The sequence below is a fragment of the Corvus moneduloides genome, chromosome 15 (assembly GCF_009650955.1).
Source record: "Corvus moneduloides isolate bCorMon1 chromosome 15, bCorMon1.pri, whole genome shotgun sequence".
NCBI classification, from domain to species: Eukaryota; Metazoa; Chordata; class Aves; order Passeriformes; family Corvidae; genus Corvus; species Corvus moneduloides.
The window spans coordinates 1,100,004-1,239,820 of NC_045490.1; the positions used below are offsets into that span (position 1 = coordinate 1,100,004).

Sequence of the window (139,817 nt, forward strand, 5' to 3'; positions counted from 1 at the left end):
AATGAATTATAACTAAAACACTGTTTTACCAATTTTCCTCAGAATCTGGACAGGTTTTCCCCAATACCAAAAAAATCATATTTTCTTCTAGCCAAACAACCTAAGAAAGAGCTTGGGAAGGGCATCCACGAGGATTGCAGATGTTTTGCGTCCAAAGGAAAAGGCACACGGACGCCGTGCTTTGGCTGTAGCTCCAACACCGCGAGGAAACCCTCGGCCCAGCTCAACCCACACTGCTGTGCTGGGTAACTCAGCTGCTTCACACGTCAGGCTTTACCTTCTGTGTGCACCGTGCAGTTTACATTGTGTTAAGCCCACCTAGACACAGAACCATTTCCTCCTGTTAACAGCCCCGCTGTTCCTCGCCGGCACCGCGCACGCCGCTAAGCCCCGGCGATTAACGCTGTCTCCACCGAAGAGCAGAGAGGCCCCCACGGCTCCTGAATGCCCTCTGCTCCCCCAGCCTGCTCTGGGCTGGGGTTCTGGAACAGACCTTCCTCCCTCCTGACGCTTGTGACACATTAATTCATTCTGTGCCCATGGGATGGGTCCCAGCGTGCGCAGAGCAGCTCCATGGACCAGCCTGCTCCCCCAGCCAGGAGCAAACCCTTTAAAACCACCACCTCTCCTTCCTCATTGAACTGCAGGCTTTAACCTCATTTTTTTTAGTAAAATCTTTTCTCTGATGTCCCTCACTGCTCTCTCAGCTGCTGCCCACATTCCCAGGTCCTGCTGTGTGGCACTGCCCTGCTGCTGCCCACCCCATCTCCCAGCTCACCTGCCCCTGTAACCCGCCAGAACTTACACCCCACAGAAGAGTTAAACCAGCCTGGAAGTTGCTTCTGCCCCACTTTGCTGCCTGAACACCGTCCAAAAGCAATTCCACAGCACAATAACCCTGGTCAGGAGCAGTGAGGTTCTGCAGGGACAGATGACGCGACAGCAGCAGCACCGGCCACCCTGTTCTCTCCAGGATTTTCCCCCAAGGCCATTTCCATTCACAAACACAAATCAGTTTTCTTTCCCAAAGCTGCCAGCGCTGAACCCCCAGTCTGGGCTCTCCCCCCTCCCAGGCTGTGCTGCCTGGCCCTGTCCCCACACTTGTCCCCTCAGGACACAGGGACCCCAAGGAGGCCAACACAAACTGCACTGGGACGCCACACATAGCACTGACAAATCTGCAAATAAGTGTTGAAAATAAGAAGAAAAGAAGAAATAAAAGGACCCAGAGGAAGGAATCTTCTCGGGGAACAGCTCCATCTGGGCTCGGCACCAGGGCGCACTCACCACATCACTGCTGAAGGGACGATGGGTTCTGGCCAGCGACAGAGCTGCTGGCCCCGGCCCCGCAGGGATTCGGCCAGTTCAAACGCTGAGGCTGCAGGAATTCTCTGCTGAAACGGGGGCCACACAGCCAGGGATTCCTGAAAAAAGAAAATAGGTGGGTGCTTCCCTCGCTTCCCTGCCCTGGCCAGGCTGGGAAGGGTCCCCAGCAGCAGGAGCTGGGGGCTGTGAGCAGCATCACCTCAGGTCTCTGTCCCACAGAGTCACCGCTTCCTTCCTGTGCTTTATTTATCCCACGTGTTTGTTTTCTATACAGTTTGTCCTGAAATATGGCAGTTTGGACTTTCGAGGCTTTCCTATTCACTGGGGTAAACCCCACATGTGGGATGGCAAAGAGATGGAATCAGCCAGCGCTGATTCTGTGCTCTGGCTTCTGCCGGCTCCACAGAGGCTCTGTGGGCTTTGGGGGGTTTTGTTTCTTGGCATTTTTTTCCTTTTTTTTTTTTCCAACTGAACTGGTGCTTTTAACACTTCCTAGCTTAAATCTTTTCAAAAGTTAGAAATAAAAATTAAAAGCTCTGCGGAGATCTACTTTTCCAGGTTGTCATGAAAATAAGAGAATCTCTCAGGATGCCCTGGGTGATTGCTGGGATGTGCCAATAGAACAGCAACCACAGGTCCTGTTCTGGGGGTGTAACAATGCTCCCCCACCTCACCAGGACCTTAATTCTGGGTATTTTGGGACAGAGCTTCTCTGTGATGATGACAGCAGGATGCTCAGCCCCAGCTGAAGCAGTGCCATGACCATCCCCCAGCCCAAGGATAAAGAACAAGAATTTAAAAAAAGGGAAAAAAAACCTCTTTGAAATCGGTTTTAAGTAAACAAAAAATTGATCTCACAAGCTTCAGTAACCACAAGCATAAATTTGGGGTTGGCTGGGCTCTGTTTTGCTTGGGTTCCTCTGCATCACATATGAAGCCTATTTTAGGATGATTTGCTTGAGCGGTTCAGCACATCACCAGGGCCAGCAAGCGCTGCACAGTCACCCAGGAGCCACTGCTGTCCCCATGGCCACAGGGAGAGGCACAGGCACAGCAGGTCTGCAGGGCAAACAAAGTCCCTCATCCCTTGGGCTCCTACTACCATGGGCAAGCTCTGGCACGAGCTCTCCCACTCAGCTTCTCCTGCTGCTGGCCACGCTCTCGACTACACTGAGCCTGCTGCCTGTTTTTATCCACAGCCTGGAAGAAGGCCCTGGACGCCTGTCCTTGCCCCAAGGCAGGCAGCGGTGGCAGCTGTCACCTCCCCAAGTGCGGGGACAGAGGCAGAGCTCGGCCAGAGATCTCCACACTCCCACAGCTGCGACCGTGCGAGCTCGGCTCCAGGGGAGGGAAAGCAGAGCCCTGCCCGGGGAGTGGCAGGAGAACTGCAAAGCTGCAGGGAACAGCATCTCATCACGGCCTTCCGGAGAGATAAGGGCCCGGGGGCTGCGGTCCTTGGCCGGAGGGAAGGCAGGGGACTGCTGACAGCCTGGCCCTGGACACTCCTCTGCTTCCCAGCCTTCCATCGGCTCCAACAGCAGCTTCTGCCTGCCCCGAGTTCCCTCAGCGCTCCCAGGCTCAGGACACACTGCCATGGTCAAAAGTCCCTCCTTCCCTACCTGCTGGCAAAGTGGGAGCAGGCAGGCAGAGCTGTTCCCTCATCCTCACAGGAGAGGGGAGGTCCGGCTTGGCTGGGAGCAGGACCCCCAGGGAATGGGGCTGAGGGCAGCAGGACCCCCAGGGAATGGGGCACGAGCTCAGAGCTCGTGGGGATGGATGGAACCCAGTGCAGAAGCACGAGTCCAGCACAGAGCAGTGCAGGCTGTTGTGAAATCCAGGTATGAATTGCCAGGGCTGACACATCACTGCTGAGGCTGGAGGCCACGTGCAGCTGGAGCTTTACCTGCCCTGACAAAACCAGCAAATCAAACTCACACCTATAAAACACCAGCAGCTCATCCCCAAGTATTTTGCATTCAAAGAATGGCTGCTGTTATCTTCCAAAACTCTCTGATTAAAATCTCTGTCTGACTGGCACGACTGCAGGTTGGCTGCATTTATTCATTCACCATGAGTGAATTGTTCAGTTTCCCAGAATCCCAACGCAGAAACCCTCCCCACTGAGATGAACAGGACGTGCTTTTCGTGGTTTAGCAACTGTGCATCCTGTGTGTCCTTCGTGACAGCCACGAGCCCCACCACAGCTCCCTCACTGCTTTAAGCACATCTGCACTTTTGTAGTAATTCAATATAAATATATATTTATATCAGGTCCAGGAGTTGGACTCAACGATCCCTGTGGGTCCCTTCCAACACAGGATATTCTGTGGTTCTGTGATATATTTGTCATACGTTCAGGAAGGCTGACTTTTCAAAGTCTTGCAGGGCTTGGAACAATAATCAGGGAAAGAGCAGAGAGAGACATCTCCCATCTTTTTATGGAATAAAAGTCCCATTTCTATAATTATAGGGATAGGTCTGATATTAAACTAAAGCTACCTGAATACAGGAAAAAAAAATCAGGATTCTACAAAGAAAATTCCATGCTATTGCTGTCAGATTTTCACATTTCAAGACAGATAGGAAAAGTATTTCTCAGCTATCACAGGAAATCATCTGGAACTGGCTCAGGTGTGAGCATCACCTTGCACAGAACCTGGATCTCTTCCCCTCAAAACAGCAGCTCCAACCCTTGTGTGTTCTTTGTGCATCCCTGGATGGAAAGAATAATTCCAATTATCGATTAGCTGTGATTATTTGGAATTAGTGAGGTTCTGTATTTTGCTGCTGGTTCTTAAAACCTTGCATGGTTGGCTGAGGAAGCCTGGGGATGGCCCAGGAGGTTTCTTAAGTTCAGTTTATATCAAGATATTTAACTTTTTAATAAATTTTTTACGCTTCTGCCAATTTTGCTCAAATCTAATAGATCTCATCTCTCTACCAGCAGCATCTGGACTGCTGTGGAAGAGCAGCATCTCCATGGACAGACGTGAGGGGGCACAAGGAACAAACCCCCTGTCCCCTGGGCTTGTCCTCCCACATGGCAGCCTGCAATGTCCTACTCCAGAGCACAGGGGCTTTAGCCACCTGCTGCCAGCGGGAAATGACAGTGACAGGGAGAAAAGGCAGATTTTATTGTGTCTGGAGAACTGCAGCTCCGTGAAGCTGAAGTATTTAAATAGACAAGAATCTTTTGTCCAGGAAACTGAGCACTAATAATAACATTTCCTCCTGCAAAGAAGGCTTCTTCCCAGCTGCTTTCCACGGTCTCTGCCTCCTCCTGTTCTCTGGCACTGTCCCAGACCTTGTCACCCCCCTTTCCCCTCTCAGGCTACAGAACACCCCACGGTTTTCCAGGCTGCCTTCACTCCACTCCCCAGCTTTCCCTCCTCCACCAAACATCCGGAGTTTCTATTTGATTCCCTGCTCTGTTTTCTCCTCCAGGCTGTCTTGGCAAGCACACACCAAGAAGAGGAAGCCTCTCCTCTGGCTCTGGTGCCCAGAATCATGGCACACCCCAGTTCCCCCGTCCTTACTGGGAGAGTCTGGTGCTGCTCATACAGACATCCCACTCAGAGAGCACAGGACACCAGCACAGAGCCACCACCAGCATCTTTTCCCAAATGCCCACAGCTTCCCAAAGCTATAGGGAATTTTAAGAGGGATGAAAGAGGACACAGCCCAAAATTCCATCTGCTCATCAACTTTCCAAACCCTGGCCAGAGCATGGAGGTTCTCCAGCTCTCCAACCAGCTACAAATTATTGAATTATTCATTCATTTCCTATGGGCACTCTTCCCAAGCCATCCCTAAAGAAAATCCACCCCAGGACACCAGTGCAGTGTGTGGGTCTTGGGATCCACTGCTGTGGCAGCAGAAACACACTTGGGGTAGCTGGGTACCTCATCGAGAGAAGACAGGGAATTTCCTGGAGCAGGGACCAAGCCCTAATTGGTTCCTGCCAGCACAGAACAATGTGCTGGAGGAGCAGCAGCCATCCTCTGGGAGAGCAGTTGTGGTTCCCATCCTCTCCTCTGCAATGACATCCCTGTCCCCATGGCTGGTGTCAGAGACCAGTGGGTCCCAAGGGCTGGGGGTCCCCTGGGCCCATCCCATGGGAAAGGAGCCGGCCTTGCAGCCCCTCACTGGGACAAAACAACGAGAAGAAAAGATTGAGTGGTCAGAAATGAGATCTTTTGGAAATCAGGTCTTACCTGGAGGAAATGTAGGGCTGAGGGAGCTGTGTCTGGGGTGGAAATGAGGGGTTAGAGCAGGGGGTTGTGGCTGCTCAGAGATCTCAGCTCAAATCCTTCCATATCCTGCTGCTGTCAGGGGAGCAGAGGGTCTCAGCAGAACCACGGCTTTGCAAGGTGACAAATCTGAAAACCAAAGTTCTGGGTGACAAGAGGAAAGAAAGAAATGAACAAAAATAAAGGGGTTTAATGAAAATGTATCTTGTTTTGATCTTAAAGAAGTTGAAGAGGCAGGACAGTTCTTACCCATAACTCAACAGATTTACTGGAATTAATTTAAGAACAGAAAATTCACAAATAGAAAAAATATCGTTCAGTCAAGACTGAAGTGTCCTGACAGTGTTGGTGCAAAATCTTGGTTGGTTCTACTAAAATAAATTGGATTTAATGTTGGTTTGATCTCGAGTTCCACAGGACCACAATCCTACCCTGCCCTCAAGCCAACCTTGGAGCAGAGGATGGCAGTGGAGTCAGGAAAGCTGCAAGATACTAACAAAAATATGGAAATTGGGGTCCAGGTTTCCATACACAAAACCCTGAAGAAACTGGATCCCAAGTGCCAGTTTTAATTAAATACCAGCTTGAAATATTATAAAAATCCAGGAAGTAACATGTAATTATGCATCTACCAAGCTGATGACTCAAGTTATTTTATTGATTTGAAATACAGTGTGTCCAAATGCATTTTACATATGTAATAAACTTGTTAGCTTAACAAACATGTGGAGACAACACTGAAATCTGTGTCTGATTTTAGAAACAAGTGGCTAAATCCCTGACCCATTCATCTGCATGAGAAAAGGGAAACAAAGGCTTCGCTCCTTTTATTTTATTTTATTCTTACACAAGTAATGATTTAGAAAATGTACATTATCATCAACACTATAATCACCATCCCGAGCCTGTAATTCCACGAGGGAAGCCTGCACTGCACATAAACTAAATCTACTGGGGGCTGTTGAAGCTTAAGTTCCTTAAGAATTATTTTTAAGTTCCTCTCCATCAAGGATGTTGTAAGTAATGAGAGCAGCTGCAATTGTGCCTTTTTAGAAAGTGTTCTCCCAGCTTGTTCTCGAAAAGCTGCTTTAAAGGTCGTGATGCTGAGCCTGTGGTGCCTGGGCTGGCTGGTATAAAGGAACTGCATTTTAGCTGGCATCTGGCTGAGCTTATATTTTCATTTGTAAAAACTGAAAAACTCTTAGAAGAACTCCACAGCCTACCAAAATAAAATGTTCTTCTTGAAAACTAGTTACGAGTTAATGATAATTCCACTTTGGGCAGGAAGGAAGGGTTTAGGCTGGACATCCCCGGGTGAGTGGGGAGGATGTTAAACCACAGCCTGCTCAGGTCCCACTCCCAGCCCAGGCTCTGCTCAACGGGACAAAACCCCCCATTTCCAGGAGATTCATTAAACATCTTCCACGGAACCAAATCACTTTTATAAGCACTAAGTAATTCTGGATATGGGAAAACTTTCTGAATGGAGTTCAAATCCAGCTTTTCCTTTGATACATTCCTAGAAGGAAACTCAAATATTAAACCCTGAGAAATGTAGACCAAACCATGTAAAAGCTGAGACATCCTTGGTAAGTACAACGGGATCCCTTATGCCAGAGATACAGGGAAACAATCACAGACATCACAGCGAAACTCAAATTCTGATTTATCCCCACATTTACCTACAGCCAGGGTACAGTTCTGGTTAGAGTGTCTATGTGTGTAAAATACAGATATTTACCAACTTTAATGAGCTTTGGAGTGATCCTGTGTTGGGAAAAGAAAAGGTCATTATTTGGAAGGACCTGCTGTAGCTCCCACACGAGAAACAGGCTGCACAATAACCAAAAGGGAGCTGTACAAGGACAGAGTACAACCTCTCCTCTGCATGGAAGGAAAACCCACAGCGCTATTCATCTCTTCCCAGTAAATGTCCAGATTTAAGATGGTTAACATGGATTAGCAAAGGTTTAGAATCTTGGAATCCTAGAATCCAACTTTACTTTGCCTGTTTCTTCACTGACATAAATCATAGAATCCCATAGAATCAGGGAATGGTTAAGGTTGGAAAAGACCTCTAAGATCAGGTCCAACCATCCATCCGTCACCATCACCATGTTCACCACCAAACCATGTCCTTGAGTGCCAGACCTGCGTATTTTTTGAACACCTCCACAAGTGGTGACTCCACCACTGCCCCGGGCAGACTGTTCCAATGCTTGACAAACCTTTCCAGGAAAAATTTTCCTAATATCCAACCTAAACCTTCCCAGGGGCAATTTGAGGCCGTTTCATCTTGGCCTCAGGGACCCCAGGGCAGGCACAGGACTTCTGCAGCTCCACAGCTTTATACCAGGACTTATGTACCAGACAGAAACAAAGAGCTCATGAGAGCCAGGCAAAGCTGGAGAGCAGAGCAGTGCAGCACCTCACCAGCTCCTGCCCTGGAGCTGGGATGTGTCCAGCTCTGCTGGCCCTCAGTCAGGGTACCTGAGGGATCACCACCTTGGAAGAGGGGAATGAAAATGAGATAAATGTGTCCTGCTAACTCCTTTGCCAACAGCCCACATTAGCTGGGACGTGCACATGAAAATCCCCGACTGTCCCTCGTCCCCTGCAGAGCTCCGGAGCTCCACCACGTCCTGTACTCATAAATGTTTCATTGCACTTCTGGAAAACAGGCACTGCTTTTGAGCAGTCTATGAGACAATATTGTAAACAGCTCAGCTATTCTCCCCTCTGGCCTTGGCAGAGCCCAGAACAATGCGCATTCAGGGATGAAAACCCTCCACCTTGGGCATCCCGATCCAGGGATGCTCAGCGTTGCCTTCCCACCGCGCCAGGGAGAGGTGATGGGGCTGGATGGAGGGTCATGGTACAAAATGAGCCAGGCAAGGGAGAGGGCTTCAACTGAGCAAGCCCACGGCCAGCAGGGATTGCATGATTTAAGCTGGAGCCAGTGAACACCCTGGGCTGGATGCGCCCGCCTGGAAAACAAAAAAAAATCCAATAAAATGGGCAGATGGTCCTGGAGATGTGGGGGGAAGGGGACCTGGAAACAAGGAAACCAGATATTAAAAAATGTAAATGAGAGGGAAATTATAAAAAGCATAAAGCTCCTGTCCCTGAGGGAACAGCTGTGTATGCTAATCCCTCCTGGGCTGCTCCTTTTGGATCTCCCTTCCTTCCTTCCTTCCTCCGTCCCTCTCTAATAGCTCCCTTGTTCCTGCTGGACAAAACCGGCCCTTTGTGGCTGCTCTCAGAACAACATTAAAAACAGGAATAGGGAAATTGTAAACAGGAGGCTTTTGGCCTACAGGCCAAGGCACACACCGGCCTCTGAGGTCTACTTCATGCTAAGCAAAGAAACAGATCTTTGTTGCTAAAGGGATTAGGGCTGCGGGATTTCGGAGGCTCGGCAGAGGCATTCAGCTGGCCTGAAGTGGGGGCTTTGTAAAGAGATACCTCCATTATGGCCCCGCCAGCGGAAACGGCTCCCACTCTTTATGCACCGGGGTAATGCGATATTGTTGGGGGCTGAAGGGCTCTCCTGAACCGGCCCTATCTGCTCAATGGCAAATTCTTTCCCTGCTAAATGGATGGGGGGTAATTACCTTTACTGGGGGGCAGGGAAACTGCCCATCTTTAACCCTTAGGTGCTTTAGTAAGAGCCACCACAGCCAGAGCCCGCGGTCGCGATGATGAGCATCTACCACCCGCCCGACTTCTATCTCCAATTCCTCCTCAAGCAAGCAAGCACACACCATAAAATATCCACCACCTGCATTATTCCAAGGCTCCCTTAGCCCACCTTGGCTCCAGGGTGCCAATAACCCACACCACAAACCCCAGCACAGCCCTTGAGCAGAACCATCCATAGTATCACATTTTCCCACTGCCCAGGGTTAGTGCCCTGCGTGGGGTTTGTGGTTGGGGTTTTGGCTGGGGGTGGCCTTTTTCTCTTTTTTTTTGGCTTTAGAAATATCAACCAACTCCTTCCTGCTGAACAATAACCTACATTCAGGTTTGCATTAAGATTATCCCTCAGCTGCACACAGCCCACACCACCTCTATGTGAGTATTATGGATTTTTCCATAGTTGACTTCTAATTAAATTCCCCAGCTGAGCTCAAGAGCCATGGGAAGATAGGCATGCTCACAAACAGCATGGTGCTGCCAGCCCCTGTGCTTCCAGTGGGAATCTCTCCTGGAAAAGAAAGCAGGGAGCACTGAGCCTGCCACAGCTGAACCGTCTCCATCGGCACAAACGAACTGCTTTCATGTTTGTAGGGCATGGGACATCTGGGCATGGGTGGTCACACTTCTCTTAATGGTGACTAAGAATTACTCCTTCTTTTCCCCCAAAACCAAGAGCATTTGCAACTGGAATGTGGCTCTGGTCTGGAAATAGAACAGAAGTTCGCTGCAGAATTTAGAAAGGAGAATAAACACAAAATAATTTTCATCGGGGGCTGTTGAAGATGAGATTTTGCTCAGGCTGTACCAGCGTTGCCAGTGACCTGCTGCCAGCTGTCACCTCTGCCACCCACCCTTCTCCAGTGCCACCAGGGCATCCTGGGACCATGTGGGGGGAGGGAAGAGCTGGCTTTGATGGCACTATTCTAAGCCATTCCAATTTTCAGAGACACAAACTGGTCATATTGGAATGAAGTTCCTTAAAACCCATTAATGTGAGGTTTACAGGTTTGCCTGACAATAAAAGCTGACTAGCATGCAATCCATCTTTGATTTTTTGTTCAGGCGCTGCCTGAATTTCAGTCTTCTCTTTTTTGGCTCTAGTTTCAGACTCTCTTCCCAGGAAAATGTTTGTAAAAATAATTTGCTATAATTAGAAAAACATTTCATTGGAAATTCATTACTGGAAGCCTGTCCTGCCAGTGGGAGCAAAGCAGGCTCCAGGACACCTCTTCTGGTAACATGTTCCTGCTGAACTGACAACCCAAGTGACGCCCATGTTTGTGGTACAAGAGCTGGCCTTGGAGTTCCAGCTCCCAGAATCAAAGGATTATGTGTGGTTTGCTACATCTATTAAAAAGATCTGTTGACTCCAGTCCCTGTGCCTGGTGAGAGTCCTGACTCCCAACGAGAGTGGGAATAACAAGAGCAGGATATCTGTTATTTTGAGGGTATTTCGTGTGGTACCTGCTCAGGTGTGGCAGTGCCACTGAGATCTGGGGTTGTACCTGTCTCTAGAACTCAGTGTTTGGCCTCAGAAACACAGACAGAGCCTCTGCATCCTGCCCTGGGTAACCTGGGAGCTACCTGCCCTTGGGAGAAGGGGGAACATCATGGCAAGGACCAAGTGAATTTGGATGATGTCACTTAGCCCAATTGATGCCTGAGTTTTTTGTGCCAGAGCTCTGAGTGAGGAGCTCTGTTATCCCATGCTCCCCCTGGGGTCACCACAAAGACTCCCCACAACTGGGGAAACCAGAACTCCAGCCAGGGATCAGCGTTCCCTTCACCATCCCTCTCTCCACCCCTTTGCTCCGATGCAGAGCCCTCCAGATCCAGCATCCCACCCACGCTGCTGCAGCACAAATCCCTCTGCTCTCCCCAGCCCAGAGCTTCACTCCCAGCAAGGAAAAGGACAGCTCGCTCATGTTTGTTAAAAAGGGAGATGGCACAAAAAGGCAACTCCTGATCACATCCCTCTGATCTGGGACTCGGAGCTTGGAATATCCCTTCAGGTCTGGGACTTTCCAAAGGCAGAGAGCAGGCTGAGGGCTGAGGGATGGTAACTCTCTGACCAATTACACAGTAATTAAAAGACCCACCAAGAAAGCTTTGCATATGGACTTTAATTATTACACCACAGTCCTGCCAGAAACACACAAAAGAGGATCTTGGGCAGCTCGGAGGATGCATATGGCTTGTGTAGGTGGAGAGACCTAAGAGACTGTTACTTTGGGTAGGAAGTGGATTTTCCCTCTCCTATAATCTTGTTAAATTACCCTGGTTTTAAATCAATGATTTATATCTCCCTCTTCAGATCCAGAGGGGGAAAAAAACCCCAAACCCTCTCTAAACAGCCAGTGTGTGACAAGCAATACATTTTCACTTTCATTTACCCTCACACTGCAAAGTTCACTCAGCAAACCAGAAGTGTTAAAGGAAAATACTGGGAAGGACTGGTTAAAAAGAAAACCTTGGCTGAAGTGAGATGGAAAACAGATTTCCCGGGTGAGGTAAGTATCAGAAAATAATACATAATGTTAGACATCCGAAAAGGGAAGTAGGAAAATATTTAGGAATTTGCATAACCATTTGCAGCCTAAGAAAAGCACAAAAACCCAGTTTCATTAGGAAAGGACACTGCAAACAGTGCCAGGAGGTGCCATGCTCCAGGATCTTCCTGGGAAATGGCCATATCCTGTGCCCAGCACTGGTTTTCTGGGAGTGCCTGTGTGGAGCTGGCTGAGGATTCCCAAACAGATTTTCATTTGCCCTTTGGGTTTCAGGGAGCCTCCCTCCCTCCTCAGCCAGTTTGCATCTGTGCAGGTCCTGCAGCTTCCAGGGGAAATCATCTCTTAGCAACACCCACAAAAATAAAGTAAAGTAAGACCCGGCACAGACCTGGAGCTGAGGCCACGCTGCAGCCCACCTGCAACAGGGAGCACTCCGAGTCTATCCAATTAACTTCTCTTCAACCCTCCAGCTTTGTGGAAGCCCCACTGTGCTGCCATGGAGCACCAAGCCTTCGTTATTTGAAAGCCAACCCGGGCTGCACTAAAAGAAGGGTGGGCACAGGTCGAGGGAGGTGATTCCCCCCTCTCTTCCACGCTAGCGAGGCCCCACCTGGAGCACTGTGTCCAGCTCTGGGGTCCCCAGCAAGGGAAGGACCTGGACCTGCACCAGTGAGTCCAGAGGAGGCCACAGAGATGCTCCAGGGGCTACTGCTCCAGGAGCAAACAGCCCCATGCTACAGCCCGAATGCCCCGGGTGAGGTGTCACCAGCGGTGACAGCGGGGAGGAACCGCGTGTCCCAGCGCCACGAGGAAGCACCGACATCACCCACAGATGTCTCCAGCTCTGCTGACTCACTGCTCTTCCCCCCAGCAGGAACATCATCCCAGCCCCGGGAGCTGTGTCCCTGGGGCTGCATCCGGGGCTGAGCAAGAGGGGAACTCAAAAAAGCCCCTTTCTATTTCTGGTGGAGGTGGATGGAAATCACCAGGCTCCCAGTTCCCATGGGAAGGCACTAATAACCTCCTGGACACTGCCACATCCTTTAACAACCGTGCTATTATGGGGTGCTGAGCGAGCAGCCGTGGGGCTCCTTCCCCACCAGGCACTGCCAGCACGGTCCCACCGTGCCCTGGCACGGCGCAGGATGGGACTTTGTGTGCCTGTCCCCACTGCCCACGGCGTGTTTGGAAAGGAAATCCCCCCACGTGGCCTGGAGCACCGTGAGGGAAATAAAGCCATCTGTTCCCTGAGACAGGCCAGCTTCAAACCAATTAATGTAAAGAGCCTGTATTAAAGGGTCTCTCCTCGATGCAAATCCCCTCTTGTAAACAAACCTTACCGGTCCCAGCCCCAGTCTCCAAGCCAAGTTCCAATCTGATTAGTTACTCCACATGCCTTAAATTCCCCCTTACTGTTACCAGTGAATAAAACTATCTTTTTGCTGAGATGCATTAAACACGGACTGAATTTCACCTTGAGGTGTCCTTTGCAGCGATAATTAGTGAAACTGGGACTTCTCTGGGTGAAAAACAAGCAATTTAATTTGTTTCTTGGCAGTAGTTGTCCTCCAGTCCACCACCCACACAGCTCATCACACACTGAGTTTTATCTCCCATATTTGCACCATTCTGGACTATTTTTGGGTGCCTGCCTAAAGCAGAGCACAGAGGGCAAGGTGTGTAGTTCAGTATATTAAAAACAGGAGAATGAATTAATGAGAAGGGAGTTCAGCAACAGTTTTGTGCCATTCTCTGAGCAGCAGCCCTGGAAAGCACCTGTGGGGAAAGCACTTGGTGCGGGTGAGCTCACCTGGGCAGGACAAGGGCTGAGAGTTCCTGCAGGAACACACACTATGGATTCTGGAAAAGCACTGGGATGAGGAAACAGCCCCCCTATGGAGGAAATGCATTTGTTAACTGATGGTTTAAACGTGGGAGCACCAAACTGGAGCCACAGGCTGCTCCTGCACAGCTCAAGGAACCCCAAGGAAACTTCACAGCTCCTCTGAGCAGGAGCCTTTCCTCCCTCCACCAATACCCACTTTCTTTTCTCAGGTAATTAATTTGTCTTCTCAGTCTTTCCATTTAAAGACACGAGTCTGAAAGCTCCTCAAATTGTATCAGAACCTGGGAAAAGCATAATGTGCATCCCAGTCCTTCCCAGCTTCATCCCTGCCCCACTCTGCTCCCCACAGCAGGGATGTGGTTCCAGCTCACCTCCATCCAGCATTATAAAGGGTTTGATCCTGAGTTGCAACCAGCCTGATTTCTTTCCCTTGCTTTGTACACTTTTCTTCCTATACTGTTTAAAAATAGACAGGAAACTGATAAAATCATGAGAGCTACCTAAATATGAAGCTGTTTATACCTCACTGATTTGCGTTTCTTCCCTGTAAAGCAGAGTCTGTAGATGTTACCTGCGACGTTCACACAGAGGCTTTGCTTCTCTTGTCTTGCTTCGAGTCAGGTCCCACAGTCTTCACTCAGGAGAAGTCCCTTTCTCCCAGCAGTAATGGAAATTTCCCAAACATGGACAAAATGATGGTGCTGCAGTAGAAGACAGTAAGAGAAGAGAGGGAGATGCATTTCCTGAAAGCAAAAAAAATAAGCTTTTCATTAAAGGTGAGCTCTGCTGCCAGCCCCAGGACTTCGAACCAGTTCAGAACAAACATCTCCCCATCGGTCTGGAGGAGCAAAATGGGAAGTTTTGGTCTTAGAAAAAAATTCATGAAAAAGTGAAATTGTGGATGCCCTGTGTCTGTATGTGGGGCTGAAGCTCCCGGGAGCTGCTGAGCTGCCCTGAAAGCAGTGCAGGTAACCAGGGAATCTGACAGCCAGGGAAGAGTCAGTGCTGGGAACACTTGTGATTTTGGCATTGAAAGTGTTACGGAAAACTCGCCATAAAGTTCCTCTGAGGCTTTAATTTCCTCCCCCCCAATCTTCCTTTGATTTTGATCCCCTCCTTTCCTCATGGCCTTTGAACTCTTAAAAAGGCACTTTGAAGAGATGTCATAAAGCGGGGGTTTATTCAGGAGCTCCCCTTTGATGCTCCTGCTCCGCGTGTGAAGTGCGGCCCCGCAGGATGCGGAGCCAGAGGAGCCAAAAGCCGACACAGGAAAGGGCACAAAAGTAAAAGTGTGGATGTGATGTTTGGGAACAGCTCACGGACACAGGCACAACCCCACCCTGGATTCTGGGCTACAGGGACCTGGTGTGGTCACACCCAACCTGCTCCTGCAAGGGGGAAGCGATGGGGATGAGGGAAAGGGGCAGTGGGCTGGGAGTCCCTCATCCCAAAGGCCATCCCGATCTCCCCACAAGGTTACAGGTGTGTGGCAATCCCCCCATGCCCGTGTGATGTCCCCAGCTGTGTCAGTGTCACTTGGAGCATCTCTGGCACCCAACCCCCAGGGCTCAGCTCAGCCCAGCAGCTCCAGGAGTCGGTGCTGGGATCACCCTGCAGCCCTTCCCATCTACAGCTGTCCCAGCCATGAAAGGTCCTTCTGTCAAACACACAGAACAGTATTAAATAATCAAAAATGTAAATAGTCCTGTGCACACAAGCTACCAAGAACAGGCCTGCAGCTTCCAAGCCCAGCCCACGGGAAGCTGATGGCACCGCCAAGGCAGAAGGCAGGGTGCAGAGCTCACCACCAGCACCAGCTCTTCAGACCCAGGGAACATGAGCACTCCAAACACCCTTTCCATACTGGACTAGCTCAGAATCACAGGAGCATTAAGGCTGGAAAAGCCCTCTAAGACCATCGAGCCCAACCCTGCTGCAGGCCAGGCTTAGGCTGGGTGACTTTCTTCCCGTCCTGAGCTTCTTTCTGAATTACAATGGGACATTTCCAGAGTGCAGCTGTTTGTGCAGCACAGGCCCCGTGGCACGAGGCCACCGGTCGGAGCCTCTCAACTTTGTTTAACCTTTGCATAGGGAATTGCATTAACTCGTCCAAGGGAACCTCTCAGCAAGGGAGAAACAGATGTTCAGGCATTAGATAAGCTACGAGCAAGTCCAGGGTGTTTATCAGCAGGGACGTGGGGTTGAGTTTGGGTTTGTTATTTTTAATGGGTGACCAGTGGTAGGAATTATTCAGGAATAAGTGAAAACTATCCTGAAAACTGCTTGAAGGGCTTCTGAAAGGATTTTTTCCTCAGTTGCTCCTTCTTACCTGCAATATCAATTTCTGTTCTTTTTTTTTTTTTAAATTACAGCCAAGTATCTGCTTCCAGGACTGAATGCAGATGCAGCTGGAACAGGAAATTTTAACTTGCTTCCAACCTGGGAATTTTGCACTTTAAACTTGAGATAAGGAGGGAACTTGGTTTTAAAGACACACGTCCCCTAACAAAAGACAACTGTAGTTCCAGAGAGGCCACCCCACAGCCCTCCTGAGAAACCAGTACTGCAGAAAATGGCAACATCTAAAGAGCTAAGCATCCCTAGTGTGCGTTTATTAAATTATCCCCAATTAATACACTCCTAGAATCACAGAGACACAGAACAGTTTGGCTTGGAGGAGACCTTCAAGATCACCCAGTGCCAACCCTGCCATGGGCAGGGACACTTCCCACTATCCCAGGCTGCTCCAGCCTGGCCTTGGACACTGCCAGGGATCCAGAGGCAGCTACAGCTGCCCTGGGCACCCTGTGCCAGGGCCTCCCCACCCTCACAGGAATTAATTTCCTCTCAATATCCCATCTAATCCTGGCCTCTGGCAGTGGGAAGCCATTCCCTGTGTCCTGTCACTGCTTGTCCAAAGTCCCTCTCCAGCTCTCCTTGAGCCCCTTTAGGCTGCAATATTATATGCCCATATATACACACACTCAAAGGAGAAGGAGATTTGGGGACTGACAAATTCTCTACACTTAGAATTTTCCTCCCAAAGCATTTGGAAGAAGGACCAGCCCCTCTGTGGTGCCATGTGTTATCACCACCCAGGCAAAGCCACAGCTGCACTGGCACTGCCCAGAAGTTCTGACAGAGGACAAGAGAGACAAAGCAACCACAGCTTTTCCTGGTGCAGCCAAGGAGCCTTGGGAAGGACCACGGCAGCCTGGCTCCTCCTGCAGCTGCTCCCTTCACACGACCAGCCTTGAGGAAAGCAAGCAGAGAGAAAAAAATGAGGTAGTGAATGAAAAATGAGTATTTTGTGACGGGCATTTTGTGTTACCAACCTGTGGCAGATTTTTTTAAAGGCACAATCAAACATCTAAAGCTGCAAATATAAAAGCTGGCACTATGGAGAAAGCCAGCACCCAGCTACCCAAACATCACCCCAAACTCAGGGCCTGAGGTTTCCATCCTCCTTAAGCCCTGCTCTCTCACTCACATGGAGCATCTCCCCAAGGACCTTCCCCAAGAGGAGGGCAGGGAGCAGAGAGCTGCCCTGCCACAGCCAAACCCACTCTGCAGCAAAGTAGGTCAAACTGAAATGCTTTGCTCTCAGCTGAAGGTCACCACTGTCTCCCCAGCCTGCTCTGGGAAGTTAAGTGTATTTACATTGAGAAGATGTGGAGAGGTTTTGGAGCTGGAAGTGGTTAGAGGAAAAACAGGCCATTAAAGAGAGCAGGAGCATGAGCCTGCATCCGAAATGGTGAACGCCAAGGGAGGAAAGAATGAAAAATCCCAAATAACAGACATTTCCCTCAAAGGGCAGGAGTGTTAGAGCTGCCTTCCCCACTCGTGGGCAGGCACTGGGAGGTGTTCCTGTACAAACTACAGCACTGATGAGAGGTCTCGGGTAGCATTTGCAGAGGGCTTTGACATGGAAAGCCCAAATTCCCCTTTACGGAGGCAAAGTCTGACAAAAGCATAATGGAAAGAGGCTTCACACAAACCCACGCAAACTTTCCAGCCTGCCCTCCAAGTGGGAGCACTGGTGTTTCCATTAAGTGCCTGGAAGCTCAGAAAGCTTCCGGAGGAAAAGTAAACTCATGATTAGACTGAGCGCGACTTTTTCCTTGGATTTCTGCAGAATTTTTACGAGGAGTTTTGCAACAGTAGCAGGGATTGCCCCAGTGCACTTGTGGGTGTCTCTTCTGACTGCCCCACAAGAGGAACACAGATGTAGCCATTTCAGAGTATTTGTCTGAAATCATTGTTGGGGAGATCTGTCAGATGAGACTCCATGTAGAGGCAGAATCATAGACAAAGTCACAGAACTATTCAGGTTGGAAAAGCCCTCCAAGTTCATCGAGTCCAGCCATTCCCCAGCATTGCCAATGCCACCTCATGTCCCCAAGTGCCACATCCACATGGCTGTTAAATCCCTCCAGGGATGAGGACTCCACTCTTCTTTCAGGGAAGAAATTTTCCCCAGTATCCAACCTAAACCTCCCCTGGTGCAACTTGAGGCCGTTTCCTTTTGTCCTGTCACCTGTTCTCGGGAGAGGAGACCGACCCCCACCTGGCTACAGCCTCCTGCACAAAACAGGTAGGAAACAACCCTGGATCTGAAGCCACACTGAACTTTGGGAAAGCCCAAACCTAAAGCAGGCTGCCTCCTCTGCCCCGGTCTCCCCAGCACGATCCCACCGCCCAGGGGGACTCCTGGAAGCATCAGGCAGGGGACACATCTTGACACAGAGGTTGCATCATGGCCATCATTCACACATTGTACAGACCATCTCCTCTGCTCCTGTGAAAGCCACAGCACTGCCTGCACAGGAGAGTTATGTTAGAAGACTAATTAATGTATTTTGGCTGTCTCCTAATGAAACTCGGCAGCTGGAAGCAGGCACGGTGCCAGCACCACGTGACCGCTCCGTTCTCCCTTGGACTCGGTTCAGGAATCTCTCTGCTGAAGTATCCAGTTGTCCTGCACGACTCTTTTTCCCCCCAAACTGAACTAATCAATGTCTGGCTGCGAGTTACCATGGAGGGAGAGGGAGAAACATGCCTGGAAAAGCTGTTGTACATCACCCACGGTATTCCAGCCCCGCTGCCATGCGGCCATACACAGGATTCCACTCCTCCATTTATCTTCCCGCGAGCAGAACGGCTGGAAGCGGATGAGTGCCTGCCATGGAGGGCAGTTTTGAGTGAGGTTATTGCATTCTTGACTTAAGCCCATTTTTCTGGTTTCCGTGCAAACGTCAATGAATTTTAAAAGGCGGCATTCAGCCCGGACGTTCCGATTCAGACCAAATTCAGCATCTCTCTGCAGGGGGATTATGCTCCTGCCTGGCAGAGGGGAATCCATTGGACTTCTTCTCTCACCATTACAACCCCTGACTGTCCCACACATCCCAGTTACCTCCATTGGTTGCTGCATCATTCCCATGACTCCAGGCAGGAACACGGACTCTAAAAGCACAGGAGTATAAATGCTTGCACCTCATACATGAACACACACACGCGCACAGGTGTGTGCCGGCACCGAGCACGGCAGGAATGTAAATACATTTTACTCCTAATTATGGAAAGTACTTTGGCAGGAGGCGGCCAGGGTCACAAAGAGCTACTATTGAGGTTCCTCAGGCTGTGGCCTCCGTTCAGCACACAATTGACAATATTTAGACAGCATGGGCTGGTTCCTTCCTTCGCAAGGTAACTTCCTCGTCTGGCAGCCCCGGGCGGGCTTTAAATGACCTTGTGTTTGAGGACAGTGTCAAATCAAATAAGTGGGCGAAGGCAGCGGCGCCTGCTCGCTGCTGCTGCTCCACCACCATCCCCTGCTCCCTCCTCTCCACCCGCAGCCCCTCGGGCTGAACGGAGCTGGAAGCTCTGGCAGGAGATGCTCCCATGCTGCCCAGCAGGGAGGCAGCAGCCAGGGAGCACCAGGCGATCCCACTGCACAAAGCAGGGACAAAAATTAATATAAAGACTTACTTATTAATCCCAAAGGAATTTCATCTGGGGGGTTGTCTGTCTCATCTCTCCCCTCCCATTTCCAGCCTTCCCCTGGCAAACTCTCGCCTCCAAGATGCTCAAAGATTTGCTGGTCTTTCACTGGGCAGCTTCACTCCCAATCCCCTCCGCCCTGTCCGTGCCCTGTTCCAGTCTGGCTCCCGTAACACAGAGGTCCAGACCACAAGGCACACTGACTTCTGCAAGTCTGGCTCTAAAACCAAATAAAAAGCTTTTCATTGACACTCAAGTGTAGGTGCAGCAAGTCAAAAGCCTTATTTTCATGTTTTACAGAGCTCCCACCTGAATAAATTCATTTTAAGTGCCACTTTTCCATTTGTGGATTATGAAAGGTTGGGAGGTCTGGATGCCATCACCAGGGACCAAAAGGCAATATATCAACTACTGCAGGAGCCTGTCAGTGCTGCTGTACCCCACGGCCACGGGCACTGCAGAGCCTTGCCAAGCACTGCCCCTGGTGACTCCAAGCATGACCAGAGCCCTGCCTCAGACACACGGACGGACACACGGACAGATGGACAGCAGCAGGTCTGCTGCTCACAGGGTAGGACAGGCACGTGGCCATAAAGCAATAGTGGGACTTGAATGTGACATGGCTCAGTGGAAGAAAAATCCCTACTATAAAATATTTCCTAATCCACCCACCTTCCTGCTCCCGTTTGGAGCAGAACGGCTCCATTGTGCTCTGGGGTTTGCTCAAGGCAGAGCCTGCACAGGGAAAGGAGGGGCTGCACATCCCTCAGCATGAACACACCCCCCAACCCAACTGGGGCTCTTGCAAACACCCAGTTTGGATCCAGGTGTAGCCCATTTCCAGCTATAATGCACAGCATCACCTTAAATTACAAATCACATGTACCTGTGGGTGTAAGTGCCTGAGGCAGATTTGGCACACCAACAGCTATGGGAGAAATCTGGAGAAATAAAGTGGCATGAGATTGTTGGCTTTGCATATATTTAATTTTCCAGCCATTTTTAATCATATGGAACCACAGCTTAGGGGTATTGGAGCATCACTGCTGCCAGCCCAGAGGACAGAGTGGCTCTGTGTGTCCAGCCATGAGATTTGAAGCTCTGTCCACAGTGGGAACATACACCATCCTATCGAACTCACAAAACATCAGCAAGCTCAGCATCTTCCAGGGAGAAGGATCACCAGGTTTAAAATCAGACCAGAAGCAAGAGGTGCTCCCTGTTTTCTCCCACTCAGCACACAGAAAGTTTTCCACAGCCCTTGGTGGGTCTCGAGCAAACCAGGGAAGGTTTGAGTTTATTCCACTCATGCAAGAAAACTCCTCTGACAAACCAAACAGGGGTTTGGCAGAGGAGCTGCAGCACCATATGGTTCCTCACTCCTCACACACACAACCCTCCACAGTAATGCAGGGACAGAAGCACTAGGTGGCAAAAAAAGCCAACAGGTCCTTATTTGTTACAATCTGGAAATGAGCATTAATGTCTCCATGAAATTCTGGGAGTTTAGTAACAACCATGATGGGTCTCAGCCCAGGACCAGTGTGTTTTCTTGTTCCCAGTGAAGGATGGAAGTGAGTGCTCACAATCAGACAAAGAAAAGGGGGAGAAAGGGGTTAAACCCCAAATTGTTACTAAATAAATAGTACCAAAGTAGAAAAAACATCTTGCTGGATTTCTGAGCACCATTTCCTTCCTGGCAATGGCCATGTAATAAAGCATCAAAATAAACAGTAATCGAAAAAATAAATATCTGGAAATGGTCTGTATTCCAGATGAGAAACATCTGCAGGGGTAGATCAGCAGATCTTTTCTCTTTTTCCTGGGCAATTAGTTGGACAATTCTGCACTCTTATAGGTAAAATTATTCTCCCAGCCTCTTCTATCACCTCATAAATTAAATCAGCATTTTTGCAAAGGAAGGTAAAATCAATAAATACCTCTGGATAAATAAGAGCATAAGACTCCCTCAGATGTAGCTGAGCCATTCTCCTTGGGACCGTTTCCTGTGCAGCTCTGCTCATTTCCAACTGCGCTTTCTCAAAAGGATGGGGGGAAAACAACAACCCTCAAATGCTTTAAAATTTAAAAGTAAGATTATAATTTTTCCTGTGCTAAAACGAACATGAGGTTAAGGGCTGGATTAGACCAATGGATCGACTGTGTGACTTGTTACAGACCATAAACAGGGACAGTCCCATTAATTTTGGAACCACCACTGCCAATTATGAAAGCATTGTGCTTGCCATACACATCGATTAGAAAAGCTGTTTATTTGAACTAATAAAGCAGTAAATGAGCTGAAATTGTCTTTTCTTTATTTTTAATATGATAAATGGAATAAACTATGAGTACATCTGTTCCAAGCTCCTTCTCCACAACATGTTATGTCTGAAAAGCCTGAAAAATGTTCTTTTCTATTCCAACATTTCAAAGTAATGATTTTCTGCAAAGCATCACCTACAAAACATCCATCAGGCTTACACAGTTTAATCCTCATTCTGCATTTAGCTCCCTTTCTGAGCTAAACCACATTACATGGGGAGGAGAAAATGGGCATTAGCCTCCAGATAAATCATGGGCAGCTCTGGCTCAGCACCCCAGGGTGCAGCTCTCTGAGATGCCACAGAATCATGGAATCATTTAGGTTGGAAAAGGCCTCCAAGATCAAGTCCAACCATTAAGCCACCACTAAATAAAGTCCCCAAGTGCCACATGTACATATTCAAAGTGCCAGGGTGATCTCTTTCAGACAAATCTGTATTACAACAGTAGGAAGGAGCCAGAGGGCCAGACACAAAACTGTCTCTCTTTTAGCCACAAAACTCTTTTCCCTCTCCCATTATCACTATTTTTTTAAACCTTGCTGCTCTGAGCCTCTCCCAGCAGGATAAACCCCTGGTCACCTTGAGCAGGCAAATGCACACAAACCTCTCGGATTTTAAAAACATTCCCACCAAATAGCAAGGAAAAGTCCCTCCAGCATCTGTGCAGCACTGCAGCAGTCCCTGCTCCCCTGAGACACCACACCATTATTCAATAGAGTAAATGCTGAACTTTTTTTGGCCAGGCACTGAGATGACACAGCACATCAAGGCAAATCCATATTCCAGTTTTGGGATCTCCCAGGATCAGTCCAGCTGGAGCTGGGAATGCAAACCTGCTCCCTGCACTGCCTCAGAATGGGAGCTTAGTAAAATAGCAGAGAGAGGAAAAAAGTGTCACCAGATAATGAACACCTTATTTTAGGCTGTGGTTAAGTAATTTGCTTTTCTGAGAAGGGAGGTTTTTTATTGTATTTAGTGGGGTTTTTAGGGCAGCCATGGTGAAGTTTCTACATAAAGGAAAAGCAAACAGCTGAAGAGTCCTCGCTGGGCTTTGATCCTCCCTGCAGTGAGCAAACCATGAAGTGATTGTTAAATCCTAATCCGATTTAAAACTGCTTTTGAATGCTTTAGGGGAGGAAGTGCTGGCTCTCACCATCCTGTCCAGCCCAGGGGTTTAAAGCTGTGTCACTGTGCCTGTGCAAAGCCAGGATCCCCCTCCCAGGCAGCTGCTGCTTCGGCCCAAAACACCCACCCTGAGATAAAGCACATTAAACTAGTTATATTTTTAATTCCAGAAATACCATTCAAAAGGAGTCAGGATTAAGCAACCTGCAAAAATGTAACACAGCAACTGCCAACCAAACTTCAGCTGCAGCATCTTCCCCGTGAGAGTCTCTCATGACATGGTGGCAGAGGAGTTTTATGCCACCTATTGTTTGTGCCACTACCTTGTTATTCTCTGGAGCCCTCTGGTTTGTAGCCAACAAGGAGATTATCTCGAAATGCAGCTGGGCACAGGTACACCTGTAGCCCAATGACCCCATTATTACAGAGTCAGAGAGGTGTAGGACCCTGCCAGACCAGGGGCTGCACAGCCAGAGTGACAGCCCTGGTTTCAAAGGGTTCATGAAGGAGAAAACCGGGAACACTGAAGATTTAGGATGCTCACATCTGGATTCTGTCACTGTAGCAGGATAAAACAAAGCCATGATCCAACCGTCTTTGGTCAAGTGTGGATCAGAAGATGAGCAAACACATCCCAGCTCAGCACGTCGTTATTTTCTGTGTGTTCAGTTCACCAAGAGCCTGGTAGGAGCAGAGATTTCAACATGAAAACCAAGGCCCCAGGACACCAGGATTAGAAATGTGCTGGCAACTGGCAAGATATCAGAACACTTTCCTTGGCTGGAGCCAAAAAGCAGCAATTTTGCCTGGAACTGGTTATAAATCCCAGCTCCAGAAAAGCTTAAGAGACTGAGTGTGATCACTGACACAGGAGAACCAGGACACGGGTGTTGGCTCCGGGGACAAGGGATAGCATGGATCTTCAGGGGAAAAACGAGCTTCCATGTGCCAGTGCAGGATGGCTGCAGCTCTCCTGGTACTGGATCCCAGCTTGAACATGGCCTGAGAGCTGCTTCAGCCCCACAGTGAAAGACTTCATGTTCTCCAGGACGTTTCAAAAGGTAGGAACAAGGAAAGGCAAGAGCAGGACCCTCCCCTCCCTTCCAAAAGCAACTTCTAAAGAGCAAAATGACCTTTACTTCAGGGGAATGTGCTTATGTAGCAAGACTGTTACATTTTTTGAAATGATCTCTTTTCAAACAATTAAAATCCACGCCCACACCATGTGCAAGGCCGCGAGTCAAATCCCTGCTTTACATCACACACGGCACTTTTAAATGACATCTCCTTTTTCCGGGGTGGAAAATCACAGTCAGCATTTGTATATAAATATTATTACACAGCTTGAATGTGGAAGCCAGGAAACAGAGAGTGCTGCATGACAACGTGCTAAAAATTCCTTGCTGCATTTTTTTTGCGTGGAGAAGCCAGCACTGTTTGTACAGGGATCCCATTGTCACCCACGGCGCTGCGCTCGCGGCAGCTCGCCCAGGACCAACACGTCCTCCTGCAAGCAGAGCGAGCAGCATGTAGGAAATTGTCTCCTGGGCTCCTGATACTCATTCACTGCTCTCCCAAAAATTACAGATCCATTTAACCTGTGCATACATTAAATGCCAGGCTGTTGTCATGCTCTGACTACTCACCTGCCTAAGAACAGGAACACAATAATTAGGAGGGTGAGCTTGTCCTCCAAAGAGGAGCAGATGAAGAAACTGCTGGCACACATTCTTTAAAGTAATAATAGCATTACTTATCTTATTAATATTGCTGTATTCTAATGAAAGTACATTTTATTAGACAGATTTTCAACCTCAACAGTCCCCTTTCATAGCTCACAAGTGGCTGACAGGGCCAAAGGCTAGGACTGGACTTTGTTTTGGGCTAAGATTAAGCTTAGGGTCAGCTTGCCATGCAGTAGCTTGAGCCTGTCTGAGTGGCACCAGATCCTAATTTCTCCTGGGACACTTTAACTTGTTATTCCAGGGCTAGAGAGACAGCAGTTAAATAGCCCAGGGCTTTTCCATCTCCAAGGAACAAATGACAACACCTGAAACTGAAATCGCCAGCCTCCAGATCATCAAACCTTAATCCCTCCATATCAAATGGTCAAGTCCTTGCTGCTAAAAATACCCCAAACTGGCCAACGCCGGCTCTTCAAGCATCCAGAAATAGTGGTTGGTTTTCTGAAAGCCACACACTTCCATGTGTGCACAATGTGCTGCTTGCCTTTGAAAACAAAAACACTTCCACAGGACATACACACTGTTCCATTAGAGCAGTCGATCCAACCCTGAGGCACAAAAACTTCCAACAGGGAGAAGCCACGTCTGGCACATGCCGATCACAAACAGCCAACAAAACACGGGGCACTTTGGGGCTCCTGAGCACTGACATCAAACTATTCCTGTCGGGAAGCACCAAGATAATGAAACACGAGCCAGGAAAGACACGTGGCACGAACACAGACACCACGGCACGGGCAGAGCGTGCAGCCCCTCGCCAAGGCTGTCCTTAAATCATCTCTTCACTTTCCTGCTGGACAAAGCAAAACCGACTTGTCAAAGGTGCTGAAGCTACTTCAGGCTTCCTAAGAGAGCCTGGGACAGAAAAGGGACACCTGACACTCCCTGGAGAATATTTTAAAGAAAAAAAAGTGGTTTGAACTGTAAAGTGCCTGGGATGGGGAATACAGGAAAAGTGGACTAAGGTGGGGGGTTCCATTCAACCTGTTGTTTCACTGCTCTGCAAATCTCCCTAAAATTCCTAAAGACGGCAAAACCTTTCCCTTTGGAGCTTCCAACCTCAGAGCCCGTCAGAAGAGCCCACAGAGCTGGACCAGGGCCTCTGGCCCAAAATACCCCCAGGGTCAGATCAGTAGGACAAATCCACATAATTTCATTATTCATATCACTGAATTTGTTGAGATAGGACAAAAAATTTTGAAGGTTCCCTGCCTCTTTGGCTGCCAAGTTCCTGTCAGGGATATCAATTCACAGATCAGCTATCAGAATTTAACATTCCTGGCAATTCTGGGGGCCAAGATTTGATTTGATTATGAAAATTCAGGGTCATTTCCAAACTTTATCCATTCTGGTTCTAATTACTTCAATAACTGAGACAAGTTTTGAGGTGAAAACTCAAGTCTCTTTCAACACATGGTTTAATGAAAAAAAATTCACAAAATCAAAGGTCAAACAGGTCAAAATTAGTACAAATAACTTTTCCCTTCTAACATTAACCCTTACAAAGGGTACTGGACATAACTCGATGGACGTGGGAAGTGCTCCCATCCATTAGATGGACAGAGGACTTTGCTTTAGAACGGAAAGAGTGGGGGTTTAGACTGGACTGAAAGATAAGTCTCGAAATTCCCAAAATTTCAGACCAGTAAGGCATAAGGCTTATTTTCACACCAGTTTCTCCTCCCTAGTTCTCTGTTTCCCAAGCATTGTCCGTTTGTCCCCCAGATAAGCAAAGGCCCTACACGGCTCTGCACCAAACGCCAGCGAAGACGTGCCCAAGGACTCGGGAGTGTTTTCCCTCGGAGGAACTCGGCCGTCACATCCCATTCCATTTGGAGCTTGGGCTATTTTTGCCCTGTGCATCATCCAGTGCTTGTCCTCGCTGGCTCTCGCCTGCCAGGACGATGACTAACTTTCTCCCTCCCCTTGTTCCCTCCACCCCTGAGAACGTTCACATCCATCTGGTGTTTCTCACAACAAAATATTTTTCAGAGAACCAAAACACCGTAAAAGAGGATCAGCCAGCCCCCCACACCCGGCCCGGCGCCCTCCTGGCTCCTGGCAGAGCTGGTGCCCTTCACCCCGGGCTGGGGAGGCTCCCCCCGACCCCAGCAGGGCTCTGTAGGGTGCCCAGGTGAGGAACCCTCCTGCACTGCACAGGCCTTTCCTTCATCAATTCGATCCTCTTTGTTGTTTATGGTTTAATTTACTTCCCATTTCAAAAGAAATGCAAGAGAATTCAAGGACAGTTTGGGTTGGAGGGGACTTTAAAACTCATCCATTCTGACCCCCTGCCAAGGGCAGGGACACCTCCCACTGTCCCAGGCTGCTCCAAGCCCCAGTGTCCAGCCTGGCCTTGGGCACTGCCAGGGATCCAGCGGCAGCCCCAGCTGCTCTGGGCACCCTGTGCCAGGGCCTGCCCACCCTCCCAGGGAACATTCCTTCCTATCCATCTAACCCTGCCCTCTGGCAGTGGGAGCCATTCCCTGTGTCCTGTCATTCCATGCCCACCTTTCCACCTGTTCCAACCACACAGCCTCCCTTTCCCTCCCCACCCCGACAGGAAAACGAGACTGTGGAGATGCTTTAACCAAACTACCTGGATCCTATTTGAAGATCTGAAAGCTAAGGAGAGACAGAAACAACAGGATGCTATCGAGTGAATTTGAATTAGTCACATTCATTTCAAATACTATCTGCTTTTGTTCTCCAGCAGCCAGGGCTAATCACTGTGCTAAGGAAATGCATCCCCTTCCAGGTGTTGAGCTGGTGTCCTTTGTGCTGCAAGTCCCTGACACTGGTGAGCCCCCCACTTGTAGGAAGGAAGAAAACTGAAGGGAACCAGGAACAGCAGAGAGGACGAAGGTGCCTGAAAAACAGCTCATGAGGAAGAAAGAAAAAAAAAAAGGCAAAAAAGAGATGCTTTTGAGATCCATTAAAGGCAAATCATTTAACATTTACTTTTCCTTCTGGTGCTGTTCTAAGTTTCCACATTACTGCACCATTAATTAGGCAAAACTACAGGAAATGATGGGTATTTTGACAGAGCATCGACTGCTGGACTCAGCCCAGCAGAGCTGTCATAACATCCTGATATACAGCAGGAGGGGCTGTGGGCTGGTGGGGCTTTTAAAGAAAAAACTAAACCACAACAGAACACTAAACCCCAGCAATTCTGTCAGAGGCAACAGGTTAAGGCCACAAAGAAAAGTGGGGTTTAAGTGCAAAAAAAAATTTCCTTTGAAATTGCGTATTTTCCAGTCTGTAAGTTTTTAATGGATATAATCTGGGTATTTTCAAAGCAGAGACAGGAGGAAATTAGTCAGGAAAATATTTAAGTGTTAGAATATGGTAATTACAGACAATTATGTGACTCTGTAATACCCAGTGATACTTCAAAGAGGGAAGGGTCGGGTAGATTTTGTTCTACTGCTGTACCCTGTGGAGGAGTAAACACATGAGGGACGGAAAACCAGGGGAATCAGAGCTGATCTTGCAGGGAGAGACAGATTCCCCCTCGTCCGTGTGGGGCTGGGGTGAGGTGCAAGCCCCCCATAAGCTCCATCAGGGCCCCACAACCACCATCAGCCCCCTGGACCATTCACACCAAACCTTAATCTGGGACAAACTCACACCAGTTCCTCAAGGAATGGCACTTCCCTAAAGGAACTTTAACTTGGAGGAATATTTTCGCTTGCAATTTATTTTAGCAGTTATAAATCATGAACGAAATGTTACATTCCAGCCTTTTCCATTGTGATGTGTGTTACAGATCCACCAAAAACCAAACCCAGTTAAAAACGACGGCATGGGGCTGGAGACAGGAGCCCCACAAACCAAATCAGTGTCACAGGGCCCAGAGGAGCTCTGCTTAAAATATGCAGTTAATTAATCCTCACCCATCCAGCGAAGAGCTACAACCCAGAATGATTTTATAGCATAAAAACCCCGACCCAATTGTTTCCCACCAGCACAGCCCCTGCCACCACAGCACACAGACATCATCTCAGTGAAGTCTTGACATTTTAAACCTTAACCTCAGAAAAAACAGAAATTACTCCACAGGAATACCTTTAACTACTGCAGCAGCTACACTGGGATTAAATATGTGCCTTTTGGTTCCAAGTTTCATAAACTTCAGGCCAGAAATGCAAGAGGAAAAAGACATTGGTGGTGCCTCGGTGATCAAACCACTGTCAGCCCCAGGGATTTATCCACTGGCACTGCAGGACTTCAGCTTTTCTTAAAGAAACAGCCCCAACATCTTCCCCAGCAAATCAAAACTAATTGGACACAAAAAACGTTTGAAGGCTGACAACAGATTATTTACCTGAAGAGACCTCAGAGATCGTTTGGACATAGTTTGGTTTTGGGGAAAGCTCAATTCTACAGAAGGAGGAAAAACAAGAATGTAACAGTAATTTATTTGATCTTTTATGCTGATACATTAATTCAGCATGGCTGTTACTCATCAGCATCCCTATCTATCTCAGGTGGGAGATACAGACCTTATTCCTGCCAAAATAAAGATGGATTTGCTGTCTGCTTTTGATCACTTCAGTATACGTTCAAAAAACCGGTTGATATTTGTTTGCTTTGCTGTTCATTAATTACAGCATGAAGCCATGCAGTGAAAAGTTATGTGGCTTTTGAGGAAGGAATTAGAGGGTTTTCTGACCAAAATGTAGCTGGGTATCAGCTGGGGGTTTCAGGGATGGATGCAGCATTTCTTCAGGCTGCTGTCAATAATTTGTAGCTCGGTCCATGGACTGGAGAAGCGAGAACAATCCCAGTACCCGGATTTTTCAGGCTCAGACTGGCCTGCCACAGCAACACAGACACCAAAAGACCTGTAAAGCTCTGCTGCGTGGTCAGCATGACTTTTAAGGTCAGGACTTTTCCACAATGCTGCTTTGTTTGCCAGGGAACACCATTTCCTCCCTGTGAAATTTCATTTCTCAGTCCCAGGTGAAGTGATGGCTGCTGAGAGCCCTGAGCCTGCAGGTGCTGCCTGCTGGCATCAGTTCTTCCCTGGCATTGGAAAAACAGATATCCACCTATCTTGGGCCCAGAAATCCACAGGAAAGACAATTCCCAGCTGTGTCAGACCGGCAGAGAGGGGCTGTGCCCTGCCAGGGTACCACCTGGGGCACTGGCCACACCTGGGGACACAGGACAGAGCATGGGGCCTTTCCATTGGCATTATTAAGCTGCAGATGGCCAAAGTCGCTGTGCCTGCCCTGGCACACCTGCCAGGGGCCCCAGACAGCGATGCCCCACAGAAGGGACCTCTGCCTGGTCACACCCAGGGGTCCCAGGCACTCGGAGGGAATGTGGATAGCAGCACTTCCCCTGCCCTGAAAATACGTTTGCATTTGTTCACTTAGTTGCTAAAAATGCTCGAGTCACATGGGAATGCCTGGGAATGCAGCCCAGGAATTTCGTTTGTAAGCAGAATTGTGTTTCTGGAGACTATTGACCTGAACCGTAAATAAATATTCAGGAAAAAAAATATGGGCATATTCACAATTTATGGTCCTTGAGATGATCGAGTCGATCAGAAACAGGTGAAATATTTCCCTCCCTCATCTACTATCAAGTGGCTGAGTCCTGCAGGTTGGAAAACAACCCACAGCCCTTCCAAGAAGATTGAGCAGCAGGTCCAGTCTCAGACCTGGAGCCCACGATGGGAAAATCCATATCTCAGACTGAGAGCCTTGGCCTGATAGCGAGCGTTGCTGCTCTGCCAGCTGGGCAGCAGGAAGGATCCCAGCAGCCTCAGAACCCTGCTCATCCATCACAACCAGGCTGGACCTGCTCTCTCCCTGAGGAGTTCTACCTGTGCAAAGCACAGTTCTGCAGAGCAGCCAGTCCAAAATCCCAGCCCTGGTCAGGTCCCAGCTTCAGAATTCGCATTTATCTCAGTGGAATTTTTTATGCCAGGGAAAGGCAAATTGCTCTGATATACTGAGTTCAGCTTTTGAGGTGATGACACAGCCAGCACACGGCAAACATTAACCAGGAAACATCTTCAAAGCAGCAAAACTCCAAAAAGCAAGAGCAAAAGATGGGACATTCAGGTGGAATTAAAGTTGCCAGATAAGCCAGATATATTGCAAAAAATTAACAACTATAACACCCTAACCCTCAAAAAACCCTTATATAATCTATATGCCCAAGGCCAGGCTGGACGGGGCTGGGAGCACCCTGGGACAGTGGGAGGTGTCCCTGCCCATGGCAGGGGTGGAACAAGATGGGCTTTAAGGTTCCTCCCAACCCAAACCATTCCAGGATTCTATGATTTGCCATTTTCCGAGTCCAAATTTGCTGCACAGACCTTTGTTCAGGTTTGCTTCAGGTTCTTTTATACCACTCACAAGGAATTGGTGCAGAATTCCCACCACAGGCCGTGGCTGCAGCACTAGTTCAAGACTAAAGAGCATGCCTTCCACCTGACTAAAATCTTCCCAAGCTGGTGCTCCCAAATTTCCATCGCTTGTGTTAAAACCCAAAATAACCCTGAAGGCTGTTCAGCCAGGTAAGGCCACAGAGCAGAACTGCAAGGGGAGGAAGGAAACAAAGCAGTTGGTGTTAATTATGCAAAACAAGATGTGACTCCAAGGATGTGAGTAATGTCTGGATACAACAACAGGTGCCTGATAAGAGAGGAGGAAGCCCAGACCTTTCATGTGTGCCGCAGAAGCGGCGGCTGCGAGAGCTCCATCGGGAACAGAGATAACGATTCTTAGCCACCCCCGGGGCAGCTGGCAGAGTTTATGAGGTGATTTCATAACAGGAGTGGACGTGCTGCCCGTGCCAGGGGCCTGGCTGCCAGGGAGAGGCCCCTGCTGCGTGCCAGGGCACTTCAAGGCAGCAAGATAAAGCTCGGGAACACTTCCATGGAGCAGCCCCACATGGATGAGCCCAGCAGTGCCCTCCACCCACACGAGCTACAGCGAGGTGACATCCAGCCATGACCACCCCTTTCTGGGTTACAGCACTGGGCTTCTCTCTTACTTCCCACAGAGGCTGCGATCTAGAGGGAAGCTCCTGAGAGGTGGTGCTTCCCACAGGCTCCATCAGTTCCCATCCTCCCGGATTCTGCCAATCTCACACACTCAGCCCTGTGAGAGTTGCACCCAGTACCTCCACAGCTCAGCAGGCACTGCTGGTTTCTGTCTGGCACCTCTTTTGTGGCACCTGACTTCTGTTTGGCATCTCAGCACGCTCCCATTTCAGGCTGTGCCCGAGAGCCCACGATCCCACTGTTTTCCCAACACTTTTGTGAATCCACAGCAACCCCCTCTCACTCATCTCCATGACAGAGCAGCACAGTAACTGCTGGTTGCAATGCACAAGGGGAGGAGAATTCCTATAGCAACATCCAAACAGTTTCTCTGACTTACGTATGACAAGTATTTGGCACAATCCCCCAGCATTTATCAGTAGGAATGATCCTTCCTACTCTGCCTATGGCTGGAGGCATCACAAGCCTCAAACACATCGGGAATATGGGATGCTGCCCCAGATGGGTTTTGCAACAATGCATTTCCACGCAAGGAGCATATTGTGTCAGTGGATTAAAAGAGAAACATTCAGTTTTCCAGGTTTTATCAATTATTTCTAAGAGGTGATAAAACCTGAAATTCTCTTTTTTCATTTTTAATAGGAAAATTTAATCTACAGCTTCCATCCTTATAACATCCACAGGAATGGTCAAGTAAATAATGAGAAGGAAAAGGCTCTTCTCCTTCTATCACCCCAGATAGCAAAACCACCCATGTGGGCATCCTTTGGTTCCGAGAGGCCAGGCCAAGGTTACAAACCACCTCCTCCACAACAACCTGCACCCTCATATATGCCAGCAAATCAGAAAATTCCACAGGCAGGATCAGCTGGGACAGGGAATCAGCTCCTTCCTCGCGCCGCAGCGCTGCTTCCACGCCGAGCTACCGTGAGGCTCCGACACCAGCCAGAAAGGATTTGGAGGAACACGAAAACCTCAGCAGATAAAGTCTACACATCTGCTCCTGATCCAGCTTAAAGATAGCAGAATGCCGAGCGGCCCAAGATGTAAGACAGAACATGGCTCCACGTTCCGAGCGCCTCTGAAGCCCGAGTTACGCGTTCCCCAGGGGGTTGCACTTTCACTTTCCTAAATTGCCTGCATATTTGCTTTTTTCTGATGGCAGATTAGGAACCATGCATTTCCTTAAACCGCCAGCTTTGGGCCAAGACACACACGCCCTGCCTGGAGCTCTGCCAGCCCACACAGCAGAGGCAGAGCTGGAGAACCACGTTCCAGTGCGAGCCGCTCCGAGGGGAGCCCGGCAGCTGGTGACTGCCGGGCACTCACACAGACCCAGCTCTCCCGGGCCAGGCAGGCTGTTCCCAGGATGTACAAGAACTAAATCAAAGAACTTTAAAGGCAATGCAAGTGTGGCAGCGCCACAATTCATCCCAGGGAAGAAATCACTATCAAAAATCTGCAGCCGTTTCAGGGTTTAAACGGGCATGAAATGAGCGAGCAATTAATTTCCTGCACGAGGAAGGAGTGCAGAGTTCAGTATCAGCAGCACTGCCAACATGTATAAACTTATTACATGTCCTGGGATAAGTGGTACTTCCCTTAAAGCCTCAGCTTCCAGAATCCCACGGTGATAGCACAGTGCTCCTCCCTGGCACTGCAGCAGCCCCAGAGCCCTCACAAGAAGCCTCCTCCCCACAGGCACGACCTGCTTTTTACAGCGGCATGAGGAGATTTGGGAAGCAGACAGAGCACCAGCAGAGGTGGGGAGACACCATCCCTCATCCCTCCCCTGCTCATCCCAGCGCAGCAGCACAGGCATCATCGGCTCCTCCTGTTTGCAGAGGGACTCCACAGGAGCCAGGAAGCCCCAGAGTGCCGAGCATCCACCACCCTCACGCTGGGCTTTTGCCTCAGTGACCCCCAGCTCAGCTTCTGGATCCTGACCCAGAGCCAGAGCAGAGCCCGCTGGTACAGACAGGAACGGCAGCTTGGAGGAATCCACACACAGTTCCAAATCCACACACAATTCCAAACGCAAAGCCTTGCATGCCTGAGCACAGCAGCCAGGCTAAGATCTAGCAAGAAACACCTTTGTTCATAGGGGAGAATTAGTCAAATAATGTTTACAATACATCTTAAGGAAGAGGAGAATTAGCTCCAAGATTTACAGTCTTGTAATTCTCTGCCTGAAAAGGTTTCATCAATCCACAGCCATACCAGCAATATTCCCAGTTTTCTCTCCCTAGAACTACACAGCCAGACCCCATTTCCGCCTCGCCCCTTCACGCATGGATAATAATTTTTGTTTCCTCTTTTCAGTTTTATTGCTGGGGGGTTTCAGGAGGGCAGGGGCTGGCAGGGCTGAGCCTGGGGCTGCTGTGGGATTCCAGCCTCGGCCAGCACAGAGCAGCTCTGCCGTCACCTGCCGGGGGCTCCTGGGGAGATGCTCAGCGCACTGCAACAAAGGACTTCCCCCGAGTATTGTGCCCGTGGCCCTGGAACACAGAACTCGGCATTCAGAGATAAAAGCCTTGAATTCAGAAGCGCTTGACTCTCCCACTGCTGCAACGTTACAGAAACTGGCAGCACTCAAATCAAGGTGCAGAATTTATCCCCTGCCAATGGTGTAAAATGATGGGATCAGAGATTTTTGTGCTCAGGAATTTGAGTCTCTCAGCTTCAGGCTGGTTTCCAGCACTAAATACAGCACGATGATTTTTTTTTTTTTCATTTTTTCTTCTATACAAGCTTTTTTAAAATCTCATTTTCTTCCATTATCTCTTTATTTGCCAATTTCCAAAATCACAGACATCAAATTTCTCTGCCTGCCTGTCTTTCCAGCAGCATTTCACTGCAAAGAACACAACCACTAACAAAGCAACACTTTCACCAACCACCTTCTCTTTATTTTCAAAAACACCCATCTGATAGGTCTGAAGACCAGTAATATTTTATGCAACCCCCTGGAAAAGCTGTTTTTTAGGGCGTCCCCATCTTCTGTCCCTTCCTTGTTAAATTGCATTTGCCCGTGACCCATAACACGGCTCCCACTCGGAAACGTCTCTGTCCTCAGAGACAAACACAAGTAAGTAAATGATCAGCCTCAGAGCACAGCTCTTGGGGGGAGAAATCTTCTCTGGAGAAAGAAATCTCCCTTGTTTTGTATCTGCGGCAACATACGTTGTTTGTATTAGCACTAAATAAATAAATAACGGGGGATTTTTCAGTGTTGTGCAAGCTTTGAAATATACACGCCATAAATACGGCAGGAAATGAGCAGGGCCTTGGTTTGTACTCTGCAGATGACTCTTCACAGATATTAAAATACATCATTAATGCATTTTCAGGAAAGCAACCTGTCTGGGAGGCTCCTGGGGGACCGCACGCCCCGAGGCTCCACCTGCAGCCGCTTCCGCGCCAGCTGGGAGCGGATTCTGCCTTTGCCGAACGGAACTGAAGCACGGAAGGACATTTCAGAGCTCTCGGCACACGCTTCGGGCAGGGCTTTCAGGGAAGCCCGACACGGAGCTGGAGAACAGCAGCGCTTTGCTACGGATGGTTGGAAAGTCCGGCTCCGAGGAGCTGCGGAGCGCGGGGAGAGGTTCCCCAGGACGCCCCAAAAGCTGAACAGGGGCAGAACTGCAGAGCTGAGAGCAGCACATCAATGGCCTCACGTCCATGGAACGGGAGCAGCTGCTGGCGCTCGGTGGGTGCGGGTAACCTGCGCAGCTCTGTCCCACCTCCTCTCCTCCTCAGGAGAGAAGAGCCATAGAATAAACCCACAGGTTGCACATACAACACGCAGTGGGGTTTGTGCTCGCATTTCCACCCAGATACTGCCACGAGCCGCCAGGCACAGGGGACGGACACGGGTGTGTGACGATGCTGCAGTGAAAGGAACGAGCCACAGCTCTCAGCACCGGGAAACGAAGCCGGGCGCTAAAGGAGAACCATCCTTTCATTCATGCTCACACACCCCAAAACCGGGGATCGCCGGAACCTCCAGCCGAACGTGCCCCTGTCCCCCGCCCCCCACTCCCGGCGAGAAGCGCTCCCCGCGCTGCTGCCCCTCGCCCCGCTCCCGGCGGGATGCGGCCGCCCGGGGGGGCGGCTGGGGATGCCCGAGGGGCCGGGGGCACCCTCCCGGCTGCTCCCCGGGATCGGGCCCGCAAAGGAGGGGCTCGGCGGTGCCCCCCCGGCGGTCGGGAGCGCGGTGCCCCCCACCCCCGCCGTTACCTCCAGCCCCGGGCGGGGGGCGCGGTGCATGCGCAGCTGCCGCTGCCCTTCATTCATAAAAAAAAAAAAGAAAGGGAGGGGGGAAAAAAAACCCCGGGAGCCGCATCCGCGCTCCCCTCCAGCCCCCATTCATAAAAGGCAGCAGAGCATGCGCGGTACCGCCGCGGTGCCCACCCATTCATAGAGTCGGGCGGCCGCGCATGCGCAGGAGCGGCCGCTGCCCTCCCATTCATAAAATAGCCATTTTCCCAGGCAGGCGGGTGCAGCGCCGCGGCCGCCGCTGACAGCGCCGCGCTCGCAGGTCCCTGCCCGCAGCTCCAGCCGCTCCTGCCAGGATTCTCCCAGGTCCGGCCCCCTCGTCCGCCTCGCATTTGGGATTAACTCGCCTATGGAGAGATGGTCTTAGCTGAATTATTTAAAGTAAGTACGAGATCGGCGCTTGCGAGCAATTGTTAAATGTTTTAAGTAGAAAAAGCCAAGCCTGCTCCCCGAGGGAAAATCCTGCGCTCGTTCTAGATGTGTTCGGCTGCTCCTTACAGATCACTGATCATGAGCATATTTCTGGCTATGACTTTTCTAACAGTGATTAGCTATAATTATATACAGGGGAGAGCTGCCTGGTGCTTCCCAGCCTGAAGGAGACTTGGCATTCTGGACAAATATCCTGTTTCTTGCAGAATTTCCATTTGTGTCCCTGCGTCTCTGATTTATACCTCTTTTCTGCGTTCTCCCATCAACATCTGCATTTGCTGTACATATATGGCAGGCAGGTTTCAGCACACTTGGGTCGGGTTTGTTTGCAGGCTTTTACAGCAGAATAAGGCGCTTTTTTCTGCTGATGGGATGTCTTCTCCTCCATCCCTTCTTCCATCCCCAAAAAGGAGCATAAATACATGGTCACCTGGGCTGACAAGTCAGAATTGGGTATTTCTTGCTTGGGAATGGATTATCCTCGTTTCCTCTCTTTTCCAAAGCCCTGTCTTGTGAGTGTCAAGTAGTTTTTAGCTGTCTCCATAATAGGACACTTCAGAAATCAGCCACTCGTGTGTCAGACCCTTCCTGCATGACCCTTGCTCTTCAGCATTTTATTTCATACAAGTCTTTTTTTCATTTTTTTGGCCTCAGTGCCTTATTCCATCAGTGTTCTCTTCTCTGTCTTGCTGTACACTTGTTTTAAATCCGGATGGATGATGTATTTTAAAGGCTAGATGAGTAATAAAAATGTGTACCTGGAATAACTTCATCTGATATATGAAATATTTTATATATGGAGGAAAAACCTGTGCTGGCTGCTCCTCTCTACCAACTGCGTAGCAAAGATAAGCCAGGATTTTATTTTCTGGTACCAGTCCTGGCGTCACAGGAGAAAGACAAGCCTGGAGACGACATGTTCTGAAAATTCATTATCAGGAGGGGAATGGAAAAAGCAGAAAGGGGCACATAAAAGACACAAAGGTCTTAGAGGAAAGCAGGACTGGGAATGCAGAGCTTGGAAATGGCAGTGCAAAGGAATATCACGGGGGGAAAAGGCTTCCCTCTTTTACCTCCAGTTACCAAGGGTCTGATTTCTTCATTTAAACCTTTTCTAGCCCCAAGTTTTTCTTTTAAAAATGAAGGGGAGAAAGAAAGAGAAAAGGAAAAGCACCCCTGCATTATCCAGAGTGGAAAAGGCACGTTCTAGATTCTTTAAAACTTCTCCAGCTGATGCCTTTTCTCCATACCATGCCAAGGGGACAGCATGGCAAGGAATTGCTGTTTAATTGGCTAAAGAGAAGCGCAGCTTTCCCAATATTAAAGCTTCCCCTCTCTGCCTTTATTTTGGGTTAAAGAATAAAGCTCCAATTTGTGCACGGAATCACAATGATCTTGATGACTGGCTTCCCCCTTGTCCATATAAAAATGAATGATAGCAGGAGGAGGGGTTGCTCTCAGTTATTGGAACCCCACTGGGGATGTCTCGTTGATAAATGTGCCCTTTTCCATGGGCTACTGTGTTTTCCCTTGCTGGAAGGGACTCTATATTGGGATTATAAAATTAAAAGGACCATTTCTGAATACTGCAGTCCTTTTGAAATTCTCCATGAGGTATGTGCAGGGGAGAAATTATTTGTTCTCCTGAAACAGCAAAACAAAAGCTGTTTTCTTGGAATCATGACTAATTCCCAAACCATACTGGGAAGTGCAACATCTCAAAAAGCAATTCCTACCCCCCCCCCCCCCCCCCCCCCCCAAAAAAAAGAAATTCTGCTATCAGACTTCGGTGAAATAAAATTCACATCCCTTACAACACTACAGCAATAATTAATAACCAGTTCTGACAGTTTTCGTAAAATTAAATGTGAAAGAAAGGAATTCATTCATCATATTGCTATACAACTTTCCAGCTTCAGCCCAGTAGTAAAAACTGTGTTTTTATAGGCAAACAGTTGCACAAATGTTGTTTTTTATCCTTTTTAAATGCAATACATTTCCTCAAGAAAAATCTAAAACCCTTCTAAATAGGTTATCATTTAGTACCATTAGCTTAATAGATCATATCTGAGCTTAGTTTTCTTCCCTTAAAATAAATGTTTTTGTCCAGTAAAAGGCTTTGACTGAGAAATTCGAGTCCCCAGAGATCTGAATGCTAGTGGGCCAAAATGTGCTTTATTCACTCGCACCATAGGAACAGACTTTAGCTGGACAGAGACAGCTTCTTGGAAGTCTACAGGTCTCATTTCCCAGCTCCTGAATTTCCACACTCTGGCAAGAATTTAGTGTCTCGTTTTAAAAATGGCAGGTTTCCCTAATAAGCTTTCTAATTTTTTTCCTCCCTTATTACTTGTAGAGAAGATTCTAGCTGCCCTTAGCTAGGTAAGGCTGCTAAGGAGGGGAACAAAAAGAATGAACAATGAATGAATCAGTATTTTGTCAATATTAATACACACTTCAGGGAAAAAAGGCATTTTTTTCCTTTTTTTGAGCATTTACAGCTCAACTCAAAATCCAAACAGCCTAACTCAGTCTTAATGAACTCCAACCTTATGAATTATTCTTAATCCCACATTAAAAACATGTGCTTGCTGCAAGGTCTCCTTTAACCACCTCTGAGAGTAGTCTTCCTCATTAAAAGCTTTAATTGAACCCTTTGGCTTGCAGCAAGGGTGTCCCTTGTCACCGCTGGCAGGCCTGGACAAGAGGATGTCCTTAATCCCAGACAAAGGCAGGGGCAGAATTTGTTCCCTTATCTCCAGCTCCTCCTCTGCTGGGCTCCAGGGAGCAAATCCTTTATTGATCACTTGGGTGGGAGTGACCCCTGCCCTGTCCCCTGAGCGTCCCTGCCCTGTCCCTCAGCCCCCTGCCCTGTCCCCTGAGCATCCCTGCCCTGTCCCCTGAGCGTCCCTGCCCTGTCCCTCAGCCCCCTGCCCTGTCCCTCAGCCCCCTGTCCTGTCCTCTGAGCATCCCTGCCCTGTCCCCTGAGCGTCCCTGCCCTGTCCCTCAGCCCCCTGCCCTGTCCCCTGAGCATCCCTGCCCTGTCCCTCAGCCCCCTGCCCTGTCCCCTCAGCCCCCTGCCCTGTCCCCTGAGCATCCCTGCCCTGTCCCCTCAGCCCCCTGCCCTGTCCCCTGAGCATCCCTGCCCTGTCCCTCAGCCCCCTGCCCTGTCCCCTGAGCATCCCTGCCCTGTCCCTCAGCCCCCTGCCCTGTCCCCTCAGCCCCCTGCCCTGCCCAAGGCTCAGGTGCAGCTCTGCCCAACGCTTTTAGAGGAGCTCTTTAACCAAGCCACCAGAGGAGACAGACTGGCCGTGACAGATCGGATTTTGCACTGGTTACCATCGATTCTGAGCTGTGTTGCCTTGCACAGGCCTTGAAATGTATCTGCCCACCCTGGCATGATACTGCTTCGAAGTGTATTGCTTTCCATTATGATCATTTCTTGTATTAAGACTAAATATTCTAGTGCTTTTCTCGTTTTCTGCCTCCTGCACTGTATTTTCAGAAATTCGTGTGTCCTATACAGCAAAGAAAATAAACCAATTTCTGCAGTGCATTTACTGCAACTATTGCTGCCTCTGTGTCAGTGTTAATGAGTGACTGTCACAACTCTTACAGAGACTAATTCAGCTTTTGCATTGATAATGGACTCATAGAATGGTTTGGGATGGAAGGGACCTTAAAGCCCATCCAGTGCCACCCCTGCCATGGGCAGGGACACCTCCCACTGTCCCAGGACACCTCCACTGCTCCAGCCCCAATGTCCAGCCTGGCCTTGGGCACTGCCAGGGATCCAGGGGCAGCCCCAGCTGCTCTGGGCACCCTGTGCCAGGGCCTCCCCACCCTCACGGGGAACAATTCCTTCCTAAAGTTTAATCCAGGTCCAATCTCAGTAATAAAGAGAAGGTGTGATCCTTCTGTAGGTGCCAAGATTCAGAGCTGTCTGGTCTGACCCAAAGCAGATCCCCAGAGGAGCAGCTCAGGTCTTACCCCATCCCAGTGCAGGGCTCAGCCTTTCATCAATCCATGACAATTTCTCCATCCTTTCTTCACAAAAGCTTGTGATGCTTCAGTAGTTGGAAAATTCTTGGAAACCTGTGATTGAAAATTCATGTTGAAATACCAAATTCACTTTATTCTGTTTATGGTTGGACTTGATGATCTTAAAGATCTTTTCCAACCTTAACAATTCTGTGCTAAGAAGGTACCTTTTGTGCACCAGTGCTCTCCATGCCCTCAGCACCACTATAATTTATATATAACCTATAACCACTTTAATTTATGAGATATATTATATATATAATGGTCCTAGAGCTGGCCAGCAGCCCCTGGCAAAGGGCAGCACAGTACCACTGGCAGGTCCAGCAGCTCCCTGATGTTACAGGGCACAGTCCAGGATGCAGAAAGGAGCCACCAGTGATGTCACAGGACATGGAGAGGACAATCCAGTGCCACCAGCCCCAGGAGAAATCTTGATTTGCTGAGGCAAACAGCTTTTCCTGCCGCTGGTGCTGTCAGACACAACAGAAGGGACAGGCTGCTCATGAGGTGTAATTAAGGTGTAATTAATTAGAAAGAGACGAAGTGGCCCCTGATCTGGTGCACGCAGCTGACAAAGCACAGAAGGGTTTGGTGGCTGCGTCACCTCCCTGCCCGCCCCAGGGGTCTCTCTCAGCAAACACACCCCAAGGGCACATCTGGGGCTTTTTGGTGTTCTGTGACATTGGAGGTTCCCTTTAGACATTTCCATGGCAGCATCTTGTGTCCACAAAGGGTTGGGCAAAACTGTGGGACCTTGTGCCTGGTGCAGGCTGCAGAGGAGGAGCTCGTGGAAGCTTTTCCCATTTTCCTGCTGACTGCACTGGGGATGTGTCAGTCCCAGGTTGCCCAGGATTGCTTCCACATGGGACCCACCTCTGGACTTAAGTTCCTTATTCACATTATTCTTTTATTACCACAAACATCTTGGATGTTGTTAAACACGTGAGAAAGAACTTATTAAGGTTATTAACCAATGGGTGACTCTGACAGTTATGGACATTATGTATTTCTGCACTCGCTGCGTGTTTAAGTCAAGATCCATTTTGTTTTTCAGTAACTGGAAGATTTTTGTCCAACTGAACTCTGAAAATAAAGATACTGGAACCTTATTATTTCAAAACTTGCTCTGAAGACATTAATGAGAATGAGCTTTCCTGAGGGTTTATGTGACTTTCGCATGGAATTGCCTACAAGAATGTAGCTTTCTCTAAAATCATGTAGGCAAGTCCAAAATCCTATTAAAACATAAAGTGCCTTTTGTTTTAATTTCATCTGATTTCAAAATCCTACAAAACTTCTGGGTCAGCAATAATGCCAAAACTCTACAATAACAGTTGGTTTCCTACAACTCTAGGACTTGCAATTACCCAGTACAACAGTAATTTTAAATTGGCCATATCTTGATGAAGAGAAGGAACAAACACTGCAACACGTGTATGAACTTGACTTTTGAGTCCAATTTTACTCCCTTGGAAGGAAGTATATTTTGCCTTGAAAATTGTATGTGGTGAGTGACTGTACAGTCATGGGGGAAGAGAAATTTTTCTCTACATGGGAGTTTGCTGACACGTCTGCCTTGAAAAGAACTTCATTGTTTGCCTCTAAAGAATGAAAAATTCCCTATGTAAGAACATGGTTGTGAATTTTTCTTCCTGTTGTCTACTTCAAGAAAATTATCTGTACAGTTGCAACCAGTGCATTTATGCCTGTGTTAATGCTGTAATATATCTGTAATTACCTATGATCAAAAATTAATTAATTTTGTGTGCTGTATGGTTTTTTTTCCTCAACTGAAATGCCATTTACAGTCAGGATCAGTGCAGTGGACAACAAAGGTTACATCCCTCAGCTCTTGTCGTCTTTCAAGGTCTAAAGTTTTGCCAGGTTACCCCAAACATTCATTTTGGTTTGGGATCTGGTTGGGATAAGCTTTATAAATGCAGTTTATAGGATACCAGTGTTGGTGCTCAAGGCAATGTTATCCTTGCCAGCAAACAGCCCACGTGTGTGGTGGGTTTTGGGGGGGGAGGTGAAGGAAATGCTGCCCTGCCTCTGGGTACACATCAACCAGCAAAGGTCAGGTTGTCGTGTCTTGGAGGATGACCCAGGGAAGTCACAAGGACCCATCAGGTATCCAGGCAGGCGCATCTCAGCCTGTGACACTCCACAGGAGCACTCTGCCTTCTTGATATCCTTCTGCTCCTGCACAAATCCTTAACCTGAGGACTCGACTGGATTCCTCTGTGCCAGCACAGGTGGGGCACTCTGTGCCCACAGAGCTGCCCAGGGCCCTTCCCTGAAACCTCCCCTGTCCTGGGATACAGACATGGAGCACAAGCAGCTGAGGGAAAGGTGCTCACAGCACAATGACAAAAACTGGAGCAACTCCACCATGAAATACTGCCATGGTTGTGATCCATGGGGAGAGGAGCCTCCTGGCAGGATGAACAGCACCCAGCTCACTCTGAGTTCAGCACTCAAGGTGTTTGACCTGGATCTGTCACCAGCGCTCTCGCTGCACTGCTGGAACTTCTGGTGACAAGGCCAGCAGCAGCAGTGTGGTCATGGGCCTTGGAAAATTCCATAAGTATCAGAAATATTTGTCTGTCAAGAGTGGCAAGAAAGGGAAGAGCAGTCAACTGTGGAAACCCTCTGCTCAGGAGAGAGAGGGCAGGGCAGAAGGTGAAGGACCATATGTCCAAGCACCAAAACCTGTCAGGCTGCACATCTTTGGTGGTTTAAAGGTGATCTTCAGCCAGAGAGATATTGTGTCCAGAACAGGGGTCTGGGAACTGGGAGAGCTGGGTCTTACTTGGCTGTTTTCCCTCCAGAGGTTTTATCCAAGTAGATCCTGTGCCCAGATATCTGCAGGGTCTGAGTTCACCTTGTCAGGCTTCCCTTCCCCTTGTCTTGCAGAAATAGTTTGTCTATTAAAAAGACAATTTGAAACTGTATTACAGGGAAAAAAGAGGATGAAAAACTTCCATCATTAACTCTCCTGAAGTGTGGTGTTTAGCCCAGGGTCCATCTCCTTTCTGTGGTAATTAACTGAAATCTTGATTAGCATTATCTCAGATAAGCCATCTTTAACACCTGCCTGCATGAGGCCCCGTCTGTGCACAGGAGGTTGGGTGTTTTAGGGGCAGCCTGGCTCTAATCCTTCCCCAAACTGATCTGCTGACACCACTTCCGTGCCATGGCATCACTGGCCCTGCACCGTGGCAGACGGGGCCACTGCAGAGTTAAAGCCCAAGTGCCGCCTCCAGGGGCTCTCACACGGTGCCACCAGCGATGCAGAAGCCCCTGGATGTGCCACCCTGGGGCAGAGGTGCTGTCCTGGGGACAAGCAGCACCAGGGCACTGCCCGGGCTGAGCAGCTCTGTTCCACAACCGTGCTGGCACCTTAAAATAAATGGTGCTCCATGGATCCAGTGGAAATCCGGTAAATGAAGCAGATTCCTGAGAGCTGGTAACAAGTGGGAGTGAGCAGAGCCCTGGAGAGGCCACGAGGGCAGTGCTGGCAGGGCTGAGGAGGAGCAGCCAGGCTGCTCTGCCACCTGCAGCGCTGCCACCATTTCCTCCAGCTACCTTCCATCTAAGATCAGCTCTGCTGCACTTACTCTTGGCAACCAAAACAGCTGCATCTCTCTCATTAAAAAAAAACAACCCCAAAAAAACCCAGTGGAATCAAAGTCTCCTTGCAAATGTAACACACAGCCGATACAGAACTGATGATTTTGCTAAACTCTGACTTGAAGCAAATACTTTTTATATCATGACACTGGATTCTGATGCACAAAAGAAAATCAAGTTCTTTTCCCTCTGCATGCCCCACAGTTGTCAGAATCATTGCTTCTCTTTGTTTTTTACATACAGTAACTAGGAATAGATGCTTTATAAACTCTCTTGTTCCTCCAGTCAGGATGTCAACGAGCTATGAATAATGAAATAAAAAAAAATTCCAAATGAATGGCTAAGGCCCAGCAGAGGATTTTAGCTGGGGAAGAGAAGCAGCATAAGGGCTGCATGACAATAATCATCATTACTGCTAATAAAGCATTTCTTCCTGCTGGTGGGGTGCAGGGGACAAAGGGGGCCCGGCAGGCCAGACGCGGTGCCGGACCTGGCATGTGCCATCCTGCCCACGCCCGCCCTCCCTCCTCCTGATCCCGGGGGAGCTGGCACATTTCCAACCCCAAATGCCAAATGATCCATCAAAGCAACGATTTACAAATATAAGAGTGGACTCTGGTGGCATTTTTCAGGGGGTAAAAATGGGCTTCCCCTTCTCCTTCCAAAAGTGCGGAATCCGTTCATGTTCTGATTTTTGAGGTGCTGTGTTAATTTTAGGGGAGTTGTGCTCTTGCAGAAGTGCACACACATTTACACACACACTTCTCGTGCATTATTTGGTTGTAGTTGGCTGCAGTTTTTTCCTGACTTTTTCCCACTGCTGTGATATTAAAGTCATAGAATCACAGAATCATTTAGGTTGGAAAAGACCTTTAGGATCATCGAGTCCAGCTGTTAAACCAGCGCTGCCAAGTCCAAATCTTTCACGCCGTTGGAGAAGGTTAATTTGTTTGTTGAACACAAACAACTGGCAATGCCTTAAGCTGTTCACTACTTCCTTTTTCTTGATACCAGCAGCTTTTCCCCTCCTGGACCGAAGCTTTACTCACCCCTTCTTTCAACTGATCTCCAGCATTATATTATTTATGAATAAAGGTCACCCCGTGAGGAAATGGCACATCTACTAGAAAACAATGTGCACTTTCTAAATTTGAACTGAGTCGTTTCCGTTCTTTGATTTAAGTTTAGTTACTTCCTGTGGTTTCTTGTCCTACGCCACTGCTGAATCTTTGGATTGACTCCAGGATAAATTGCACTCTTTCAATGAAATTAGAAACTGCGGCAATGACGGCTCAGCCAGAGCGGCTGGTAAACAGCACTTCAGCTAAATATTAGTGCACTTAGTGGGCTGCACGACTGTCTCATTACCTGTGTGAGGTGATGGATCCAGCCTGAGCCACGTGGGTGCTCTCCTGGGAGCTGCACCCTTGGCTCCCACCCTGGTGTGGCACCAGACAAGGTGCTGAGCGAGCACTTCCAGCTCCCACGGGAGGATAAAGGAGCCTTTGGAACCTGCGGCTCCCCATGGAGAGGGGATGCTTCCACACAAAAATCAAGGCATCCTCCCACAGGCAGATCCTTTGTTAGCAAGGACAGGTGCTCAGCCCCACGCTCAGAAGCACCTTTGTACCAGGCCAGTGCTTCCATGAGCTACAATCCTGCATCAGGTTTTGTAGGGATTGGGATCAATTGGGAAAAGCCTCCAGAGTTTAGATGGGTCATTTCAGGCAGTTTGCTGACAAAACCACATGTGAATATGCACCACAGCCGCAAGATGTACCTTCCCTCAGTAAAACCATGAGTGGCTCTTCAGGAGCCTGCAGTGACCGCAGCCCCCCCACGACTGGAGGAGCTGTAGATGGCCAAGGTCAGGGAGAGGGACACGGTAGGCACTTTGTACCTGAGTGTTCTGCCACCCTTGGACAGAAGTTTACCTTATAAGACCTTCAGCATAATAGCCAGCCTCAGTAAGGAGGCCTGTTGGGCTGGGCTTGCAGGATACCTCAATAATGATGCCCTCTCTCTCTCTCCCCCACCCCTGTTCTTTCTCCTTCCCTTCCCCCAGGACACTTAAGCACAGATTTTGCCCCAGTAGTCAGACTGCTTTCTCAATGGAGCCCCGGATTCCCCACAACATCACCGTTGTCCCCAACTCTGTGATGGTGCAGCCCTTGCTGGACAGTCGGATCCCCTACGGGCGGCTGCAGCACCCGCTCACCATCCTGCCCATCGACCAGATGAAGACCACCCACATCGAGAACGACTACACCGACAACCCCAGCGCCTCCCAGCCACCAGCCCAGAAGCGTCCCCGAGCCCCCCACGAACTGGGCTTGAGCAGCCAGCAGCACCCACAGCGCTGCGAGCAGGATGTCACCCACCCCTGGATCTCCTTCAGCGGGCGCCCCAGCTCCATCAGCAGCAGCAGCAGCACATCCTCAGACCAAAGGCTCCTGGACCACATGGCCCCGGTGCCCGTGGCAGAGCAATCCTCCCCCCGCGCCGTTCGCATCCAGCCCAAGGTGATCAACTGCAAGCCCCTGGACCTGAAGGGCACCGTGTCTCAGGAGCTGGACAAGCACTTCCTGCTGTGCGAGGCCTGTGGGAAATGCAAGTGCAAGGAGTGTGCCCTGCCCCGGACTCTGCCGTCGTGCTGGGTGTGCAACCAGGAGTGTCTCTGCTCGGCGCAGAACCTGGTCAACTACTCCACCTGCATGTGCCTGGTCAAGGGCGTCTTCTACCACTGCACCAACGAGGACGACGAGGGCACGTGTGCCGACCACCCCTGCTCCTGCTCCCACTCCAACTGCTGCGCCCGCTGGTCCTTCATGAGCGCCCTGTCTCTGGTGCTGCCCTGCCTGCTCTGCTACCTGCCAGCCACCGGCTGCGTCAAGCTGTCCCAGAGATGCTACGACCAAGTGAGCCGGCCCGGATGCAGATGCAAAAACACAAACAGTGTCATTTGCAAGGCATTGCCTGAGAGCAAAGGGGCAGAAAAGCCCTTCTAATAGTTTGGGAGGACGGAGTGGGAGGATGCTCTGCGGAGCAGGGTGGTGTTGGCTCTTTTTAATAACCTGTGTTCTGAAGAGAGCGTTAGCCTCTTGCCTTCGGAGAAAGCAGAAGCAACTATTTCCACAAACTGAAGCACTTTGGGTTATTCAGGGATTTTGGAACTGGTCACAGTTTAAATAAATGGGGCCAAAGGAGGAACGTTAATAATGCAGAGTGAAGGCTACAAACCCACATACATCATGAAGTACAGCTGCTGAAAAACTCCCGCCTTGGACGGACAGCTGCTCACCAGGCCTGCACACCACAGGAACCATTAACTGCTCGCTTGGCAGGCACCGCCTCACAACCAATCCCCATTCCCAGCTGCAAAAAGCTGCTCTCAATTCGGATTTGGGGCAGGCTTCTTGTTTCCTCTCTCCTTCCAAACCCCAGCTCGCTCCCAGCAGCCTGTTGAAGGTGATGGGGGAACTCCCTCCGCCCTCCTTCCCTCCTGCACACCACTCCAAGGGCTGGTTGCACACAAAGTACGTGTTTCTCAAAAGCTTTCTGTGTCCCTCAAAGATTTTTGAACCAGAAGTGAAGCTACATTTCATTCGTTGAAGGGTCTTTTGCCTTTTGGGTGTATCCCACCCCGGCCCCACTGGTTTGGACTCTCTTTCTAAAGCAAGATGGTAGCAGGGCTGCCCCTCCCTGGAGGAATTGCAGCAGGATGCGTTCAGGCCGTTGTATCAACACCGGGTCCTCCTGCCTGTAAGGTGATCCACAGCATCAGGTTTCACTCAATGGAATATGAGTTTTCCATCACCAGGACAGCCCTGCTCCAGGAGGATGGTGGCCGATCCCATTTCCCCCAGGCCCGCGCTCGCTCCCCCGAGGCCGGAGCAAAAGGGGTTTAACTCACGCCACAAAGCGAAGACAGGCGGGGTCTGTTTCCCTAAACCTCTTGAGCTCTGCTAAGAAGTCACACAAACCTAAGTGTACGATGCACATAGGTGTATTTTTCTAGGGATCTCAACCCAGCACCTCCTCTCCTGGAACAAGCTCTTCTTTGCTCATTGAATATTAAGATTTGGTTTTGTCTTGGGGGTGAATGGCATTTGCTCGAAGTACAGCCCGTTCCCCCACCCCTATTGCTGCTGTTTGACTTTTGCCTCTTCTGTACAAAAGTGTCTTCTCAAATGTAAAGAATGCTTTTAATGTTTATTTTAGTGTTAACACACACTAGGGAAAGCCAGGGGAAGGAAGAGAGTGCAGTTAACAAATGTGCCCGTGGTTTTCAGCACACAAATATTGGCTCTGTCCGTGCACTCATCCTAGGGCTGGTTCTACCTTCCCCAAGGATGCTGTAACCCCTCTCGACAACTACAAGGTGCTAAACAAGAATCTTGGTCCAAACGTGCAACACTCTAATGAGTAGGTAGGTACTTGTTGCATGCAGGAAACTGACCTAGTCTCTCTTGGTGTTTTTAATTAGAGGAGATTTCCTCAGTAAATGCACAGCAGTGACAGTGAAATGTCATCTCTAATTAGATAAGCAATAGGCAGAGCTCGTGTAGCATTTCCAGGAATCCCGTTGGCCTGGCTGCGACACAGCCACGGGTAGGGGTTGGCAGGAGCATCCTGATGGGAACTCTGGTGGCTTTGGGTTTCAGAATTCAGCTCAGCTGGATGACTCGGGGTTTAGCTCAATTGAATTGTAGATATTTATTGAATGGGGGAGTTAAAAAATTAAAACAAAAAAACCAACAAACTTTTATATTTATAACATTTGCTAGCTTGTACATGCTGAATCATAGAAAAAAGGGTAAAATGTTTGTTACCAGATACCAATTCCTGTAGGGTAGCCTCATGTTAACTGTATGTGGGCACCAGGAAGCAGGTGGGGATCCAGAGCTATATTTATTACCTTGCACAAATTGGAGGGGAAAAGATAAAAGGAAAACCAACCCCAAACTAGCTGAACTGTTGGTTGAATGTATAAGATATTGTATTTAATAAGAAACCATTTTCCTAAGATACAAGCAAGCTAGAAAAGGCAGCAGGAGAGGTATTTACCTGCTGCCCTCCTCTGTTGGGACCACACGTGTCCAAATGGCCTCCACCCACGGCTGCTTTGCCTTTTTGACCCTCTGTTCCTGGGGAACCTGTGCTGAAATCTGCACTGGCAGAGCTCAAGGCTTGGCTGCATGGTCCTCGTGAGCAAAGACCCCGCTGGAGTGGTCGCCACTGTGCCAATCTACACTCATGTACATACTCCCAGCAATCCCAGACGGATTTCCTCTCATTGTACATAGCTGTAAACTATTTCTCCATTGGTTTGTTTTAATATCTAAGCCCTGTAAGCCGATGATGCCGTGCTGGAGCCTGTCAAGCATTGTGGATGTGTTAGAGCAGTGGTCAGTGTAGCAGAGTGATCCTCCCTCCCCCCGGCTCTCGGCACGGCCACTGGACTCTGCTCCAGCAGCTCCCGGCCCTGGCCTGGCAGGAAGGTGCTGAGCCCTGTCTGGAGCTGGGAAAGGGCCGGGCTTGGCCCGAGCCAGGGCTGTGCCAGAGGGAACAGCTCCCGTCAGTAACGTTGTTATTCCCACTCTTCCCCATCCCAACAACTCCATCCCCCCCTTCCCTTTGAAGGTACTTGGGTCTCCTGCCACTCCGGAGATGTACCACGGGCACAGTGCTGTGTCACCACGTCCCAACCCACAGCTCTGCCATCCTCCCGCGGGTCAGGTGCCTCTGCTAACGAAGGGACAGCTGCTAACGAGCACAAACCCCGCTGGCTCTCCAGCCACGGCACTGCTGTGGGATGGCCCTGGAGGCAGCAGGGCAGGTACCCCCTGGGACAGGTGCCATGCTTGGAGGAGGAGGAGGATGGCAGGGCACCTGCACTGCTAATTGCTGCAGCTCTGCTAATTGCTGCAGCTCTGCTAATTGCTGCAGCAGGTTCACACCGGGGTTTGCCCTCTGCCCCACACAACAGCGCAGACATCGAGAAGGGGACCTGAGGGTGCTGGCAATGCCACACCACATTCCCAGCGGGAGCAGAGCAGCCCCAAGAGACAAACACACCGTCACCACAGCCCTGTGCCAGTGCCCGCCGGGTGCCAGGAGCAGATCCCAGATTTGGTGCTCCCTGGGCACTGGCTTTGCCACACCGATGAGCCCTCGCCCTTCCCAGCCCTGGGTATTCCCTTCCCCTCCCATGCTCAGACACCCTGAGAAATATTTGTCCCTTCTCCTCTTACCACCCCCTCACATGTACACCCTGAAAAGTTACCACAGAAGGTTTTTCTTTGTATAGAATATTTATTTTGAAGCTCTATTTTAATAGTATTTATTTTAGAAAGTCTACTATTGTAAGAGTTCTTCTGTTTGTGAAGAAAAGCAAGTACTGATGAATGTACTGATCTAGAAATTATATATATATAAATATATATTGTTAAATATATAAATGGCTGTTGTGGTTCTTAAAAAAAAAAAAAAAAAAAGCAAGAATGTTTATAGCAATTATTCTAAAAATACAAGCAAGCAGAGAGGAGCCCAAAATTGGTTATTTGGTGCTCCCCAGCCCTGCCAAGGAGCTCAGGGTGACTCTGCCCCATGGCCTGGCACATCAGGGGCTCATCAATTAATTATCCCTCAAATCACCTGCAGTGGGAAGGGGCAGCTCCTCAGTGAGCAGGAATACCCTGCTCTGTGAACTTGTAGGACCAATCCTTCCCTGCACCTCTAGAACATGCCAGCCTGGAAGTCAGGCTGCTCCTTCCACGGGGCTCAGCCCTCAGTGTGACAATGGGATTGACATTAAAGAGAACCAACCCCACCACACAGAGGGGCTGTGCCGACCCCATCCCACAGAGCCTCCCTCGGCATTTCAGACCCACTTCCAGCTCTCCTGCTTCTCCTGTCCACGAGCAGAGCTGTGCTGCCCGCACCAGAACAGCCCCACCGGAGCCATGTGTGGGTGCAGAGCATCCCCCAGCCCCAGCCAGACCACCCCAAGGTCCCCTTCCAACATCAGGGCAGCCAGAACTCTCCCAGCTCCTTGGAAAAGGGCAAAAAGCTGTCAAGGACCAACTCCCTGGGTCCTTGCTCACCCTGCCCAGCCCCTGAGCCACATCCTGGGGCTCCCACCCACCACCCTTCCTGCCCCCAGCTCCTTGTGTGTCACCAGCATCACACTGGACTGCTAAAAATACAGGATCCGGGTTATTTTTCACCATTCCTGTTATTTATTTGCACACGCTGTGGAGCTGTGACTCACTGGAAGCCGTGCCATGTTTTGTGTCATCACAGAGGTAACCGAAGTGTGTTACCTGGCCTGAAATAATATTATTGAAACAATAATGTTGAATTAGTCACTGGATCAGATAAAGAGACAATAACTACTCTGTGCAGATCACAACATCTGATGCCAAAAAATTTGCAATAAGGAAGAGATACTGAATTTGTTGTGCTGGTGGCAGTTCTTCTTTTTTTTTAACAAACAGGCTGAGCCAGGATGTATAAATTTAAATCAGAGTTTGGCAACAGCAACTGATGTCTTGCACATAAAGCTTTAAAAATACCAACACGATGCTCATGCCTCTCTGCTGGAAGCGAACCAGAGCACTTGGCTTGATTTGAGTAGTAGATGTTAAAGCAATATTTTTGAAATTGATCAGAATTATCAGCTTTTTTTTTTTTTAATCCTTTTTTACACCATTTTCAATAATTGATCATCAAAGGAAACCAAGTCCAACTCCCCAAGCACAGGTTACAGAATGGCAAAGAGATGCACAGAGCTCAGAGTACAACAGACTTCCCAGGCCCCAAGGCAAGCCCAGCTCTTGGATATCAGACCTGAAAGGGAATTTCTAGTGAATCGAAACACCCCAAAAATACCCTAAATCACTGTATTAATTGTGAGAGAACGGGCTGAAACATACAGAAATTACAAACGTACAGATATGAGAGATGTGATCGAGCAGGTTGCATCCCTTGGTCCCTTTCAACCCAAATCATTCTGGGATTCTACAAAATGAGATTAAAACATTTTTTTAAATGCCATTTAAAAGTCCTTTTCTAAAATATATACTTAATAAACACGATGAGATTTTCCAAAAGGTGTAGGAAACACCCTGGACGAGATGTGAGGTTTGTCAGCACTGCCAGCAATGGGAGGAGGGGATGGGGAGAGCAAACAACAGGGCAGAAGCTGCACCCACCCTCGAAGGCAAACACTGTGATAATACAGCTTCACATGAGAAATAAATTTTAAACCCATTCAAATAAAATACCCCTACCTTCTCCTCCCCTGGCAGCCCGAGGTGGGTGTTCTGGCCGGGGAGCAGGACACATTCCTCTCTGGTGAGCCGCCCCTGCCGGAGCCAGGGGAACAATAGACCTGGAGTGACCTAGGGAGCAGTGCCCCGCTCCAGAGCCGGGGTTCTGCCAGCATAGGGAGACTCCAGCTCCTCGCCATGGGGGCCAGCAGGGTGGGACCCCCAGGCCACCTGCACAGCCCCCCTGGCTCTCAGCCCTGCAGGGCGTCCCCAGCACACAGCTCAGTGGCGCCCAGAACACCAACCTGCCCAAGCTTCTCCAGGAAAGGGAATTTTTTTAATTCTCTGCCATTATACACACTTTCCTACCGTGTGCACAAAGAGAGCCAGAGTGGGATTATTTGGTGTCCCTCAGCGAGCACCTCTGCTGTGTTTACATGGGAACTGGGTAAGGGATTCAAGGGCTCATCTATCTTTAACCAAAAACCGGGGTTATTAAAAGTTATCAAATCATGCTGGCACTCAAGCTTTTCTTTTATCTCTTGGGTTTCCAGGGGTGCTGCAGGGGTGAGCATGGCAAGGGGGCTGCACTGCTCCCAGCAGGCACCACCTCCCACAGTGCCATTCCCAGAAATGGATCATTTCTCTCACTGGGATTAGTGGTGTGTGGACGGGGTGATGGTGGCTGAACCGGGAGGGAGAGCCCCATTCCCCAGGCAGCCAGAGCTGGCTCCTCACAGAGCTCCACACCAGCACATGGCACCCAGGGATGAAGTTTGGCCTCTTTGTGGGTGGCAGACAAATGGCCAGGACAGAGATAAATTGCCTTTGCACTTTGTTTTACTTCCTCCCCGTAATAACCTCCTGTGGGAGCACTGAATCCCTGGGCTCCCGCTCCGGCCCCTGCTGAGCACCGTAAAACTTTAGGGATGTCCTCAAGGAGCTGGGAATGGCCCCAGCCCTTCAGAGAGGGCTCCCACATGGAGCAAACTTTCCTTTTCAGGGGAAGGAGGAAATGGCTACAGAGGTCAAGGCAAAGCCTTTCAGCAGGGTCTCAGCCCCCCTCATGCACCCACACAGCCTCGACAGGCTTTGGGACAGAGCCACCCCAAACAGACACAGGGTCCAAGCTGGACACCAGGTTTTGAGGCACAAAAGGGGCTGAAGGGGCTTCACAGAAGTTTCTGATTGTGCCCAGGCCACCAGTGCCCATCACAGCCCTGGACACCCAACAAGGACACAACAGGGCTTCTGCTGCTGCAGAGAGAAAGAAACAGCCAGCAAGTTGAGAAACAGCAGCCAAAGGTGGGACTGGAGGAGATATTCTTCAAAAGATGTTAAAAAAAAAAAATAATAAAACTCCAAGCCTCAGACCTCTGGGTCTCCCCAGTGTAAACAGCTGCATTTATTTCCTGTGGGCTCAGCAGCCCCCCAGCAGCAGCCTGGGCTGGATGAGGCCTCAGGACCCAGAGCTCAACCCCACCACAGCCTGTTAAACCCAGAAAAGAGCCAAGAACCAGCCAAGATTTTAAGGTTCTAAGGTTTCTGATCACTCTGCCAAACTCTTGCCACATCAACCCCCACCAGCAGCGAGGGACTGGGCAGGGCAAGCATCGCCCCAGCACCTCCTGCTCCCTTCCAAGGCCAGCTGGGCTCTGCAAACCCAAGCAAGGTTTGTGCTCCCAAGCACAAAGGCACAGGAATTTCTCCATAAAAAGCCTAAAAAGTTTACTCTTCAGTATTCCTGAAGAGAGGGAAGAGCGAACCACGGCTTCCCATTAGCACCACACCACTGCAGCTTCCATTGACTTTTTCCTGCCCTTACAACAGGGAATAAATAGAAGTTTCTGCATGAAGAAACTCTTATGAATAAACCATTCAGCCCCGTTCTGCTCAGAGCCAGGTAGGTCTGTGATTATGATGTGATGCCATTATGTAACTGGGTGCTCCTAATCACAAACACAATATTCTCAGAGCACGAAACTGGGACGTGCTGCACCGCATCCCTTCGCTCCAGGTATGGCTCTGGAGCCTCCAGCCACACGTGGAACAGCAAAATCCTCCACCCAGAAATGCCCTGCTCGGAGCTGGCAAGGAAATGGTTCACATCCCTTCAGGGAAGTCACTGTGTCCAAAGAGACACTAAAGAATGAATGAATTAATTAAAACTCTATCCTTGTTGGTACAGTATTTAATTGCTTTTCATGTGGAGGGTGAGCCATTAGCACAGATCCTCCACTTCCAGCCCTACAGGGTCTATAGTCTAACAGGTCTAGAGTCCCACGAAAGCCGGGTTTTCATCATCTTTCATGTCTGAGGATGAGGAGTTACAGTTCTGTTTTCCTCAGCAGCAGCCTCATCCCGCTGCTGCACCATCACAAATTGCTTCAAGGCTGGCACAAACCCGATCTCCTGATACTCCTGTAAATGGTCCTTAGGAATACAACTAAATTTATCTTTTTCTTTGCAGCAGTCTCTGCATCCCCCACTAAGAAACCTCCAGCTCTGTTGGGGCTTAGAACCAGATAATCTTCAGAGTCCTTTCCAATCCAAACCATTCTGTTTGACTTGGGAATTTCACAGTGACCGAAGCACAGGACTGGTGCAAGGCCAGTGGCATTGGGTTAGTGAGAGTTATGGACAGGACAAATCCCAGCTCCCTGAGGAGCCTCTGCAGCCACGGTGCCCCTGTGCCTGCAGCTCCCCCTCCGCAGTGCCAAGGAAGCATCAGGAAGCAGCTCCCACCTGCTTTCAGCAGGAGAGAGTTTTGGACACACAGCTTTGGAGTGAAGGGAAGGTGGGGGTGGAAAATAAGACCAGAGATGGCTCGATGAAGTGTGGAGTTTAAAAAAATGGCTTGGGAGGACCCCATGCTGGTGGGAAGCAATGGGATTTCCTGCTGGTCCCTAAGACGGGAGCAGAAAGTGGGGTTTAGGGCTTCAAGGAGGCAGCAATATATCCTAACAATCCCTCCTCCACAGGGTGAGCCTGGCTGAATGCTGCAAAGGAAACCCAGAATGACAAACAATTGTAGGAACCTGAAAACCCCAGTTCCTCTGGATTTCACGGGAAGTGCGATTTTCAATCCTCTGACCTGTCTGTCTGAGGGGAAGTGGGCAATAAATAGCAGCCTGGTTGTTATCAAGAGGATGTGAGCTATTTATAAAAAATTCTTGGGCTTTTTGAACTCTGTTTAAAGAGGCAATATCCTTGGCTTGGGTAATTGGGGGACTAAAATGCTAAAGCAAACACGATTACTCAGTCACCTTGGGAAAGTTTAGTGCTTACTTGTGTTTCTGAATTTTTGAGCATATTTAAACAGCTGCACTGGTATTGTCCCCACATCCAGAGGGGAGCAGGAAAAGGGCTTGTGCACAGCCCAGGGCTGCCCCTGGCTCATTCAACCATCACTGGCTCAGCAATCCCAACAGCTGATGGTTACATGGCTTAACTAAACTGAAAGTCCAGGCTGAACAGGGCTGGGAGAGTGGAAGGTGTCCCTGCCCATGACAGGGGTGTTGGAAATGGATGATCTTGGAGGTCCCTTCCAATCCAAACCATTCCATGATTAATTAAAAGTACCCTACATGAATGAGCTGCCTTGTCTGAAGAGGTCTCTATGTGCCTTACAACATGTTGGCTTCCCAGCAGGATTTAACCATCTCCAGCTCTGAGGCAAGGAGTGGGTGTCAGCTCATGCCCACTGCAATAGCAAGGGGAAGGTTGTGGTGGGATGGCAAGGGGAAAACAAAGGCAAGATGAACCCAGTGTCCACACAAAGCACTAAACACCTCCTTGCTCAAGGAAACTCATCCCGGCCCTCTGACAAAGGATTGGTTTTAACTACATCAGGAAAAACTGCTGGGACAATCACCACGCAGAGATGCACCCAGCTTTCAGAGAACCATGGCTGGGAGCACCGAGAGCCAGGATGGGGCACAGCCACCCTCAGAAGGGCAGTTCACTGCCCAGGTCACACTGGCCATGGTGGCCTGACCCTCCCAGCACCTCATGAGTGGTGCATTTGGGGTCATTGGACTGAGGAGCTTTGAGCACAACCCTCGGAGCTGCTCCCGTGCTGGAGGTCCTGACCCTGTTCCATGCAAAGCACCGACTGACAAGCACCAGGGAAGGGTCCCTCCCACCCAGCCTTGCTGTCCCAGGGTCCACATGTCAGGATGTGGCACCAAACAGAGCCCTCAAGGGTTTCCACTGGCTGCTGTCTTATTTTTGTGAGCCCAGCCATCAGGCAGAAAACATTGCTCCTGTGTGGGAACCACACACAAAGTGTCCTGACAAAATGATGGCATCGCCTAAAATACACAAACACGCTCAAAAGAAGGAAAGCCATGAAATTAAGGATAACAAACAACAAAGAGAAGCTCATACACAGAATCTGTTAGTGTTTATGAGTCACTGAGGCCTTCCTGTCTCCTCTTATAAATTGTGGGAATGCACTGTGGTCCATCCTCTCCTTGAAAACCACCGAGGTGCTATTTTCCTCAGAGCCCAGGGCCGGGGGAAGACACTGCACAAATGAAAGATTTTTTTTGGGGTTTTTTTCCCTTCTTATTTTTTTTCTTCAAAGTAGGAAACCAAATCTGAGGAGCAAATGCTGTGGGGTGGGTAAACAGAGGCAAGTGCAGAAGCCTAGGGGATGAGATCATCGAGCGCCTTGGCCCAGCACTGTTTTCCTACAGTGAGGGGCTTAACAATGGAATGGATGGGAAATGCCAGGAAATGTTAAAGAGCTTTGGACACAAGGTCTTTGTAAGAGCTCGTTCTTTATTATTAATAAAGAACTTCTCCCCATCTTCCTTCATTGCACCCTTCAGCAAATGAGGATTTTCTCTCTTAAATATAATTCTTCTCCATCTTAGCATTTTAAAGCTCTCCCATCATGTCTGTTCTGCTGCACCCAGGCTGCCCCACCATGCCAGGACACTGGGACACCAACCACTGCATCACACCTTCATGGCCACCACCATCATCCAGTGGAAGGTGCCCCTGCCCATGGCAGAGGGTAGCACTGGATGAGCTTTAAGGTCCCTCCCAACCCCAGCCAATCTCATCCTGTGATAACCCTGAGCTGTAATCACCTCAGAGCCAAGGTTTCCCTCCAGGCTGCTGGGGCTTTGCAGGAAGGCCAGTCCCACCCTCGGACAGGGCAGGAGCTCAAGCCCCAGGTGCTCCCAGGAGGAAGGGCCATCACCCTTTGTGAGACAGAGCCTGTGCAAACCCTGCTGTGTCCTGAGGGAAGGATGCTCAGCCCATGCATCCCAGCTAAAACTGGAATGCACAAACTGGAACCAGGAATAGAGAGCTTTGAGGGATTTTTATGTGAAAACCTCACACAACAAGATCCCAGACGGCTTCAAGAGAAGCCACCGAGGCTCACTCCAACCAGGGGCAGCCCTGAACAGCTCATCCAAGCTGCAAGTAGAGCACTGGCTACACATGGGTACATTTAGGGACTCTCAGCACCAGCTTCACATGTGGAGATAAAAATACAAACAGGATTGCAGGATAATAAATAAAAATCCTTCCCTGTGAGAGTGGGCAGGCCCTGGCACAGGGTGCCCAGAGCAGCTGTGGCTGCCCCTGGATCCCTGGCAGTGCCCAAGGCCAGGCTGGACATTGGGGCTTGGAGCAGCCTGGGACAGTGGAAGTTGTCCCTGCCCATGGCAGGGGGTGGAATGGGATGATCCTTAAGGTCTGTTCAACACAAACCAGTCTGGGAATCTGTGCTCTAAAATGGTGCTTGATACTAAATCCCAACACCCACCCTTGGGAGGGCAGCTCAGAACCCTACCCGGCACCTCGGCATGACAAACACTGCCCAAAGCTCAGGGGAGACAAAATCTTGTCCTTTACTGTCAAAGCTCCTTCCTTGCCCTTTTCCTGAGGGAACACCACCAGCCACTGATGGGTTGTGTGGTTTCTCAAGCATTAATGGAAGGACAGAGTGGAGCAGGAGCTTCCTCAGCCTGGAGCAATTCCATGAGTTGGAAGTGCTCAGCAACACCTCCGCTGCCATTTCTGCTCAGAGCACATGATCCCATCTGTCAGCTCAGAAAACGCTGCTCCTGCTCCCTCTGGACTCCTTGGTTTCTGCACCACAAGCACTGGAAATGAAATTATTATAGTAATGATAATGCTACAACAAAAAGGCTACCCCCAAAATTGCATCCTTTGGAAGGAACAAGGGAGTTAAAAACCCTGAAATGCCGGCTGTGAGTGTTATAATTTGATGTTTGCACCAACTAAAGGACACGTCTCAGCAGCCCCTTTCAGCACTAATAACATATCCCTGCCAGGGCAGCCCCAGGCCAGGGGACAGGCAGGGACCCTCCTGCCAACAGGGCTACAAACACCAAAAAGAAAGGATTCCGAACTACAAAAGAGGGAGAGTGGAACAAAAACAGGGGTTTACAGCTTTTTTGTAGCACTGCAAGTGGCTGCAGAAGGAGCAGAGCATCTCGTGGGCACCACGATGCACCCAAAGAGAGGACGGTGCCTCTGTGAGATGGGGGCCTGGAGTCAGATTTTCTGTTCAGATTTAATCAGTCATTACTGACATAAAGGGAACAACTTTCTGAAAGTCTCTTTCACTCCTGTCTGCACTGCCAAGCTCCTCAGGGGATACCTGTGACTGCAGAGGCAGCCCCAGCACCCAGACTGGGCAGCGCTGCAGCCACGGACACTCATCCAGCCAGGAGCCACCGGCCCCTGAGCCTCAGATTTATATAAAATCCAGTGGAAAAACACTGGTGTGGGATGTGCTGGTGTCCCAAAGCCCCTGTCACACACAGCATCTGCTCATCCCCACGGCAGAACCTCCAGCCCATGTGGCAGGGCCGGGAAGGCAGCGCTGACAGAGACCATGAATAAAACAATAGGTACCACTCATCGCCCCGAGGGCTTCCTCATACCGGGACCCGGCTTCCCTGGAAAACAAAGAACAATTCCCTGCATCATGTGTGATGGGTCTTGGGTTTGGTCCCCAGTACAAACACACACACACAATTTCTTCTTTTACATTTTTGCCTGATGACGTGCATGACAAGCCTAATAAAAGCCGAGACAAATAACCCAAAACACGCAAAAATGTGATACTGTTTCCTATTAACATCCAAAGCACTTCAGTGACTGTAGAGAGAAAAACTGCATTAAAACATCAGGGGGGAAAAAAAAAAAAAAAAAGAAAAATCAACCACATATGGAAAAAATATATATGTAGAAGCAGAACATATGCATGTACACGGGGAAGATAGTGGGGCACTGCCCAGGGCTGCTCCATGTGGGCATCCCCATGGGCAGCTGCCAGATGCTGCAGCTTCAGCCCCAGCTACCTCAGCACGTCCAGAATCTATCCCTGCCTTTGAAACCACCACAGCAGGACCCTGGAAAGCCACTGGGTCCCCACCATGGGGCTCGGGACATCCCTCTCCATCCCGAGGTGCCCGCAAGGCGCTGGGCAGTGAGGGCAGCATGGTGAGATGGGCCCTGGCACCACAGCCCCGCACATCCCACTGCACCCCGTGGCCGGGTCCGTCACCCCCCTCCTGCCCCACAGAGGTCACTTTTTGGGAGCAGTTGGCAGCAGCAAGAGGCACCAGGGAGCTGCCACAGCACCGAGCAGCAGCCTGGTCCTGGGGCAGGAGCCGGCCCCGTGCCCAGCCTGGGGCCAGCCCTCGCTGAAAAATAACCCCAGTGCCGTGAGGGAGAGCGGAGGGAAAACCATCCGGGCTCAGCAGCGCCGGGAGGACGCTCTGGAGAGGTTTTTCTTGGCAGGAGCCGATGGGGCTCTCGCTTCCTGCCCGACGGGGGGACATCCCCCCCAGGGACGGCACAGCCCGTTCGTGTCCTGCTCCCGGCTGGACAGCAGGCTCTCCCCTCCAGCTGTGCCGGCCAAACAAACAAGGAAAACCCAAAAACTACCAAAAACCACCAACAAAACCTCTCTACTGCAGCCGGAACACGAGCAGCACACGCTTTAAACCTGGAGTGCTCCTCTCTCCTCTCAGTACATTGATGATCTGCCTGTGGGTCTTGAAAGCCTTTTTGTCATCAAATGACCCCAGTGGCTGCGGGAAACAGCCATCAAAACTTAGAATCATGATTTATACATGAACAGCTTTGTACAGAAACGGGAACAGCTCTCCGAGAAGCTGATAGTGGACTGAAAACAATCTTTTCCGACTCCAATTGTGCCAAGCAGCTGCAAGAAAGAAATACCAGCAGGAACGGAAAAATGTTTCCATGTATTTTCCTGGGCTGGCTGCCCTGGCAGAGCCCGGGGCGGGGGCACAGGGAGCCCCCCCAGGTGCCTGCAGTGGCCAGGGGTGAATGTTTAAGGATCATCTTGCTGCAAGGAGCAGCCGCCGGCCGGGCTGGGACAACGGGAGTCGGGCGAGTGGAAACTGGCCCCGCTCCGCGAGGCACAATCCAGGAGCTCAACTTGAAACCACTTCCTCTACCTCCCAACAATGCACAGAGGAATTTCCACAAATCCCAAGGCTGCCCTGACTTCCATTTCTAAACTTGGAAAAAGAAATACCAGGACATTCCTTTGTTGTTCCAGCTCACTCGCTGTTTGATCTGGGGCTTTTGCTCCAGCTGAGCCAATTAAAGAATCCCAATTTCCCCTGGAAAAAAAAAAAAAATAAAGAAAAAAAAAAAAGAAAAAAGAAAAAAAAAAAGCACAAACCAGTAACAAACAATGTGTTTGCTTCTTTGATTTTTAACTAATTGTTTTCAAGTTGAACCGAAACCTGCCACCTCATTTGGGTCCATGTGGTTTGATGCTTAAATAGCATTTTGGCCAGAAAGATGAGTGTGATAGAGGCATTTCCAACTGCATTCCTGCCCTCTGGAAGGAAACGCTCCACTGCTGCATTTATTGGATGTGGCTACTTGGGATCACATAAACAGCTTGAAATACAAACACCCCCAGCCCAAGCCCAATACAAGCACCCCCCAGAGCCAGCCCAGGCTGACGGTGCCCTGCCAGGGCAGAAACTCCTCAGCACTCACACACTCCTTGGAAACATTTCTGTTCTTATTTCCTATACATTCTATCTACTTTTCTACATTTATAGGAATTTCTATTTCTTTTTAATTTTACTTTAGGTGGATTTGCCCTTTCCATGTGCTGTGCCACCCTATCCTGATCCCTGCTGCCTCAGTCCTCCCTTCCTGTCTCCCCCCTTGAGAACCTCAAGGGAGCTTCAGCAGCACTGAGGGTCAGATCCAGGTGCCGAAGCTGAGCAGGGATGAACACCTAAAGTGTCCAAAAAGCCATGTGGATGTGGCACCTGGGGACACAGACAGTGGTGGCCTTGGCAGCGCTGGGGGAATGGCTGGACTTGATATCTCAGAGGTTTCCAAACTAAGTGATTCCATGGCTTTGTTCTGACTCGCAGAGAGTTCAACTGCTAATCCCAAACCCTGCCACCAAAAACCATCCCACAGCCACCAAACCACAAGCAAACTGCAAAGCTGGTAGGTGACTCTGGCCTCAAGAGCAAGGAAGCATCTCTCCTTCTGCCAGGAAGGAGGAGACACAAACCTTGAACCTGAGGAGGAAGGAGCCAGTTCCTGTTGTTCAGCTGGAGCAATTAATCACACGAGTAACGAGAGAGATGGGAAACACACACAGGAGCTGGGCATGGAGAGGCAGCACGGAGCCAGTGCCACAGACTGCGGGGACAGAGGCAGGGAGAGGCAGTGCCTCCATCCCCTCACAGAGCTGGGGGCTGCAGAGCATGGCCATGGCCCAAACCCCTGGGCTGAACCTGCAGGGGTGGCTCTAGAGTGGACACAGACCTTCGTGTCCCCAGCAGCCCATAAAGGAGATGCTGCAGTGCAGCATCAAAGTGATGCTGGGCATCATTAGGGAAATTTTCTTCTCATGCTACAACAGAAGCAAAGCTCAGACTCCTTTTGCCTTTTTTTTTTTTTTTTTGTAGTATCTTATCATCCAAGAGCTCATTAGCCAGGAATTCCTCATGCTGTTTATTTTCCATCTGTCCATATGTTCCCCACAAGCTCAGCCTCATCTCTGTTTTAAGTTTATACTTAGCAGCAGTAATTGGAAGGGATGAACAAAGGCACGAAGGAAGGCAACGAACACACAAACAAACTGCCCAGATGTTTTGGATTCCTGCATTTCCCCAAGAAGCAGGATCCTTAATGTTTTGATCATGTCATCACAGCACAGAGCTACAGTCCAGGGTACCACTGGCTCCTCTCTCCTGACTCTTGGCCTCAGGGACAGGAATTCAAGCCACCACAAACTACCCAAATCTGCTCATCCCACAAGCAAAAGTGAAAACCTGGGATGAGCCTGATCAGCACCAATGCCTGCAGTGGGCTTGTCCCAGGATGGATTCCACCTCAGACTTTGAAAGGACCAAGACAAACTCCTCAATTCACATCACCTGCTCCTAATGAGGATCAAGAACTCACGCGCCTCCCAAAGCATTATTTGAGCTGTTTGTTATTTCAGTGGTGCTTTTTTTAAGTTTTATGCCAGTTAGAAATAAATTTAAACTTAACCAAAAGAAATCGGTTTTTTTAATGACAGGACAAAGGGGAATGCCCTCAAGCTGAGAGAAAAGAAGGCAGATTTAGGCTAGGTGTTAGGAAGAAATCCTTCCCTGGGAGGGTGGGGAGGCCCTGGCACAGCTGTCCAGAGCAGCTGTGGCTGCCCCTGGATCCCTGGAAGTGTCCAAGGCCAGGTTGGATGGGGCTTGGAGCAGCCTGGGACAGTGGGAGGGGCTTTGAGGTCCCTTCCAACCCGAATCAGTCTGGGATTCTACATAATATGAAACATGGCTTTGCACTGGTTAAATTAAAGTGGTCTATGCTTGCTTGCAAATAAGGCCTTGGTTTTCAACACAGCTATTGCAAAACTCTTGGGACACCACCGAGATTCTCCACAGAATGGAAAGAATTAAAATAAGAAGTCCCAGCAGTTGTGCAGGGCCCAAGGAGCCACGGACAGCCTTGATGTTCCCATTCTCCACCTTCCCTCCCATGCAGAACACGGAGTGAGAACAGGACAGAAGATTAATGAGAGGAAAAACTGTGACCACAGAAAATAGAGTGACTCATGCCCGCTTCATGGTCTTAATTTCTAATCTGGAATAGTAATTTACTGCAGGACCAGATTAAATCTGTTTCTCCTCCTGCTGAGCCCGTGGCCGTGGGGATGCAGCAGCCCACACCGGGAGCACTGGCCACCGCCTGGTTGAAGCCAGCCTCAAAATTATCCCAGCTCTGCCTCAGCCATGCACCAGGAACACAGGCTGGGGGTGAGGAAAAGCAACACACAGCAAAGAAACCCCTCATGCTCCCTCTGCTTCCAAAAGGCAGCAGAGTCCTCCAAATGCCACCTCTGCAGGCTGGCAGGAATCAGCTGGATCCAGGGAACTAATTAAAGGGAGAGCACTAAAAGCAGACTAAAGACTGGAAATCATGTTCTAAACTCACATTAGGATCGGAAGGGGAACTTCCCAATTTGATGGGAGAAAGCAATTTACTTCAATTAGCAGGGACATAACCGGAGCAGTTGCTTAATAGGAGTATTGCATCTCCAAAAAAAAGCAGCTCCCTTAATTGCATCCCTTGGCACTTCAGAGCTCCCACAGCCTGCTTTAGGTGAGGTGGGGTGAAAGAACCCCTCGGTTCTTTCCTTTCAAATCTCCTGCTGGGATTTGAGCCCTGTCCCGGTGCAGAGGGCACACACTGGACCAAAGAGGAGATGGCCGAAGGGGGAAAGCAGCAGGAAGAGCCTTTCCCTGCCTCCTCCTGCCGGCACAGCGCTGCCTGCTCTCTCCTGCTGGCAGCTGGCTCAGGCTCTGCCAACGTATGGATGAGTCATTCCCAGCAGCTTCAGGAAGTTCGGGCCTGTAAAGTGCTTCTTCCTCTGTGTTTCCAGCTGGGAGGTTTGGGGTGGTAGATCCGGGTCTGATCGAAGCCTGCCACAAACCAGCAGTGCTGCAGTGCCAAGGACAAAGGGCTCTGGCACCCCTCACACCTGTCCTCACATCCCAGCCCCAGGTTTAGCCCAAGTGTTTTGAGGCCACTTTACGTCCTTTGAGACACAGATTGAGAGAGCTGTAAAATTCCACCAAGAATTAGGAGCTTTTTTCATCCAAAAAAACTAAAACCAGCAAAAGACACTGACATAAACACCCACACGAGGCAGGAATTAAGCACAGGAATTAAACTTCATCCAGAAGCCCCAGTAGAGAGTTCTGCACCCCATGCCACAGGAAACCACTCCCTAGGAGATATTTAAAACTGAAACACCTGCCCAAGGCTGAGCAGCTGCCCCTGTGGGGCCAGGTGACCCCCTTTGGGACTGGGTAACCTCTGCCCAGCTCTCACTGCCCACCCAGCAAACCACCGTGGCACCCAGAAACAGCACCAGAATCTTTGCTTCCCAACCCCAAATTTATTTAATCAGCGCAAGATCTAAACCCTCTCTCCTCAGGGAACTGGAAGAGGATTTGCCCTCCCAGGCTCTGTGGTCCCTCTGTGCCCAGCCCCAGGTCTAATCCTGAAGCCAAGGGTCAGTCTGAGAAGGGACCTGTTCAGCTCCATCAAGAACCCACAGGACGTCCCACCCAAAGGGACAGACCCCAGTCCACGTCAGCAGAAGGACTTTGTGCTGCTCTCACTTACCTCGGTGAGCTGGGAAATCAAGCAATAGCTCAGACAAGTCCCTGCACAAACCAAGAGCGCACGCCATGGCAAAGGATGGTGCTGGCACAGGTTTCAGCTTATCTGGGGTCCCAGAGCAGGGTTGGGGTGCAATGGAGATAGGTTTTCCCCCAGAGAAAGTTCCCACAACCTACTGCAGGTACAGAAGACCCAGAACAAGTAACACCCACCCAGGGCTGGGGCGTTTGGGCACCACCACCCACTCACAGCTGTGGGAGGGAGTGGGCAGTGATTGCAAACACATCACAGCTGGGAGCACTGAGGGCTCAGGTGGGGTGGTTGCAGTGCTTCCCTTCTCCCCATCCCGGGAAGTGCTCAAGGCCGGGTTGGACGGGGCTTGGAGCACCCTGGGACAGTGGAAGGTGTCCAGCGGCAGGATGTGGAAGGAGATGAGCTTTAAGGTCCCTCGCAATCCAAACCATTCTGGGATTCTGTGATTTTTTTGGCTGCTCCATGCTCCTGTTGGAGCGTCAGAGCCAGTGGCAGGAGTCCCATCTGCCGTGGTCCCATCTCGCTCAGAGGCAGCAGCAGGACAGCCTCAGCTCCTTCATCCCGGGACATCCCGGGACAGTAGGATGGGCTGTTCCGGGACAGGATGATGCTGCACAGGGGAGCCACATGCCAGCACCTCGCTCCCAGCCCAGAGCTGTGTCTCCATCCCATGCAGGAGAGTTTGGCAAACCCCAGCTGTGGCAACCTCGGGGCAGCCCCGACTTCCCTCCGGCCGCAGCTCGGGGGCTGCCTTGGCACGGGGATAAACCCTCCGAATGAAACCCAGGGCACAGTAACACACCCAGATCCCTTTAATCGAGCTGCTACGATGGCGTGCGGGGGCTGGCAGAGAGAGGAGCAGGAGCAAAGATCCCAAAAATATTAAAATGCCTCAGTCTGCAGGCAAAAGTTACCGGAGGCGTCGCGGTGGGGACGGGCAGGGAGGGCCGGCCCCGCGCTCCCGCTGCATCCCGGCCCCGCCGCGCTTGGCCTTTGCACATCTGCAACCCCTTTGCTTGCCTTTCTTCTTTTTTTCCTCTTCCCAGATCACTTTAAAGGTCCAGCTTAGGGCATAATTAGCAAAGCAGTTAAAGTGGCGACCTGGCGAGGGCAGTGACCTTCGGCGGTGGCAGGAAGCGGCAGCCGTGGGTGGGCTGGGGGCTACAACACCCGCCGGGCGCCCAGGAATCAGCACTGGGTTTGTAAAATCTCCTCCTCCATCCCCCGGCACAGCCTCGGTGCCTTCATCTGCCCAGAGAAAATGGTCACAATTTTGGTGACATTGTGATGCTGAGCTCCTGTCCCGTGGGCTGCACTGGCACCGCTTGCTCACGCACACGATGCCCCATCCTTGCTCTGTCCCACAGCACCAGGGACAACCCAACATCCGTGGCCAAGGACTTCCCAGCCCCACTCAGCCGCCAGCACCCACCCACAGCCATGGCACTGCCCCCATTGTGCGGGGACGCTGTGGGGCCACAGGGCCACGTTTCCACACGGGGCCATCTGAGCTCCCTTGCCACCACCACGACCTTTGCTGGTCACAGATTAGGGGCTGGAGCCGCTTGGATTTGTTTGATTTCTGTTGATGGTTATTAGGCAGAGGAAGTGCCAGAAGGGATTTTGACCTCGAGTTTAAACCTACTCCAATTAGAGCCACTGAGCCTTTAATTACCGCGCTCCGGCCACTTTGGTTAAAGCAACAACAAAAACAAACAGAGAATCTGGTCGAAGATGGGCTTTTCTTCTCATGGTTCCTCTGATTTGCCACTTTGTTCCTGTGCTGTGTGACTGCGGCATGGGGCGTTCTGGGCCAACAAGCCCCTCGTGCTGCCTCCAGACCCAGAGGTGACACTGCTCCAAGGTGACTCCCACAGCCAGGAGACACCCTGCCCTCACCCACTGCCCCTCACGCCACCCCTCAGTGCCCCAAGGATGCGCCAGTATTTTCCCTGGGGCTCCCACCAGAGCAGGCAGAAGAGTATGGACAATGGGCAGACCCCACTCCTTTCCTCTGTGGTGCCCCTACCTTCTCCACAGGCAGATTTGACTTCTTCCAGCACGGGCTGTTCTCCCTTCTGATGAGCCTTCTCCCCTCGGGTTGCTTTTCCTTCTTTTACGGAAACTGGAAATCAGATCTCAAGATGCCCTTCCTACTGGCTTGGGTGGGAAGGGACCTTAAAGCCCACCCAGTGCCAGCCCTGCCATGGGCAGGGACACCTCCCACTGTCCCAGGCTGCTCCAAGCCCCAATGTCCAGCCTGGCCTTGGGCACTGCCAGGGATCCAGGGGCAGCCACAGCTGCTCTGGGCACCCTGTGCCAGGGCCTGCCCACCCTCCCAGGGAACAATTCCTTCCCAAGATCCCATCCATCCCTGCCCTCTGGCAGTGGGAAGCCATTCCCCCCATCCCATCACTCCATGCCCTTGTCAATAGTCCTGGGGACCCTGAGCTCTCTTCCCACCACAGCACAGCAGCTCCGCAGTCGTGTCTGCCCTCCCCAGCACCCAAAGCCTCCATCCCCAGCCTGGCTGGCAGAAAAGGCCAGAGGTGTTTACTTGGTCACTGCAGGTGACCACAGCCCTGCCACTTACGTGGTGTGAAGTGGCTGAGCTGTCACAGACCCAAAACAAGTATTTGAGCCTGGAGTCGCTGTGAGCCCACACCAAACACAGCGTGGGTTCTCCGGACCCCGGCACCCACCATCCCTCCCCGTGCTCCCGGAGCCTCTGTCTGTGCAGGAGCATGGAGCTGGAGGTGTCTGCAGCTTCAGGCCACCAGAGGAGGAGGAACAGGAATGCCAAATATTCCAGTTCTCTGGATATCCAAGCCCAAATAAGGCCTAGATGCCAGGAGAGCAAACACGAGGCTGATCAACCAAGTTTGGGCAAATGTGATTTAGAGTTCCCCAATGCTGCAGATTTTGCCTTGTAGGATAAAATTCCTAATTCTGTGTTCACTTATTCCTGTTTAAAGAGGAATCTGGGGAACCTCTATCCATCTCTGTCAGCCCCAAGTGCTTGTTTGTGGGGACTGTACATTTGAGAAGTTCAGCTGTGAACCAAAACTAGTTTCATGGGTCAGGTAAGTCATGAAACTACCAAAAAATAAAAAAAACCACCCAAAATATAATCACCATTTCCTGACAGACTGGCATTGCTTGGTTACAAAAATGATGGACACCTTGGAGATTTGTGTTAAGCCTTCCATGGGAAGTGATGAAATTCCCCCAGATAACCTGTGTTTGTCATCGATAACCAGGTGCAATAACACATCAAAACTCAATTAAACACCATCCTACAGCAACAATTGCTACAGAAGTGACATTTATTGACAGTCTGCTGTATTTACAGGTTGAACATAGTAAAACTCCGAAGTGAACGACCACTTGGCAGAAAGCACAGGAGTGCACATTAAATCTACATTTCCAACGCATCAGAGTCTCTGCTAACACAAACTATAAAAGCAAGAGTTACAGGTATGTTAGGAATTGTCTCAGAAGTCCCAAGCCAAAGAAAAAAAAAGGCCTTTGTTTTGCAAGATGATTTTTATACAAAGTTGCAACGTGATCTTTCCATTTTACACTACGGACTTGTTCCGTGAAAACCCTGGAGAGCCCAAAAAGTTGGTGGTGCGATAAAGGAAAGGATGCTACAACACCGAGAATACAGACTGTTAAAAATTAATACTTGTGCCACCTCTAAGTTCCCAATGACACCTCGGAGTCGGGACTGCAGCGACCCCTTTTCCTCCACAGGCCCCCGGGTGCTGGGGCATGGCAGGAGCGCAGCCTCCCCGTGCTGTCACCTCAGCTCCCGAGTCACCCCTGCGCTGCCGGCGCGCGGCTGGACAGGACACGGAGTACAGGGGGTGGGCAGGACAGGACATGGTGTACACGGGCTGTACAGGACAATGCCCATCTGTACGGGGTGTGGCATATGTGGAGTGCACAGGACATGTTACATGGGCTGCACAGGGCACAGCATGACATGGGTTGTACAGGACACGGTGTTACACGGGCTGTGCAGGACACGGCACACGTGGGCTGTACAGGACACAGAACACACACACTGGGACAGCATGTCACACAGGCTGTACAGGATGTGGCACACACACACTGCACAGCACAGGGTGTCACACACACAGCACAGGGTGTCACACTGCACAGCACATGGTGTCACACAGAGCACACGGTGTCACACACACTGCACAGCACAGGGTGTCACACACACTGCACAGCACATGGTGTCACACAGAGCACAGGGTGTCACACACACACTGCACACGGTGTCACACACACACTGCACACACAGGGTGTCACACTGCACACACAGGGTGTCACACACACACACTGCACACACAGGGTGTCACACACACACTGCACACACAGGGTGTCACACACACACTGCACACGGTGTCACACTGCACAGCACACAGTGTCACACACACACTGCACACACAGGGTGTCACACACACTGCACAGGGTATCACACACACAGCACAGGGTGTCACACACACACTGCACACACAGGGTGTCACACACACTGCACAGGGTATCACACACACAGCACAGGGTGTCACACACACACACTGCACACACAGGGTGTCACACAGCACAGGGTGTCACACTGCACTGCACAGGGTATCACACACACACTGCACACACAGGGTGTCACACTGCACAGGGTGTCACACTGCACTGCACAGGGTGTCACACAGCACAGGGTGTCACACTGCACACACAGGGTGTCACACAGCACACAGTGTCACACTGCACAGCACACGGTGTCACACTGCACTGCACAGCCCAGGCAGAGCCAGGCAGCTCCCAGGCTGGAGGAGGAACTAAAGCAAGCCTGGCCCCTGCTGGCCCCGGGATGGCTCCTGCTGCCCGAACACCACAAACTGCGGCTGCACGGCTTCATCAGCACGTCACAGACTCACTGCAAGAGCTGCTTCCAACATTAGCCACTAATGAATCAACAATTACAGAATTCTGCGTTAATTATTAAAATTTTACACCTAAAAACAAATAGAAAGAAATGCTTCTTTTTTTTTCTTTTTCCAACAGTACTTTTATTTATTTATTTTAAAGCAGGTGATTATTTTTTCTTCTGCTCCAGAGCCTTGATTCACTTCCTGCAGGTGTCCTGCTGCTTCTTGGGGGGGATTTCACTAATGCAGGAAGACATTTGCCAGAAAACATCTGTTGGAGAAGGATATTGAACACCGAGAGTGCAGTCAGAGGGTTATTTTGGATAACAGGAGGATGTCGTTCACACAGCACAGGATGTCTAAGGGCTTATGAAGTGTCTCAGCACACAATGATGTGACTCCAGCAAAATGCTCAGGAATTTGTGTGTATTTTACGGGGAAATGCCAGGATTGTGTCCATTACTGCACATGCAGATGGAATAGTAAACTCCAGCTTTCCACCACGTTGTATTTTCTGGTTTGCACTCATTATTCCCCTCCTAATTTTCTAAAAATGATCCCTGCTCTAAAAATAAAAATAACCCCTCGCTGTGCCCTTTCCATCATGCCCTGAAGAGGAAATCTCATCTTCAGGACAATAATAAATTAAAAATCCAAGTCTTTTGTGGTTTCTTCACTCAGAATTCAGGATTAAAGGTTTATTTTCAGGGGAAGTGTCTAAGTTGTAATATTTATGAATTATTCTGGATATTTATCTCAGCATATCTAAAAGGGAAAGTGTTTTTCAAAAATGCTGTAAAATGACACATAAGTAAGAATTTAAACACTCTACACCTCCACAAGCAAGGAGTGAAGCCAGGTCTCTAAAACTGTAATTTGAAATTTCAAACATAGGAAAAGTCTACGCAAAAAGAAACCACAGAGTTCCTTTAAGAAACAAAAAATAAAAGTTTTGGTAAGGAAGCAAAATTTAAAAAAAAACCTGTCCAGTCAGACAAAATACAGAGATAAAGCTGATTTTAAATGCTCACATTACGTGACCATAAACAGGGGGAAATCAACCCTCTGGTGACTCAGCAGGAATCTGGGAGGATATTACAGATCCTGGAGGAGGTCACAAACCAGAACTTTGTTAAACAGAACTGAAACACGTAAAGAAATTGGCTGAACTATTTTTACACACTATCATCAGAGGAAAACACTGCACAAAGGCTGTTCTGTCCTGCAGGTTCTCCTCACAGACTGGAAACGAAGCAGAATCGTGGGCAATTTGCAGTTTCTAATAAAAGGGAAGTGCATTTGGAAACCCAAGGCTCGGTTTTCAAATCTCAACAATTTAATGACCCCCAATTTAAAGCTGGGGCTGGTCTGGTTTCTTTGACTGTCCCAGCTGCAATTGCCTCTGTCTGGGGAAATGGGGTGTTATTATGATATTTCTAAAGGGAGCATCATGTTGCATTCCCCAGCTGGGAAGCAACCTATTCCAGGATTTCCTTCCCCTCGGGGAGGGACAGTTAATGCCAGGCCATTATCTGCTGTGAGCAGGAAATTACACTACAAGACTTCAGCTACTTAAGCCTCCTCCTTTAAAGCCCCATTAAAGCAGCCAGGCTGAGGTTCAGCACTACAGCAAAAGACTCCCAGGCACTCAGGTTTTTGCAGGATGCTCAGGCAGGGCAGCTCAGGTGTGTGGGAGAGGTCTGAGGAGAGCAAAGGTGTGCAAGGGTGTCATTTCTTCAGGAACCTGGCAGCAATTTCAAACAGCAGAATTCAGACAAATTGCTCGTTCTGGGACAGAAGCCAAAGGCACTGGCACGTCCTTCTGACAGCATTTTGTGACCTCTCCTCGGGTTTGGGACACACCACGTGTCTCAGGCATGTGATTCATTCTGAAAGACACTTGCCAAATACACTGCAGTACCCAGGGGCAGAGGTTTTGTTCTCACAGTATCTAGTCACGGAATCAAATGAATGTACAATTCCTCACAGCAAAAACTCAGGGAGAAATGTCCAGTGTTCCTCTGCCTCCCACAGAGTCAGGCTGGGCTCTGCAGACTCAGGAGCTGGGCAGGGAATACCAAGAAACAACTGCTCCCTGCTGCCTCGAGTTCTGAAAATATTCAAGCAATGGAAAGTGTAGCCTAAAAAAGTCACTAAATAGAGCTAAAACCAAAGCAGAAAATTTACCTTTAGTAAATAAAGAGAACTCTGGTTCTGGGGAGAGTGGAAAACGTATCTGGCATCTTCCTGACCTTTGCGTAATTAATAAATCCTCTGAGAAACAGCAGAAAACCTGGAGGGGAGAGACACATTTGTCCAGTTAACACAGGTGTTGCTTCTTCAGTGAGAGGGAGCAGCTGAGCTCCCTGCCACCACTACAGAGGGACCTCCTCACTGGGATGCACAGCAGCTGATCACACACAGTCACTATTTTTGGTAGCAGTAACACCTCATCTTTCCATTTCAGGCAACTTCAAAAACAAACTTTCCTTTGAAAATCACACCACTTTTGACTCCGAACAAGATCCAGTCACTCCCAAAGCAGGAAAAAGAAAATAAAATGAGGAAGACAACAATCCACTCTTCCATTTAAGATGCAAGAGCAGACACAACACCAGTTACAAGCATTCTCTTAACTTCTGGGTGATAGCAGGATGCTGCCACCAAGAACTGGCAATAGAAGGACAATGTTTACACATGCCTTTAAAACCTGAATGTGTTCAGTCAGAGGAGTATGAGGGTCACATTTCATTTGTACATCTGCACACACATATTTAACAGCCAGGAATGCTCACAAAATCCTAACTGCACTTCATAGAGTTTTTAAGCATCTTTCCCCCGCCAAACACTCACCTAGTACAAGGAAGACCCACCAAAGCCAGTACTGGCCATCAAAGTAACCGGGAAAATAGGTGGAGAACTGAAAAACAGCCAAAAAACAATACAGCTTAGAGCACATGGAAGTTTGTGAAGCCAAGTCTGTTCCCACCAATTTCAGCAGTAACCAGATGAAGGCTGCACACAAGAGATCTCATGGAATGCCGCATTTCACCAGCAGCAGGAACAGGTTACCTCCATAAACTGTTATTTATGGATTTTCTGCACACTTCAGCCCAGCTCTAACAAGGGGAACGGGCCAGATTCAACACCCAACTATGAACTCCAGAAATCAGTGGGGCACAAGGACACTACTGGGCAAATATTCCTGGTTTAAATTGTGTCCTGGATGCTTATAAAGCACAGCTGCAGTTTGTGAAAGGGCAGAGCAGGCTTGCAGCAGTGCAGCACATTCATTACACTGTCAGGTTGCATGGTGTAACAGGTGGGAAAGAAATCCCACATCTGTGGAATCCACTGACAAGATTCCCAGTTGAGAAAATTACTGCTATAAAACAAAAGGTACCAATACTATTAGAGCACTGAAGTTCACAGTTCCAGTATAAATACAGTATAATTCCTTTGGGTTTGTTCTGTTCAAGTTTAAAAACCTACCAAAAGATAAACTTGTGAAAGTTTAAATCCAATCCACAGTTAAATGTCACCTCTTTCTGTCACATCTCCTAATCCAGCAAAGAGTTCTGAACACCTCTGTACCAAGATGACCACAAAAACTGTCTACAGGAAAGAGAAGAGATGCTGTATTTACAAATTAGAATTCCCAGCCCCAAAAGACAGGGTAGGAAGTGACAGCTCTGACATTAATGCTCTCTACTTCTGCTTACAGCCAATGAGCTGCTTTGCTTGAAATTCAACTTTCAGCCTGGCATATCTGTGTGCCATCATTTCACGGGCTCCAAATAAAGATTTCCTGAGGGAAATATTTTCTCCCAATCCCTCCAAAAACCGTAAGAGCCAAAAATCCCAGAGCAGGATGGCAGCCTGCTCCTGGTTGCTGCTCCTGTGCCGCAGGGATGCTGCACCAGAGGGCACCCACGGCCTTCTCCCACTGCTGCTCCAAACCCTGCTCCTCCCCGCGTGCCTATTTCCCTCTCCTCGTCAGCTATCCCACATTTTAGAGAATCTCCTTATTTCCAGAGGACAGCCTAAGGCACAGCAGGCTGCAGGGCTGGCTTTGCCTGGCTTAATGTTTTCCCAGGATCAGAGCATTGCTGCTGCTCAGCACAAAGCCACACTGATGCAGGACAGTGGCTCTGTCAGACAGACACACACAGAATGAATCTCAGAATCCCAGAGTGAGCTGGGTTGGAAAGGATCCTACAGCTCCTCTCTTTTGCCACAGACAGGGACACCTTACACTATCCCAGGAATCCCTGTCCAGCCTAAACTTGGACACTTCCAGGGATGGAGCATCCTCAACACATACCTGGGAGTGCAATCCTTATTTTCTTTTACTACAGTAATAATTCCAGAATATAAACAGGATATAATTATGGGAAAAAAAAAAAGAAAAAGCTCTGTTCTTAGTGAATAAATGGATCAAAAATTATTTCGTTATTTAAAAACCTCTAAATTTATCACTAACTTCAGTATGAGATAAAAACCTACTGGGGAAAAAGAGTATCAGTGTCTGTGTACGTGGTTTTGCACAACACAACTCACCCTGACAATCAGGATCCACTTAATAAGAGATAGACCAAACCCAGAAATGGCCCCATATCGTCCTGCAGCTGAAGTAGTCAGACAGAAAGACAGGAAAAATCCAATCCAGTTGAAGAGGAATGCCACTGAGAAAGCAGGAGAAAAGCAGCAGGTCAAGACACCTTTATATTCCAAGGAAAAAAACCATAAACCCCTTGCACACAGGTTTTTCCTGGTGCTACAGAAACATAAATGTGACCCAAACTATTTTGGGTCACTGCTTGCAAAAAAAGTTCATTCCATCAGGTACTTACTGAAGAAAGTCAGCATGAAAATGCCATCATTTCCTATCCTCAGCTGGTCAGTGTCATCAAAGTCATCTCGTGTCACAAAGTCATCATCCTGCAAAGCAGAGAGAGGCAGCACATGGGGGAGTTAGGTCAGTCCAGTCCACACAGCAACCCCAGTTCTGGGTGTGACTCTTCAAGAAAGGGCTGGAATCCTAAATCTCAAAAGGCTACAAATGCAAAAATGAAAAAATTCCTGCTTCTCATCCTGAAATGGTGCAGGGCATGAACTATTATCTATATAACAGGAAATGTATCTTTATTTTTAACATAGTCAAGATCCAGCATGTTCTTGTTCTCACTGTGAAGAATTCTTCTAGTCATCAAAAAATTATCATCTCAGCAAGGAATTTGGCTTCTGTGAAGAAGTGTAATGAGCAGTGGACTTCTAATGCTAGCAGGGGTGGAGGGAGTGGCTGAACAAGAGATAATGTAGGAAAAACAAAAAGAAATTAAGTCTGACAGAATGGTTTTATCGTCCTTGTATCAGCTACACTGACCTCCAGAAAAGTCAACTAAGTAAGCAGCCGGAGTATCAAGGGTAGATATGCCAGACAGCTGAAGAATTAATCCTAAATCTTTTTTAAAAAGGAAAAAAACCCAACAAAAACCCCAGTGTCAGTGCACAGGGATACAGTACAGTCCCTCTGTCAGCTTGCCAAGCTAATCTGGCTAGCACATGCTGGCATTACTGAGATGTCTGACATCATCACAGTGCTCAGAGGAAAATTAAAAAGAAAAAACAAATAGCCACAGGACTCTTGGGAGCATGGAATATCACCACCCCAGAAAGCTTCAAAAACACAAAAAGCCCAACACGAATTAAAACAGTCATGGCACATGACGGGCAGGAGTTAAAGCTGCAATTGTACCCAGCAGCACAGGGACAGCCAGGGACACTCACCCTGCCAGGAACCAAGGGAATGGTGGCCTCAGCCTTGGTTCTCTCGGCCTCGTCGTAGCTGGGCAGAGTGGTGGCCACGTTGTAGGACGGCGGCTTCGGGAACCCTGACTCATCCTTGTAGTCAAAATAAGCTGCACAGAAACAGTTACACAGGAGGTAACTCAGCACTGCCTCAAGAACACCGGGTTGGGAATGAGCAGTGCTCCAGGCCATTTCCAACGAGCCCAGGCTGTTGAAGCCTGTCCCCTCCCCACCCTTCCATCCATTCCAGCCTCCTGCCATCCCAAAGCAGGAAGTGAAAAGCACAGGAACACCTTCTCTGATAGCCAGCAATCCACAGAACACTCACTGAACATGCCTGCCTGTACTGCTTAAAACAACCCCACATGCTGTGCCTCTGCCGACTTGGACACTCAGAAACAGTCATGTCTCCAGATCCAAGTGGTTATTAAAGTTATTAGTGACAGGACAGGAGGATGATTCAAAGCCCCATCCTTATGACCAAGTACTCAGTTATTGAAAAGTGCAAGAAAAGTGAATTCTTTAAACCCTTTTAAGTAACAAATCCTTTAGGGAAGGGGCACAGCATCATCCAAATGCCAAATAATGAGAGAGGAACCACAAATCCTTACAGAACTTTGATTTTTAACTGTCTTCAATTTACTGAGAACACTGTGAACTGTAACCTGAACACCCTTTGATGGGATGACATCAGACGAACGCAGCCAAATTGCATCTCCTAAACCACAAGTACCAACAAGCTGTGTGGATCAATCCTGGTCCCTGCAGCTTGGGAAGGTGCTGCAGAGCCAGCCGTGGATGAGGAGAGCAGTCAGTGACAGCAGAGCAGTCCCAGCTCTCGCCCCCAGGTGAGGGTACCTGTGCTCTCTGCAGAAATGCTGCTGTAGGGCGGAGGGGCGTCGTTCACCACCGGCACGGCCTCGCCCGGCTCCTCTTCATTCTGCAGCTGAACAGACCCACACACCACGGGTTAGGAGGGTTTCTCAGAGCTCTGACACCACCCCTGCAGCTTTAATTGCACACAACAGACTCTTCTGGAAGGAGACTGTTCTGCAGCACCACGGGACATGGAGCAGCTGCTCAGCCTCCCTCCCAAGCATTCCCACTTGAAATGATCCATCTTCCATCTCAGTTTTAATGTTGTTTTTAAATCCTCTCCTCACACACCCGGACTCCAGCAAAGCACAGCACACAGCTTTCCAGTACTTCTCAATTTCCCTGGCACTTCCTCAGCTCACACTGCTTAGGAGCTGCAGTTGCATCTGTTTTAGTCACAGAAATACAGTGAGATGCCCAACAAAAGGCTCCATTGCTGCCTGTGGCTTTGCTAAGGAAGGGATTTTTCCATGGATACATTACATAATGATGCACAGAAGTACGAATGTTGCCATTTCCCTTCAACCTTTCACACTGCATGACTGAAAAGGAACCGGTTTATTTTGTGCACTGTGCTTCCCACAGGCTCTGTATAAATAACCAGGAGCTATCACAGATCCAGCATCACTCGCACGAGGCAGGTGTGCCATGGCAGCTTTGATCAGGGAAGCAGCAGTACCAGGCCAGAAAGGAGGTTACAGCCGCCATCTCATTTTTCCCTTCCTTCCATTTCTCATCATCTCAGCAGCAAAGGCACTGAAGTCTTCTGCAGAACAACTCACCTCAGACAAGCACCTCGGGACTGAAGCACTGGGCTGAGCGGGAGGCACTGCCCTCGTTTGAAATCACCACTAAACAACGTCTCCTCCAGCTCTCCCTCCTGCAATCCCACACATTTGCTCCTGAAGCCATCCAGGATATTTTGCTTTCTTTGGAGAGACATGTTGCCATTCTCCTTAAGCATTTAACACAGGGGGTGGGGCGTAGGGGGTGTTCTTATCTTACTTGTACGTCTTATCAGGGGAAAATAAATCAGCTCACACTTCTAAATGCAGATCTTGGATATCCAACTGTTCTATGGTTTGGAGTTTTATGCCTTTTGCTGCTTAAGATCAAAGATCACAGAATCACAGAATGGTTTGGGTTGGAAGGGACCTCAAAACCCATCCCATTCCACCCCCTGCCATGAGCAGGGACACTCCCACTAGCCCAGGTTGTTCCGAGCCCCGTCCAACCTGGCCCTGGACACTTCCAGGGATGGGGCAGCCACAGCCTCTCTGTGCCAGTGAAAGGCTGTAATCTATACTCTGTTCCAGATCACACTATATCCACATCCTCTGTGAAAGTCTTCACTGGGCTTAGCAGATGACAGCACGAGTGGTTCTGCTGGCAGGTCCAAGGGGTCAGCCGAGAGGGGGGAAGGGAGGAAATGACACTGGGAAGCACCAGGAAAAAATCAGGAGCACTGTCTCCCATCCAGCTGCAGCAGAACAGCAGAGCACCACAGCTCTGCATTCCAGCTCCCCTTCAGCTGGAGCTCACTCTGCTCCCCAGGAACATTTTCCAAAGAGAATAGGTGAGGGGGGGAAACGGGTGCTGGTCAGACTCAAGCTTTGTGGGTAAGAACTCCTCACATGACAACGCTGAGCCATTTCCTTGAAGAAGGAGAAATCAGTGATCCGGATGAAAATTTAATCCGTGTTCCGGCAGAAGCAGCTCCCAGCACAGCTGTCAGCAGGACACATCCCCAGCGCTGGTCCCTGGCCAGATGTGAAGCAGAGCAAACAATCCCAGGGAGTGAGGCCCTGGGGCGGAGGTGGCAGGACCTGCAGCTTTACTGAGCCCCAGGCCAATGAGCAGGGACAGGAGGAGCTGCAGCAGCTCCCACCACAGCGAGGCACCTTTGTCTTCTCAAAGCCTTTCCAAGAAACAAAAATGCCTCATTTTATAAACCCCATGGAGCTCGGCATTAGAAGTAAATGAAACTGACTTGAGAAGTAATTGCCTATTAAAATATGATTTAAAAATTAAAAAAAAAGAGAGACAGCATTACTCCGAAAATCCCAGAAACCCTGCACAGAGCACGAGGGGCAATGAAGGGACAGAGAAACACAGAACCAAACTCCTTGATTGAGTCTCTGCCCAGGGAAGCTGTGGCTGCCTCATCCCTGGAAGTGTCCAAGGCCAAGGCCCCAAGGATGGGGCTTGGAGCAGCCCGGGATGGTGGAAGGTGCCCCTGCACATGGCAGGGGTGAAATGAGATGATCTTTAAGGTCATCCCAAACCATTCTGTGATTCCATAATTCTCCCAGCTCTGTAGTTTTTTAATTCTCAGAAAATGCTCCACCATACCTATTGTCAGTCTATCCATGAAAATTCAATACTTCTTTTCTCCCCCTGCCTGTGCAGGACCTGGTCTATTAAAAGGAGGAAAGGCTCTGTCACACCTGGGACACTCTGGGTTCCACATGCCCTCCAGGTGAGGGGGTGGCAGAAATTCAACCCCTGATCCCTGTAAGAAAGAAGGCAAGTACAGCCTGAGAGCACAGTCACCAGGGAGGGGGGAGGAAAGCACCACATGTGACAACACTGGAAGAGATGAAATAAAAGAGGACACAGATATTGAGTGGAGTATTAACTCCTACCACTGGTTCTTCTTTCAACAGTAAAAAGAAATACATGTTCTTCCACCAATGCCATGTGGGAGAAAGCAGCCGAATTCACCACTGCCTTCAAACATCACAATTCAAGTAATGGATAATGACACCAAAAATGCAGCTACTTTCTAAAGTTGAGCTCGAGGCTGTGGGAGGTTACAGTTATAGAAAACATATTCTTCTTCTAATGGACAAGGTACACAAATGCCTTCCAGCCTTTTTAATGATTCCAGGCATCTAAAATTCAACTAAGTGCCTATTAGCAGAGCAGGGAGGGTTCATGTGACAGGAAGAATGACTCATCAGGCCTCGCACTGCTGCCCCGGCCTGGCCCCGGCTCCCACCTGCCCTGCACAGCTCCAGGTACGGACTCGGCTCCCAGAGAAAGCCCCGAGGCTCCAGAACCAGAGAGCCTGGTTAAAGCAGTGTCTGACTTCAGGCTGTTCTGCTGAGGCTGTGGGGTAATTCTTTTTCCTAGATTCACTGATGGATTTTAGCTTTTCAGGCAAGGTTCTGGTATTCGTGGCATTAAAAAATAAGACAATCTTTACAGCCGTGCCTACAGTTATTAAAACAACAGCTGGGCTGGGATTTTTTCACCAGACTGCTAAACCAACAGAAAGTTGACTGATAAATATCCCACCCAGGGATATTTATTTTCAAAAAAAAAAAAAAAACCCAAAAACCAGCATGAGAAGCCTGGCACTGAGCAGAACATCACGTCTGGTTGCCACTTGCCCTGACTGAGACCTGTCCCACGTAAATACACAACACATCAGCGTGAGAGTTAAAATCTTACAAGCTGTTTGGAAATATTTCCATGTAAACTTTGAAGAAAGCATTTCCAATAAATACATTGGTTAATTCTTCCAAATTTCCTAAACTGGCATATGGGCTGCTCACGTAGTTTTGCATCTTTATTTTTTAACTCCCCTTTGCCAAGCTCTGAGGCTGCATGTAAATATTCTTTACACTAAAGCAGCATCATTACACTAAATCAGCATTACTACAAGCTTGGCCTTAGCAATAGATCACATATTCCGTATCTTCAGCCTTTTGGAAGCAAATTAAAATCACTGCCAACTCTGAAAAGGAGAGTTATTTTTACTGACTTACGCTTTGCTTAATTAAACACACCCTGATTTAAAATCTCGACTTTTGTCTGATGTTGCTGCTAATTCCTGTAACTTAGTATCACCTTATTAATCAGCAGGAATAATGATAAGCTACCAGCCAAGCCAACCCACACCCTTCAGCCCTCTCCCTGATGAGCAAATAACTGTTTTCTCCCGTAAGCTCTTCCAGCCCATTTCCCCAGAGCAGTGACAGCCCTGAGCGTCTGCCCCAGCTCCTGCAGCTGGCACAGGTGTGCTGAGAGCCTCTCAGGTGACACATCTGGCACCTGTGCCAAGGCAGCCCTTCCTGGGGAGATGCTGATGCTCCTGCCTGAGCTTCGTGCTAGGGAACCAGCCCTGAGCAGAGCCCATCCCTGGGGAGTGACCTCCCTACAGTGCCAACCCGAGGATTTCCTCATGGAAAGAGTGCTCAGGCCTTGGCAGGGGCTGCCCAGGGAGGTTTGGAGTGCCCACCCCTGGAGGTGCCCAAGGAAGGGCTGGAGGTGGCACTCAGGGCTCTGGGCTGGGGCACAGCTTGGACTCAAGGGGCTGGGAGGGCTTTTCCAAACTGAGTGGCTCTGAGATTCAGAGATACTCCTCCCTTTTAACAAAGGACTGAAAACTGTGCCTCCACTCCCAAACTCCACCTGTTTTTCCCCAGCTGGAGCAGCTCCCTGGCACCCAGTGAGCACACACGGAGCAGGAACCAGCAGCAGCATCCAGCTGAGGGGACAATGGCAACGACCCCGTGAGCCACCAAGGCAAAAACACAAATCAAAACCTATTTTATGTCCATAAAATACAACCTGTGCTCATGAGGGTGTTCTTCTCTGACTCACTGCAGCCAAGGGCCTGACAACACAGAAATGCTCCTCAATCCTGGGAAACAAGCTGGTCTAATTCCCTCATTTCTGTTCAAACAGGGAGTAAGACTGATCTGGAGAGACTGGAAACAAGCACTCAGGCCAGCACAAACCTGTGCCCACACACTGGCCTTAGACTTGAGAGATCAAGGTCTTAATATGGAAAAAGTAGATTTTAATCTTGGAGAGCTGTAATTAAATTTCCCACACTTAAAGCATAAGGCCTTCTCGTAATATTTAGAATCAGATTAATGTTTTTCTGGACATTAGGGCATCACAGAAAGAATTTTAAACGTTTTAAAATATCACATTTTTTGAACTGTCATATGAAGAAGGTTAAGTTTATCTTCAGTGGAAAAAAATCCCACTGTGCCACCGTATATCAAATTTGGATATTTCACAACAGGCAGGAACAGAATGATTGGATACCCCTTACTACTGGGTTTTTCTCACCCGTCCCAATTACAAAGGATCAGAATTCACACACAGAACTTTTGCTCCTTGCTTTCTGTATGGTTACTTCTAAGTCATGATGCCAAACCCACAGAAAAAGGTTCCTCATCTCCTGGGAGCACCTAACAACCCAAAAGACCTCAGGGATTGTTCAGGGATTTCTGATCGCCACTGAATTTTAGCGATGAGAGAAAAGTCACCAAAAAAGCCCAACTCAGAGTCCAACACCATCCTGATGCTGGAGAAAATTTAAAAGTTTGCATGCAAAGCTATTTTCTCCTGCTACACAAGCTGTGAAATGACCCTGGCCTGCTGCTGTTTCCCTGCCTCTCCCACATCCTTTGAGTTTTAGGGACAGAATGTTTTTAAATTCTGTAATTACTTTTTCACACAGAATCACTAAACCCTTGCAAACTCACCTGACAGGTACTGTTACCCACAGAGATTTCAGAGGAAAATAACCAGATTTTAGTCGCCTGAGCACAACCCAGGCTGGACACAGAGCAGCTTCAGCACAGCCTCAGAGCAGAAGCTGCACAAACAATTTTACTCTGCAATTTTTCTAATCTTTACTGCATTCATGTCTATGGCATCTCCTATTTTACTTAAAATAAAATAAAATATATAAATAAATATGCAAACAACCTACCCTGCAACTTTTCTTACCATTCTTATCTTTAGTCAGCACATCTTGCACACTGCAAGGACCTCGCTGAGGAGACAGTCACTGGCATTTCTGATTCTAACTGCTGACATGAAAAGATTTGGGATGTTCTCATTTTTTAGTTTCAAACTGTGTGCCCATTTCAGCTGCAAAATTAAATACAAGCTTAAGGTACACACAAGGCAACAACTGATATCTGCCTCCCTGTTCCACTCCGGCCTCCCCAGATATTAAAGAAGCATTGAGGTCCTTCATGGATTTAAACCCTATTCCCATTCTATCTCCAGCAATGTATTTCTTCTACAGTTTTCACAGAACGAAAAACAAACAAATGGAAAAATCTTTCTTCCTTATTTTTCCCATCGACACCTCCCTTTAAGGAATGATTCATGATCCATGTAAACCTTCAACAAGTGGAACAGGAAGAAACAGCACTTAAAAAGGAATATATCTTCATTATTTAACACTCCCACCATTTCCTAGGTGGGTTTACATTACTCATACACCTCACATATATTTTCGAATGCTCCAAGTGCAAAGCATGCCTGGAAAACACAGAGTGTAAATAAACCTGTTAAAGCTGGGCTATTTTTTCCAGAATGAAGGGTAATTTCTATTCCAAGGATGAAGAACAGTTCTGCCAACTGAACTTTCAATCCAGGGTTATGCTGGAAAGGCTTTAAGCCCCCTAATCCCAACAAGATCCCCATATAACTTTCCCAAAGGCAGACTGAAGTGACAACAGTGTCCCTTTTGGGGACATTGCCTGAGTAACAGTACCAGGGTGGGCTGCAGCTCTCCTTCTTCCCAAACCTCTCCATTCCCACCTCCACAAGCACAGCCCCAGCACCTGCCCTGCAGAGGAGGATCCAAATCCAGCAGTCTGACCCTGTCCCAGCCCTGCTCCCCATGGAAGAGCCTGGGAAAGCTGAAATCCCTTCTCTGGAGTTTTAGTTTTATTTTACATGGAGCTGCACTTCCTCAGCATGTGAGCTCAGACTCACATCGCCCAAAGGCATCACTGCAGGCTGGTTTTTATCAGACTATCTAATGCCTGAACAAAGCCATGGGCTAGGAAGTTGGCTTTGGAAAATAAATCAGTGCACGCCCCTTGCACACTGCCCGCGTTGGGCGTTGGTGAACAGACACAGGCTGGGAGTTTGCAGGGAAGAATGAGGCTGCTGAGGGAGCACAGCCCACATTCCCACATCCCACCCGCAGGGCTGAGGAAGGGGTGGGAGAGGAAACACACAGGTTTCAAACTCAGGTATCCAGTTCTGCTGTGCTCAGGTCATGGTCACTAACTCCCACCTTTTTTTCCTGAAAATACAGGCACTCGAGGAATCCTACAAATATTGTACAGGTTCCGTAGTGCCCACACCTCACCAGCGCTGCTCCCACATACACACGGATACATCAGGAACCCTTCCCAAAGTGAGGGTTACACATCTCTGGCATGCTTGGACAGTCAATCACATTTACCAGTACAGGAACACCTACCTGCATAACCAACTGCATTAATGCACTACCCCATCACCCCAAAAAATCAAGCTTTAAAAATTCCTCCACTGCATCCAACAATTTAAAGGATTAAATGAGCTTGTTGAGAATTTCTCCATGCTACCTCCACTGACTGGGTCCTGTATTCTCCTCTAGCCCTTGCAGTTATCACTTCGCTATCAGTCTCTCTTCCTTGACACATGGTACATTCATTATTGTACATTCACACATTCAGTAAGTTTCAAAATATGGGAAAAAAATTGACACATTCAATGCTACAGGGACTCTCCCACTCTCTCATCCTCTCTTTATCTAAATCCCAACTCCATCTCCACAGCTTGCAGGGTTTTTGAAGCAACACAAGCATTACGAACCAGTTCAGTGACAACACACTTCACAATATGAATACCTGGGTTCTGGCAGAGGGTGAGGAAAGAGAAGCAGTTTCTAAACAGCTGCACAAAAGTAAATACATTTACATGTGAGAATCTGCCTCTCACTACAGTTACACCAGTGGCTCCACAGGCTTCCACTATGTGCTTGTCTTTAGCAGAGCAAATCCTCTGGCACAGCCTGGCTCCCTAATCTCCACAGGGCTCTGCAGATGAGTCTGCCCTGGCTCTGCCCGAGGTGTGAGCAGACACAACACTGAGCTGGCAAACAACAGCTTTACACACCCCTCTCTGAGGAAACCAGGAGTGTGTGCTTCAGCCAGGTAACCCCACGGCAATGGGGTCCTTCGGCGATTCTGTCACCCATCCCCATGGCTCCGGGCAACAGGACACGCTGCAGATCCCTTGGGAAAAGGCATTTGTGGAGACACTTGTAGGGGTCAACACCACCAGCAGGACTCTGCCAGGAAAGGCGATTAGTGCAGGGACCTGGTTATCTGTCCCTAGCAGTTCCCAGAACACAAAGAGATTTGCCATTGTAAGCGAGCACATCTGTTTTGCACTGGAGAAAAAAAAAAAAAAAAGCCTAAGTTTTACTTAACTTCCACATTTCCAGTATGTAAAAACACGGAGACCTGCAGCTGTCAGATGAGACAAGTATTCCATCCCATGGGAGGGTGTATCTCGAACTCTGCCGAGCGCGAGCCTACCCACGCTGGGAATGCTACCCAGGAAAAGTCACAACACAGCGACTTCTTGGGAGAACCTCGGTTCAGCAGGAGCGAGCTGTCTGCTGTTTTAAGGGATTTCTCCATTACTTTAAGTAAAGAATTCTACACGTCTGATGTCAGAAAAGCGCCTGCCAGAACTGGGTCACACCGGGGGGCCCAGCCGACACCCGGCCCTTCCGTGGGGCCGGTACTGCAGACAAACGGGAGGCTGGAGGAGCAGAACGACCCGAATTCCCGACGGAGCTCTTTAACGCCAGCCTCTGGCCTAGGGGGGTTTCAGAGGAGTCCACACGTAAAAGATGGAATAAAACTAACGGTGACCTCGGGACGATGCAGAACGAGACCGTTCCCTGGGCGGGGGGGGGTCGCCGGCCGTGGTGGGGAAACGACCGGCGGGGTCAGCGCCCTGCGCCAAGGTCGCCCCGGGACTGGACAAACACCGGCCCCGGACACACCCGGCCGCGAGACTGGGCAAACACCCGGCCCCAGGACAGAGCAAACACCAGCCACGGGGCTGGGCAAACACCGGCCCCGGGCACACCCGGCCCCGAGCCGGCGGGGTGCGGCTCCGCGGCCGATCCCGGCCCGACCCCCCGGGGACCCGCGGCCTCCGCCCCGGGCGCTGCCGCCAGCACAGGCCCCGCTCCCGGCCCCGCCGTCCCGGGAGCCGCCCGGCCCCGCCGCCCCTCACCTGCTGGTAGCGGCCGGTGCTGGGCTCGGCGGCCGCGGCCGCCATGGCGCTGCGGGGTCGGTGCGGGCGCTGCGCAGGCGGAGGCGGCGGCGGCCCGGTCGCTGCTCGCTGCGGGCTCCGCACGCTCCCGCCCTCCCCGTCACGCTCGGCCGCGCCGCCTTCCGCCCCGCCCGCCGCCGGAGCCGCCCCGGGCCGCGGGCAGCGTTCCTGGAGGGGGCACGGAATCACAGAACCGCCGAGGCTTGGAGAGACCTCCAACACCATCGAGTCCAAGCTGTGCCCCATTCCCACCTTGTCCCCAGCCCAGAGCTCTGAGTGCCACCTCCAGCCCTTCCTTGGGCACCTCCAGGGATGGGCACTCCAAACCTCCCTGCGCAGCCCCTGCCAAGGCCTGAGCACCCTTTCCATGGGGAAATTCCTGCTGCTGTCCACCCTGAGCCTCCCCTGGCCCAGCCTGAGGCTGTTCCCTCTCCTCCTGTCCCTGTTCCCTGCGAGCAGAGCCCGACCCCCCCGGCTGCCCCCTCCTGTCAGGGACTTGTGCAGAGCCACAAGGTCCCCCCTGAGCCTCCTTTGCTCCAGCCTGAGCCCCTTTCCAGCTCCCTCAGCCGCTCCTGGGGCTCCAGCCCCTTCCCAGCTCCGTTCCCTTCCCTGGACACGCTCCAGCCCCTCAATGTCTCTCTCGCCATGAGGGGCCAGAACTGGACACAGCACTCGAGGTGCTTCACCAGTGCCAGCACAGGGGACAGGCACTGCCCTGGTCCTGTTGGACACACTGTTACTGATAACAGGCCAGGTGCCATTGGCTCCTTGCCCTCCCGGGCACACACTGGCTCATGTTCAGCTACTCTCAACCAGCACCCCCAGGTCCTTCTCTGCTGGGCTGGTTTCCAACCAGGGCAGCTCCACTGGGGCAGGAAGGTGACCAGAACCAGCCCAAAGCCAGCCCAGCTCTTCGGGGAGACCCAGCTGCTGGCAATGGGAATGCTGAGAGCACTGCCGGAGCTACAGCAGTGACCCCACAAGCTCCATGCACTGTATATAATGTACATTGTGGAACTCAAGTATAATTTTCAGAGTGGAAGCTGCCATAGGATGTGTTAGTGAAAACCCAGGGAGTCAGGAAATTGATGTAAAGCCATGCTGACAAACAATGCTGCCTCAGCAGGGACACACCAGGGCCAGCACTGAGAAACCAGCCCCGTCTGAGCCACGCTGACCAAGCCTGGGTCACACATGACCCCTCCCATCCCAGTCCCACCACACGGGCAGGGAACAGGCCAGCGACTGCTGCACCAAACACGAGGTATCGACCAACTCCTCTGACAGCACCATCAGCTCTTCCATATCCACAGGGAGCAGATGGTGTTGAGCTCCTTCCTTCCAAAAGGAGCACGTGTAGGAAACCACGCAGCAAGAGAAGTTGGTTTATTCTGAGTTCTTCAGTGTTACATTGGCCAAAAGACTTCTCAGCTTGTGTAACATTTGTTTTCTACATGCGCGGTTCAGCTCTAGTCAGGCTTGCACAAAATTACCCACATCAATCCCTAAGGTGGATGAGATTTAAATATATCAGCTTTAGGATGAGGAAGGCTGAATCAGCCCCGCTGGGATTCCAAACTGCAAATTCAGAGAGATACAAGCGTTGAAGCCCGAGGACATGGTTTTGAACTGCACACTCAGTCATAAATACAGGCCTCAATGCTCATTAGTCCGTACCATAATCAGCCTGGATTCTTTTCTTCCTGTATTTTGCCTTTGAGGGGTAGAGAATTCATCGATGTCTTAGTGAGATGAATGAACATCCCAGTTCTCATGCTGAAGGAGAGGCAGGAACCGTGAAGGATTTTAGCCATGAATAACCTCAAAGAGTGACTCCTGAGAAATGCTGGAGACACAAGGACAAGGCAGGGTTCTTGCAACACAGGTGCCTTTGAAGGAGCTGCAACAAGAGCTGCAGGCACTGACAGACTCTGGTTTCACCTTTCCACAAGATTTACAATTTGCACTGAGAATTTCCCTGCAGTGAGGAGCTGTCCTGATGACATACATGGATTTACTCACTGTTGAGGTGGCGTTACATCCCTAAGTAAGGCTGTAGCAGCAGTGCTAATTAGCTGCACAGTGATTGACTTGGACAACAGAGATTAAAATAAGATGCAACCTGTGCACGTCCTCAGAGAAGATGCTGGAATGTATCCCAGAGAAATGGTGAAACTATTTCTTTCAAAGCCATTTTGGGGCCAGTGGAGGCAAATCATGGCCTAATTAGTCCATCTAGTCTGAGCATGACTGATTCTGGAGGGGTAATGGCAATTTCTTCCAGCTGCTCTCCCTGTATTTATTTTATTTCCTTAGGTGGGGAAGCTCAGTAAAAAGATGATGCTGTGGTTACAGCACATGACTGGTTCTGCTTTCATTTCCCAAGTGGTTTGAGGCAAATCACTTCATGCCTCTGTGTTTTCTGACTTTTTCTCCAGTACAAAATGTCTTTTCTCCCAAGAGACACTTGAAGCTTGAAGTCATTGATTTTAGTGACTTCCGTACGGGATGTGCTGTGAAAGTATTTGAAAGCAATTGAAAGTATGACAGAAGTGCAGTGGAGTGAGTCCTCTGAAATCTTGGAGCTGTACATGTGTTCCTCTAATTATTGTGTACAACTGAGCAATAAAGGGAACACTTTTAATATGCACTTTGTAATAAATATTGAACACTAAAAGCTAAATAATAAACCTCAAAAGCAGGGCGTGGAAGCCAAACTAGTAAGAACTGAGCAGGACATTAAAAGTAGATCTGTCTTCTAACCTTTTAGTGCTAAATTACCCAATTAAAAAAAAACCCAAAAAACAAAATCAAAATATTCACATAACGAAAACTTTGTTGTCATCAATTCAGAAATACTCCTGCGTTCCTGGAGGCAGAGACATTCCATGTGCAAGAATTGGATTCACAGGGTTTGAATATACATAGATGTCATTTCCCGCTGAGAAATAACATCCTGAATTAGAGTTGTATAATTAAGCTGAGAGATTTGTCAAGGATTAATAAGTGCTGTCTAATAGATGCTCCTCCCCAAAACATCACTTGGCCACAAAGACTTTTTGTGCTTGGGACCATCTTGTATTTGAACCATCTTTGAGCTTTCTGCCCAAAAAAGCCAAACTGTGGCTGGCCCATCCATGGAAGTGTCCAGGGCCAGGTTGGCAGTGCTTGGAGCCACCTGGGATGGTGGAAGGTGTCCCTGCTCATGGCAGGGGGTAGGACTGGATGATCTTAAGGCCTCTTCCAACCCAAACCATCCTGTGACTCTGTGACAGCCCCTGCCCAAGGCAACTGCCCCACTGCCTCAGAAGCAGCAGGTTCTGCAGCTGTGGGCTCCGTATGTAGCTCTGGACACACAGGCAGCTGCAATTTCTGTGTTTGTTGTAACAACAAAAGCCACTCGGTCACGTCGGGTCTGCTGGAACGAGGAGAGCCCCAGCGAGCACAGCCACACGTCCCACAGCCCGCGCAGAGCGGGGTGGAAGCCGCGCCTCGTTCACTGGTGTGGAAAATTACGCCCCAATAAGCCACGAGTGTTGTGAGGAGGAGGAATGAAAACAACAGTAGCATTGAGTTGGGAGATTTTCCCAGCAGGACTTCTCTTCTCCTGAAACCCAGCAGCAGAACCGAGGGGCAGATAAGGAGTGATGCAGTGAGTTGTGCTGGATGGTGCAGGGCAGGGCAGAGCTGAGCTGCAAATTGCCTCCACATAGCGCAGCCAGCTCGGTCCAGTCTGACTTTGGGGGCCCCAACTCACTGATTTCACCAATGTCCTTTGTTGCTCTGTTATTTCTTCAGCCTACTGGAGAAATCACAATTAACCAATGGTTAATTTACCCTTGCTATCCAGATTAAATCACTTACTGCTTAGGCTGGCAGTTTTGAACCTGGTGAGGAGTGAAGTCCTGACAGCTTTGCCATGGGAACCTCGCCTGAAAAATGGGAAGGGACTGGCACTCTCCAGAGCTCCCTGTTCATGCACTACTCTACACATTGGCTTGTCGTGACCCCAAAAAAATCCTAACTGCGATTTGGGTGCTGCCAGGAGAGCTAAGATGTGAGTGGGGCTTGCAGGAAAGAGCAGCTCCCCTCCAGATCTATTATTTCTCCTTTTCTTATAAATTGGGGTCAGAAGGTAAATGGAACACACTGGAGCAGGAAGAGGTGACTGATGGTAGATATTAAAAAGACTCTTTAATTACAGGATTTGGAGAGGGGGTACTTCATGGAGATAGTTTTCTAATTGTTACTTTTTCAGGAAAAGAATTCCAGTGCTTCCAAGCAGTTCCCAATAGCAAAAGCCCTGGTCTTTGAGTACTGCTGACTCTGATCCCTTCAACATGGGGCAAAAGAAAACGCTGTGCTTGTTAGAGCTCCCCCATTAAACTTCAAGTTCTCCTGCAGAGAAGTGTTTGTTTCCTTCCATCTGCTGCTTTTGCAAGGAAGGAAAATCAGCCTGTTCAGACACCAGGAAGTTCTTCAGCATGGGAACAGCTCGCTGTAAATGCAGGAACAATAACGGGCAGAAATTATCATACCTAAAAATACCCTGCATGCGAGTCACACGTATAACCCAGACCCGGAGCAGCTCAGAAGGGTGGATGGAGCATGTGGATCCACGGGATGTGCTGGGTGTGGGCAGCGCGGGGGCACCTGCCTGGCTCTGCTGCAGTTTTTGCTCTCACCAAATCATGTTTTGCTTTTACAGGGAGCTGCCGGCTCCTCCTGCATCTTTGTGCCCTGCAGCTGCCCAAGCCAGTCGCAGGGGAGACGAAAGCCAGAGGCAGACCTTGTGCAGTCAGAGCCCTCCAACACTTGTATTTCACCGAACCCATCCCCACAGCGGGACTGTGTGAGCAGCTGGGGGGCTGCCAGGCCGATGTCAAAGGCGGCAGCAGCTCTCCACACCTCCCCGGAGAGCCAGGGCAGGTGAGGTGGGAGGCAGGGGGGATGAGCTGACACTGTCCACAGGCCGCTCTGAGGGCAAAGCCCGCAACCCTTCATCACCCCGGCTGTTGCCCTAGAGCTCACCGCCGAGGGAAGTCCATGGCGTCTCTTGCAATCAATTCCTATGCGGGCTGTGCCTCCAGTATTTGTTTTCCCGAAATCTCCGAGCGCTGGCCGCGTTTCCACGGCAACGCCGAGCGATCCGATGAGGGCTCTTTGCAGAGCACCAGCGCCGGTGCTCTCTCCCTGCCGAGGCTGCAGCAGTTCTGGCTTTGCACACAAGAAGCTGCAGTTGTGCCACAATAGGGGTGATGTGGGAGCTCCCAGGGGTGTGTGCAGGTCAGGTGTGCGCTCACCAGGTGCCCTTTGTGCCGGCAGCACCTGGAGAAAGGACTGAAGCAGCACCAGGATGGGAAGGGTCCAGACCTCAGCCAGGTCTCCATCCCCTCCATCCCAGCGGGGCACAGCTCCCGGCTAGCCCAGCACCTCGGTCCTGCGCCTCTGAGCCCTCCGATGCCGTGATTGCTGCCCGTGCCCGTGGAACCCATGGGTCTGTCACACCGAGATGGCCGCGGTGGAACAAGAGCTGTGTCCCACAGAGCCAGAACCCAGGCTGCCCTGGCCTGCGGGAAAGCCGGGAATGCCGCTGCTGTCAGCTCCTCACTCAACACCAGCCACCCAGAGACCTGCCCGTGGGCCGACACTGCTCGTGGAGACACATGGCCATGGAATTTATTTAGTCTCTGTGGCCTAAAACTCTTCCCGTGTCTGCCCACAGCCGTCCGGCTACAGCCCGCCACACCCGTCATTCCCGTCCCAAACCAAGGGCTCTCCGGGATGAAACAATACCGGGAGCACTGGTTCCAGCCAGGTCATTTAAATTATTAAAATGAGACGGAACTGCATGGGCTGGATCCCAGCAAAGCAATTTGTAGCTCATTCTTCCTTCTGATGAAATTGAAAATCGGTCTAACTTGGAAGTAAGAGCTTTGCATCCCAACAGTGAACCAAGCCTGTGCAAGGAGAGGTCGGGCACGTTTCCATGAGAGCTTTAAGGCAGCTGGAGCAACAGCAGGAAGGTGTTTTGGGGATACCACTGTGCCAGGAGCAGCAAGGACAGACAGAGATCATGGTCTCTTCATCCCCCGAAACGACCCCAACATGCCCCAAAGTGGGTCCCTACAGAACAGTTCAAGTGTGAGAGCAGCTCGTTCTGGTGGGACAAGACTGGGAGCTTCGCTTTAGGGCTGAAAAGCTGAAGGACGGAGTCGGGTGGATCCCTGCTGTGACGGTGGCACTCCAGCAGAACCGAGATATTTATGGCCTTTTTAATGTATTTGGAGGAAACTCTGCTTTCCCCAGCTTTGCCGGGACAACAGGCGCGCTGGCAGTGTGGTGACTGATTGACCCGAGCAGCCGCTCGGCAGCCGCAGCGCATCGCTCCGGGCCATTCAGCCCTTCCGGGCACCCTGGCTCGCCCTCCGGCCCTGCCGGGGCCCCGCCGCGCTCCCCCCGCAGGGCCGGGCCCGGCGCTCTCCGCCCACCCGCGGGGGCGGCCCGGGCGGCGCTTCCCGGCCCGCGGAAGTGATCCCGGGCAGGGCGAGCCGGGAGGAAGCGCAGATTTCGGACAGACGCGGTCCCCGGAGGAGGCGGCGATCCCGGGCAGAGGCGATCCGGGAGGAAGCGGCGATCCCCGGCGAAGGCGATCCCGGGAGGCAGCAGCGGTGCCGGGCGGCCCCACCATGAAGCTCATCATCCTGGAGAATTACTCTCAGGCCAGCGAGTGGGCGGCCAAGTATATCCGCAACCGCATCGTGCAGTTCGGGCCCGGCCCCGGGCGCTTCTTCACGCTGGGGCTGCCCACAGGTGGGTGCCGGGGGGCGGGCGCGGGGCCGGGGCCGAGCGCGGGCCCTGCCCCGGCTGAGGCGGCCGCTCCCCGCAGGCAGCACTCCCCTGGGCTGCTACAGCAAACTGGTGGAGTATTACCGGAATGGGGACCTCTCCTTCAAGTACGTGAAGACCTTCAACATGGACGAGTACGTGGGTGAGTGCCGCAGCCACCTGGCCTGTCGCCTTTGTCCCTGCCCGGGAGCTGCTGGGCCCTGACCCCGGCAGAGCCTGGCGGTGCCCGCAATCCACCTGTCCAGGTAAGATGGACAACATTGCACAGAGTCACAGCATCAGTTAGGACGGAAAAGACCTCTGAGATCATCGAGTCCAACCTGTGACCCCACACCACCGTGTCAGCTAGACCGTGGCACTGAGCGCCATGTCCAGTCTTTCCTTAAACACCTCCAGGGAATTAGCAAAGGGAATGATGGGGACAGTTTGAAAACCTATGGAAAAAATTTGAAATTCTTGCATAGGTTTGAAAACGTATGGACAAAACTGGCTACTGGGTGTTGCCCAGTATTGCACACACTGTTACAGACACTGCTGTATTTTAGCTGCACTCAGGTAGTGACCAGGTAAGGAGCAGCTTATCACTGCAGGCTCAGTGTGCAGCATTAACGTCCACCTTTGCTCTGGGATTATAAAGGTCCCTTACAAGGTCCAGTGTGTTCCCTGAGTGCCCTCTGGTATCTCCTGCTGAGATAGCAGGGGACTGTTTTCTTTCTGAAGCCATGGTGAAACACTCTCCTCAGAAGAAAAAAAGATCCAAAGGTGAAAAACCTACAGGCTAAATATTTGCTAATTTTGCTAATTTGCTATTTTACCCTGGTCAAGAGGGGTTTTTTCTGTGAATAATCCCAATCAAGCAGCATTAGGGAGTAAGCAATCCAGTGTGGTTTTATAGCATTCAATGGGGGAATATATGCAATAATTGTATAATAATTATTATTTCCCAGGCTTCTACACAGTTTTTTTTAATCATTCACGTTAATATATACTGGGAGGAAGGCTGAAAAGGTGCTGACAGATGAGACAGCACACACCTGCTTTTTGAACATCTGTCGTATAGAATATGGGCACATATCTTACAGGAGCTGATTTTAATTCTGGTATTTAGGGAAATAAAAACAACTCTGAAAGCTGAGGGCATGACAAAGGACACAGAGAGCAGTGCTCTGTCACCAAAGCCACTGCAAGGGTATGGAAGTGCTTTATGTTACAGGTGATAACTGTTCCAGTTGGCCTCAGTCTGCGTGTTCTGTTACCAGGTCTCCCGAGGGATCACCCAGAAAGTTACCATTCCTTCATGTGGAATAACTTCTTCAAGCACATTGACATCTCACCAGAAAATGTCCACATCTTGGATGGAAATGCTCCTGATCTCCAGGCAGAGTGTGATGCATTTGAGGAGAAAATCAAAGCAGCAGGAGGCATCGAGCTCTTTGTTGGAGGTGAGAACCCGAGAGCAGCAGCCTCTAAACCCTGTCCCAAAGCTGTGCCTGTCCTCCCCAGCTCTCATTTATTGTCAGGATTGTTCATTTTCAGTGGATTTGCAGTGAAAGCCACCCCACAGTCCATGGCCCTGGGCACTGTGTCCTGGCAGCCTTGTCTCCCAACATACCACTCCCAGCTTTAGGTCTTTCAGTGCAGTCAGCGAATTGTTCAGGAAATGTTAGCAGGAGAACTGGGAAGGGCTGTGACTGTACAAATATGAAGTGTTATCAATTGTCAGTGCCAATAGGAAACTGCTGGGAGTAGCTTTTCCCACACAAGCTCTTCCCATCAGTTTGCCATAAGGTTCTGCCACCTACTTTGCTTTATTGTTGTCCCAGCACAATCAGGGAATTGTCTGATGCCTTCTGAGGGGGCTCTTGCTGTCGTTCCTACCAGACACAAACCTGAGCAGGAGCAGAGGAATTGCAGGGGTTTTTCTCAGCTCTGTGTTCCCAGGAGCACTGCCTGTCCTTCTCCTGGGAGAGCTGCTGGCTCTGCTCCCTCAGCTGACCCTCTGCTCACGCTGTCCCTTCCCAGGTATTGGCCCCGACGGTCACATCGCCTTCAACGAGCCGGGATCCAGTTTGGTGTCCAGGACACGAGTGAAGACCTTGGCCATGGACACCATACTGGCCAATGCCAGGTTCTTTGATGGTGACCTCTCCAAAGTGCCCACCATGGCTTTGACAGTCGGAGTAGGCACTGTCATGGATGCCAAAGAGGTGAGGAAAAAAGCAGTGGCTTCCTCCAGTCCCTCTGGAGCAGCCAAAGGTTATCCTGTTATGGAGCAGCCACATGTCTTCTAGTGTAGGGTATCCCTGCCACAGAATGCCTGATCCTCCTGTCCTCTTGCATCATGCAACACCATGGAAAGGCTCTTGTTCCATCTCTGCTGGCACTTGTGTTTGTGTAACCCTGCAGCAGGTGTTCCCCACAGGGAGCCAGGAAGGTCTGGGAGGGTGTCTTTGGTTAGGAATCTCACCTGGAGAGTAACTGCAGGAATCAGGTTGAGTTGATGTCACACCAGCCGGTCATGAGAACTGTGTGGGACCACTTTTACTGGAGTCTATTCCTTGGTCTACACTTGTTAAATCTCAGTGTAGAGGTGCCCAAAGGATCATTCCAGCGACCCACCAGGCTGTGATTTCATTGAGAGCTGAAACAGCCAGAGCAGCAGCACACAGAAGTGGCTGTGGGGAGGGTGACAGGGGTGTCCCCATTCTCAGCTCGGCAGGGTGTGGTTGGGCTCTCCCTGAGCCCCTGTGCCTGGCCCTGACTGCCCCTCTCTGTGTCTGGGGGTGCAGGTGATGATCCTGATCACAGGAGCCCACAAAGCCTTTGCTCTGTACAAAGCCATCGAGGACGGTGTCAACCACATGTGGACGGTGTCGGCCTTCCAGCAGCACCCCAACACCGTGTTCGTGTGCGACGAGGATGCCACGCTGGAGCTCAAAGTCAAAACAGTGAAATACTTCAAAGGTGAATGTTTGACCAGGCCAGGCAGCTGCTTTGTTAGATTTTTAGGAGCCACGAGCCGTGCTTTGCAGAGATGTTGCTGTATAATCAACTCCCAAAGGAGTTTGTTCCTTAAATACACCACAGTGGTACAAGTGTGAAGGTAAATGCTTAATGCTTGGTGTGGGGGCAAAGACACAAGGACACCAGTAATGTCTAATTCCATTAGCATCCAATGAATGAGCATTTTCCTTCATCATGTTTACTTAAATTGTCTTTTGACTCTCTCCATCAGGTTTAATGCTGGTTCACAACAAGCTCGTGGAACCCTTGTACAGCATGAAGGAGATGGGAGCAGAGAGGAGCCAGTCCAAGAAGCCATACAGTGATTAATGTGCTGAGGCAGTGCTGAACCAGCTGCTGAAAACAGCTGGGAGAAAAGGGATTTGCTGCAGAAACTGATCTCATATTTGTTCTTAAATTAGCAGAATGATCGTATGGTTCCTTCTCTCCATTAAAGAGACAGATGCCAAACACCTGCCTTAATTAACCAAAGGAGGATGGGATCCAGTGTTCTGTGTTCCACAAACTTCTGCCACCAACTCATTCTCTGAAGGAAATGAAGAATGGAGTTTTTTGATCTGTGAGCTGACTGTAAGCATGGACTGAAGGCTGCAGAACTGAAATGTGAGGATAAATGGAAGCACAATGTTGTAGAAACAAGTGGGTGATCACTGGGGGGTGTATTCCTTGCAATTAGGACAAGTACCTCGTGTTACTCCTTCTCCATGAAACACACTAGAATCCTGGAAAATAGGATTGTCCAGCTGGAGAAGGGAAAGCTCAGAGCAGCACCCACAGCACAAAAGGTCAGCGAGAAGATGGAACCAGGGATAGATGAGAAGGGACAGTGGGGCCTGAGTGGAGACATGATGCTCACACTGGAGAGGATAAAACCCCACTGTGGGAACAGCCAAGCAGTGGGACAGGATCCCCAGGGCTGTGCAGGCTCTGTCCTTAGGAGGTTGCCAAGACCCGACTGGATAAAGCCCTGGCTGAGCCCTCCTTTGAGCCACATGTTGGACTTGAGACCCCTCAGCAGCAGAGGCTCCAGCAGCATCCCCCACACGGGGTCCACGGTGCAGCTCAGGCACCTGAGGATGTCACTGCTGTCACACACAAAGCCCTTGTTCATGTTCAGGCCCAGGCATGACTTGCTCTGCCTGGTGCTCTCCCCACTGAAAAATTTTCCATTTCTCTGAGGAAATGTCAAACCAGCCCCAAAGGAAACACTCTGTTCCTACTGGCTTCAGCTTCTGTTCAATTACAGACACCCCACACAGGTGGACAACAGCCAAGACCCCACCAATTCTGAAATGGGATTCCTGGGATTTCTATCCAATGAGGATATGAGTGGCAAGAAAACTGGGCAACATTTCTTTTCTTCATACAGAAATTTTGTAAACGGTTGATCTGTAATGTAACTTTCTACACTAAATGTCTTTACTTTTTTTAAACGGTGACATTGACTCTATCTGGTGCTCTCACTGTGCCCATGGTACCAAAGCTGTCCTGGAGGCAGTTTGGTGGGAAGAGCTCCTGCTGCTCCCCCCTTCTTTGCCCAGTGTTTGCTGGCAGGTTTTTCTCTGAGGGAAGAGCAGGGCCCTCAGGGTGGGAGGGCACTTTGCATCCACGGAAATCCCAGGAGCAGAACACATCCCGTGCCAGCTCCAGGTGGGAGCTCTGGGCTGTCCCATTCCCAGGAGCACCTGGACACGCCTGTGCTGCCAAATCTGTGCCAGAAGGAAGACAAACAGGGACACAGCTGTGTTTACCATCTTAAAGTGAATTTAGTGCATGTGAAAGGTGCAGGAAGTACAACTCAAACCATACACAATGTACATTTTTCCTACACACTGACCTAGAGCTTAAACTGAGGTGAGATTTGCTCTTCCTTTCATCTTTTTAATCTCTGCCAGTTCCAACAGGGCAGACTCCTCCTCTGCAGAAGGAGCTGAAGCACCACTCATTTTGGCCATGTATCCCAGGATAAATTTATTAACTGTCAGTCAGAACTGAGTGAGCTGTGATGACCCTGAGTTCCTGAGGAGTCTCAGCTCCAGAGCTTTCCATCCAGGCCCTTCTGCTTTTGAACACAGCACATGCAGCTTTAGTTTCCAAATAAACTTTTAGACTGTTCTGCAAATGGAAGAACTTGTAAAAAAATTAGTGGTTCCTTCCAGTAATCACCTTCATACTCACAAAACCACTTGCTGAGATTTTAGGGGAAACAATTCGGTTTCTGGAATAACTTGAAGTGCAAAACCAGTGGAAATAAAGGATCTAGTCCAGAAGCAAAAGTATCAATACTCAAATTTTGTATATGAAGAGTTAGTAAAAAATAAATTACTTCATCGTCTGAGAACACAAGGTAATTGTCAGTATCTTGAAGAATTCAAGTTCATCTCTTCTTGATACTTTTTACCCTCTCACTGGTCACATATTCAGCTCACTGCCTTGGCACTCATCCCTGCCAAAACAAGGACAGGCAACGTGAGGGAATCCAACAGCAACACTGGGAGTCACCAACCTCACAGAAATCCCTGGAAATGGCTGTTGGTCATTTTCTGCCCAAGCCCTCAGGGATGCAAAGGCTCAGGCACAGCAGCCAGCAAGAAGGGTTGGGGATAATCAGCTTTAATGTCATTACAAAGTACCAGTGACAGAGCCAGGAGCTGCTTTGCAGAGATGCACATCAGGAAATTCAGAAAAGCAACAAACTTTGTTGCTGAACACAAAAGAAATTTTCTGTATTGCATCAGAAAACTCCCCCCATCCGAGCAGCTCCAGAGGGAGCACTACAGCTCCACCAAACCACCCCAAACCCACAAGATTCATGATCCAAGGGGATCCAAGGGTCTGCAAGGGTCAGTCTCCCTAAAGGAAACCCCCAAATACTTCCAGGACTTGAGGCTTCAGTTTTGTCTGTTGGCTTTTAAAAAAGTGTATATTTTTCCAATGGTTTTCCAATTTCTGACTTCTTAACTAATGAACATGTTTGTTTGGGTATTCCATGATGCTCCTGATCCCAGGATAGGGAAAAGTCTCCTTTGGTTTTGGCAACAGGCTCTGAGGTGTGAGTGTCCTGCAGTGCAGGGCAGTTACCACTCTTGTATCACACAATGGAAGTGAAAAGCAAACAAAGGACACAAAAAGCATCTGTCTCTGGCTTGTTCACCTTTTGCTGCTGGAGGAAGCTACTGATCATCATCTTCCACTTCCCAGAACTCCCCATCGTCGATGTGCATGGCTTGAAACAATCTGCAAGACAGAAAATCAGTGACACCAGGGCATAAAAAAGTCCAATATGTTAAAAAAGTATCACTCTAAATGCAACAACAGCACAAAAGCAGCAAGTTCCCCTGGTTTTTCCAGGATCACAAACCAATCCGTGCCCTGTGGAATACACAAGGCTGAGAGGCTGCCATTGCCACCCTCCTGTGACCTGCCTGTCACCTGTCTCACAGCAGCACCTCTGTCCCTTGGCTCTTCCCCAAGGGAATGTGAGGCAAATCTGCAGCTCCTTAAAGCAGCTCTTCCCCAAACCCTCGAGCTGTACCTGAGTATTGGCAGGGAAACATTTCCCTGCAGGCTGTGGCAGCACAGGAAAGGTGGGGTCATGACCTGACCAAAAAAATCAGGAATAGGCTCAGAAGACTCCTCCAGAATTTTAAAACCAAGGTTCTTAAAAAGGAAAACCATATCCTGAATCACACCCAATTTTTACTCTTTAGTGCAAATGTTTGAGAGGAGAAACTGTTTTAAACTGTAGCTACAAATTTCAGGTAAAAATCTGGGAGAGACTGTAAGGAAAAGTAGGAAATAGGTGTCCCAGCAGTGGAGGAGGTCCCTGAAGCACCGACCTGTTGAAGCAGGGGGAGGAGGGGTCGTTGAAGTGCCTGTAGGGGTTGGCCCGGGACAGGGAGCCCATGCAGAGCCAGCAGAAGTACTGCATGCACCCTGTGCAGGTCATCTTGTTACAGCCATCCAGTTTCTGGGGGAAAAACCAAGAAATGGTGAGAACAGAACCCTACTGTGGCAGGCTTCAGCCCCTCTCTGCCAACAGCCCTCAGAACCACAGCAGTCAGTGAACACATCCCTCCCAGCTCCATCACACTGATCCCAGCACTGGAAATTGGTTAGAATACCAAAAGTACTGGAAATTAGGACTTTTCTGAAGCTGGATTTATTTCCTGGCTCTAATGGGAACCAGCAGTAGCCTGAAACACCGGGAAAACAAAAGGATTTCTAGAGATCCACAGTCAGCCTGGATCTGTTTAGTGTGGGAGCCTGATCACCAGTCACTGTTTATACTCCAGTCCCTGGGATCCACAAACATCACCTCCTTTTCCATGTCCCACAGACAGAAATAGAAAGTTCTTTTAGTATTTCCTAGAGACTTCCCCTCCCTGGTGAACCTGGAGGCTCCAACCCACCCAGAACTGCCTCCATGGGGGTTATTTTCTGTTCCATGGTTCCCCAGCCTTTCCCTCCACACTCACCTCGATGTGGGTCCCACAGCAAGGACAAGACTTGGAGTTCTTTTCCAGCCATTCCTTACTCTCCATCTCCTCCAGGGCTTTCTGAATCACTCTCTTGCCATAGCGTTGTTCCAAAAATCTTTTAGTTGTCTCATCTGCTTCTAAATACTCATTTCTCAAATCCATTAGTTTCTCTGGGGGGCAAAATCCAACCAAACCAGACAACTTTGGTAAGATATTAGATATAGAAGTCCAGCTAATTGCAGCAAAAAGACTCTCAAAGAAAACTAACATTAATTAAAAAGCAAGAAAACTATTAAAATACATTAAGATGATAATATTAAAACCACTCTTCCCCAAAATTCAGCAGTTTTACACTGCTTTGTTATAAAAAAGATCTGTTGATGGAATTGAATCAATGTAAAATAAACTAAAAATGGGAGTATTTTTTCTGACTGTGTATTTAATGAAATTCTGTCACAAGATTTTGAGGCCAGATAGAGAGAAGCCTCCACCTGATTCCAGTATCAACTGACAATACAAAGTGAGAATATAAAGTAATTCTCCCCCTGCTACAGCCTCTCAGCATTTGACAATCAGCAGTTTAGGCAGCTCCTGAGCTGAGGAGTGTCACCAAAGGAATATTTAGTTGCCAGAAACGGCCCTCCTCCAAATGAATGTTCCTTTCAGAAAGCTCAGGGTGAGGAGCTCCCTTGCTCAACTCTGGGCTTTGCCACCCAAGACTGAGCTGTGCCGGGGTGTGACCGTGGAGCCCAGGGGGAGGGGACTCACCTGCAGTGACCTTGCAGGGGGACACCCCGTGATAAGTCATCTTGCAGAGGGTGCAGAAGGCGTAGTTGCAGCAGGAGCAGATGCCCATGGTGCAGCCGGGCTCCTGCATCACGGGGGTCTGGCAGCCGGGCCGCGGGCAATAAACCACGTCAGCCATCAGGTCCAGGCTGGACTGCAGCAGCAGGCGGTCATAGCGGGCAAACAGCTCCTCCCCAACCAGCTCCTTCACCTGCAAACACAGCCACGTGCAGGGAAGAAATCCTTTACCCAGAGGCACTGAGGCCCTGGCACAGGGTGCCCACAGAAGCTGTGGCTGCCCCTGGATCCCTGGCAGTGTCCCAGACCAGGCTGGACATTGGGGCTTGGAGCAGCCTGGGACAGTGGAAGGTGTCCCTGCCCATGGCAGAGGGTGGAATAGATGAGCTTTAAGGTCCCTTCCAGCCCAGTCTGGGATTCTCTGATTCCTTGCATCTGTAATTCTGAGCCTGCTGCAGCAAAAACCAGCAAGTCAGTGAAAAGGTACCCACAGCTGGGATGAATCCACTCCAGATTCTCCAACAGCTCACAGGGGGTCAGGATCTGCTCCCAGGAAACAGGGACACGACAGGAGGAAATGGCCTCAAGCAGGGCCAGGGGAGGCTCAGGTTGGACACCAGCAGGAATTTTCTCATGGAAAGGGTGCTCAGGCCTTGGCAGGGGCTGCCCGGGGAGGTTTGGAGTGCCCATCCCTGGAGGTGCCCAAGGATGTGGCACTTCACTACATGGTTTACTGGCATGGTGGGACTGGGTCAAAGGCTGGACTTGGTGATCTTGGAGATCTTTTCCAACCTAAATGACTCTGTGACTGCCAGTGCCCACCCTGCAGAGCCACAGCCTGGCTCTGGAATCGGGGTAGGTTACGGAGCTCCACAGCCCCTGTGCACGGGAATTACCTGGCCTGGAGTGGCGACAGAAGAACACTTGGGCTCGGGGCAGTTGAGGCAGTGCACCTGGCCATCCCTGATCTGGATTTCAAAGTAGTCCTTCAGGCAGGCTTTGCAGTACACGTGGCTGCACTCGGTGAAGTGCATGCACTCACTGCCCAGCTTCTCACAGAAGCAGATACTGCACGAGTACATCTTACTGTTAAAGCACTTTCTCCTCTGGGCCTGGTCGAAGTCCAAGATCTCCCTGATCAGACTGGACAAGGACTCCACATCCTGCACAGCCCTGGCATCCATGATTTCCTCCTCAGCTGTGGCAGAGCCTGTGGCACCCCCACAGTCCTTCCCAGCCTCGAGGGGCCCCACTGGTGTCCGGCTCTGCCCCTTCCCCTGAGGGCACATTTTCAGCTCATATGGCGATGAAATATTCAGGTAATTCAGTGTTTCTTCCTTCAGAAACTGCATCCAGGCAAACAGGACCACACAGCCTCGGTTCTCTTCCCACACATTGTCCAAGTGTTTGCAAAGAGCACTGAGCTGGGAAAGAAGAAAGAATTCCTGATTTTGGTAAGTTTGGGTAACTCCTAACTGGGCTCCTCCCCTCCCACAATCCTTAGTGCAAACTTTGATTTCAAATTCAGCAGTTTTTATCCATAAAATGCACATAAAGTAGTTCTCACAGATGCAAGCTTTCCTTCCTCAGAATAGTGACCAAGAGGCAAACGAAGAACCAACCAAGGAGCAACCTCATTGGTTTTTTTTAATTTGCTTAACTGTTAATTATTAATTTACTCAGCTGTCAAAACGTTAAAAATCTTCTGCAAACCTGGGCCTGGGAGAGCCATTTCCCACTGAGGGTGAAGACAGGTGGGGAGGTCGATGGGTAGTCAGGTGGGAGCTCGAAATTCAGCACGAGGGGAGGCAGGAAGCAGACGGAATACTCGAACCTGCTGCTCTGGAGGCTCTCTGTGGAACTGCCTGAGCCAGGGCCCACCGAGGCAGTTGGAGAAATAACAGGAAAATGAAAACAAACAGCTGCTGTTTCTGACAGCACCCAATGTCTGTTAACTTGATACATTTCTGGGGTTAAAATTATTCGTTCAACCCTAAATAACAAAACTCTCAGCGCAGTAAAATGTCACGGGGTTGGAGCTCTGTGATTAAAGCAGTTAAACAGCAGCACTGTGAAATGTCAGATCCTGCACAAACCAGAAGCCTGGAAACACATATCCTCAGGGGAATAAAAACCCAATAAATGAACTTAATTGTTCTGAAGAAGTGCTGTTACTCATCTGTGATTTTGAAGTTTACTAAGGAAGTTCTGTGTATGAGGATTAAACTGCTCAAACACAATCCCCAACAAGCACAGCGCAAGGTGAGCCACAGCTTTGTCCAGTCACTGTTCCCTCAGGTCACACCTGAGCTTGGTAAAGCCTCTCTTGGGACAACACAAAACACCTCAACTCACCCCTCACAAAAATTTTGAAGTCTTGAGGCAACTCCAGACAAATTCTTGTTTCTCCTCCTTGGGCAGACTCTGCTCTCTTGAACTCATCCTCATCATAGATGCTGGCCAGAGCCAGCAGCTCATCCTCCTGAGCCTCCTTGTCCTCTGAAGACATTTAACTTTTCTGTGGAGTTACCACCACTCTGCAACATCAACCAAGTTAATGCATCCAATTCAAATTATCAATTTGAGGCACCTATTTTATAGCATAGTAAGCTTTAGAAAAACCCAAGTAATCAATCTAAAACAATGAGAAATATAATTAAGGTCTTTTACAGGTTGAAAAAAATATTGGTAGCTTTATAAAATTAAAAAAAAGAAAAAGAAACCAACAGAATAAAGAAAGCAAACTATGTGTTAGTAGGTAAAGACAGCTGTAAGGGAGGAAATAATGAAATATGGAGATGACACAAGTCACACAGGGACATTTCATTGATGTTTGAAAGAAAACAGCCCCCCAAAATACGTGAGAAATGAATTAGTAACAGTAGCTCTTGTCCAGTGTTCTAATGCAAACAGGGAAACAGTCCCATTTGTAATTGAAAATATCAGAAAAAGGTTCAAATCCTGCACAGGCATCTTGTAGATGCGCTCGTGGAGCATCTCAGCTCTACATTTAGGGAAATAAATCCAGTCTGATGAGTTACCTTTCGAGTCAGAGCAGCGCAGAGGCAGAGCCGAGGAGCCGCTCTCTGACCATCCCTGCAGGGCCGCAGTCTTCTCCTCCCTCAAGGCACGGGCACGGCGCTGCCGAGGGGAAACAGCCGCGGCGCTGGCACCGGCCCGGGGCTGCTGCGGACAAACAACACCACCACCACCGCCACAGGCTCCCGGTTAAAGTCCCCTCAGCGCTCCGTGCCCGACTGCTCGCTCACGGCTTGGGGCTCGTTTCCAGCCGCCGGAGCAGGGACCGAGCTGCGGGGCCGGGCTGGGCCGGGGTCCCCGCGGCGATGGGTCCGGAACGACCCCCGGGCTGCAGGCCCAGCCCCGCCGTTGTTATGGCGGCTCCGGCCGCTGCCCCCGCTGTGCCCCGGCCCGGCGGCCCCGGGCAGAGAGCCCGGCCCGGCCTCACCCGCTCCTCCTCACCCGCTCCTCACCGGGGCAGCCGCGGCCGGGCCGAGCGGGCCGGGAACAGCGAGGGGGGCCGGCGCTGCCCCTCGCAGAGCGGCGGCGGGGAGGGACGGGAAGGGAAGGGACGGGAAGGGAAGGGACGGGAAGCGCTGGCGGGCGGAGGAGGCGCCGGTCCGGCCCCGCAGCTCCCCCGGCGGCCGGGAGGGCCGGGCCGGGCCAGTCCGGGCTGCTCAGGGCCCGCCTCCAGCAGCGGTGCTCGGGCACTGAACGAGCACCCCAGGGAAGGGGCACGGAGGGAGTGCTGGGGTGTCTGTGCACGGGCAGGAGTTGGACGCACGGATCCCTGTGGGATGCGCTTCTAACTCGGGGCATTGCATGGTTGTGATTCACTACAGGGGAGCTTGAACTCACACTCACCCCACACCCCGTGGGCACGGAAGCCGCAAAGCCCCGGAGCAGCCCGGTGGAGCTCCAAGAACCGGGGACACAGCCCTTCCCTCCACCGCTCCCTCTGCATTGGAATCAACAGCTGCAGCAGGTGATCCAGTAGAATCCAGTGCATTTATTTCTTGCAATATCTGAACGGGTGTTTTTCAGCTTTGGATTTTAACACATACAAATTAATTTTTGCAAGTTTAATGACAATCAGTACTAGAAGCAAATCATTGTATAAAGCTCATAGAAAAAAAAAAAAAAACAACAAAACAAACCAACATCTCCGTCAGTTCTTGGTTTTCCTGGAAAAAAAGAAACCAAAACAAAAAACCAAGCATTCCAAATGAAGGCCTCGTGGAAGCAAGCATACCCCTGCCAGAAAAAGTTAGGAACAAGTCAGAATCAACTATCAGCATAGGCAGCTGAAATACAAGTATTCACTCTTTCTACAAGCAGCTAATTTAACTAGAGACAAGGAATTTACAGGGCCTAAAGCTGGGGAGTTTGTGAGAAACGCACTCCCCTGTCCAGGAGCACATTCGGAGTCTGATCTACAGTCTGGGCTAAGGAATAAAGGTGCTGATGAACCACCCCCTGCTCTGCAAACCTCCTGTAACCATCAACTGTTCCAGTGCAAATCAGAGTGAGTCCAGAGCAGGCATTAACACTAAACCAAGGGCAATGGAAGACTCTGCCTTGGCTCTCCCCTGCCCTCCCTGCAGTGCCAGTGCTGCAATCCGCAGGGAAAGGGAAGAGCAGGGTGCACATCAGACTTCAGATGTTGCTGTCTCCCTCCTTCAAGGGAGGATTGACTCAGCCTGGACATTAACAATGGAGAAGCAGCTTATGGCTGTTCCTAGAGGTCTAGAGACTACCAAAACTTCTAAATACAATCAATAAAGGCAAACACTGCTGAGCTGAGCGAGTCCTTCGCCACCTCCGTGTTCTGACCTGCTGCCCTGCCCAAACCTCTCCAAGAGTTACCAAGAGCGCTGTGGGATTCACTTGCTTCAGTTTGTATTCAGAACGTACAAAGTCAACAACTTAAAGCTTTATTGTAGTTTGCAATAATATAAACAAGTGCTGAAATTCAGTCAATGTCCATTTCTGGAAGCTTCTTGTCGGTGGCTGTGGGGGCAGAGCCCTGCTCGGGAGGCTGGGTCCCGCTCCCGGCGTCTCCCTGCCCGTCCAATGGTCCGTTGGGTTCCGTCGGCTTCTGCTCCTCCTTCGGCAGCTCCACCTTGGGTTTGGGTTTGTTCACTATGGGATTACAAATACTTGCCAATTCCTAGAACACACAGAAATAGCACATCCTTAGAAATGGTCTTATCTTCCACAGTTGAACTTTAACCTTTGAAACCACTGCTGGGAATGCTCCAGTTGAGGGCTGATGTTCCCTGGTACTTTTGAGATGTCTCACCTCAGAATTTTCTGATAGAGCAGTAAACACAAAAATTCATCGAAATACAGCGAGTTATGCAGAAAAACTTACTTTAGCTTTAGCTTGTATGTCTTTTGCTTTTATAACTGGGTCCAAAGTAAGACTCCTCTTGTTCTGAAGGTTGAGGTTGTTGTTCATCCACTCCATGGCTTCATTGGCGCTCTTCTCCACCTTTGCCACGTCTGCTTCATCGAGGTGCTCATACAGTTCATCCTGCAACACCCAAACAGGAGCAGCTGTGTCAGTGGTTGAGCAGAAACTGCATCCTGATTTCCTCAAAACTTAGCTTCAAAATACTAAAGGCCATTTAGCCAAGAGCTGTTGTGGTTAACAGATCAACCAAGCTGATCACCCACAGCTCGGTAACCAGGGACCTGAAGTTCTCCTGCTGTTGGCATTTTGCCTCCATGAGGAAATAAACACCTGATTAAAAAGAGACTGAGGTGTGCAAGGCCTAAAATCCACTTCTGAAAATCTGTTACTGGGAGGTTGCACCAGATTTTTGTCTGAAGCAGGTTACCTAAAATTCAGAAAATATTTGTACCGTTTCCTTACGTTTTCCAGAAATTAAGTATGGAAATACCTTTGCTTTGAATGCATGAACAGCTTTCATGTACTGTTGGATTTGCTTTCCCAAGTCCTCAAATGCTTTTGGTCTTTCCTCTGATTCTTGGAATCTTGCCTGAATAGGCTGACCCAGAGTCTGAAACAAAGCACAACAGATATCAAAACTCATGGAGCATCACTGAGGGATCCTCAAGGTCTGACAGGACACATCAACCTTCCCGAACTCCTCGGAACTCCCTCTGCTTGCAGCAAAGCCTGAGCCTCCCTCAGCCAAGTTGTTACAGGTCTGTTGGAGATCTGCTCCTCACACACAATCCAAAGCAGGCAGTTTGTTACCTCAGAATCAGCAGATTCTCAGACCCCAGACAGCTCCTCACTGGAACCAAGTTCCCCAGCTTCAGTAAATTCCCATGGGAATGTAAGAACCACTGACCTTCAGTTCTGTCAATTTATCAATGTATATTTGTTTGGGCTGGTCTTCACCATCTTCATAAAGCCAAATTTCTGTATCTTCCAGCTTCAGCGTGAAGCTATTCCGATCCTGCAGCAATCACACAAAACAGGCAGGTGACATCACTTATTAGGTGACAGATGGTATTAAATGGTACCTGGACCTTTCTGCAAGGGTTGTATTTTTAGAACATGAAGAACTCTGCCTGGAACTCTTTATCCTATTTTAGTAAAAAATAAGAAATATTCTTCTATACAGCTTTGTGGCAGATTGCAGGCCCAAGGAAGAACCTCTGTGACAGCCACAGTTCAGATCAATACTGTCACATAAAAGGCTTTTTTGTCCCCTGCACGTTTTCATTGTCACTACATGAGCAAGCCTGAGAACAGAGGGAAACTTTTCTTTAGCAAAGGTGCCGTAAATGCCACCTGGCATGTCCCAGTTTGGGCTCTGCAGACACCTGGCTGGCAAAGCTCCATTAAAAGCAAGGAGGATGCAGTCAGGAGCTGAGAGATTCATCCCTGAATCAGAGTTAAATTCATTACACACCCAGCTCCTTCAGTACAACAGGGAAAGCTGATTAATAATAATGCCAGGAGATTTTTAGGCAACCAGCTCAGATACAAGTGCCTACTTTTAGTAGATTATCATCAGAGCCAGAAAGGTTACAATTATTTCTTCAAATTTGAAGTCTGAGTATGTAATTTATGTAAACATAGTATGAGATACAGGTCAAGAGTTACTAAATCCAATTGTTGATTGTACCAGGACAATCAAGCAGCAATACTCACATCCTCACTGACGAACTTCTCGTAAACACCACAGAGCTTGTCTCTCATTTCATACACGTATTCCTCCACTGCATTCTTGGCATCATTCCTCTCCTTCTCCAGCTTATCCTGCATTATCATCTTACCCTGTCAACAAGGTGTCAAATTAGTTGGCTAAAAAGCTCATAATTTACCATTTATTTCCAGGACACCTTGTTTGCAAACCAGATCAAGATTTTGCAAAACTGTGATTTACAGAACGGTTCTAGCACAGCACATGACTGAAAACTCATTTCAGTTTTGGTGTGATGTCCAATACAGCACAGGACAATCCTTCTCCAGCTGAGGAACCTCCACCCTGAAGGTCACCTGCACCTCGTGCCTGCAGGTGATTCTGGAGGTTTCCTGCAGAACAGCCCTTGGAGAGTTACAGCTCCACGGATCAGCAGCAATGAATGTATTCTGCCTCCACGGGGCACTCTTGTTCACCTCTGACTTCTAACTGCTTGTTTGATTCCTTTTCATCTTTCCTTGACCATCCTTAACCATGTGTAATGAACAACGTTTCTGGAGACCAACAAGTGACATTTTTAGCTTGGGCAAGGAAGAGTTTACCTCATTCTCAATGAACAAGTTGAGCATGTCCTTCCCTATCTGCCACACCAGCTGGTTCTCGATGGGAAGGTCCACTGTGGTTGTCTTCACTTTGGCCTTCTTGGCCTGAGGTGGCTGATCCACTTTCTTATCCTTTGAGTCAGCCTGACAAGTCTGCATTAAGGAAATACATAAATATATTCACAGTAAAAACACCATCACCACTCAGCTCAAGGGGAGCAGTCAAGGTTTACACCAGAAGAGCTGAATTAGTGCCTCAACAAGAGAACCAAGCGCTCCCTGCCATTCTGGCACCTCAGCTGCTGAAGCCTGAGATAATTAATGCAGGCACTGACCTTTTCTGGGCACTCTGTCTACATTCATGGGGGAGGGTGCTCATGGCAGAACACTGTTCTAGTATTCAAGGTATTGAAAACTAGATGATTATTTCTTCCCTGAACAGGAGAGTTCCCCCATTTTATCAGTACCAGGTCACCTGACAGGTCTGCAGTTATCAGTGCCATTTGTGTCCTTTCTAAAGCTCTAATCACAATAGACCACCAGGGCACTGAAATAAAAGTTCGGCTTCCAGAACTATGACAAAGGCAGCAGATGTGCTCACACTCCTCATATTCTCAGGAATCTCATGAAAATAAAGTCTCAAATGCTCCTGTTACCTCCATTTCTTCAGACTCTGCCTTATTTTCAGGCTGGGTTTGCTGTTGCTCTTCAGCCTTTTGTTGCTCCTCGTCTACTTGCATCTTCTGAAATTCAGAGAGATCCAATTTCACACATTAAACAAATGCAGATCACTGCTTCAGTTCCTAGGCTAATCCCTTAACACCTCTAATGCTCTTTAGACAAAAAAAAACAGACTGAAAACTGAAGGAATCAATTATGAGCTCCCAGTCTTTGCTCCAGCAAGCCACAGCTCCATCATTAAGAATTTGATCTATACCTCAATCCTGGTTTCAAGAGTTCTGTCACTGGTGTAACATACCACAATTAGTACTCAATCTCGTATTTTAGCTGTGGACATGTCTAGTAAATCCTTACACAAGCCTGAGACCTTGGCCAGCTGTGCTTCATGGGGATTCTGAGCAGCTGGCACCAGTGAGTCTGTTACCTCCTCCTCCTTTGCGTGCTGATCCGTCTCCATTGGCTCCTCGTTCTCATCAGATTTATGAACCTCCACCAAAGATGCACTTGAAACACTGAAGATGCCATGGATATTTACTCTGACTTTGACTTTCACTTTGGAACTGGATCCATCTGTTTGAGGAGTGACCTTCTGAACCAGGAAGTGAGCTAAACAGAGAAAAAAGCGAACACTTGATTAACCCAAGCACTGAATGCAAAGCAAACCCCAACTGCTGCTGACACAGCTCACGGCAATGTGCTCAGGGAATGTTAAAACCTACTCAAGTTGGACAATCCAGTATTTTTACTCAGCAATGCAGAGGCACAGCTATTGAGAATTCTCTATGTAAAACCTGGTGTTACTTTTATCAGAGCAAAAGACTGCACAACTCTCAGCGTGCCCCTACCAGGTCTGCTGCAGTATTAGGATGCTCTTTTTGCCCACAAACTTCATGTTACTCCACCTATTTTACTGAAAATCCATTTGAAATGTCATCCTGAGAGCATTTGCAGTAGGCTGCATGTGCAGACTATATAATTAGACAGAAAAAGCTTGAAACATAGAAAAGACTCTTAGTTAAAGGTACAGAACGGTGCTAACCTATAGCAGGGTCTGGGTAAGGCAGCTCCTTGGGGGAACTGTAGTAGGCCTCCAGAGTGAAGGGCTCCTTCCTGTAGAAAGTGAGGACCTTGGAAAAGGGAGCAGCATGGTTTTTGGGGAAGACCTCACAGTCGCTGCAAGAGAAAACACAGCCTGTGTTCAGTATGACAACAGAGCTGGCAAGGTAACAGCACATTTCTAGATACTCCTAATGGAAAGGCTTCCTTAAAAAGTGACAAGACTGTCCTGATTTTTCAGGTTAAATAACACCAAACAGCCATGCAGGAAGTGCCAAACAGCCACTCCACCTTGGTTTTGTTTTCTACCATCATTAACTTCACAAGTATCAAACCTGAAGTGCTAAATGGGTATTTAACCCTGGAAATACCCTGTTCTAAGGGTACTTACTCATGTTTGTTATTTACTCTGATTGTCACCAGTAATTTTAAGCTGTCACATGCAAGAAGATTGAACTGTTTTTACCTTAGGCCTTCCTCTGCTGGCGAATTCCATCGCAAAGAGATGGGATATGGTATCAAATCTGTGATAGAAAACTCTCTCACTTTGAAAGCCGGGGACAAAATTGCACACTGCAAGAGCACAAAAGCCACATTACAAACGTTCAGACTTTAGGTGAACAAGCATTTCATTCACCAAGTAGCTATTGATGCTGCTTAATATCCTCACAGCTAGAACAAGCAGCACTTTTTACCTGCAGTGCACAGCCTCGTGCCACAGCCTCATCTGCATTCAGGGTCGTACTGACTTCTTTGCCAAAAAACTTACTGATCTTCTCTTTTACAGCAGGGATTCTTGTGGTACCACCAACTATCTCTACTGCATAAATATCCTCCTTCTTTAACCCTAGAAAGGAGTCAGACAGTAGATGAAATGTTTCTTTTTCACATGAACACACTGATGTCATAAACCAGAAGTTTTAACAGACCAACACTAGGCTTGTTCTCTAAGTTTCTAAGCAGTAAAAATTTCAGATTTCAGCTTGTGTGAGAAAGTTTTTTAATCTTGTAACTACTAAACAAGCAATTGTTTTGTGGTAAATCCTCGTGTCCGACATGCAAAGGAAGCCTGCACTCTGGCTGGCTCCTGTCTGCACGCAGAGCAGCCCCACACACACCCCCACTTACTGGCTTGCTCCAGCACGCTGCGAAGGGGTGGCTCCACTCTTGCCAGGAGTCCTTCACACATCTCTAAAAATTTGCTTCTGTTGGGAGAAGCCATAAACAAAACTCTAGCACACCATAAGCAACGTTGCAAACACAAAAGGATGCCCAAACTGAAGGAACGCCACCTTCACTGTTTACTGCAGGGTTTTCTCTCCTCCAGTCCTAGCTTTATGCTTTAGTATATTCTCCCAGACAAAACTTGGTTCCAGTAACCCTGGCACCCTTGCTCCTAACTCAAGGCCACTGACCAGGCTGTAAACATTTTCATTTCCAGCAGCATTCCTGCACACGTTGTTTCATTTCTCACCCCCCTGCAGCCCTAAAAGCTGACACTTAGTACCAAGTTTTCAATTGCCTCAAGGGCACTCTGAAGTTTCCCCATGTAGAGGAGCCAAGGTTACCTGTTCATGGTTCCAGACACATCTATATCATTCATGAAGCACTCTATGTTCATGGGCAGGTCAGAGGCATTGGCACTCATCAGCTTCTTCAGCCTCTCACACTCCTGGTACAGCCTCAGCAGTGCTCGGATCTTGGACTTGATGTCAAGTTTGTATTTCTTCCCAAACTCCTCACAAAAGTATTCCACCAACACCTCATCAAACTTCCTGCCTCCAAGGGTTGTATCGAATGCTGTAGCGAGAACCTTAAAGGAAGGGAACGCTTCAGTAACAGAACAATGTGCCAGTACTCCATGAAAGCAATTAGCAGTTAACATCAAAGCACTGCTTTGTTTCAAATATAGTTCAACCCTAAGTCAAAGAAATCGGCCTCCCTGGAATGAGGTGACAACTGCTTTAAAAGGAATTTAGGGAGATAGTGCAGGACTTAGGAACACAATCTGTTCCATAGCTTGTGCTGGGAGCAGGCCTCTGTTTCCAAATTCTGCTTAGCCACTGTCAGTTTGAGTCATATCCCAGTTTAATATTTGATGCCTCCTAAGGGTGGAATGTGCTTACACCAAGCTAAAAATAAAACAGGAAGAGAATAAATGATACTAACTCTTAAAACAGGTGCTCATTTTTGATGAAGGAGTTATCTGCAAAGAACACCTGTAGCCCACCCACCTCAGCTCATTCTGCTCTGTAAACACACCATGAATTAATTTTTTTAGGAACAGAAATCAGTGAAGTATCACATTACCCTCAATACCCCTTCACACTGGCTTTGATCTCTACACTGCCCAACAGCCCTCCACTCTAGACCCCCAAGCATTCCTTCCACACTGCCATGGCTTCCAAGTCAAAAAACAAATCCAAGAGAAACATAAAGGTTACATTTCTTCACTAAACAAAACTATGAGAAAACAAATGTTTTCAGAACATTTCTCAGCATTTAATTATTTAATGCTTTAAATTTTGCATCTGTTTCTCCAGCCACTCATGAGAAAGTTATTGTAACTGCCAAGGCCAGATTGTAATAATAAACTGTAATAATAAAAAAGCCACTAAGATGTTAGTATTTGCTGGAAAATAGCAATGCTTTGGCAATGTACACTCAGAAGTACACTGTCATCTGCTGAGCTTCCACTGGCAGCTTAAAGCAATCAGGAATGTTTCTACTCTTGCACGAGCACCACAGTGAGGGTTCAGAAACAATGTCTGGCGCTTACACCATTGTAGGAATTCTTGGTTTAACACAGATCTCATGACTGAACTGGAGTATTTTTTTGAAAGCAGCACACAGTCAGATATGATAATTTCTGAATAAACCATTTAATCCAGATTTTTTATTCTTTGCCAGAGTCTGCTGATTAAGGCATGTTTGCTTCCTCCACACACTGCTCAAAAGCTCTCTAGTTCCCTGCCCTACTTTTTGCTCCAGACAAAGTGCAATTTTAAGAACATGAATTGAGCTGTGTGGACGCCCCTCTGTGAAGCCAGGCAGGCTTGCCTGCCACAGTCCATGGACGTGCTGATGAATGTTCTACAGATAATTAAAATGGATGTGTAACAGCTTGTTTACTTTCAGTTTGCCTTTGTTGAATGCACAAACAGAAACTTGATATGCAGAATGCCCCATGTCCACAAAAACAACGTTCCGTGGCTTTTCTTCCAAGGCAGGCAGGTCTTGCTTATAGATCCCATATGCAAGGGCAACTACAGAAATAAAAGTATAGTTAAGACATTCAGGTTTATAATTATCAAGAAATAAGCATTTCATTGTGCTTCTCAAGCTACAGACACTGATCTCTCATTAAACAAAACTCCCAATGCTAAAGAAACATGGAAGAACATTAAGCAGTACCAGCCCTTCCCTCAGCTGCATTAAAACAGATATTCACAAAGTATCTTTATGCTTTTGTAAAGCAATGAAAAAACAGACCAGAATTTAGGAAACTTTCTGATCAACTCATCTATTTCAAGTGTACAAAAGCAGCTGTAATTCCAGAAAGCAAGGCCCACTGGCAGAATAAAAGCCCTTTGACGTAGCAAACTACAACACTGAGTGAGGGACAGGAAGGAATTACCTGCCGTTGTTTCATTGATTAGTCTCAGACAGTTGAGACCAGCAATCTGGGTAGCATCCATCACAGACCTCCTTTCTGCATCTGTGTAGAAACAAGGAACCTGCAAGGAGGTCAGAGAGCCAATATTAACATTTATAGGAGCCACCTTTAGTAAACAGTTACAAGTGTGGACAGTGAGCTCAAGGAGCACAGCTGAGGCCTCCTTCAAATGCAGTGTTCATTTCAGTTGCAATAGAGAAAAAGCAAAAAAAAAGAAAATTACATGAACACAAAGTTACTTTTTCCATTCCCTATCACAAGCCACTCATTTTTGGAGCACATAATCAGAAATAGGTATCAAATATTATTTATGCTGCTAATTAGCAGCAATTTAAGAACTTTAATGAAATAAGTCTAGTTTTCAAGAGACGTAAGATTGAGTTTAAACAGAAAAGAAAGATATCTGGATATTCAAGTTTACTGGGCAATTTAATCAGATTTCATTTAATGCTGCAGCCATTTCAGTTCAGACAGTAACTAAGTTTTGCGTATTCTGTTGGATTCCATACTTACAGAAACAACACAGTCAACCACAGGCTTCTTAAGCGCATTCTCAGCAGTCTCCTTTAATTTGGTAAGAAGCATTCCTGTCACCTGCTCAATTGTAAAGTTTCTTTCTTCTTCCATATACATGGCCTTCAAACAAAGATTGTGCACGCTCATTACACTGCAGCGGAACCCATGCACCATCCCCATCATCTGCCTTTTATTCCCTTCCCTATTAAGGCTTTCCATCCAAAAGAGAACACAAACTACAGCGAGCAGATTTAAACCAAAGAAATAAAAGGAAACTTTATCAGTTTCCTCCTCTGGCTCTTTCTCAGACATGCCACACTTACCTTGATGCCAGTTGAGCCTGTTGGCAGCTGGACAAGTTCATAGGCAAGGCTTGCTTTTTCAGCTTGAACAAAGGGATCTGAGAATGCACGACCATGAAATCTTTTAAAACTTTGTACTGTATTCTTTGCATTTGAAATAACCTAGAGAAAAAGAAATCTTTAATACAACATGGCAGGGGAACATCTGAATTTCAAACAGAAGACAGAGTTTTGTTCTCATGCTTCTCTTGCCAGAATATTTTTGTCATTTGTATCTTAACAGTATCTGGGCAGGTGCTGGGAGGCAACTTCCCTCTGGCTGCTCAGGGAACCTACAGGAATTTGAGATGGAAAATAAAATGTACGCTAAAAACTGAGCCAAGTCTATAAAATATTGATTACAACAGCACTCAAATTTCATAGTGTACGTGTAGGACACACTTTAGAACGGTTAGCAAAACCTCCTTCCCACTTACCTGTTTTCTACCCCCTACCTTTCTACAATCAGTGATTGCCCAAACATAACAAGCACATGGATGTAAATTCCAGCTCAGGTTCATCACATGCACATGACACTCAACACACAGATATTCCCAGAAAACAGCTCAAGGACCTGCTCAAGAAGCTTTAAAAAGTCAGGAGGTCCCCTTAAGATGATACTGTCACCTTGATTTAACTGACAAAAGGTAGACTGACTTTCATTAACAGCAGAGATCAGCACAGAGAAGTGAAAGCCCATCCCAGCTTGCTTCACGTAGCACAAGTGAAGGGAATTCTGTCACTGACACCGGAGCGAGGCACGCACTGAAAACCACAGGCACTGAGAGCAGACAGGCACTGTTCCACAGAGCATTACCTGGGATTTGGGCTCAGGCAGGTGTCTGCTTCCTAAGTAACTTGGGCTGGACGTTGTCTAAGTTTAGTCTGTGCAGGACATACTCATCTCTACAGGGCTCTGCACCAATGGATTTCGTTAAGCTAAGCAGACACTCGATTCCAGAAAAAACAGCTGTGTTTGGTTCTAGTACAGTTGTGCTGTTCTTGAATAACATGGCTGTGTCCAGGGATTTTTGTATTTTAGATAATGAATCTTCACACAATTCTAGGCTTTTTAGGCTAAGAAAAACCAACTGTTTGACTAGTCACTTCCTGTAGAAGACTTGAAAAAAATAAATCATCTTTTATAGGGGTTACTTACACAGCAACATTAAATCTGATACAGCAGGACCCAAATACCATGAGTAGGACAAATCAGCTTAACTTCTTCTCAATCCTTAAATCACATTTACCTGCCTACAGCAACAGAAATTCAGACCGTGGGCAAGAACACCCAAGAGAGATATTTAGGTTGTAATTCAGCCACAAAGGGTCAAGAAAGCACTATCTATTTACACTCAAATATGTCCCCTTTCTGCCAAAATCATGCACTTAATGGAATTCTATAGAACAGTCACATAATTAAAAGCCATCATAAAGCACAGGAAATGGAATAAGCTAAGGCAGGGTGAAACACCACTGTTTAGCTTTAGAATTTACGTTTGCAACCTGAAAAACAAAATCAGCAGTCCTCAGAATTTCTTAAGAGGCACAGCTTTATTTTGTACAATTCATTATGTGCAAGGATCAACCCTGAGATTTCTCTGCCAGATGACAAAGCAGCAGTCCGTGGTGAACAGCTGAGGGAAGCTCAGCTGTTCATCAGTTATGGAGACACCAGGGCAGCAGCTCAGGGACATCTGTTATCTGCAGTGATAAGCCCCACACTGCTGCTCTGAAGTTGCTTTACCCAAACCCCACGCTCACCTGGCTTTTAGCTGCAGCACCGATCGAGCGATTCTTGGGCCCAAAGGATATACAGGCTCTGCAAGGAAAAGAGTGAGTTCAGTCAGTGACTGTAGAGCTGCACTGCACATCTTTTGGGTAAAAAGTATTGCTGCTGTTTAGAAGATCACTGGTCTAATTAATATGATTTGGTCCATTAAGGAAGTTGGTCACTCACTGCAATCTACGCATGGAACGTTCCGTGGATTCTGGGAAAAACAAGCGCTGTAATTGCATTTAAAACAGCAACAGTCCTCCCTGCAGAACAGCACTAACCCCAACCTCATCCACGCTCCTTCAAGTTTCCCCTCTAAGCACTGACGGGGCAGACAGCCTTATCTCAGTAATTGCCCGTGTATCTGATGCACTCAAGGATAAGTTGGTTGCTAATAACACAGGAAACATTCGACTGTTAGCAGACAAACAGGAGGTGAATCAGATATTAAGGAAATCGTTCCTACACGTCTGTAGCAGATGCTAACTAAGCTTTCCAGTTTTAAGGCAAACCCTTCAAGGGCAGGAAGAAAATACCTGCAGAGAAAGATTGGTCTTTCAGAGTTTCATCTGTACCCACTGAAATAACATGGACCACAGAAAGAGAAATTATGTTCCCTCCCCACTGCTCTGTGACAGCCTGCAGTTCTGAATAAAGAAATCCTCCTTTTTGGAGAAATTCCTAGGCCAATTCAGCCTTTTGATTTACATATTTAAAGAACTGTAGGAGCCCTAACAAAATGAAATCCAGCCCTCTAATCCAAGCTCCTCATACCACTGAGGTAAACTTGGTGGGGGGAACCCTGACATTAGGCAAGCAGATCTTTACTGCTCACACAACGTCCCAACAGTCTAATTAAGCTGCTCTCCATGCAGCAGGTTAAGAATCTGCTTTACAGCAGGGTGATGCCATAGGGCTGCCACAGGAAACAGTCCAGCTCAGCCTGAGGTTTGGAATTGGGTGTTCCAAGCAGAAACTGTCAAAACCAGACTGGAAGGCTGGGGTGATAGAATTGCATTGGGTTTATATCTTCTTCTAATTTATTAATATCTTCACAAATGCAACAAGGCCTACCCTAAGCATGTGTTGCAACAGAATTAACATTTCCAAATAAATCTGTAGTTGTTTGAAACAACTACTCAAGAGATTAGTTTAAAAAACTAATCTCAGGCCCACACCAATGGAACAGGGGTAAAAATCTAACAAGCCCAGAGCAGGGAGCTAGGTATTAATTTACTCTGTCTCCTGAAAGGAATTAAGATGTGAATTGTTACCTTTCTCTTGGCCAAAATAAAAATATCCTGCTACTTCACTGTTGAATTCACAAACCAAGATCCCCTCACCAACACAAATGTACTAATTTAGATGAGAGCCTTGGGGAGTCATGCAGGGAACCAGCACAGAGGTGAGTGAAACTGGGAAGAAGGAGGGAGAGAAGGAAGAATTTTCATCCAGTCTCATTCCGCAAATCAGTTCACAGGAATCAGTAAACTCATGAAAAACAAATTACACTCTTACACAACTTCTGGAAGCTGAATAACTAACCAGTGCATTTAAAGTAGAAACCATCACAGTGAAGGTCATCAGAGGTCTAATGAAACAGCTTTAGAAAGTTAAAATCTCTGCTTCACATACCTGGAGGCACCACCTCATCCTCCCACCCACTGCCACTTCCTGAGACCCCCTGTCCCCTGACAGCTCGTGTCCTCAGCACTGACCATCAGCACCAGCTCCAGAAGGTCAATCACAATGATTTTATTTAACTGAAGTCCCTTCATTTCTATAGAAATAATGAAACTATCTCATTTTTCCCTCTCAGTTTCCACCACCTTTCTCTCTCTCTACCACTTTTCCATGTCCAAAGACAAACATGGTTTGCACAGCTTTGGGATGTGCAAGTTCAACTTTTACAGGATTCCAGAAGAATCCAAGTACCAGAGCTGAAAGCAGATTCTGTGGGAGTGTCATCTGCCACTGAACTCAATACAATACACTCAGCTGGGGTTTATTTTAGTAATACAAATTATTACAATAACACATAGAAACACAGTGTTTAACCCTGAGCATGAGCCAGTGCCTGAGGAAACCTGTCACACCACCTTGCATGGCTTCCCCACTATAACTGCTCAGCACTGACTTTTTGAACCAGGCTTCTGATTCTAAGTTACTTAAACACCATTCGGAATTTCTTTTAATAGAAGGGTCTGCTTGCAGAATGGTTTTCTGCATTCCCTCAGAACAGTACCTGGAGATTAAGTCCTGTTAAAACCCTCTCATTTTCATTATGCTCATTTCTTCCAATTCCACTTCAGGCTCCCATAACTGAATTATTTCCCAAGAGATACACTGTGTCAGATATTTTATTTAGCTCATCTCCTTCAACAAGGGAGATTTGTGCTCACATCTCAAATACACAGATATATTTATCAGCAGAACTTCAACTCCCTGAGGGCCAAATACCTACAGCTATTAGAGCACAGCTCTGATAGTCTCTACATTCAACGTTTTCCCAGCACATCTAACCTTTAAACTCCCCCATTATTGAGAACACTTAAAAGATCTCCAGATACTTGAGCACATGTGCTGAATTCAAAATTTCCTTCTCCATTTATTCATTGCTTAAAGACAGGGGCAAGCAAACAGTGATGTATTGTCTAGTGAGAAGCAAGGTCACTCTGGGCTTTCTGAAGAGATACAAGGGATCTAAAAAAACCCAAACATGGAGGATGATGCAACTGTCTCACGGAGACAGCTACTTCAATATCTGCTCAAATAAAGCCATACTGCAACAGAAGGTAAGCTGCAGGAACACTTCTAGGACAGCTTTCCCCACAGCTCCCCTCCAGGTCCGATGCAAATTCTTTTTCCGCTTTCATTTTGCAATTCATTCACAGAGTTTTACCCCAGTTCTCTCTCTCCTTCTTAGGAAGTTCCTTATTAAAAGTGGCAATGAACACCCCTGTTAAGAATGTGTTGGGAAGGATCATTATATGAGCAGGGCTAGAATATATTGATCATGTTATATCATGGAATCACGGAATGATTTACATTGGGAGAGACCTTAAAGCCCATCCAGTCTCACCCCTGCCATGGGCAGGGACACCTTCCACTGTCCCAGGCTGCTCCAAGCCCCAATGTCCAGCCTGGCCTTGGGCACTTCCAGGGATCCAGGGGCAGCCACAGCTGCTCTGGGCACCCTGTGCCAGGGCCTGCCCACCCTCCCAGGGAAGAATTCCTTCCCAATATCCAATCCAAACCTCCTCTCTGTCAGTTTGAAGCTATTGCCCTTGTCCTGGCACTCCAGGCTGCTGAGCAGCTTTCCCAAACTCTGATCCCAGGACAGGCCGTGGGGGTCACACCGAGCCCGGCACCAGCTGAGCCCTCCCCGGTCCTGCTGTGCTGGGACTGCAGGGGAATGAGAACCATGCTACCAGAACTCGCCGTGTGAACACACAGGGAATTAAGGTCTGGCACTTCCAGCAGCCAGGGATGTTTTGTCCTACACTCACAGCCCCCGTCCTTCTAATCCCAAGAGCACAGCCCCGCCTCGGGGGGGAACAAACCGGCCGTACTGCACTGAAGGGCTGAGAGAGCTGGGGCTGTTCAGCCTGGAAAAGAGAAGGTTCTGCGGTCACCTCGGAGCATCTTCCAGCGTCTGAAGGGGCTACAGGGAAGCTGGAGAAGGACTCTGCATCAGGAACTGGACTGACAGCACAAGGGGGAATGGCTTCAGACTGTAAGAGGGGAAATTTAGGTTAAATACACGGTAGAAATTGTTCCCTGTGAGGGCGATGAGGCACTGGCACATATTGACCACAGAAACTGTGGCTGCCCCATCCCTGGAAGTGTTCGAAGCCAGGCTGGATGGGGTTCGGAGCAATCTGGTCTACTGGAAGGTGTCCCTACTCATCGCAGAGGTGTAGAACTGGATGAGCTTTAAGGTCCCCTCCAACCCCTTAACATTCTACGATTCTATGATCCTACGAACGGCAGCTGAGCGGGTCTCCGGGAGCTCCCTCCGTGTCTGCCGCGCTTTACCGCTTCTCTCTCTCTAAGCACTTTATACCTCCGTTCCCCCGGCCCCGCCGCTTCCCTCCCTGCCCGGCCCCGCCACGCCGGGCCCCGCGGGAGCCTTGCCGCCGCCTCAGCGCGGCTCCGGCGTTCACTCACGGCGTGCTGCGGTCGCTGTACTCGTTGGCGACGGTCTCGATGCCGCCGGCGCGGGCCACGGCCACGTAGCAGCTCTGGAAGCCCAGGTCGATGCCCACCACGGACATGGCGGCGGCGCTGAGGGGGGAGCGCGGCACCGGCAATTCTCGAAAGATCCCGTCGGGCCGCGGCCGCGCCGGCGCTGGGGCGGCCGAGATCTCGCGAGAGCGCGGGCCGGGCGGTGGGGCCGGGGCCGGGGGCGGGGGCTCTGAGGGGGCTCCGCGCTCGCCGCCTTTTCCCTTCGGCGGAGTCGTTTCCTTGCGTAATCTTCCAGGAACGGGAGAAAAAGGCGATAAAGTCTCAACTTGGCGGCACTGCACAGGTCGCTGAGTTATTGCCCTCAGTCCGAGGCTTGTCGGTGCCACAGGAAAGCCGTCTAGTGGAACTTTTTCCTGCCCATGATGTAACGACCTGAGGGTGACAGATGGGGTGGATGGAAACAGCACACCGTGAGATTTAATGATAATAAAATTACAGTTTATGGAAAGACAGTTTTTGCAGAAAAGGACTTAAATGCCTCTTTCCTATTTTTCTTTTGCGGTTCAGACATTGCTGGAAGTGTCCAAGCCAGGATGGACAGGACTTGGAGCAACCTGGGATAGTGGAAGGTGTCCCTGCCCATGGCAGGGGTGGAATAAGATGATCTTTAAGGTCCTTTTAACCCAAACCATTCTGGAATTCGATGTTCTGATTGTTCCTGAATTGCAGCAGAAAGTCCACGCCTGGTTTGAGATCCTAGGTTGAAAATCCAAGGTGTGAGAATTTGAGATTGTGGTTAAAAGATAATTTGGTACCAACCGTGCTCCCAATAAAATTCAGCATATGATTGCTTTATGTCCGGTAGTATTTACAGTACACTTGGTCTATAATCATTACAGGATATTTTAATGTTTTTATATCTCGCTGGGCCCCTCTCACTGCAGTTTGGATGAGTACAGATACATTGGGCAGTGTTTGGCCTCCAAGTGATTTGTGGGCACGTGGGAGAAAAGTCTTTTTAGGGATCAGGAATCCCTAAAGAGCTAAACAATTAAAAAAAAAAAAAAATCCCTAGAACTTCCAGCACGTTCCATGGTGGCAGCAGTGGAGGAGGGGGCAGAGGAAAGTGGAGCTGCTCACCTTGGCAGTGTGAAAGGTTCTGCTGGGGGAAGCATTTTGGGATGAAAGCACGAGGGACTGGTGCATTCATCCTAACACAAACCTAATCCTGATCCTTACATCCATGACTTTCGTGGAACGGGATGTTTGGGAATGCTTTCAATTCCGTGACGAAACACGCCAACACCGCGCGTCGCCGAGTCCCCGGCGCTGTGTTTACATCGCTGCTCCTTGTTTTAGGGACACGGAAAACGCACGGCAGAGAAGCTCACTGGTGCCGGCAGGAAGGACTCCTGCCCCAGAGCCGCGGCGTGGCTCGGCCGTCCCGGTGATGCCGCTCTGGCAGTGCCGGTGGGCTGGGAATTGCCGCGGGAATTGCATCACGGTGCTAATGACAGAATATTAATGAAGCCTTTGACCTCGGACGTCCTTGAGCGTAGCACGAGGTGCCAAGGAACGGCCCCGGCTGCTGCTCCGCGTGGGGAATGTTGCACAACCCACAGCCCTGGGAACCCAGCTTCCTTTTAGGATTTTCATTTTGCTTTTCCAAAGAGAGACAGGGAGCGGAGCCTGGCGTCAGAGCGGGCCGGAGCGCCCCGGAGTGACCCTGGGCTGGGACATGATCCTGGGGCTTTGCCAGGGCTGCTGCCCTGGGCACGGGAAGGAGGGAGGGAGGTGGGGAGAGGGGCCCTGCCAGCCCCACAGACAGTTCTGGGCACACCCTGTGTTCCCCGGAGCCTCCACCCTGTGCTCCATTCAGAGTTTTACTCGCTCTGTGCCGTGGTCACTCCTGATCTCAGCCTGCAGCCCTCAGACTCGCCCAAAACCTACTCACACATAAATCCTTGCCTGGCACACTTGACACCCTCCTTTTCCTGTGATCTGGGTAAGAAACAGATACATGATTTCAGTGGAAATCCAGCACCACGGTGTGTGCCAGTGCTCTCCCAGAAGCTCCCGCCTCAGTTTACAGTTCACTGCAATTCCAGTCCAGCCTCGGAATTCATTAACGCAGGCCAAACACGACCCCGAACGGGGGCTTAAATAATCCCTGGCCGGTATCCGTCACAGGCTCTTCCTCGGGCTGCTGTAAATAGCCCTCACACGTCACCTGGCGTAAGGTTCACCGGGCTATTCTGGGATATTCAAATAGGAAAGGGCTTTGTGATCGCCTCGGCTGAGGGATCTGGGAATCAGGTTGCCCCAAGCTCTGATGTGAATCACACCACAAATAACCCAGTTCTCCGAAATCCCACCTCCCTATGCTACCAAAGTCACCCAGGAGCCATTTCCACCACTTCCGTTACCTCAAGAATTTGCAGGGAAATAAATATTAAAATTATAAATTTCCTTTACTTCTGGTTCCACAGTTTTCCATCGAACCTGAAAGATTATTAGATATCACATGTTTACAAATTAAACCATCAGAGCTGGATGACTGCCCACCAACCAAACCGCAAAGGGACAGGGAGAGGGACCGGGACCGGGACAGGAACAGGGACGGGGACGGGGACGGGGAAAGGGACGGGGACAGGGACGGGGACAGGGACCGGGACAGGGACGGGGACGGGGACCGGAACAGGAACAAGGACCGGGACAGGGACAGAGACCGGGACAGGGACAGGGACAGGGACAGGAACAGGGACAGGGACCGGGACCGGGACAGGGACCGGGACAAGGCCCGGGCGCTGCGATGACAAGGCGGGAGCGGCACGGGGTACGATAGAGTGCAGTCCCCCGGGCGCGGCCTCTCTGGCTGCCGGAGGGTTTGTTCTCTATGGTCACGGAGGCCTCGCTCTCTATGGTCTTGGAGGACTCGCTCTCTATGCTCCCGGAGGACTCGCTCTCTATGATCTCCGACGAGTTGTTCTCTATGGTCCCGGAGGACTCGCTCTCAATGGCGGCCGCACCCGGCCCACCGGGCGGAGTGTCCCGGCATGTCCCGCGGCTGCCGCACCTCCCGGCGTGCCCCGCCGCACCCTCACTTCCGTCCCGGGCGCTAAGATGGCGACGCCCATGCACCGGCTGATTGCCCGCAGACAGGCGTGAGTGGGACCGGGGGGGCCGCGCCGGGCGGGCACGGGCTGGGGAGCGGCGAGCACGGGTAGGGCCGCGGGGCCCGGAGCTTTCCCGGCGCTCTGAGCCTTCCACGCCGCTGCGTTGCGTCCTGTGGCAGCGCAGCTCCGCTGAGGGGAAACCGCCCCAAAACACGGTTGGGGTGAAACGATCGCGGCCTCGGGGTGTCCCGTGCGCGGCCGGGGCTTGGACTCGGGGATGCCGGCGGGTCCTTTGCAGCTCAGGGCGCTGCTCGGGGAGCGGCAGCGCTCGGGCAGGGGCGGAGGAAGCTGCTGGCCTCGGGCGCTCGGTGCCGCCGCTGGGCAGCGTCGGGAGCTCCTCAGCGCTGAAACCGGCAAAAATGACCTCCGCGTCACGTTGTTGTGGTTTGCTTCCAGAACCGTCAGAAAGGCAAAGGAAAGCCAAGAGAGCGCCTTTGGCTCGGACGGGGATGTTGCAATTCCCTCCGCACCGAAGGGATCTGATTGCAGAGCCCTGAAACGAGGAAACCGCGGTTTTGCTTGTTTGTGAAGCGCAGCAAATGCGTGTCCCACTCCCGGGTAGTGCTGGTGTTGGTTTTCCAATTCTCTGTTGGCTTGGGTATTGTTTTTTTCCTTAAATTAATTGATTTCTCTTGTTTCAATAGTTTTGACTGTGTTTGGGGGCTTTGCCTAATCACAGTCTGCAGGATGTGGACAACTTCTGTATGGGAATAATCGCTTTCCTGTTTTCCAGAGGAAAGCAACTTGGGATTTCAAAGTGTTCTTTTAAGTTGCTGTTTCCTTCGAGTTAAGGACTCCTCTCTTAGCTTGGATGTCTTTGTGCCCGCTGGGTCTGTGCTGAGCTGTCCCTTTGTCAGCCTTTGCTCCCGGCTTGGGGTCACTGATCCCTGCTAAAAGTTTCCTTCAGTTTTGTGCTTTTCCTCAGTGTCAGCTCGTTGGTGCTGGCGTGGTGTTTGTAGAGCTGCAGCTGCTGAGCAGGGCTGATGTTCTCCTGTTCATTACCTCGGCTTTGGGGCTTGAGCCTCACCCTTGTAGCTTCCATGGGAGTGTCTGCTGGTGGGAGCAGCAGTGCAGCCCTGCAAACGCCGAGCTGTGGGGTTGCTGCTTTCAACACCCTCGTTGTTCCTGCGGACACAGCTCAGGGTGGGTCTGAGAGAGACAAACTCTGCTTTTGGGGGTTTGTGTTGATGAGGAGGGGAGGGGAGGTCACTGCTCTGCTTATTGTAACTGCTGTGGCAGAGCCAGGAGCCCAAGGCAGGACAAGGGCAAAGCAAACCTCTCCGAGCTCTTGGGTTCTCTTCATTCCCAGATATTCTGATTCCTGCCCAAGTCCAAGTTCATTGTGCTGTGCAGGATGCGAGTTTAATCAGGTTTTAGTGCTGGTTTAGCTGAGTATTTCTAGGGCTTGAGGATGAAGCCAAATGCTCTGCATTGAAAAAGTGATGGATGTGCAGCACAAGATTCTCTTCAGGAACTGGCACGAAAAGTGGTTGCTGAAGCTGAGGGAGGAGCAATTCACAGCTTGGCTGGAAGAGGGAGAAGTGCTCACTGCTGGTCTGTCACTTCATCCTCATGAGTGAGTCTGGGAGCTCCCGAGATCAGCCAGGCTGCAATTTCAGATAGTTTAGATGGGCTGGCCTTGAAAAATTCATATTTTGGTGCCTGGAGCAAAAGCTGAAGGTGGCAGGAAGTGGCAGCAGTGGCAGGGAACTGAAGTGACACCACCCTGAGCTCAGAATTAATTTTGGTTGTGACCTTGAGCAGTCCCTGGGCTGAGTGAGTTCCCCTTGTTTGTAAAGGAGAGCAGCTGGGAGAGGAGGCCAAACAGTTTTGCAGAGCTTCAGAAGAGCAGCTTAAGAACTCCAGCATGAAAACAGGAGCATCTTCCCTTCCTTGATTTCTTAAGATGCCCAGGGGATTTTACCAGAGTGAGAACTGAAGCTGAGTGTGCAATCTCCCTGCTGCTGCAGGTGCCTGGGGACGGGGCAGGCAGGGAGGTCTGGCTCAGAAGGAGCAGGAATCTGATTGTTCTGAAGAGAAACCTCCTGCCAGGCTTTACCAGCTCCTGGCTGCAGCTCCTTTGGGTTTGCTCTCTTGACTCTGAGAGTCCCAGGCTGGCAGTGAGAATTGGGCAGTTTGGGACTTGGGTGTTAAATTGCAGGATTTGGAGATGAAGCTGCTGCTCTTTGTTGTAAAAGAGAATTTTGGTGATTTCTCTGAAGGCAGAACCAGCTACAGCTGTTGGAGAGCAGCAAATTGAGCAGTGGGATTGTTCCCATGTGAAAGTGTTCTGGTTCCTGAAGGTCTGTTTGCCGGAGTGCTGTGTGTACTTGGTGTTACTGCCCATGTCCTGAGTCCAGAGCCAAGCTGGAGCAGCTGTGAACATCTGCTTGAACCACACCTCGATTGAGAAGCGATTCTTCACTGGGGAGAACTGACTTGGAATGGGTCACTTAAGCAATTCTGCATTTTCCTAGGGAGGCAAACAAGCAGCATGTGAGGTGTCAGAAGTGTTTAGAGTTTGGCCACTGGACATATGAATGCAAAGGGAAGAGAAAATACCTGCACAGGCCTTCAAGGACAGCTCAGCTGGCCAAAATCCTGAAGGAGAAAGAAAAGCAACTCCAGCTGCAACAGAGGTAAGACTGGCAGGGTGGAATGCCTGGTTTAGCAATGAAATAAAAGAAAAGATGTTGTCCCAGCCCATTTCCCGTGACCTTTCCCTCCAGACTGTGGGATGTGTGTTAAGTGAAATGTGTGCACTCGAGTCCCAGAGGATTAAAATGAACACTTTAATTTAATGGAAGCCTTTCATTAACATGTGCTCACCTGAAATCACTTAAAACTGTTTTGGCCCGTCTGAAACAAAAACCATGCACTGAGCCAAAGTTAAAATAGGTGGAGCCTTTTTGGTAGTGGAGCAGTTGCCTGAACTCCTTGGTTCTTTGATTTCATGGTTTTGTGTTGTCCAGGCAGGTGGGGGTGAAAGCTGTCCATGTATTTCTAGCAAAGCAGCAATTCTGGTCCTGTGTTCAGATTTGCTGTTCAAAGCTGTGGTTAAACCCGGCCCAGCCCTGCTCCTGCTGCTCCCTGGGAGCTGCAGGGCTCAGACAGGTGAAGGAGAGTTGGGTTGGCAGCTGGAACTCAGCACAAAGCAAAACCATCTCGCTGAGTTGCACAGTGATTTCCTGTGGCAGCCGAGAAAGTGGGAGGAGCAGAGAAACCTCAGCAGAACTCTGCATGGGGCACCGGAGCTCCTTCCCACTTTGCCCTGGGAATGCATTTTAATGCTTCCTCCCAGGTTCACGATGGTTTCAACGAGCACACCCAGAGGCAAAAGGAATGCAGCACATCAGTTTTCCATGAAATTCCAGCGTGCCGGGCTCACCTCTGCCCTGCTCCGGTTTGATTTTGGGAGCTGCAGAGGGACAGGGGCACTGCCAGCGCCGCTCCTGGCACCTGGAATTCCTGAGGGCTCGGTCACTGCCCCTTGCAGCGCTCCCAGTGCCAGGATGGGAGGATGGAGAGCATTCCCAGCTTGTGCTGCCTCCCGATGGGGCAGGGAAGGGTGGCACTGGGGCAAGCAGGGCTCTTTGGCCTCCTCAGCTGCTCCAGCTCAGCAGCAGGTGTGAGTCCGGCCTGAAAGCCTGCCTGGAGCGGAGGCTCATTAGCTTGTGAGTGATGGAAAGTGATTGATTCGGAAATGAATTTTGATCCAGTGAGTAATTGTGAAGTAATTAGAATCAGCCAGTATTGTGGACATATCGGGAGTGCTTGGACTCTGACACTTGGCTCCATTTGGAGGCAGAGTCTCTTCAGAGACTCAAGATTTTTAGGCTAAGTTTGAGTTAAAGGCTCACATTACTTCCTTGTTCCTTTTCTGCCCTGTTTCTGGTAAATTCTGCAGCTTACCACTGAAGGAGGGTGAATTGAGGGTGCAATTCCTCATTCTGGTCCTTGGCCTTGGGTCTGAGTGTGGCATCACTTAATGGGAGAGTTACAGGCCTGGCCAGGCTGGCACTAAAGGAGGTTTTGGGCTCTCCGTGAGGGACACGTGCTGGGACAAACCATCTTGTGCAAGGGAGCCTGAGTAACCCCCAGGTGGGAGCAGGTTTAATCCTGGTGCACCGGGCTGCGTTCTCAGGGCTTGTGTAACCATGAGCTCCTCAGCTGTGCCAGGAGGGATCCCGTTCCTCGGCTGCCAGTGCTGCACTTCCAAGGATGGAGCTTTTCCTTCATGGAGAAACAACTTCCTGGGCCACACCAGAGCTTTTTGTGTCACCTGCTTTGGGAGGTTCTTCCTTGCCCGTGGAGAAGTTGGGTCTCCCACAGGTCTGCTGTGGAGCACCTGTGCCACCACCTTTAAAGAGCCACACTGGAGGTGTCAGTGAGCCCCTCAGTGCCTGCCCAGCCTAGAGCAGGGCTGGGAGGGCAGGGGGCTCAGGGAGTGCTCATTGCTGGTGGTGTTGGAGCTCTGAGCCCAGCCCTGAGCTGGGTTTGTGGCTCTGAGGGCACGGGGAGTGTCCGAAGCAGGCCTGGCCTGGGCAGAGTAGGAACTCCTGGAGTAACTCCTGAGTAACCCACACCTTCCACGCGAGAGGGAGGCACTCCCAGAGTCAGGCGCTGTCTCCTCAGAGGTGCTTTGGGGTTTAATTCTGTTCTCACAGTGACTCCTCTCACCTGGGAACCCCATGGTTACCTACAGAGGGTCTGAGGCCTTAGGGATGTAAATATGGACAGGAGGGGTTGGAATCTGCCTATCAGGGGATCTTCCCCTTGCCCACAGGAGAGTGTGCAGAACTCTTCTGTGTGATGATAATGTTTTCATACTTTAGGTGTGAAAATAAAAAATTGGAAAAATCTCATTTTTCTGGCAGCACACAAAGAACTTTCTTCTGTGTCACCACTAAAACTCTGTGAGGGGATGAACACCTGGGAATCTGAAAGGCACATACCTGGAAAGCATCAACATGAATGGATTTTTCTGCTTCTTTTTGCACTTGAAAGAAAGGTGAAAGTTACAGGCTGAGTCAAGCTTTTACCCTTTATTTCAATCAATTCAGATATTGCTAAATATGGCTACACACAAATTTTGTACCCTTTTCTCCTGTGCCTTTTGCATCCCAGCTGCTGCTGTCCATACAAAAGGAGGCAAAGGGGAGAGTAGAGCATAAATAGCACAGAAAATGAGAGGTGAATTGCTGGGTTTTCCTCCCCTTTGCTCTGCTTTGCACGGCACTGAGCTGCCCAGTGCCCTTGGAATATTGAACTCAGCCTCACTGTGCTGCTGGTTATTTCATTTTCCTATTGCATTCATCAGAGCCATTATTTTTCCCCCCTTAATTAGCGCTGGAGAAAGTGCTGCAGAAAAGAAGACCAAGAAAAAAGAAGACCAAGAAAAAATGTGGGGACCGGTGGGGACCGGTCCTGCACCAGTGGGGACTGGTCCTGCACTGGCTGTTCCAGCAGGACTTTTGCAGGGGGGGTGGCAAAAGTCAACTTTGCAAATTATTTTTGGTTTTACTGCTTTGAGCCTGGTGGAGGCTTTTGTCTGACAGACATCTGGAGAATTTCTACTCCTCCCTGTCCAAAAACTCTCAAGTTTTTACTCTCTGTTTTCCTCCCTGCTGATTTTCCTCCCCCTGCGTGATCTTGCTGTAGTAATAAAAGTCTTCCTATTTCTGCCTCAGAGGGCATCAGGAGTCTCTGAAACAAGACTGGCTCAGGAGTTCTGCTCCCTCAGTGCTCCACCTGCCCATCCTGCTCTGACTTGTGCTGTTTTCATTCCCTTCTCCTGCCAGTTCTCTCTCTCTCAAGCTCTGTGTAGAGAATGCAATAAAACATCTAAAAAACTCCAAACCCATAACCAAACAAAACCCCCTCGATCCCAAACTAAACCAAAATCCAGGAAATAACCCTGCCCCTCTCCAAGTCCTGGTTGGAGCCAAGAACTCTTTGCACATTGTTTGTACTTTATGTTTACTTGGGAATTTGCTTTCTTAGCAAACGGAAAGGAGGAGCAGCCAGAGCTGTGGCTCTGACACTGCTGGCATCGTGTTGGGAGTTTGACTCCGGGGAAAGGCTGAGCAGTACCAGCCCCAGCATCTCTTCCCCTTTATTGCCAGTTCTCTGTCTCGCAGTCTGATCTCAGCCCATTTTCAGGAGGTGTTTCAAGGGCAGGCCTTTGCTGGGTGTGGAAGGCAGGAAATAAGGCAGAGCAGATGTCTAAAGGGCTCCTTTATTCCAGGCTGCCCTGTGGAATGTGCTTTGTTGGAATGCTGGGCTGCTGTCTCAGTGTGTTTTAGCCAAGGCTGCTTTCCCAGAAGTGCCAGTTTATTGCTGCAGTTACTCGGGACTGGTGAGATCACGAATTAACTGGTTTGGAGCTGGGCAGCTCAGGCCTCTTCCTGCCTCAGCTTCCTCAGGTGCTGCAGCCTGTGCTGGCATCGTGATTTGCAGAGTATTTGAGCTCCAAACCAGTGCAACAATGAGCAGAGCAGAAGGGTTCGTGGAGAAGGGGGTGGTTTGGGCACTTTTCCCTTGAAATTTTAAAACTCTTGTAAATTTGAATGATTCTCCAGCTTCTATGCAGGCACAGAGTCCATCAATATAAATTCCTTTCCAGATAGTTTGCTATTTAGATTTTTATTTTAATATGAGAAGAATTAAATGTGGGGAATGCAGCAAATTTATAACTTCCAGATTTAAAATAAAACTCTGTAAAAGCTTGGATTCTGGCAGGAGGAGCAGGAACTCTTTTGCCCAGAGTGTGTTTGTTTTGATCTAAGCAGTAATGAGGGAGCCCAGGCCTAAGCAGAAGAACAGGCTGGGGCAGAGCAGCTGCTGCAGAGCCCTGGGAGCCCCGGGGACAGAGCTGCCTCCAGCTGCTCCTCGGCCCCCGTGTCCCACGCGGGATGCTGGAGTTACCCACTGCGAGCCCCCTTGGGACTGGAGCACAGTAAATCTGCCTGTCTGAAGGGCAGGATTGTGTCCTAAGTCCCTGCTCATTCCTTCCTTTCCTCAGGCCCCACCATTGTGGCTTGGGTGGCAGTGGCACGTTGGAAAGCCCTGGGGGTGCCAGCTGGGGGTGAGAGCTCGGGGTGCCAGCCCAGGCTCCACCAGCACTTGGCCCACACTGGGGCACAGATTGAGAGATGAACTCTTGGAAGCTTGTCCTGAGGAGGATGAATGGTACCTGCTGGCGAAATTCGGTGCTTTCACAGAGCTGTGATAAACCCCAAAGTCTTAGACTGCCAGCCTACAGCCTCTGCACCGTCACATTCCCCAGTTGCATTTTGTATTGGAATTTTACCTGCTCCCGCCTGCGTCCTCCTGCTGGCAGTGCCAGCAGCCCACGTGCTGCCTCTCCTGAGAGCAAGTTCCTGCCTGTTTCCTCTGCCAGCCCCAGCTCTTGCTTCCCTCTGGCAGAGGCAGCTTTAGGTGCAATATCCTGATGTTTCTGGGAGTGGGTTTTGGAATAAACCTCCACACGGGATGTCCATGGGTTGCTGCTATGGATTCTGTGAAAGGTGATCAGGAAAAGCAAGTTCAGAGTTATTCAGGGGATCCTCTGATTCCTGCCCATCTCATGGAGCTGCTCAGGGTGAAACTACTACTCCCATGCTTTTTATTTTCCTCCTCTTAGTGCTGTTTTTTCCCCAGGTAAGTCAGTGCTGGAGCAGCCCTTGTGGGTTTATCTGTAATGAGCAGTGGTTGTGTCTGCACACGGAGATAGCAGATTCCAGCTGTAGTGTGCAAACGTCGGTGCTTTGTGCCTTAGTGCACACCCACATCTGTCAGCTGACAGGGCTGATGCGGTGAGAAAACCTCGCACTCTCCAATAACCTGAGCACAGGCACTTCCTGCGTTGTTACATTTAACCAAAGCTCTGATAAAAAATACTGCATTAATTTTTCTAATGGAGACCAGATTCCGCATTATCATAATTTACGTTTTTGGATAGTCTTTGATTGACTCTGGTGGGAAGGGAGGTGGATCAGTATCTTGTACTTTAGGGAAAGATCTAGGGGAGAATTGAATTGTACTTCCTTGGAATTCACATCACCCCCCCTTAGTCAGAGATGTTGATCTTGAGAACAACAAGCAAAGAACAGCCCAGGAAGGGCTGAATGTGAAAAAACAGTGCAGAGCATACAGAAATCCTCTTTGCTGTGTTCATCATTCTGTCTTCATCTTGGATTGTTTCCACCCTTCTCCTCCACCTGGAAGTCACAAGCATCCTGCAGTGGCAGGTACTCTGGGTTCTTCTGCCAGGAGTAGCCCAAGAACAGCTTTTGCTGGGAGCAGCTCTGACCTTGCTGAAATCACTGCTGAAATCTCCCCTGACTCTTGCAGTGCCAGAATTTCACGGTGGCCGTGGTGAGGCAGGGACTGAGCCTGGTTCATTGTCCCCAGAGCTCGGGTAGTACAGGACAGTCAGGCCAGTAAAGCCCCTGCTCAGGGCTGGGAACGAGATCCTGGCCAGCTTTCCCTCTCTGCCCCTCTCTGCAGTCCTGCTGGGCTATGTCATGCCCTGGGGCCACTCTGCCGTTGCTCAAATGGCCAAAATCCACTCATCCAGGAGTGGGAAAGGGAGGGAGGGCACAGGAATTCATCTTAGGTGGTGAGGCCTGGAAATTTTCAAGGCAACGAATTGATCTTTGGATAATTCCAGCAGAGCAGAGAACACGGTGCCGTGGGCTCTGGCAGGGCTGTGCTCAGCTCTTTGTTCTCTCCCAGGTCCAAAAGTGTGACCAGTTCCAGCAGCAGTGACAGCTCAGCCAGCGACTCCTCCTCTGACAGCCAGGACTCCTCTACCTCCTCCGAGGACAGTGACAGTGAGGACAGCTCCTCCTCCTCCTCCTCCTCCTCCAGCAGCTCTTCCTCCTCCTCCGACTTCGACTCGGATCCGAGCTCCTCCAGCAGCAGCAGCAGCAGCAGCAGCTCTGAGGAAGGATGAGCCCCCAAAGAAGAAGAAGAAATAGCTGGGGAGCTGCAGGACTGGTGTGGAGTGGGGGACAAGCCCCTCCCAGGGGCTGGAGCACACGGCTGCCAAACATTCAATGGTCAACATTTCTACTGCTCACACTTTCCAAGTGTTTTGCCTAGTTGTTCCTAGGACATGGAAGGTATTAAATGGCTTCCTGAGACTTACTGAGAGAGTATTTTTGTGCTTTATCCTTTTATGGAAGATTTTACTTTTTTAGTTCCAAGAAAAATTTAAAAAAAATCTATCATCAGATTCGTTGATATGAGCTAAAGTCCAGTAACCTGGATGTTTACATGCTGGAAAGCAAAAGCTTTTTATTGCAGGTTATGCTGTGCATCATGTGCTGTTCCTCTGTTAATGACAGCTTCACTTCCATTGAGAAAATCCTCTCCAACTGTTAAAAGCAGAAGTTTTTCAGCGCTGCTGTGGAGCTGGGGCATTGTTGAAGCTGAATGCACAACGTGTCCCACACAGAGCCTCCCATCTCATCAGCTGGTGACAAATGGGATTCTGTGCTGCTGAGCTTGTGTTCCAATGGCTTTTCCTGATGCTTCCAGGTCCAGTCTTAAGTGCACCATCCAGCTGAGCTGTGTTGGTTTGTTACTGATCAATGGAGTGCTTGTCCTGCCCGCAGGCTCTGGGCTTTTCACTCCCCTGTGGCCTTGGCTCGTGTGTTGGAAGTGTTTGCTGAGACACAGAGTGTTGGTGGTGGGAAGCAGCAGCTCAGTGACTTGGGGCTGCTGCTGCTTTAGGAGTTTCATCTTTGTGCCTTTTTTTGTCAATTCGGTGTGCCCCAGTGAGACAAGGGCTGCAGTGGGTGTTCTGCAGAGCTCCAGCACAATATTGCCACGCAGCAAAAGCAGAGAAATAATAACAGCCACAACTGGGCACTGTTCTCACTGGATGCTCAGTAAAAAAGAGACTCCTTGAAATAAAGGGCTCAAAGGAAAGTGTTTCCCTTTGGATGTGTGAAATGCAGGATTGCCGAGTGACAGTCCGCAGAAATTCAGTCATTCTTTGTTTGTGGGAACTGCCCTGGAGAAGGAAGTGAGTGCAAAAGCCCCACAAGCCCTACAAAAGCAGATGCAGACAGGCTGCAGAGCAGGGATTGCTGGATGCAGAGTGGGAATTCTTTGTTCTTCTGGTGCATTGAAGCAGTTGCCATTAGGATTTTATTTGGTGATGCAGTCTCCTGAATTTCTTCTTCTTTTCACAAACAGTGCCCTTTGTGGGGAGGGGGCATCACTTGTGGAAGAATTCTCAAGTATCTTGGTTTAGGTAAAATACAGTAACTAAAGTATTTTTTATAATTTTTATGGAAAAAGCAGTACGTAGACTTCCTTTGGAATAAACTGTACTTATTTAAATGTTTGCAAATCCCTATGTTGTGTGTGTGTGTCTGTGAGCACTCCTGTGTTTTACAGAACACGCTGCAGACTGTAAATAAAACTACCAGAAAGGTGTTGAAGTCTTGTGGACTGAATGTACCATTTAATGGGAAAGTGAATAAATGATTAACCAGCAGTTGCTAAGTGGATGCTTCCTGCAAATATCTGAAATCTTTGTGGTGTTTGTGTGCAGGTTTCAGCTGGAGTTGCCCTGGCATTGCCTCCCAGAGGGGCAGGATTGCTCCCCAGGAAGTTCTCCAGCCAGAAGTCCCTCTGGATCCAGATTATTTTTTAAAAAAAAGTTTAGTTTGTCTTGGCTTTTTCTTTTTTTCCTGCCCTTTCTGGTTTGTCTCTCCATGTTCTTATTTTACAGAGGAACCCCCTCCCCAGCCTGGCCAGAGCCGCAGCCTCCTTCATGTGCCGCTGCCTCACTCGCTGCTGCCGTGCTGGCTCAGGAATGTGATCAAAGCCCGGCTAAGCAGGAATCGTTCCGGGCCTGCTCTGTTTAATCGCTGCCGCCGCGAGCAAAGCTGCCCCTGCTCCTTGAGGGGAGCGCTCGCTGCAGCCCGGCAGGAAAAGAGCCCAGGAAAAGCCGTGCCCTTTGCAGGAGAAGCGCTGGGAGCAGAGGGGAGAGCGGGAAAAGGGAGCCAGAGCAGCTGGGCGGACGGGGCGGCATCAGCGCTGATCCCTCCGCGGGCAGGAGCGCATCACAAATAGTCCCTCGGGAGGATCACTCCGCGGGCAGGGCGGCATCAGCGCTGATCCCTCCGCGGGCAGGAGCGCATCACAAATAGTCCCTCGGGCGGATCACTCCGCGGCCAGGACCGCAGCACCCCGCGCGGGTGCCTCCGGTGGATCCCTCTGTTATAAATGGGATTGTGATGTTGGCTTTTCGCATGTTACGTCATTGTTGTGAATGTGAGGTAAAGAAATTCAGCCAAATTAAATTTAATAAAGAAATAGATTTTATTCCGCGGCCGAAAGATCGATCACACAGAAAGCCACGATGGAGAAAAGCAGCCCCAGCCCGGGGTCGGAGCTGGGTGAACACGCATAGGTGGCACTGTTGGAGGTAGCAATTCCTCCTCCTTTTTGAATAAATCACAGGCTAAGGGCAGAATATGAGAACCCGCAGCCCGAAATAGTCCTGATCCTCCTGTTTGGAGTGGAAGGATTCCTCCCCAAGGAGGGTATCGGAGGTGTCTCAGGACTTGTCCAGGCAACACTTGAAACCACTGCTATAAGCTTTGCCTTATTTCCCAATCAGGTGTGATTCTTGGTGTATCTCTTGAATCATTTGGGTTTTCCCAGCGCATTAACCCCCAGTTCCCTCTTAAGAGTTACCTTGGTATCCCCAGGCTCAGATGTTCTAGTCCACTCCTTTTCCAGGAATGTGAAGATCCCCCCCCCCGTCCTTCCCAAACTGTCACCCGAACTACAGACATTCTGCAGCATTACGTTACAGAACCTCGGCAAAGCTTTTCTCACATTAAGGAACATGAAAAAAACAACATCACAATCCATCCATAACAATGATGGAACATGCAAAAAGCCAACACCACAGTACATCTATAACAATCCCAGAATCCCAGGATGGTTTGGGTTGGAAGGGACCTTAAAGCCGATCCAGTGCCAGCCCTGCCATGGGCGGGGACACCTCCCACTGTCCCAGGCTGCTCCAAGCCCCAGTGCCCAGCCTGGCCTTGGGCACTGCCAGGGATCCAGGGGCAGCCACAGCTGCTCTGGGCACCCTGTGCCAGGGCCTGCCCACCCTCCCAGCCAGGAATTCCCAATCTCCCATCCATCGCTGCCCTCTGGCACTGGGAAGCCATTCCCTGGGTCCTGTCCCTCCGTCCCTTGGAAATCCTCTTTCTCCATCTTTTCCTGCGGCCCCTTCAGGCCCTGGGCGGCCCCAGCTGGGTCACCCCGAAGCTGCTCCTCTGCAGGCCGAGCGCTGCCCGCTCTGCCGGCCTGTCCCGGTCTGTCCCGGTCTATCCCGGTGTTTCCCGGTCGCTCCCGCGGGTTCCCTGTCCCTCCCGCCGCCGCCAGGGGGCGCCGCGCCCGCGGGAGCGCTCCGCGCGCGCTGCCCCACGTGACTCTCGCACCGCCCCGCGGGGAGGCGGGGCCTGACTCGCGCCACGCCCCCTACGTGCGCGCTCCGCCGGGGTCACGTGGGTCCCCGCGCGTCACGTGATCGGGGCGGCGGCGGCGCGCGGGGGCCGCCGGGAAGCGCCAGGCGGGACCGGGCCGGGATCGGGATCGGGACCGGGCCCAGCGCAGCCCCGGCCAAGCCGCGGCCCTGCCCCAGCCCTGCGAGCCGCCAGCCCGGCGCCGGCCCGCCATGGACCGCCGGGACCCCTCCGGATCGGCCGCCCGCTTGTGAGCCGCCCCCCCCCCCCCCCTCCCCCGGGCCGGGCCCGCCCCGCGCCCCCCGGCGCTCCGTGACTCGCCGGCGGCTCCTCGGGCCTCATCGTTCGCCGGTGGCGGCAGCCAAGAGATGGTCCGGGCCTAGCGGAGCGGCCAGCGCAGGTGAGCGCGGCCGGGCCTGGCCTCCCGCCGGCACCGGGGCAGCGCCGGGGCCGCGCCGTCCCCGCCCCGGGCACTCCCGGGACATCCCGGCCGCCCCCTGGGCGGCAGCGGCGGGCCCGAGGGCGGCATCGGCCGCTGCGGGCGCAGCTCCCGCCGGGACCCGCGGCTCTCCCCGCGCTCGCGCCCCGCGGTGGGGGACACCCCGGGAGGGCGGGGGTCCCTCCCCGGGCAGCGCAACCCGGGGCATTCCCTGGAACGGGGACTCGGGGCCGGCGGGGCCGCTGCGCTGCCCTCCCCGCTGATGGATTGAATCCTGTTCCGGTCATTGGCTTTGTCAGGGCTTTGTTCCTTCCCCTTTGCTCTCCCCGTTTGGCGCCGGAGCCGCTCCGGGATGGAGCGGGCCGGCACCGGCACGGGCTGCGGGGCTCTGGGGGCGGCTCTGGGCGGCTTCGCGGGGCTGCCGTGCTCGGGGAATTGGCTTCGGGCGGCTGCTGCCGAAGGTCAGCGAGGGAAGAGTCGCGGGTCCGGACACAATCCCGTCCCGGAGTGAGCGGGTGGCTGTTATGTAAAGCCTCATCCTTGGGGGGGTTGTGTTGGACTTTGTAAAAGTCGCTTAACGTTCCTGGGCTCTGGGCTGACTTCTTTCCTTTTTTGCCATTTTTCAGTGAACAAAACAAAGCGAGAAAGTGTTGAGAGGTGTGACCCGGGTATCGGTGTATTCAGTGCTGTGCCTGTGATTCTCTTCGGGAGACGAGCAAGGGGTTCAGTGGATTTTGGGGGAGAACTGAGTGCTTGTGCCAAAGCTCGCTCCCAGCCTGGGCAGGTGCTGTACAGTGGAAAGGGAAAAGGGGCAGGTGTGGGACCCAGTGCCCCCTCCAGCTCATCTCTCGCCTTATTACGGCCTTGTTTGGTCATTTTCTCAGGAGTGCCGGTGCTTTGGAGCATTCCCGTGTTCCCAGTGCTGGCAGGCAGGCGCCCACCTGCCCCTGTGGGACTGCCCAGGCCCTTCCTCAGTGCCGCTCTTTGGAATGAGCTGGTTCTGCTGGGGCCTGGGTGTTCATTTGTCACCTGGGCTCCCTCCCAGCTACTGAACTTCTCTCAGGTGTATTCCTAGTTCCTGACATTCCTTTAAAACTACCGAATTCTTCTCTCAGGTCCCTGGCAAATGGGGCTTTGCAGCCTGGGGGAGTTACTGCAAAACGGGGTCCAGTGAAGTGCTCTGCAGGAGTGGTTGTGCCCCTGAGTGGTCATTTAATTGTCCCCTCTAATGAGGGAAACGTGATTAAACTCCCGGTGCTGTGCTGCTGTTGTGTGTCGGCCTCGAGGTGTGAGACAGTCCCGGTATCACACTGGAGTTGCTCAGTGGCTGTGCTGAGACTGGGACAGGTCTTGTTGGTCAGGAACAAAAGGGAAAATTTATCTTTTGGCTTTATTAATGTATCAATGTCAATTTTTGTCATTTGCTGCTTCCTGCACAGTGTGTTTGCAGCTCTGTGTGAGAGCAGACTCTCCCCTGTTGGGGAGTGAGACAATCCTGGAATATCCTGAGCTGGAAGGGACCCCCAGGGATCACCCAGTCCCACCCTTGTCCCTTCCCAGACCCCCCAACAACCCCAGCCTGGGCATCCCTGGCAGCACTGTCCAAACGCTCCTGGAGCTCTGGCAGCCTTGGGGCCGTGCCCATTCCCTGGGGAGCCTGGGCAGTGCCCAGCACCCTTTTGGGAAGAACCTTTCCTGATCTCCAGCCTAACCCACCCCTGGCCCAGCTCCAGCTGCTCCCTGGGTCCTGTCCCTGTCCCAGGGAGTGAAGATCAGAGTGGGAGGCCCCGATGTGTTCTGACCTCACACTTCTCTACCAGAACAAACCCAGTGCCCTCAGCAGCTCTTTCATGGTCCTTCCACACCCTTCCCCATCCCCATGTTCCTTCTTTGGATGCTGTCAGCTTTTTCTCTTTTGTATATTGTGGCACCCAAAAGTGCCCCCAGGACTCCAGTACAGTTTAACAGCAATGAAAGAAAACAGTAGATTTCAACTTTGATCTCAAAAGCTGTCTCAGGTCCCTGATACTTCCTCGAAATGTCTTTGCAGTTCTTGCTTTATGACTTGTGTCAAACACGGAGAGAGTGAGACTGAGCCCCTGGGGTCAGTTTTTGTTTGAGAAGCCACACAGCAACCCAGAAAAATAATTTGTATTTATATGTTTAGCATTCTTCCCAGTTCTAGTAAGCTGAACTTGATAAAACACGATGAAACCCCAGTGAAATATGAGTTGGATTTCTAGGACATCTTTTTAGGAAGCTGGAATGTGCAAATGCTTTTGCGTGGTTGCGACCCAGCTCTTTAATGAGAAGATGCCACATTTCTGTCTGTACAAACCATAGAGTTTGCTTCCTGGGGGCTTTGTAGGTAAAGAGCTGCAGCAGAAACCTGGCCCGAAATTCCATTGGCCCATGGCAGGGTGGCACTTGCACACCAGTTGCTTCTGTGGCTGCTGGCGGGCGTGTTCTGCCCCAGTGTTTTCCAGCGTGGGTGCTCCCATGTCGGATGTGACTAAGGATGTGACCTGTGCCTTACTGACTGAGACAGCAGCTCCTGGCATCTTCTGATGCCTGGCAGCAGGGCCTCTGTGACCA

At 49.7% G+C, this 139,817-nt stretch overlaps 7 protein-coding genes and 2 long non-coding RNA genes across 12 annotated transcripts in view; 5 read left to right on the forward strand and 4 right to left on the reverse strand.

The window, feature by feature from the left end:
• Window positions 1-1,042: 1,042 nt before the first annotated feature.
• On the reverse strand, window positions 1,043-36,214 carry LOC116451467. Its single transcript, XR_004243204.1, has 5 exons — window positions 36,098-36,214; window positions 14,203-14,332; window positions 13,596-13,678; window positions 5,541-5,720; window positions 1,043-1,424 (listed from the first exon to the last, which is right to left on the reverse strand). It is a non-coding gene; the product is annotated as an uncharacterized LOC116451467 (long non-coding RNA).
• A 113-nt stretch (window positions 36,215-36,327) lies between these two features.
• SPRY4 (sprouty RTK signaling antagonist 4) lies at window positions 36,328-48,972 on the forward strand. The gene is made up of 2 exons (XM_032125231.1): window positions 36,328-36,517; window positions 46,308-48,972. Exon 2 carries the CDS (start codon window positions 46,354-46,356, stop codon window positions 47,248-47,250), a length of 897 nt encoding a protein of 298 aa, XP_031981122.1. The 5' UTR covers window positions 36,328-36,517; window positions 46,308-46,353; the 3' UTR covers window positions 47,251-48,972.
• A 21,323-nt stretch (window positions 48,973-70,295) lies between these two features.
• Window positions 70,296-86,204, reverse strand: NDFIP1 (Nedd4 family interacting protein 1). The gene is made up of 8 exons (XM_032125127.1): window positions 85,926-86,204; window positions 76,842-76,929; window positions 75,963-76,093; window positions 75,026-75,113; window positions 74,733-74,857; window positions 73,026-73,092; window positions 72,360-72,465; window positions 70,296-70,443 (listed from the first exon to the last, which is right to left on the reverse strand). The coding sequence occupies exons 1-7, from the start codon at window positions 86,187-86,189 to the stop codon at window positions 72,362-72,364; spliced, it is 867 nt and encodes a 288-aa protein (XP_031981018.1). The 5' UTR covers window positions 86,190-86,204; the 3' UTR covers window positions 70,296-70,443; window positions 72,360-72,361.
• Window positions 86,205-92,473: 6,269 nt separating this feature from the next.
• Window positions 92,474-97,276, forward strand: GNPDA1 (glucosamine-6-phosphate deaminase 1). Its single transcript, XM_032125414.1, has 6 exons — window positions 92,474-92,777; window positions 92,854-92,955; window positions 94,073-94,255; window positions 94,836-95,020; window positions 95,603-95,777; window positions 96,049-97,276. Exons 1-6 carry the CDS (start codon window positions 92,654-92,656, stop codon window positions 96,144-96,146), a joined length of 867 nt encoding a protein of 288 aa, XP_031981305.1. The 5' UTR covers window positions 92,474-92,653; the 3' UTR covers window positions 96,147-97,276.
• A 307-nt stretch (window positions 97,277-97,583) lies between these two features.
• RNF14 (ring finger protein 14) lies at window positions 97,584-104,696 on the reverse strand. 4 transcript variants are annotated; one of them, XM_032125412.1, is made up of 9 exons: window positions 104,164-104,561; window positions 103,478-103,659; window positions 102,836-102,987; window positions 102,019-102,546; window positions 101,087-101,315; window positions 100,316-100,488; window positions 99,677-99,807; window positions 98,992-99,074; window positions 97,584-98,283 (listed from the first exon to the last, which is right to left on the reverse strand). In XM_032125412.1, the coding sequence occupies exons 2-8, from the start codon at window positions 103,629-103,631 to the stop codon at window positions 99,011-99,013; spliced, it is 1,431 nt and encodes a 476-aa protein (XP_031981303.1). In that variant the 5' UTR covers window positions 103,632-103,659; window positions 104,164-104,561; the 3' UTR covers window positions 97,584-98,283; window positions 98,992-99,010. The 4 variants fall into 4 exon arrangements, with proteins under 4 accessions (XP_031981303.1, XP_031981302.1, XP_031981301.1 ...); XM_032125411.1 differs by adding an exon at window positions 104,614-104,696 and having other exon boundaries at window positions 97,796-99,074; window positions 104,164-104,308; XM_032125410.1 differs by having other exon boundaries at window positions 97,796-99,074.
• Window positions 104,697-105,129: 433 nt separating this feature from the next.
• Window positions 105,130-121,241, reverse strand: HSPA4 (heat shock protein family A (Hsp70) member 4). Its single transcript, XM_032125409.1, has 19 exons — window positions 121,084-121,241; window positions 116,901-116,958; window positions 115,119-115,259; window positions 114,793-114,915; window positions 114,241-114,340; window positions 113,736-113,869; window positions 112,172-112,416; window positions 111,732-111,808; window positions 111,299-111,450; window positions 111,070-111,176; window positions 110,587-110,720; window positions 109,972-110,153; window positions 109,523-109,609; window positions 108,867-109,019; window positions 108,273-108,398; window positions 107,464-107,571; window positions 107,047-107,166; window positions 106,515-106,676; window positions 105,130-106,310 (listed from the first exon to the last, which is right to left on the reverse strand). The coding sequence occupies exons 1-19, from the start codon at window positions 121,188-121,190 to the stop codon at window positions 106,113-106,115; spliced, it is 2,514 nt and encodes an 837-aa protein (XP_031981300.1). The 5' UTR covers window positions 121,191-121,241; the 3' UTR covers window positions 105,130-106,112.
• Window positions 121,242-121,297: 56 nt separating this feature from the next.
• LOC116451738 lies at window positions 121,298-121,956 on the forward strand. Its single transcript, XR_004243318.1, has 2 exons — window positions 121,298-121,571; window positions 121,669-121,956. It is a non-coding gene; the product is annotated as an uncharacterized LOC116451738 (long non-coding RNA).
• Window positions 121,957-124,078: 2,122 nt separating this feature from the next.
• ZCCHC10 (zinc finger CCHC-type containing 10) lies at window positions 124,079-134,790 on the forward strand. The gene is made up of 4 exons (XM_032125157.1): window positions 124,079-124,265; window positions 126,755-126,916; window positions 129,625-129,664; window positions 133,015-134,790. Exons 1-4 carry the CDS (start codon window positions 124,225-124,227, stop codon window positions 133,234-133,236), a joined length of 465 nt encoding a protein of 154 aa, XP_031981048.1. The 5' UTR covers window positions 124,079-124,224; the 3' UTR covers window positions 133,237-134,790.
• Window positions 134,791-137,047: 2,257 nt separating this feature from the next.
• Window positions 137,048-139,817, forward strand: part of AFF4 (AF4/FMR2 family member 4) — a 47,517-nt gene continuing 44,747 nt past the window's right edge. The window contains exon 1 of the mRNA XM_032124546.1: window positions 137,048-137,183. The gene's annotated coding sequence lies outside the window, so the exon portion shown is untranslated. The remainder of the gene's footprint in view (window positions 137,184-139,817) is intronic.

What these genes read in the sequence shown, in the direction of transcription:
- SPRY4 (XM_032125231.1), top strand. Translation starts at nt 46,354, where the DNA reads ATGGAGCCCCGGATTCCCCACAACATCACCGTTGTCCCCAACTCTGTG.
- NDFIP1 (XM_032125127.1), bottom strand. Translation starts at nt 86,189, where the DNA reads ATGGTGTTGGAGGTCTCTCCAAGCCTCGGCGGTTCTGTGATTCCGTGC. An exon ending in TTCCCTTGGTTCCTGGCAGG is followed by an intron (nt 75,114 to 75,962) that starts GTGAGTGTCCCT and finishes TCTGCTTTGCAG; the next exon opens with GATGATGACTTTGTGACACG. An exon ending in TTTCATGCTGACTTTCTTCA is followed by an intron (nt 74,858 to 75,025) that starts GTAAGTACCTGA and finishes CTGCTTTCTCAG; the next exon opens with TGGCATTCCTCTTCAACTGG.
- GNPDA1 (XM_032125414.1), top strand. Translation starts at nt 92,654, where the DNA reads ATGAAGCTCATCATCCTGGAGAATTACTCTCAGGCCAGCGAGTGGGCG. An exon ending in CACGCTGGGGCTGCCCACAG is followed by an intron (nt 92,778 to 92,853) that starts GTGGGTGCCGGG and finishes CGCTCCCCGCAG; the next exon opens with GCAGCACTCCCCTGGGCTGC. An exon ending in CAACATGGACGAGTACGTGG is followed by an intron (nt 92,956 to 94,072) that starts GTGAGTGCCGCA and finishes TTCTGTTACCAG; the next exon opens with GTCTCCCGAGGGATCACCCA.
- RNF14 (XM_032125412.1), bottom strand. Translation starts at nt 103,631, where the DNA reads ATGTCTTCAGAGGACAAGGAGGCTCAGGAGGATGAGCTGCTGGCTCTG. An exon ending in CCCCTGCAAGGTCACTGCAG is followed by an intron (nt 100,489 to 101,086) that starts GTGAGTCCCCTC and finishes TTTGCCCCCCAG; the next exon opens with AGAAACTAATGGATTTGAGA. An exon ending in TCCTCCCCCTGCTTCAACAG is followed by an intron (nt 99,075 to 99,676) that starts GTCGGTGCTTCA and finishes TCTGTCTTGCAG; the next exon opens with ATTGTTTCAAGCCATGCACA.
- HSPA4 (XM_032125409.1), bottom strand. Translation starts at nt 121,190, where the DNA reads ATGTCCGTGGTGGGCATCGACCTGGGCTTCCAGAGCTGCTACGTGGCC. An exon ending in TACAGCGACCGCAGCACGCC is followed by an intron (nt 116,959 to 121,083) that starts GTGAGTGAACGC and finishes TTTTCCTTGCAG; the next exon opens with AGCCTGTATATCCTTTGGGC. An exon ending in CAGAGTCTGAAGAAATGGAG is followed by an intron (nt 109,020 to 109,522) that starts GTAACAGGAGCA and finishes TCCTTAATGCAG; the next exon opens with ACTTGTCAGGCTGACTCAAA.
- ZCCHC10 (XM_032125157.1), top strand. Translation starts at nt 124,225, where the DNA reads ATGGCGACGCCCATGCACCGGCTGATTGCCCGCAGACAGGC. An exon ending in CTGATTGCCCGCAGACAGGC is followed by an intron (nt 124,266 to 126,754) that starts GTGAGTGGGACC and finishes GCATTTTCCTAG; the next exon opens with GGAGGCAAACAAGCAGCATG. An exon ending in AAAAGAAGACCAAGAAAAAA is followed by an intron (nt 129,665 to 133,014) that starts GAAGACCAAGAA and finishes TTGTTCTCTCCC; the next exon opens with AGGTCCAAAAGTGTGACCAG.